Raw genomic sequence first — 139,250 nt, forward strand, 5'->3', positions numbered from 1 at the left:
ACTAAAGTTAATTTGGGCTATCGCCCGTTCTCACCTCCCTGAGAACACAAACGGCACTGCAAGACATGTTCAGATTTAATTCATATGAAAGCTCTGTGTACATAAATATGAAGTTATGTGGCCGTGGGTCCGGGCCGTGGGTAGCCACTGAGATTACATGAGGTTGTGTGTGGAAACTCGCCAGTGTCGGACTCTCAATAACCAGCGATGGGTGTAGACTTGTAGTAGCTCATTTTTAACCTTTTTCAACTTTCATCATTTATTTTATGATATTCTTCAGAAAAGTCCTTTAACTCTGAAGTTCATCAAACTTTTAGTGAACTGTCCATTTTTCTTCCAACTTCATTGCCATGCAATACCAGCACACCTGTTTTCTGTCATCTTATTACTGAGGAATGAAAGGTTGATTGTTTGGGAGCAATTAAGCACCAAACAGTGTTTACGCTATCTTTCAGCTCCTTCCACAAACTGTAAACAAGTTCATGATACATTAGCCATTAACCTTGTTGTGTTTCTGACCACCAGTCTTTCTGGCACCATCACCCACCTCTTGGGAGATGGGGCCTGGATGCTGAAATACACCCTAATCGTCATGGAAACATTGACTGACAGTTATTTTTAGCCAATTATAATCCACTTTGGTCACCAGCTAGGAGGCAGATTTTGCCATCTTCATTTTGCCCCCTAGCAGAAAACGCCACTCTTTGAGAAACTTTCAACGTGGAAACTTCACTCTTGTGTTTTCATATGCACATTCTCATTTAGTCATTTGGAGCACTAATTTTGCTTCGTTTTACTTTCATGATTGGATCGTCTTGTGTGTCCAGCATTGGATTAATTTTCGCCTCAGTGTTACTTTTTGCAAACATTGTAAATAACATTTTGTATGGGATGTGCAATAATTGAACTTATGACACTTAATGATTTAATCTGTGGAGATCGACCTGCGCCGAGCGTTCAAACAAAGACAAGCTGTCCGCACGGTAAGTGGAATCACTAACTAATATTCCTAAAGACTCTTCACTAGTCGCTTTTTAGCTATATTTGCGGAAAATGCCTTCGCCAGGGTGTAAAACGGAAACGCGCTGCCTGTCCTGCAGCAAGGAGCTTCTAACACAGCAAATATTCACTGCTACGCGCTGTACTATAAGTAGGCCTATACTATAATTTATAAGCTAAAACAGCATCAACTTCGACCCCGGTTATCTTGCCGTCCAATACTGCAGCAAAATTTGTTCATTAACATTTTGATACGGGCGTGTGCTGCAGCGTTGCCAGACTTTGAATTTATCACGTAAGGACTCCATCTTCCATCAGTTTTTAGTCTCCAAACCCGGGCTCCAAACATGGTGGATTCTAATCTCATAGTAGGCGTGGACGTAGGAGGAACCTACACAGACGCCGTGTGCCTTCGCGAGGGCCGTGTTATGGGCGTGGTGAAGGAACCAACCACCCAAGATGTGACTGGGGGAGTCAAACACTCCATACAGAGTCTGATCAGAGTACTCCAGGAACAAGGTGAATCTCAACACATCATCAGTGCTTAACCTCCTTGACTTTGCTGATACCTGTAACCATCCCTTGTATTACTATTAAACAGTGTCAATAGCAAGGTCTATATTATAAATATTAATAGATTCCAGTTTTATAAAAGTGTAATGCCATATATATATGCCATAAGTTAAACCAGGAGGAGCTCATGTATTTACCCATACTGACGGGACAAGGGTAGATTATGGTCAAAATATCTAGCAAGATAAATTATGAAAACAGAAATTATGCACTTACCACGACTATATGGATGAAGGTCTAACGAGTGGCAGTTTTCCTGACATCTGGGCACAGACTGGAACCTCAAAAAACGAAAAGTTCTCTCCTACCCCCGTTTCGATCGGCAATTTTGTTACAATTCATAACAAAAATGGCCGATCGAGACGGGGGTAGAAGGAGAAAACTTCGTTTTTGAGGTTCCAGTCTGTGGCCAGATGTCAGAAAAACTGCCACTCGTTAGACCATCATCCATATAATCGTGGTAAGTGCATAATTTCTGTTTTCATAGTTTATCTTGCTAGATATTTTGACCATAATCTACCCTTGTCCCGTGAGTATGGTCAATTACACGGTAAGCTCCTGGGCTCCCGCCCGCATAGTGGACGGGAGTTCCCTGAGTTAGCCATAAGTGAATTTTTTTCAGAATTAGACTTAGATGTTGATTTAGAGTAAAATCTTCAGTCACTGTATTTGGTTGTTTCGCTGAACCACGTTGGCATCTCTCACATAGTAAAATGTCAGAAATTGTTAAATAAATCCCCAGGAATGACGTTTTTTCCTGTCTAATGTTGATTCTGCATGAAAATTAAAATTTTGAATTGTATCTAGTATTTTTATCCCATTAGTCTGATGGACCCCCATGATGGAAACATTAAAATATGCTTGAAGTAAATAAGCCTTTTGCAAATTCCTTAAACCCTGTTGTTAAGTCTCCTTGAAAATGCATGCCACTATTTCATTTCGTCACTAAATTATTTTAATGCGTGTGCCCCGAAACGGTTGAGGTGTGAACGGTATAAACTTAAAATGTGTTTTATTGGACAAATTTCCTGATTTTACGGGATTGATCGCATGCCTGAACAAAATGAAATATCTTCATATTTTTTTCTTGTTTATATTAAACACCTTCTCAAGCATTGAATGGACAAAAAGTTTGAGGATATAATCTTTGTCAGTGGCCCTCTAATATCCAATTACTAAAATATATAAAGCAAATACTCAAGCTTCTATTTTAAAGTGACAAATTACCAGAAGTGGGCGTTAGAATTCATTTTAAATCTTAACTGCTGGAAAAATGCAATATTTCAATTATAACTGGGTAAAAATGCATTCAGTGACTACCGGGTACTACACTTTTGTAATTATAATTATCCCAAGTAGGACTGAAAAAATGCATAACTGTGGTCTGTGTTAACACGTCCACAATGCTTTTTTCTGACAATTTGGAACAGGTAATCCAACAAACTTCCGCCAGGTGAATATTGGAACCACTCACTTTGTGAATGCAGTATTGCAACGACGTCACCTGACTCGTGTTGCCATTTTAAGACTGTGTGGGACAGCCTCACATGCTCTTGAACCATGTGTCGAGTTCCCAGATGACCTCAAGCAGGTAATGACTTAAATGTTGTTTTTTAAGCAGGATTATTAGCATGCAGATATAGAGCTGTTGTGTGAACAGGCTTTCAAGTTCGAATAGTTATGTTACTTTAATAGATGTGTTCTTCATTATGCTTGAGCATCCTCTCTCCTCTGTTAGTCATCAAAATTCCATCTTTTCTTCCATCACCTTCTTTACATTCCTTTCAACATAATTAGATTCACTCTTCCATCCTTCTCTTTTCTTCATGCTCATGTTCACCCATACTTCACTCTTGCTAAGTTCTTATTCTCTGATTGGTGCTCTCCCTCTGACTTAAGTTCATTAATATTCAATAGCAGCTATTCATTTTCCATGTATTTCTTTTATTAACTGTCTTTGGTATTTGAATACCGGTATTCATTATTTATCTTTGTTTTATATAAATCAAACATGTAAATATCTATGCTATTAAAATAAACCCCTGAGGTTCAAAGTTGTTTAGTCCAGGGCAGTTCATCACAGGCAATCATCAAGTGAGGTTGTTCAATGTCCACTTCATGTCTCTGTAAGTTAGAACCGTGCCCTTTGCCGTTGCTCTGGCCACTCTACATTTGCAAGTGGATGACAGAGGAGACATTCTTTTTTTTGCATGAGGCACTCTTAGAGACATATGGGCCCTGTACACAAAGGTTAGCGATTAATTGCTCATTTGAAAGAACTGTTCTGATTGGTTCTTAGTCTACTGAGCAAAATGTGCATGCAACAATGATCTTGATAGGCAGTTTCATTTAGCAATTAAACATTAACCTTTGCATTATTTGGCCCTGGTCATGGAAGATTGATTTTATCCCAAATAGAAGATTGTAGTTTTTAGTTGTGCTACCATAGGTATTGAAGAGGTTTCATAGTAGCCTTGCTTCTTGCAATTCTTCAAAATTGGGTTGGCTTTATTGTTGACCCATTTGATAAAACGATAAAACAAATCATGCATAGGTGAGTTAAAATGGCGATGTATGCATCTGGATAATTACCGGTGTTGTGCTACTTGCGCCATTACTTTATCAGTGTCTGTAAAGCTGTTTTCTCATTCTCCAAGACTTCATACAGAGGAAATTAAGTTCTGAGAGGCAATGGCTTAATCACTTTGGTATCATTTCTCTTGCATCTCAGGCAGTGTATGATTCTCATTACTTCTTGAATGGTGGCTTTAACTATGATGGCCAGACCATTACCTGTCTTGACTTTGACGAGGTACTGTCATGCTTGAATGAACTAAGAGAAAGGGGTATCACCAACATCGTAGTCAGCTGTGTCTTTGCTCCTGTCAATGGCGACCAAGAATTCCAGGTATGTAGGCATTTTAATGATTTTTTTAATATTCTCTAACTTAAAGAAAACCTACTTTCCAAAGATCTTCATCGGTCATGGAACAGGTAGCTTGGGGCTTTTGCCCAACCCTTTTTCATATTTTTCAATAACCATTTGCAAAAATGTGCTATAGACCATCAAATTGTTATTTTATGCATATTAACCCCCCCCCCCCCTAATGCACTCTCAAATTCATTTCGTAATTTGTTTGTGAAAATCAGTGAAAATTAAAATTACATGACTGGAAAGTAAACTCATTAGCAGTAAAATGGTACTTTGAGTTTCTACCACAATGGGTGATATCAAGTACGGTGTTTGGTGTTGATGTTGGTGTTGAGAGCGTGAAAAGGCTGCTGAACCGAGCCCCAACACCGAGCTGAGTTCAGAGGAGCAATACCGATCGCGTTAATCGATATCCTATGACGTCACACCTCTGGGCTGCGCTGCTGATCATCTCAAACTTTACGCGAGAAATTCTCAACGATGAAAGTGAAATCAGGAAGAAATTGCAGTAAAATCTTATTGTACAGAATGCACAGGTTAAAATCACTGCAATAATCAGAAAGCATAAATATTATTTTTCATTAAAATGTGTAAAACTCTAATGATTTGCGCTCATCTTAACTGTAATAGATAATTTTACGGGGGTTTTCATCGTGTTTGCCTCCTGTTTGTGAACTACAGTCCATCAACACCAACACCCGAACTTGAAATCACGATTTTCCCAATCCCTGGGGGTTGGTGTTGGTGAATAGGGAAATTGCACGTAGATCGTCAACACCAGCTGTAATGCTCGATTCAGCAGACGACATTCAACACCAGAGCTCAACACAAACTGCCGGAAATACATCATATTTTCCGAGGTCAATCCCAACACCAGCGTGATTTCAAGTACGGTGTTGTAGCTGATGTTGGTGTTGTCCCAACACCAGATTTCAACACCATACTTGAAATCACCCATTGATCCACTAAATATCACTGTTTTGAAAAAAAAGTAAAACGCAAAGTAGCAGGTGGTTCACTTCCACTGCATAATAGTGGAAGCAGACAAAATGTAAGTATAATGTAATCAATCTTGATTGAAGAAAGTAGTGTGTATCAGGGTTCCCAGCCATTTTTCCAGTCAGGGATAATGATCCGTGAAATTTAATAAAAAATACCTCAAATCAGGGAAAAATGCCTCAAGTGAGGGAAAAATCAGGGAATTTTGATCAGCCCAAAAGTCGAAAGCACGGTAGTCAGTCAGACTCGGTTATATTTTGTTGCATATCAAAACAACATCTATTGAATGACTAGTTATGGTGGTACTAATTAGTTTTACATTATTCTTTTTACACTAAAAATACATGTCATTCTCTGCAACAACTTGAAAAACATGTGAGACTGGGAATGGGTTTAAATAATTCAGGGAATCTATAAACTTCATCAGGAAATTTTGTTTTCTTGAAAAGCTGGGAACCCTGGGGCCGATTGCTAGAAAGGGTCTTTGCAATATAAATTCTACAAAATCTTATTTATTCTGTACTGCATCATATCCTGCAGTGAGTAAGCCTGTAGACTGAGTAGTACTTTATTTTGTAAAGTCTCATCTTTTCCAGGTAGTTTCTTTTTAATCAGACAGTCTAACGGACCATTTCCTACATCCATTGATGCATTCAACTCATATCAGCTGATAAAAATCGGCATAAATAAAAACCCATTACATTATTAGTTGATATTTTACGGTTAAGGAAACTTGGTTCCAGCCTATATTACTCTTCTAAAGGCGTTAATTAATTTGACAAACCAAATCCATCAAATTTCAACAACAAATGAGCTTGTGTGTCATAATGAAAATGGACCAGGTCCAGGTGGGTGTTTCATAATCATAAAAGCTGTTAACAATGTTACAAGCAAATTTAAGAATGACTGGTGATCCTTTCTTGTGGTAAATTATAAATAAACTGACTTTTCACTAATATTGATGTAGCACCTATGAAAGGATCACCAGGGGAACGTTTCATCAATATTTTCATCCCGACAAGTTGTGAGGTCTGACAACTTTCCTTGATTATTATTGGCTGAGAGGCACTGTTACCATAGTAACTGTCAGATAAAACAGTACTTGTCGGACAAAACGTCTGACAAGTCCTTTCATGAAACGCTCCCCAGTTGTTGGTACAGTCATTTGTAGAGTCGCTCGTAACTTGCGAACAGCTTTATGAAACACCTACCAGGGTTCTGTAACACAAAGCCTTGTAATTGATCATATGAAAAAATTTTGTGATTGATTGTACATTGTGGTCAATACAATCAATCTAAAAGTTTATTGTATGATCAATTACTCTAAGCTTTGTGTCACAGAGCATTGGTGATACAGTGATTGTACCCTTTTAGTTCTACTACTAAATCAACCCCTCATCTGATGTTCAGATTGTTCCATCCTATGAATCGTTAAAAAGCTTTCTTTTATTAGTCACATTTCAAATAGACAGTAGTATATTACTGTATGATTTACTTGTACTATTATAGTTTTCCATTAAATCTATATCATAATAATGGGTACATGTATGTCAATCACGGGGAATGACTGTAGGCTGTACTGAGCACTGTCAGAGTGGCAAAAAAAAAACTTTTGTCATTTTCTGTCAAAACAAGGTTAGGTTTCGTTAGATTTTTTTGTTAGGTACTCTTATTCTCTTCAACACTCAGCATGAAAGAGTGGATTTGTGGAGGGGTTCACTATCTTTTGAGCATAATTTATGTTTTTTCATAATCTGGTCTAAACAATTGGTTTGACTCGGGCAAATATTCAGCTTATGGAAGGTTTGTTTGTATATGCAAGTTTACCTTTATCTATCAAGAATAATAGTGTTCTATGATCCATTGTTATTGTCTAGGTAATGTCTCATGCCAATATTATCAATTTTGAAACATACTGTATGCATTTGATTATGAAGTGTATTTTTAGACATGACAAAAAGTTATTTGTGCAACATTTTCAAAAACTCTTTGAATTTTCAGGTTAGGGATTTTATAAGAGAACATTACAAAGAGGCAAGCGTGACTCTCTCTCATGAGATTGGGCAAATGGGATTGCTCGAAAGGGAGAATGCCGCCATCTTGAATGAGTCACTGAAGCCGCTGTGCAGGCAAACAGTCCGTGCATTCAGTCAGGCTCTGCAGGAATTGAACATTAAATGTCCATTCTTCATGACGCAAAATGATGGCACCATCATCAGGTAGGTTTAGTTTAAAGATGACATATTCTAATTTACAAAATCACTGGGTTTTTGTTAATTTTTTTCAGAGCCAGGATCTTTAGGAGGTATGGTGTGCATGATGGCGAGTGATGTGGGGAATGGTGAGGATGATGGTGGTAGTGGTAGTGGATATGATGATGGTGATGAAGATGGCAATGATGCTGGTTTTGATAATAATGATGATGACGACGATGATAATGATGGTGGTGTTGATGATGAGATGATGCTGATGATGGTGATGGTGATGATGATGATGACAATAAGAGTGTTGATGGTGATGATGATGATTATTATGATGGTGGTGGTAATGATGATGGTGGTGGTGGTGATGATGAAGATGGTGATGATGATGATAATGATAGTGGTGTTGGTGATGATGATGGTGATGGTGAAGATGATGATGATGATGATGTTGATGATGATGATCATGAAGATGATGATGATGATGTTGATGATGATGGTGATGTTGATGAGGGTGATGTTGAAGATGATGATGATGATTATGATGATTGATGGTGGAGAGAATGCTGATACTGATGGTAATGGCCAGTTGATGAAGGTGATGTCAAGGATGATCACTATGATGATGAGGAGGAGGATCTTATATAATGATGATAATGATGTTATATTCAATGATAATGTGATCGTGATATTAATGAATACAAGTAGCTCTCGCACTCCATTCCTAAATTATCCTATTTTATTTTTGTTTAGTTCTGAATTGGCACTTGATCTACCAGTGCGTACATTCTCATCTGGTCCAACAAATAGTATGAGAGGAGCAGCACATTTGTCAGGTATGCACAGAAAAAGCTTTGAAAGTTTCCTGAATAAAGTGTGATGTCAGTTGACATGGTGTCATGGCGGGCTGGTTTTAAACAGAGTCGCAGCTGACGATCGTCTGTACACTTTGGCTCTTTTGAAAAATAGGTTGCAAGCAATCAAATTTCAATAGCAGCCATTTTCTCATATGAGAAACACAGGCTTTCATTCGGCGGGTTCATTTGTTTAAAACCAGGCCGACAGGACATCATGGCAACCGACGTCATTGCTTTGGCACTCTTTAGAAAGAAACTTTCTCTTCTAGTCTTCTCTCTCTTCCTCTCCTGAACATTTATTTCTGCGTGACATCATCAATGTTTTGTTGGTGAGAATCATATCATTTCTCAGAACAAGAAAAACAAGGCATTCTTTTAGATAATGTGCCACAAAATATACACTTATGTTTTACTGTTCTGAGCATCAATGGAGAGGTATATTTGTGAAAAATGAACATACCTTTGTGATGTAACTTGCTGCCAAATAAATGTGAGGAAAAGGTAAAAGTTTTACAGAAGATTAATCTGTGTTTGAGGCTGGTATTGTTCACACTTTAACATAGAGCTATTACAGAAGGAGAACCATCTTCCAATTCCTCTGATAATCCTTTGTTATCGCTTCGCTCGAGCAAATGAACATTAAATAACATCAACCGGCGAGCCGCCAGGCGCAAGTTAGAGCCCGCTTACATTACGCCATAAGCCCGCTCGTAAAATCTGAGGTCACCGTCGTAAACGACGTTCTCCCACATAACTTCTCTATGAGCTCTGTTTTTTTTTTTCAAAATCGAAACACGACTTGCTGTTCTTCCAACATCCATATCTCTTCATACTGATTCCTGATGTACATCTTTTATGTATGGTTGAACTTCTGAGATGATCCCCTTGGCATTAATACCAAATACGTTAAGTCTGATTTAACCCAGCCACAGTACGTACAGAGAAAGTTGGATATTAGTCATTTATGTATGTCTGTTTTTCTTACTTTATTTAAACCTTCTCCTGTGCGCTCCTTTCGTAAAAAATTACAATGAGGGGGAAAAGCATACTTCAAAGTTGATTCAAATGGTAAGATTATTTGTTGGTCGTGTATGCCTTGAAAATATAACGACAAATCTACGGGGCATTTCTACATCGCTTGATGCATCGTCGAGTATCTTCTGGTGCCCCATGTACTCCTATTTGTGTAAGTTCAAGGTGAGCGTGATGCTTGAGCTCCGAGCTTGCGCGCTCAGCTCATTTACACAATACAGGCCTCAGCTCCGGACTGTTTCGGAAAAACACTAGAATTGACGCACTTGAAGAGATAGATCTAGACCTAACTTTTATGATATTTCGTTGATGATGATCTGTAAATTTTATTTGTATTAATATTACCCATTGGGTCCGAATGTCAGTGTTTTAAATTGGATTCGATCAACTTTCCCTATCTGATTTAGGGCTGATTTACGGGCGACATGCGCCTGTAAGTGTGAAAGTGCCGTGATGGACCAACCTGCTGTGAGGGAATTAGCGGTGCCGCACATGGGGCAGAGCATTCAAGAGAGTCAGTCCTTCTGTAATAGCTCTATGCTTTAAATTAGTTCAACAGAGTCAGACTCAGACTGTGAATAAAATAGTACTTTTGGAAAGGGTAATCTCTCTGAGTTTTGGCAATTTTTTTGTCATACTTAGGATGAATCTATTACAGCTAGCTAAATACTCGTATTCCAGTTTGGACGGGTAAGAGGTTTTGAGATATAAGGGGATGGGGCTTCACACTTCCCCCCAAATTAACTTGATCTCTTGATTTTATATCTGACGATTAAGTTAAAATTAATGTATGTACTATGATTTCACAGGGGTGACAGACAATGCCATAGTCATCGATATCGGTGGAACCTCGACCGATGTCGGCTACCTGATGAAGGGTTTTCCTCGGGAGTCTTCGAGCAGGAGCCATATTGCCGGGGTCTCAACAAACTTCAGGATGCCAGATGTGCAGAGCATCGGACTCGGTGGTGGCTCATTGGTGCAAGGAGATCATTTGGTGAGTATAGTCAGAGGATATATATATATATGACAAAGCTTGGCCTGGGGAGGGGGCTACTTGAAGAACTGCCAAGGTTTCATGATTGTTAGGATGAATCCTGTAGAATTAATTATTTTACTATTAAATACTTATTTTCATCATCTCTTTGATCTGATCCATGTATGTCAAGGCTGCAGCGCATTTGGTCTAGTCGCGAGAGCATTAGACTAATAATTGCAAGGTTGTGGCTTGGAATCTCCACTCTGCCGTTGTCTCCATTTTGATAAAAAGACCAGAAATTAATATCTGTCGTCTAGAAGGTCAGCAACTATGCCTGATTAACTTCAACGTAAAAGGTTTCCTACATAAATGGTTATATACCAGCTTTGCGTTTACCAGAAGAAAGTTGTGCTGCTACTGGAGATAAGAAACAACTAGTCCCATATAGGTCTATTCAACAGCTATTTGTGTAATACTTCCACACTTCCATGTACACATTGAGAGAAACAATGTGTTCTGACCACTGTTCTTCACAGGAAAACATTGCTGTTGGTCCAAGAAGTGTTGGTTATCGTCTTCTTAGTGAGGGTCTTACTTTTGGTGGGAACACACTCACTGCCACAGATATCGCCGTAGCAGCTGGACTTGCTGAAGTAGGAGATACTGCCAAGGTTGCTCACATTCCCAAGAACACTGTAGACAGTGCTGTTGACAAAATGCACAAAATGGTTGAAGAGGTCATTGATCAAATCAAGGTATGTAATTAGTATTTATGATTCTTTCAGAGATATCAATACTGGGAAGTTTGATATTGTAGATGGAAAAGTGTGATTCTTAATTGGTGCATGGTAATTTTTTGATGATGCATCACTGAGTATTAAATGAGGGATTTCTTCACTATATAGACTGTAACCAAATGTAATTGAGAGCAATGAATGTTTTGTCATAAATTAATCACAATTATAGTTAAGAACTACCACATATCGGAAAGCCTCTGCCTCCTTCATTTGATGAAACCTATGATATGATAATTTTATCCATTAGTGGATAACAACTGTTTGAAGAGGGGGTCACAAAAAAAATTGGTAGGCAGTATCAAAAGAAAATTTTTATTCTAGAAAAATCATTATGTACCCACTAACTTCATAATTATGTCATTTAATGAAGTGAGCAAGAAAGTGTTCTATTTGTTCAAAAGTGTGACATTTATATTACTTTTATTTCCATATTTTCATGAAAACAAATTCATTTTCACCGGCTGCCTGATGTATTGTCAAACACAAGTTTTATTTTGCGTAGATTATAGTTACCCAAATGGAATGGAGAGTGAATATCAAAATCACAAACTATCCTTTCTATGCCTGATATTGTTTTTCTATCACTTTAGATCAGCAGTGACGATGTACCAGTCATTGTGGTTGGAGGAGGGAGTATACTTATTGATGAGAATCGTGGTCTTCAAGGAGCTTCTCGTCTCATTAAACCACCCCATTATCAGGTTTGTATTTTTTTTTATTTCAAGAAAAATTATTTGAAATTTAGAAAATATTGATTTATCCAATATTTATTTCTATAACTTAGTCTCAAGTTGAAATGTATCATGAAAGTTATTACTTCTACTTTTTGTGAGAATCATATTTGTAGCCATGTTTATCCACTTCGTCAGGAAAAAAAATGTACTCTTCATTTGTCTTTTTTTCAGAAAATTTTAATATCACATCGACTATTTATACTTAAGGTATTCTTAAGTGGCATTATATGTAACCCTTATTAAAGTGGGAAGGGAGGTCAATTTGATTCTCCTTCGACAAATTTTGTCAATACATCATTGCACAAAACGTTTTGACCATGTCGCTTGCTGACTATTTACTTTCAAGTCTTGCGCATTTTTTAAGACCAAATTTGTAACACCCGGGTACGCAGTTCCGTAATTGCGCAACATTTTGTAAGTGCATGTCAGACCCAGAATTGCTCATAAAACTGATTCTGTGTACAAACTCAATACAAATTGTGTTTTCCAACCAAAATTCATAAATGTATGATTATTTTTAAGTTTAAATGGATTTATTTTATGCTATTTATGATCACTGACAAAGTTTATTGGAAAAAAAATTACGAAAAAAACTAAGAAATACATAAGAATTAAAAAAAAACAATTAAATACATAAGAAGTTAATTATATTTTTGCAATTCTTTTGTAGATATGTAAAAATTGATACTCTCAACAATTAGCATTTTACTAGATATATAAATTGAGTTAAAGCAAAAACACAAAAAAGCAAATGAAAGGCAAATTTTACATGCTTATTTGCATAATTAATTAATACTATACAGTCATGTAGTTTACATTATCGCGCAATCAGTGGCTGAGATCTGAGTAGGGGGTCAAATTGACCCCCCTCCCCTGTACATCCTGGTCTAACATAGCCCAGATAAAATAGGGTTAAGAGCTTCATGAAATACCCCCTTATTGACTGTGGAATTATGTTAACACACGCATTTATATATATCATTTGGATTCTTGTATCGACCCCGTAATATCACTATTTCTCTATAGGCAACAAATAGATGAAGCACTCCATTCTTTGTGTCAAGATTATGATTGATAAAGAAATCATTGAGATCTTTTTTCTTCTTATAGTCACAGAAACTGTTGTTCACATCGTTAATTCAGAATACTTCATCATTTTTATCATGACTTGAATGTAGTGAGTCAGGTGTTGAGGATGCAAGAATCAAGAATTGTTATGTCCGCATCTATTTTAATTTACAGTCTGCAAATGCTGTTGGAGCATCTCTAAGTCAAGTCAGTGGGACGGTAGACTACCTGGTAAACGTTGCAGAGGTCTCTCGTGAAGATGCTATTAAGACAGCAGAAGTAAGGGCAAGACATGCTGCAGTGGCAAATGGTGCTGACGAGACCACTTTAGAAGTAAGCATTAATTGACAAAGTGTTGCTTTGATAATGGTTATGAATGTGTCTTGCAATTTTATTGACCGATACCCTGGGAGGGGTGGGGTCGGTAATGGTTGGATTAACTTATAGATAAGCATCCTTTTCAAACTTGTTTCCTTATCCCCTTTAGGGTTTCAAAATTGACAAAGGATGTTAATTTCAGTGATGATAACTAGCAAATGTATATGGGGAAAGGGTAAGAATTGAGACTAAAGGAACTAGATAGTACTGTTGAATAGGATGAAAAATAATTTCAATTTGTTCAGGGTGTAATGAAAATATGTTTAAAAGTTCATTATATCAACTATGTATATCAATTTCCAGAATGTACATACTTTGTATGGTACCAACTTTTTACACATCAGCAAATGGGAATCACAGCAAAATTTTATGATGCTAATTAGAGGTGTTTATGGAAAAATCTCTTGTTAATTAAACCCATGGTGAAAGTGCATTTCATGTTTTTTGAAGGCATAAGTAAAATCATGACTCCATTTTCAACTAATGAGATGACTGGAACAATCAGCATAATTAATTTTTTTCATGCTCGGATCCTTAAAATGAGTTACTGGTAATATAAAAATAACAAAAATTTGAACTGAATTCAACATACTCTGACATTACTATGAGTCTTTTTCTTCCATTTGATATACAATGCTCAACGCAATCACCCTTCTCTGGTTTCTTATTTATGATGATGACAATCTTCAGCATTTATATTTTGCCATATTTCTGTTAAAAACATTCATAGGCGCAGGCTCATCCAATGAGTTAATTACTACACATCTGTTGAAATAAGTGAGTTTTGAGAGACGATTTGAAGAGTTCAATGCTGTCAATTTCACGAAGCTAAGAAGGGAGGGAGTTCCAAAGGCATGTTTGTTTTATATATAATTCAGGATCTTATTTTAATCTCACACTTTCTTGCACAGATCACAGAAAGGCAGTCCGTAGGGCTAGCCTATCTCCCAGGCCATGTTATAAGAATTAAAGTCAAAGCTGTGGGAAGGTTGGCAATTTCCAGTCTGGAGTCCATCAACAGCTCGTACCAAACAGAGGAAGTACCAGTCAAGGCAGAAGCACCTCCCTCAAAACAGTCATGTGACATAGGAAGTGACCAATCAGAAATGGCAAGGCAAGATGCAGAGCAGACAACTGTGAAAAGCACTGATGAAATTGGTAAGTGCTCTAATATTCTATCTTATCATATGTCTATGTTTGTGTAGTAACAGGCCTACTCTGCTATATTAAGAATCAAAATCTACTGCTTCTTTATTTAATTCTACTACATGTATATCTACTTCTTTAAAATCTACTACTCCTATTTGTACTAGTTCTATATCTACTCTTCTACTGCTACATCTTCTTCTACATCTACTTCTACATCTACTTTTTTAACAATGATCTACTACTTCTACATCTACTTCTACATTTACTTTTTTAACATCTACTACTTCTACATGTACTCCTTCTACATCTACTCCTTGTATATCTACTTTATCTACACCTGCCATTTGTAAATCTATTTTTTCAACATCTATTACATCTACTTCTACATCTCACTTTCACTCTCACCTCATCCTCATTCTCACCCTCAGTCAAACCCTCACTCTTAATTGACATCTTTCCTTCACCTTCAATCTAAATCTAACTCTTACTCTCACCTTCTCTTGCCCTCACCCTTAGTTGCAATCTCCCCCTCACCTTCAATCTCATTCTCACCCTTGCCCTCAATCTCTCGAACTCTCACAACACTAATTTTCTTTCTTATTCCCACTCTTGCCCTTGCCCTCAGTCTCACTATTGTCCTCACCCTCCTTCTCATTCTCTCTCTCCCTCTCACCCTCATTCTCGCTATCTCTTTCACTTTCACCACAACATTCCCTCACTTTCGTTCTCATTCTCCACTAGATTATCAACCCCACATTGATCCATCGACGGGTGAATGGATCGTCAGCGAACGAGATATTGAGTACATCACTATTGGAGCTGGGTTACTGGGATCTGGAGGGGGTGGTAGCCCCTACATGGGCAAGCTGAGGGCTCTTAAACAACTGAGGAGTGGCAAGAGAATCAGAATCATTGCTCCGGAGAGGTAAGAACAAGCTCACTCAATTTACTCCCAATTTGTCAAGAGGTTATTTCCTTCAAAAATCAAATACATGTAAGATTATGATCATTTTGATCATTACGATGAAACGTGTTTCCAAGCCTTGAAATAAGCGGGCGCTGAGCGCAAATTCGTGCTCATAAAGCCATCAATTGCGCCCATAAAGCCCCAAAATCATCAAAATTTTGACGACCGGGCGCAAATATTTTCCAGGTAATTGCGCCCGCCGTGAGTGAGCAGTGAAGCCATATCATACATGTAATTTAAATATCTGAAAAGCCAAAATCAAGTAACTTTCAATTTACGATAAACACAGTTTAAAATTGCCAAGTGCGTGTTTTTTTCTGTACCATAAAAAGTGAGCTACGTCCGTCTTTTTTTCCTGTAATACATGTGCGCGCGTGCTTCTGGTAGCGGTTTTTCCATACTTCACCATGTGCAATTTCTAATGCACACATTTCCAATTAGGATATCACAATTCTGCGATAAAGTAATTCGAATTGCACAGGAGATAAATCCCTGTTCACAGCATTAGATGTGCGAGTCTTTTATCCTCACAGTCGCCGACTTTGCTTGTTAAAACGGAGCCTAAAAAATCACTTAGCTTATAGTTATGAATTGTAGCTTTTTAATTTCTTTCTTGGAGAGGGGTAAATATCAGACAATAAATCATCAAACAAGGCTCAATCTAAAAAAAAAATAGGACGCCGCCGTGCACTAGAGTGTGATGTTAGCTAGCCTGTTTGAGCTCATAATCTCTGCCAGAGCTCTGGGTGAGAATTCTATCAGTAATGGCCTAAGTGATGGTGATTTTCTGTTTCAGATAGAGTTTAGATTTCATGTTAATTTTTGAAAGCTGTCAAAAAACTTTATGATTTCTTCATTGTGATGAATATTTAAGTTATTAATGAATACATTTTCACCGAATTTAGACTCTCCAAGAGTGAAAGGCATTTTCTGTGGAGATCTGCGTTTTCAAATAACTTGTGAAAAACTTAAGGTACACTTGTACATGAACCTACAATACTCAAGATACATGTAGGCCTACATAGCCTGTTGCTACATTTATATGTGCTGGAATTTGAATAGACTGAGTTAGATATTGATTTCATTTCTTCATTTCTTTAGCATAATTTATATGCAATCCAAGTGCACCTCACAATCACACACAAACACTCACCCACACCCGTGATTCTAACCATGAAAAAACCTTAAAATTATTTATTTTTTTCTAAATTTATTATTTGATCTGAATTCTCTCTTTCTCCATCTCTCTCTCTCTTTCTATATTTTCATTTTATTCATTTATTTAGATTTTTTTTTTTTTGGGGGGGGGGGTTCGTTGATCGTGGTTCATTAAAGATGAAAATAAATTAGCCCATGTGTGTGTGGTTGTAAAGGGGATGTGGAGTGAGAGTGTCAAAACACACTTAAACATTTAAATCTGATTTCTTAAATGTTTGAATAAGCCTAATACTTAGCATATGCTATTCATGTACGAATTAAAAAATTACAGGAGCTGTGCTTACTATAAACAAATTTGCGGTGTGGTTCACCGTTATATATATATATATTTTTTAATTGCCCCCGGTTCCTGTAAAAAACCCGTGAGCCGGGGGCAATTTAAAAAAAAAATTGCCCCCGGCTCACAGGTGCTTATTTCAAGGCTTGCGTGTTTCTACACTAACTTTTTTCCTGTAAAAATGATATTGCTTGGTCAAGTCATGAATGAGTGGGATAAACACATATCAAATGCAAGATTTTGAATGTTACAAGAGTCATTTTCAAAATTAATCAAGTCATATATCTGGTGCTTTATGTGGCTGCTTATTATTCATCATTATATTTATCACCTGGATGCAAGTAAACTTGTTGGCATCCAGCTTGTCATAAAACTTACTTGAATTTTCAGCAGAGGTCTGCTGATTTATAAGTGTTAATGATAATGATAAGAAGAGGAATATATGTCATATTATGCAAATCCCCAACCAATAGCAAACATTCATTATATTATGTGTATTATTAAAATTTGTCAAGTAATCTGATGAGGAAGATAGGAAAAAATTGTTTGGCAACATTATTTCCTCTAAAACCAAATACCGTACACAGAGTTTTATTGGAAGCCACCTTATCTGTGATTTATCAAAATGAAACTTTGCTTTAAATCTGGACCCATTGAACATGATTAAATATATATGAGCCCATTAATCCAATTATGAAAAAGTTCCCATGATATACATGAGATATAAAAGGAAATTTAATTTGTTTTGGGCCTCCAAATAAATAATATTGTGAAGTTACTCTATAAAAATGTAACTAAGCCCCCCCCCCCTGATCAGTTTATGTTAATCTTGACAGGATATTTTGTGTTCTTTCAGATTCGGTACAACTCCAGCTCTGCAAGGAAAGGTTCCTTCTGTAGCTTTCATGGGTGCTCCAGCTGTACTGATTGAGAAGTTAGTCTCTGGCACCGAGATACCTAGGGGTCTCACCTGCCTACAGGATATACTGTCAGCAAACCCAGACGATGTCCGCCATCAAGCAGCACCTCTAGGTATTTACATATACTCTCCTTGAATGTGCACCTCGATGCATTAGTGAAATCAGATAGTGTTGGATGTCTTCAGTACTTTTTTTTTATTCCCAAGGCTAGACAGTGATTCATATCAAGTCCTTTTATGCCTTTTGGACCCCTTGCGCGAGCTAATGCTCAGCGGCGCACGCACAGTCGCACAAGCGCTGCCCGGTTAGCGCTAGGGCACGGCGGCCGTGGCCCCTGCCTGCTGCACTGCATATTAGGTACAGTACGCGCCCGGCCCGAATATGACAACTTTTGCCATTGGCTTGTGGTCTGACACATGTTTATTTAAAGCTAAAACGCGAACGCAAAGTTTGACCAATGAACATCATTCTTACATCATCGTAAAGCTTATAAAAAACTGCACAATGACTCATGGGAACTAAGCTGTACGATACCATCAAGCGAAATTGGAACGAGTGGGAAATCGTTTGTGGTGACATAAAGTAGGATTTTACGTTGAGTTTCATCCTATTTTTGATATGAAAGGGATGTTTTTGACCCCAAAACGCGAATGTAATTAACATCTTTGCAAAAATTTCAATTATCTTATGGAAATAATATGATATCATCAGCATTATATCATTGGAACTAAGGATAAAAGTGGGAACTTTTTTCAGGAATGACAAAATTGTTAACAAAACATGAAATTTCCAATGGTATGTCCATAGAGTGGTAGACACGCGCGGAAAGCATGCTCAGTTAATGTCCCATAGGATTCGATGTGGTGTGTCTTGCATCTTATCGTGGATGGTAATGTTTTGGTCTCATTCTCTGTCCCTTGAAAAATGTGTCATGTCTTGGAGGTGTAGAAACTGCCAAGGCACTAAAAAGGGGCTTAATGTTGATGAGGTGATTTCAATGTAAATTAATGACTTTGATGAAAATTCATAATTCATAATTTTTTTTTTACAGATTTTTATCACACCCTCATTAACTTGTTCTACGCATTTTATTTTTTTAATTTGAAAATTAATTTGAATCCAAGGAGGAATTCCATCTTCTGGGAATGATGTACAGATTATAGCTTTCATAACATTGAAAGGTGATATTCCATAATTCTAATGAAATGTCACTATTGATTTTTTATTGGGGGATTAAGGAGCTATGATGATAATCAGAAAGGGAATAATAAAATTTTGAAAGTTCTCCATAGCAAGTGAATGCAGTTGAGTAATCAGTACCTAATGAAGTTTCATTAAACATGCATCTTTATTTGCCCATCATAGACGGGGCATATTATGGTATCACGCTTGATGTCTGTCCCATCCGTTAACTTTTCCTTGTAAACATGATAACTTCAGTTTAACTTAACATTTGCTCATATAATTTGGTGTATATGATACTAGCATGGATCCTAGGAAGCGTATTGATTTTGAGGTCAAAACGTCAATGTCACAGTGACATGTTTTCATCTTACCTTTCTGCAGTCCTTGTAAACGCAATAACTTTAGTTTAACTTAACGTAGGCTCATATAATTTGGTGTGTATGATACTAGCATGAATCCCAGGAAGCCTGTTGATTTTGAGTTCAAATTTGAAGTCGCCACCTTCCACTTTTCTTGCTTGACCAATGACACCATTTTCCGTGTTACAAGCGGTCGTATTATGTGCTCACCATGCAGGGGTATATCAACCTAAAAAATAGACTGAGTCTCATTCAAGCTATAATTACTGTTCATAGCAGTTATTGTACCTCATATAGAAACAAGGTACCTATTTATCAGTTAATACAACTATTCATGTAGATCAGCTTAATCTACAATTAATCACATATTTCTTCATTTTCAATCTACAAATATTGTTATGACAGAAAATGCTGAAAGCAGTTTAAACGATGGGCTTGTCTTTGTGAAGGACTACACTATGTGTTCCTCAAACTCTACATCTGACAAGATATGTGCAATCTTATCTGCGGAGATCGGTGGCTTGAACTCCATTGAACCTCTCATTACTGGTGCCGACCTAGATGTACCTATCTTAGACTGTGATGGCATGGGGAGAGCTTTCCCAGAATTGCAGGTATGATGAGGCATTTCAAGTATGGTGCTGGTGTCAGTATTGGTGTTGGCTCTGGGTGTTAGGTTAGTGTTTTTATTGGTGTCAATATGGTGGTGGGTGCTGGTGTGCATGTATGTATCGATGTTGGTGTTAAATGTGTTTGTGAGTGTGGTGATGTGGCGTTGGTTTGGATGATGGCATTGGGAGAGCTTTCCCAGAATTACAAGTATGACAAGCAAGGGCGCCGGAAGCGGGGGGGGGGGAGATTTTGCCCCCCCCCCATGTGCCCCCCTGAAAGTAGAAAAATGATAAATTATTTAAGGACAAAAGTAAACGATGAAGGCACTTTTCTGCTTGAAAATTGTCATTTCCATTGTCAAAAATGAAGAAAATTTGCCCCTGACGGGGCAATTACATTATCATAGTAAGCCTTGCGTCTTTTGACGAACAGTTCCTCTGTGAAACATACCTTTGATAAGCCTCTTTTCCATCTTATTACAGTGTGATAACGTTTAACCTTTTAATGAATACATTTCAGACTAAAACCGAATGGCAAATTTAGTGGTCCACCAATGATTAGGTTTATAACTCTATGATGCTGGCTGTGTCGGCTAACAAACGCGCAGTCGCCCAGAAACGCTCAGACCGGACTTGATATCACTAACGCGCGTGAACACTAGTTACTCGAGCAACGTATGGAATCTATGTCATAGCCGTCAAGCCCAGAAACCATAACATCTCGAGAAACTTGTTTCAATTATTTCATTTTCAAATAAATATAAATTGAGTTAATACAATGATAACCAGTCAGTGCCCTAAAGAAAATACCAAGGTCATTTCAACTCAATATAGACATGTTATCAGAAAATTACACACAGAATAATCATGTGTAGAAGATTATAATTTATAATTTGTGAAAATGGTGAATCCCACTCGAAAGCAACTTAGAGATAATGTTTAGACATGAAAAAAATAAAATCATCTGTGAAAGTGTCTTCTTGACCCGACTCATATTATCCGAGATATGAATAAAAATGTAAATAAAGAATATAAAAGAAAAAATAAGCATTACAGTACTGCTCTACAAAAAAAATCTTAAGATATTTTCACAGCCCCGTATTTTCCTCTATTCCTTTTCATTGGCATGATTGGAAGGCGTTTTGTCTGATACTATTTCAGCTCATATGGTAGCACTTGTGTATTTTAGATTCCAAAACTTCTTCCCATTACCTGTTACTAATCAGATCGAGATGGCATGCAGCTATGTTCTGTGGTTCATCCCAGCTTTTGTTATTCATGGATGTTTGCAAAAATCTGGGAGTGGGTGTGGCTGCAAGACCTAAATTTTCGAAGAAACTTAAGAGCGAGGGGGTTTGTGATGGGGAAGCTTTTGCATTTTCTAGAATAAAATTGAAGGATTTCGTGCACACTTTGGTGAATTTTGCCCTCTCGATCGGCAGCCCCTGGCTGCGTACGGTCATGTTTGTCATCTTAAAGTCTTTAAAAGGCCTATATTACATTGGTTTGAAAAAAATTTCATTTGCAATAAGGCTCGTAATTTGCTGGAACTGCGACCCTGATCATGAAGAAACACCAGTCTGGGTCAGAAGGGAGGAAACAGGAGCAAAAAGAACTCCAATACTCTTTAATTCTCTAGAAATTTATTTCTGAATGCTCTTAGAAACGCAACTTTTATACTCCATTTTTACACAAAGTCCTTACCGTTGGGGTCCCACACCCTCTCCCGCTCGATCGCTTCGGTATCTCACGCTGTCAAAAATATTGTGCCCCCTTCGGGATTTTGCCCCCCAAAAAACTAAGTGTTCCGGCGTGCCTGATGACAAGTATTTTGGTGCTAGTGTTAGTATTGGTGTGAATGTGGTTTTGGTTGTTGATATAGGTGTTATACGTGAGGATGTTAGTATTAATGTACGTGTGCGTGGTGATGTGGTGTCGGTGTGGCTAGAGGTGTAGGCGCTGGTAAGGGTGTTGGTGTAGAGAATCAAAATCAAGCTGTTGATTCAAGCTTCAACTCCAAATGTGACTTTGTTACAACTAGCAGTTCCTGATTAAAATCCATGCAGCATCTTTTGTCATGTAATAGTGTTATTTCTTGTTTGATGTTTTGTTTTGTTAGATGTTCCTTCCCACGATTCACAAGAAGCCCTTGTATCCTGCTGTCTTGGTTAGTGACGGTAGTCAACAGTCAGTGATAGCAGAGGCAGCAAACTCAGTTCAGGTTGAAAACTGCTTTCGGACTGTTGTCGGCACGCAGATGGGGTAAGACCATGGTGAAATTCAATTAGCTGTATTCATTCAAAGAATTTATATTCACTAGACACAGAAAGGCATCCACTGACTGAATTTCAAGGTTTCTCATTGCAAAAGAAAGCATAATTAGTCAGTCAAACCAAAATTACCACATTACAATTCTGTATAGGTCAGGCTGACCATGTACAAAAAGCTATTACAAACAAAATTAAGACTCTGATATGTTTCTAACTTGGGTATTGAAATAAACACTGTCCCTAGTCCTTTGAAAGGGAGAAGGTTCTTTTGCAGATCTTTTGCAGGCCTAGTTTATTCAACGGTCTGCTAGGTTTCTTCTTCTCAAATAGTTGTACCGTAATTAGTGTAGCTCATTTTCAAATCACACCCAAATTTATAGACTTGGTGGTAAGAAGCCTCTGAAATACGAGATTATTTCAAGAAAATATGTAGTTTTTACTCTTGATGTTCATTAATTGATTTTTCAGCTTCCGGACATTTTTGGTATTAAACAAATATTAATATGCTACTACTATCCTCTTCTTCATTGTTTCATATAGATGTTCTGGAGGGGTAGTCCTAGCACCATTGAGTGCGGAGGATATATCAGCCACAACTATACCATATTCTTACAGTCGTGCTTGGAATCTTGGTCGTGTTGTGATGACATCCCAAATCTCTAGTTCAGATCCTATCCAGGCCATCGTGCAGGCAGGCAATGGAGTGCTTCTCGTCTCTGGCAAGGTATGAAATGGTTTCTCTGTAACTTCATTAAGGATTCAAATGAGACCGTACCCTTCCCCAACAAACAAACTTCAAAGGAACCAACAAAATAATTATGTTCAGTTTAAGTATGACTTAGGGTTGCACTTAAATGCCGACACGTACATGATGTGCAATTTGAAGTGTGCACCCTCTTGGAATGATCTGATCATTGCAACGATGTCTTTTATGGTGCATGCAACTAGGCATTTAAGAGCTACAGTAAGTCATACTTATATCTTTGTGAAACACCTCCCCCCTTTCCCTGGTGGTATTGATTTTACAGTGTTCATTAATTAAGTGTTTTACTGAGCATTTTACTTTGCTAAGCAAAATGCTTAAAATTGTACCATATTCAGATCACATATGAGTATTTTACTTTATCAAGACAAATTTAATCAAAATACTAATAAGAACTACTGTGATGTCATAAAGTTGAAGCCACATATTTTGCAATGCATGTATCCATCTGTGCGTAGTATGTATGATTGTGCATATGCTTATTTGTAAACTGCATGTGAGCCAGACAAAAGTATGAAAAAAAGGCAAATATGATTGTCCATTGCAAGCTTTGTCATCTATTGCAATCGTGGTAGGAACTTACCGACAGACTATCACCTCTTTGTTGTTATGCCTAGCATAAGCGATGTGTCTGATGCAGTGAAACTACAGCTTGCCCCATGACCTCACCACCAGCAATAATTAATTACCTGCCTACCATCTTTTCTCTGTATGCACACAGATAACCAATGTGAATCGTGAGACAACAGGTGGATTTGACAAGGGGGACGTACTCGTTGCCGGTTCGGGAGAATATTCAGGAGTTTCCTTTCTCATCTCTTTCCAGAATGAAAATCTGGTTGCCAAGGAACGGAAAATGGTTGATAATGTGCGCCAAGAAAAGGTGTGTGTTACTTTCTTAGAAGGAAATTTTGGAATTTGGCGTTTCAGATCTCAGCATTTGTTCTAAATATCTATGTATCATTTTGTTTTAAGAAAAAATAGGTTGTTTTCAAAAAGAGGGCAATCTTCCATACGACATAGAATTGACAAACAAAATCGGAGTGATAAGTGAAATAGTTGAGACAAGTTTTAATAATGCACTGCATATGTTGTATATTAAAAGCATGCACATACAAATCTCATCCGTTAATGCTTCAACAATGGGTAATGATACATACATACTACCATGTGTAAATAATTCACCATTTCATTAGCTAATCCAAGGTTTAGTATTGTAATATACATTTTGCAAAACAATTTTTATGCACTGTAAAGTTTTAAAGAATAATTTAACTATCACCCTCTACATTCATTAATCAACCAATTGGTATTCTTTAAAATATGGTCCACAGTCGATATGTTAACTGACACAGTTTTGCATGATATTTAAGAAGTGATTTTATAAAGCTTTCCTGAGGCTTTTCAGACATAGCAGCTGCTAATTTATTCACTAAACTGGATTATAATTAATGTAGTGTTTTAATGACGAACGGGTTAAAGGAATGCCTTTGAATTAGGTTGTCAGATAAAAGACATCTAGAAACATAAATCACTTGAATGGACTTACTGAAATCCAATTCAATTCATGTTATTTGTACAGATTGTTGCCATGACACCAGACATCATCGTCATCACTGATGCTGACAAAGGTCATCCAATCACAACAGAGGAGGTCCAGTATGGTCTCCGTGTAGCCGTCATCGCACTCCCCAGCCCCCCTGCTCTACGATCACCACAGGTTCTTGGCGTTGTTGGGCCCAGAGCATTCAATTACGATGTTGATTTTGTTCCCATAGCCGATTACATGCCACCTACCCCCATTCCTCCCATACCATAAATTTCTATTAATAAGAAACTTGTAAAATACTTATGAATAACATCATATATCTTTTTAGTAAAGTTGTATATACATGTACTGAAATATATATATTAAAGATTTGATTTGTTTTACTCAACAAATTTGATAATTTTTTCAACATCATGAAATGTTTTATATAAGGCTGAAAAGCAATATACCTCTTATTGAAATTTTAAGGCAAATTTTTTTGTCTTCTTTCAATGTTCGTAATGCGCCTTAACGCCCTCTACCTTCGTCTTTACGTCTATATGTGTATTATGACGGAATAAACCCATTCAGACTTCGCCCTTAGGATGTATGCATATATACATAGTATCCTTTTAGTGAAATATACATTTCAGATTTGATTTGTATTACTGAAAAAATTTCACAATTTTTAAGTATCATGAAATATTTTATATGAGGATGAAAAGTAATATGATCAATCATATTTTTCTACTTTCTGTACTTAATTATATAGATAGTCGGTATCCTTATAGTTCATTGGATTTAACCCTAACAAGACTGGGGGGGCTGATTCAGCCCCCCCTCGACATTTTTCGCAATAAATCCGCTGCGCGAAATTTTTTGACCGCATCGCTCACTGACTTTTTACTTTCAAGTCTCGCGCAACTTTTAAGACCAAAATTGTGACCCCCGGGTACGCGGTTCCAAAATTACGCAACATTTCGTAAGTGCATGCAGACCCAAAATTACTCAAAAACGTGAATTTGTGTACAAATCCAATGCAAATAGTGTTCTAAGCCAAAATTCATAAATGTTTCATTATTTTTCCTTTTACTGCTTAAAATCAATTAATTTTATCTTGTTTATGGTCAAAATAAAGTCCCCGACAATTTCCATTGAAAAAACAATAAAAAACAAAACGTCGAAAAACAAAGAAATACATAAGAAATTTAGAAAACAATAGAATAAATAAGAAAATAAATTTGATTTTGAATTTTTTTTTAAAAATCAATTTGATCAGATGCCTATCTAGAGTATGTGAAACAAAAATTAGCATTTCAGGTGCATTATTTTATTAATTAGAGCAAACTGATGATTTTACGCATAAATTAGCATAATTAATGAGACATGAGATTTTTTGCCGAATTTGATGTTATAGTTTTGTAGATAATGCCATGGGTAACGCGTGTGCCAATTTTCGTTGCGATTGCGCGATCAACGGCCGAGATCATAAGGGGGGGCTGAATCAGCCCCCCCCCAGTCTTTTTAGGCGTCGAAATAGCCCAGTCTATTTAGGTTTAAAGATGGCAGTAAATTTCCTTTTTTGTTGTTGTTGCCTGCCTTTAGTTGCCATGTGAGTGCCTCTTCTATTTCCCTTGAAGTCATCATTTTAAAGTACAATGTTTCTGATATACCTCATAATCTAATGAAGTCAGGATTTTTAGAGCAAAAATAGAGCAAAATAATAATATTTTAATTCTGTAGCAATTTCAATTTCATTAATAAACACATGTTGATGTCAATTTTGTTGTTTGTATTCGTTGTGTAACCTAATGCGTATGTTAAAACCATAAGAAACAAAGATATGTACATATTGGAAGTTAAAATACTCTCATTTTCACTATACTCTCATTTAAATTCATTCAAATTATTTTCAAGAGAAAACAGATTAAAACACAAAAAGAAACCGTATACAGATATAGCTACATGTACCATTAGTTCATAAAAAAGTGCCACTACAATTCATATATCATATTTGTATTCATATTGTAACCTACTTATATATATGTTAGAACCATGTACATGGCATTTTGTGTGTAATTACAAGAAAAAATTGTATGTATCGGGAGAAAAATACACTATATTTTTAAAAATAAATTGAACATATTCCTTTTTCCATCTTATTCATTGTCGACTAGTCTTCCTGTCATTATCTTTTCAAATTCAAGATTTTCTTGACACTGCACATATTTTGAAACGGTATGGACTGTGTGTTATCCCAGGGCGGCCGTCAAGACTTGGTTGGCGTTCGTTCGGAGCAAGTCTGACATCAAACATGATGAGAATATGTGTGAAGGCAAGGTAAAGCTCCATGCGAGCCAACTGTTCCCCAAGGCACATGCGATGACCTGAGAATGATGAAAAAAGGCGTGTAAAGCTGAACCAAAATATTGAATGTGCACTGAGTTTTATAGAAACATTATACAACAAAAGTTAGTGAGCTCCTCATAAAAACATGAACTACTTAGCACTGCTTTTCACCCGAAACCCTAAGATTCACAGGCGCAAACAAAACCTTATACTTCCAACTTAAAAAAAAAATTCCTGTTTACATCTGTTTGTGTGTGGGTATTTACAGACCCGTGCTCATATGTAGGCCTACTAATTAAATCTGAGACCAATCTTTAACATCACCATTCATAAGATGTGAATGATCAATGTAGATGAAATGCATTGCTCACCAGCCATTTGCTGAATTCCAGGATTCTTGTGCATAGGTTCTTAAGGCCACTTGGCCATGACACATCTATTTAAATGAAAGTGTGTGTTTTTTAATTAACAAATATTGATAAAATTGGTCTTCATTTTCAGTATGTGGTCAAATACTGAAGCTCTTTTAACCCTTGTCTATTACTTTTTTGCTCAAAATGGACCAGTGGCTGATTTGCCCTGTGCTAAATATATCTACTCCTACTATTTCTCCGACTACAACGTTACCTAATGAAAATGGCATGAAGTGGTCAAATCGCTTCAGTTTTCCCTCAGAGTCAAGGAACCTCTCTGGTTGAAATTCTTCTGGGTTTTTCCATGCTGTAGGATCCATGTGACATGCGTATAGGTTGGACAAGACAGTTGTTCCTCTAGGAAGATGACATCCGTTAGATAATGTGACATCACTGGTGGTCACATGAGGGATTGCGATGGGGATGACATTGCCAAGGCGTAGGATCTCCTGCAGACAGGCCTTTAAAGGAAGGAAAGACTGATGTTATTACCAATTGTTTTTTGTGTGAATATGATGGAATATATTTCCTTATTAACTTTACAAGGTTAATGAATATTGACCACATACTTCTGATGTCAGATTTATTTTTGTTTATTTTCTAGTTGAAGATAGATTAGTCATGCAGTGATCTTTCAGCTATGCCTCTCCCTTGTCTCATGATGATCTTTCAGTTATTTTTTTGGTGATATCCGCCAAAAAATGAGAGATTATGAAAATACGAGAAAGTTCATTGAGATACTACTAAAAGACTTCTGAAAGACCACTAAAAGACTGTTCTAAAACATTTCAAAAGAATTGGAGACCATGAAGACTGTAAGAGATTAGTCAGCAATTGTGAAAATCCTCAGAAATCATTGAAAGCCCAGTTAAAGATCAAGTCATTCGTATCTTACAAACAGCTTTATGAAACACCCACCTGGCCTCCCAAACAGTCATCCTCTGTAGAATGGGGGTTTAACTAGACTGTTTTTTTTCTCCAAAAGATGGTTTCATTAACTGAAATAAATTTTGAAATCGGATTCAAGATTGTTGGAACACCTTCAGGAGCAACAAGGTTTTCAAGTGCTTAAGAGAAAAAAAAAAAACAGATGTAGAGAATTAACAATGATTATGATCAGTTTCACATTATCTGGGTTTTTTTTAAACTGAAACTTATGTTGAGTTTGATTTATCCTGTAATCCCAATAGCATTTGTACCAGAACCACCCAAGTCCATTAGGCAACAGCTTAAAATTTTTGCAGTAGATAATTCACCTGTGTGTATGGTAAATGATGTCTATCACTCCAGACTGGCAGACTGTCCCCCGCCCCATCATCAAGTTCTTTCTGGACCTTAGCCTGAATGTCTGGGTAGAGAACCATGAAGACAAGGCCCCACATCACACCAGCATGCGTTGTTTCTGCCCCTCCTATGAACATATCCGTTGCTACATATGTTACGTCTTCACAGATGGCTCGTTGATTATAACCATCAGGTGTTTCAAGGACATCTTTCTCTTTCTTGTCTGTTTCTTCATGGTCCATGTTGTCACGTACTTTGAAATCTTTGTTAGATATGAAATCACATTCTTCATTTACTGCATTTCTTTTGAGTCCTCTTCGATCAAAATGTTTGTCCTGTACTTCTGCGGACATTTTGTTTGATTTCTTTGACTTTGCTTCCTCCAAGCACACATCGATAAACCCATTGGCTCCACTGTTCCAGTGTCCATCCTGTTTTTCCTCCACGAGTTTCTTCACAAAGGCAAAGATCCCTTCATAACCCTCGGTCACAGCCCTGTTGGCTTTCAGTGGGAAGTACCAGAGAATTGGGAAGAAATTAACTGCACTGGCACTAGAAAGATAACGGAAGAACTGGTCTGCCATCTTGAGTAGATTCTGGAAGTCAGGATCCTCATAGGAGAAGCTCTTCCCAAAGCACAGGGAGCAGATGATGTTACAAAGAGCCATGTGAACCACCTTGGAGACATCTATTGGCCGTCCTTGACTCGACATTAAAGTAGCTGTGATGGAGCTGATGTCACGAGATATCTTTGCCTCCATGTTGAGGTCATGCGAGGTCAAACCTCGGGTGACCTTTGACCATGCCTTGCGATAGGCTTGCCATTTCTTTGAAGGTTGCTCATTGGCTATACCTGCATAATGGAATAGAAATTAAAATCACTGCCTTGTTCTACATTTCATTCAATTCATATGTAACCAATACCATGATACAAAAGGTAACTTGTATAATTGAAATACATGCTAATCACATTAGCCTTGTTAAGAATACAGATATACATGTAGTTATTTAATATAATGAACTAAATAGGGAATTGCAACCCAAATGTAAATATAATTTCTAAAGAAAAAACAGAGAAGAAAATATCGAATTTGATGGTGTAAAAGGTAAAAGCATCATCCCTACAAGGGTTCAAATGGATGGCAATGATGGATTTCATTGTGTTGTCGGATATAGAATGTTCATCCATTTGTTACAATACACAAAATTACTGAAATTTCGTCTTTTGTCTTTTTCTTCCTTCATAATTTTAATGTATAGTAAGTATTTTCGAGAATTATTTCTTTGACACAAATTGTTTTATAACCAAGTTTGGAGCCCCTTAAAAAACGTAGAATTGTGAAATATTTGAGAAAGTGGGAATGTGATCACTTATGAAATGTAGGCCTTTTTACTTTGTACAAATTTTGTAAAAAAAAAAACGAATATGAAACAAATCACGCACGACGAGAGAGGTAGAAACGAAAGTTAATGTTAATTGAAAAGGGAACGATGAAATTACGTACCCATTCACTTTTATGACAGCCAAGAACAGTATTTCTATCTGAAACTACAACACTGATGATCCATTAATTTGTAAATTGGTTGGAAAGAAGAGACACTCAATTTTGAAGACATAATGGAGGACAAAGGACATCGTTTCATAATTTTTTTAAGTGCGGAAAAAAATATTATTTGACATTTACTTTAGTAACAGTCAGAAACCGTGGTGCCGTTCAATAAGACTTGTTATAACAAAAACACATTACTTATACCAAAATTGCTTTCAGCCAATTCAAATTGAAGTAGCTTAGTAGCTTTACAATGTATAAGCAAGTTTGCTAATTCAACCAGTTTCATGAATCTAACTGCAATACTTTTCAGCCAATCAAAACCAAGAATTCTCTTAACTTTTCATAGTTGACAAATTGACCACAAGCTAGTTCTGACAACTTCAATGAAACATTACACTGGCTCTGCTCTTAATTTGGATAGATAATTATAAAGAAACGAATGAATTGGCCTGATGATGTTGATGATAAGGAATGATGACAATCCCTCACCTCGTCCTTTATTAACCTTGTTCAACATCCACACCGGTCGTCCATCAAAACTTGCCGCTTTCCCAACGAAGCACTCCCTGATGACGTCGGCGCCATTCAGAACCACGACCGTCTGCGCGCCAATCTTCATCGAGAAAACGTTGCCATGGCGACGGCCAAGGACCGACAGGCTCCGATGGAGTCGACGGCAGTCCAAGAATGGGAGGTATCCTAAGATCGGCACGCCGCGAGGTCCCGCGGGGAAACGCCTGGACCCTCTGGAATTAGAACCAATATAAATGTTTCAGTTGGTGGAGGGTAGAGGTTGAAATTGAGTTTTTCACACTGCAGTTATCATACTAATTGTAATGAATGTTCGAAAGTATATCTTAAAATGTGCAAACATCTTTACGCGGAAACTTCTGTATGCATTTCTACTTTGAACAAGGAAACGTATGTTATGCAAGTCTGAGTTTTTTTAACAAGTGCACACCAAGTTTCCAATAATGCACATAGCATTTCCATTTATTTGAAGGCAGGATAAGAGAGCATTGTCCACTAAATGCTTTGCTCACGGGCATAGTTGCCGCGGCCGGGGATCGAACCCCGGACTCTCTATGTTTAGCCAGGCGCCTTAGACCACTCGGCCACGGCACCTCCTGAGTTGCCTCGCCCTTTCCGATATATTCATGAAACATTGTATTGTAGGGTTGAGAAATTATCAGTTCGGGGGTAGAAAATGATATAAGTTCTAAATCAGCAAACTCAGTCATCAAACCAAAGGGGAAATGAAGTGAAACTAAGAGACACAAAGAAATTAAACTGAAGTCGAAGAAATCTGGTGTCGTGTCGTGTCTCTGTCTGTGTGTGAGTGTTTATTAAAAATCACTTCTGTTCTACCATAGGCCTTTCTGGCCCACATCAAATTTGTAGCTTTAGAAACATAACACTATTCAAATCTACTGAAATCTAACCAATCAAATTTTTAAAAAAATAGGAGAGCCCAACTAAAATGTAGTAATCCAATTCATAATATATTAAGATGAAGGCGATAAAAGATGTCTGGGTGATTATGTAATAATTGCATTAGAAACTAAGGAGTCAGGTGAGGGATGGAATGAGTGGAACATCTGAATAGAGAAGGAATGAAGATGACAAAAGAGAATGTGGGGGAAAGAATCCAATGTGGAGAAGGATGAATGAAAACTAAATAAATCAAACTCAAATAACCTTAGTTCAGACTGCAAGGGCATGCAGTGCTGAAAGAAATGCAAATGAACTCAAGTCTAGACGGAACAGAAATGCACAACAGCTGAATAAAACACAAGTTAAAGAAAATAAACAAAATAGGAAAATGACAAAATTAGCATCCTACACCCGGATCCTACAGTATTATTCAAAATACTAATATCGATTAAAAATGAAATTGATGACTTCAAAGATGATTACAACAGCCGCCCTACCCAAACCACATAAGCCCTCTTTTAATAGGGGTAAGTTTATTAGCTTTAATCAGTTTCGGGAAAGAGTTGTATCAAAATCAGTATTTATTGTTACTTTATGACACCATGAATCTGTCTAAATAACAAAACGTGATAAAAAAACGAAATTATATTAATGTTGAAAGACTTTCTTTGATTGGTATACACAAAACTTGGGATGAAACCACTTAAGCGTTTGTTTCGGTTTTTTAATTTCAATTTAAACATAGAATGGATTATAATGTTGTACAATGTAAATCACATTAAAGAAATATATAAATGGGTTATAGTTTTCAAGCATTTACATAGCGTATTGAACAAGATAAGTAGATAAAAAAATATTTCATTATTACGTTTGAATATATTTTCAAAAGTGTGTCATATTCAAAAACTCCGTTAACAGTACATATAATTACCTTTTCTTGACAAAACTTCCAAAGACCAAAAGACTGATTACGGCCATCAAAAGAAAAATGGAGGATAGTAGATTGACGATTTCAACACATACTGAATATAGAAACGCCATGATTATTGCCTCATGAGAACTACTAATAAACAAAATTTCCAAAGTGTTGAGAGTGTTTCGACAAAACACGAAAAGGCAGTCAACTGATTTAAATGCAGAATCGCCGCGAAGCCTTTGCTGAGAAAGTGAAAATGGGCATTCTCTGGTAAATTATTGTTGCACACTTTCTGATTAAAATGGGTCTGCTTAAAGTTGATAAATTCCGATGACGGCTGTTTTGGCCTGAATGTGCTTTGGGTAAAAAATGATGCCGACGAGAACTTCCAGACATAGTCAAGATAAACGATAGCATCCCCCATGAAAATGAAATATACATGCGCTGGAGATTTCATTGATACAGCCTTCCAGACATTGTTCATGGTCATTGACTACGAATTGTTTTTCGAATGCCCCGTCCCGAGAGGGTCGTAATTCAGTATTGCATTTGAACAGCGGTATTATTAATCAGTGATGATAAACAGAGGTCTCTCAAGACTTAATTTTTGGGGTGAAGGGAACTTTCAAGCCTGAGATGGCGTAATTGGAGGGCTAAGTTTTTTCCCGATTTGTTATATATATATTTATATTTATTTATTTAGATGCAATTTTTTTTCAGTGGCGTAACAAGCTGGGTAGGGGGGACAAGCTGCCCCCTGGCGGATTTCACCGGAAAAATAAAAAAACGGGGAAAAGAGAAAAGGGGGAAAGTGAGAAAGGGAAAGGAAAGGAAAGAAAGAAAAAGAGGAAAGGAGAAAGAAAGAACATAAATAGGGGAAATTGAAGGAAAGCGGGAAAAGGAAAGAAGAACACGTGAGAAAGTACAAATATCCTGAAATACTAATACATTAGCATGATTAGCAAGAGAGGGATATGAAATCAAAAGATATGACTCAATGGTATGGGCAAGAATAGCGGGAAAATGGGAGAAAGAGGAAGAAAAATCCTTAGTCAAAGCAGGGTAAGCCAAGGCCTAGTCATATCCCCCGATATTATGTCCTAAACCTAAGCTTTGCGCTGGCTAGATTTAATGTAAAAAACCTGTTTACTTTGGCTAAATTTCCAAAGCTACTATTAAATGAGTAGAACTTAATCATTTTAAAGGCCATTTTTTTTTATCTGGCTCGCTTCGCTCGCTGGAGACTTTTACAAATTTATCCGCATTGTGCTACGTTTTGCTGCCTCAAAATATTTAGTTTATTATCGGCAACTGCGTTGAAGTTAATATGTGTTGTGTATGTACCCGCGATTTGATAAAACAGTGGCCATCTGCAATGTTTAAAAATATAACGGGGTTCAAGGGGCTCCACCCCAGACCAGTGGCGACATCAAGGGGGAGGCACGGAAGGCATTTGCACCCAGTGAGTTGGCCCTACCCCCGAAATTTTGAAAAATAAAAAAAATGTATAGTAAATGTCATAAGAATCTTACTAAAGCTGCAACGTGCTCCAAAACAGCTTTTTCGTTCCTTAAATTTTGAAAATTTTCTCATCCATTCACTGTTAGCTCCCAATAATGTCACTAAATCTTTCAGGTCATTATGTAAAATTCAAAATGTCGCCCGCGCTATATACGCTCGCAGTAGCTTTTGACTGAGATAAGTAAATCATCTGTTCAAATGGGGCTTAAAATCCAATTTTCAAGTCAATATGCTACTCGCGATTAGAGTTTTCATCATTCGTTTTAGCGAGATAAGCTTCCTGCCTACTCATAATTTTCATAAATAAAAAAATTTCAGCTCGCGCTACGCGCTCGCATTAAAAGTTTGATTAGTGAGCCAAACAGTTCATGATTACAAAAAGTGCTTATAGAACGTCCAGTTATCATCTCAGGATGCCAAAAGCCATCAACTGTGTGTGGTCCCCAAAGTTTATCCATTAAACAAAAAAGGTTCCTGAAACACCCCAATCATCGAAATCTATTTCTCTGCTCAAGGCATATGCCTCTTGATTTTGATTTCTCGGTATCCACTGTACCTCCATTACTATGAGTAATCTGCTAAAAGCTGATGGAGATCATTTTTCATACTGCCCTTCTTTATGATCTTCTCTACTCCAGTATTATCGGTGAATATATTTACTGTTTGGTTTCTTATACTCTTTCCAAATGCATGTACTGCCAGTGCAACACCTTTAAGTTCTCTCCAAGTCGAACTTTTACCTTGTTCTTCTTCTAACCAGATGTGTTAGAATTAGAATCCTTCACACTCTGCTGACCAAGCTTCACACCCAAAATGTGGCTGGCGTCTGAAAAGACAAGTATCTGTGGTATAGAATGATGCAAGATATTTCGTACATTTAATGACTTCACATTATCTCTCCAGAAGAACAGTTCTTTTATGATATCATTACGTGAGGATAGAGTAATTTCTTTGTCCCAGTGTTTGCATGAGGCAACAGCAATTGATGAAAATCTAGTTCTCAACTGTAAAATCTGCCCAGTTTCAGGTAGCAAGGAAATAATTTTACCTATAAAAGCCGCTAATTTCCTAGCGGTAGTGTGTGGTTATTCTGTGATCATAATGTATGAAATCCAAAATATTAACAATTATACGATCTGATGCATGTAAAGTGCCACTTTTGGAATCCCACGTTAAACCAAGCCAATCAATTTTCTGAGTAGGTATCCATACTGACGTCTCTACTCAGGGGCGTCGATCCATTTTCAGATGGGGGGGGGGGCAAAATCATTAACATTCCAAATGCACTCGACCGTACAAAATACCAACCCACACACACATATAATATATATATTAATGCGAGCGCGAAGCGCGAGCTGATTTTTTTTAGGATACTGACAGGAAAAGCGTACATGATTAGGACTGTTTGTACTAACTCATGAGGGGGATACATATTTCGAGTAAGAGTGCCGAGAGTGAGCTGAAATTTCTTTATATTCTGGCCTGAAAGCTTGATATTCTATGCATTTTTGGTACCAATGATTAAGATTGGTGTCTAAAAGAAGATATAGATGCGAGCGCGAAGCGTGAGCTGAAAATTTTGATATTTCGATCTGAAAAAATGACAGTTTAATGGACTTTTTGATAAAGAACAAGATATATAACCAAGAAAAGATAATTGCAAATCGAAGTAGGAGTTCTATTGAGGCTTAGAACTGAAACTGGACATTTACATTCACCTATTTAATCATGAAAAGTATGGGTTTTTGCTACAGAAATGATGCGAGCGCGAAGCGCGAGTTGAATATTTTAATATTCCAATCTGAAAAGCGGACATTTTGAGCACGCTTTTAAATAAAGAACGAGTTGTGTATCTCAATCTCGCTTGCTGAACCTTACAATCTTGTTTTGGGGGGAATATCCGGAATTATTGGGGGGAGGCATAATGATGTTCGCCCCCCAATATTTTCATTTTCATTCAAAGGTTACAATAAAACATAGGTCCAACGAGGAAGATTTAGAAGCGTGACTTGTCCACTGCGTGCTGAAAACGGTAAATGATTCAAACGACTCTTTCATTACATAACTGCAAACTGCACACAGTTAAACTTTCCCGCCTCTCCAACTGATTTGCATACTTGGAATGCAAAGCACGTAACCAGCATTAGGAAACACCATCATACCATGATATGACCGGGAAATGTTTGGCTCTTGCCCTGAAATCTTTAAAATTACCCTGTCAAGATTTATGTTTTATACACTTTTATATACTTATGTTTAAGGGTAAAGATTCGTTGTTTAATTTTTTGCCAGTCTTGTATATTTCTACGGTAGTAGAATCAAGTAAAATGATTTATGAACTGATTATACGTGGATATTATGTTATTTGAATTGATTTATTTCTATACTGTATGAGAAGGTTATAGTTGTTTTTTTTTTCAAAAAGGAAAAGAAAGAAAGCAAGATTTGATTTATAGGGGAGAGGTTGGGTTCGTGGGGATGGTGGACTCACTCTACCCGTTTTATTTTTTTATCTTCATTTTCTCTCATCATTTCAGATTCGTTTAAATTGTAATCTGTATAAGAGACAAGTTACATATTCTTCATTATCATTTATACTTTTCTTTTTTATGTTCGTCTGTACAAAATAATGTATAATTCTGTGATAATACTTGTTTCAGTTATTGTATAATTTGCTTATGAGACTTATATTGTTATCGTATATTGGGTTTGAGAGAAGACAATAAAAACGTGTTATAAAACAATAATATTCATATAAGCATTACGAGCATTAATAGTTAATCCACAGTTTTTATTACGTATGGGGAACTTACTATTAAAAATTATTTCTTTTCTGGTACGTATTTGTTACTGAAAAGTATGTTAAAGGTCAAGTCCACCCAAACAAAAAGTTGATTTGAATAGAAATAGAAAATTAAACAAGTATACCGCTGAAAATTTCATTAAAATTGGATGTAAAATAAGAATGCTATGACATTTTGGTTATTTTTCACCAGTTGTGTACAACTCAGTGACATACAAATTAGAGAGTCAATAATGTCCCCCATTCACTATTTCTTGTTTTTTATTGTGAGAATGATACAATATTTAAATTTGATAGATTTCACAATAACAACTTGACTGAACCATCAAAATAAATGTTAAAACATTTGTAAAACAATTGTACTTCCACATCATTCAAGGAGGAATAAAAGTTTGTTTCACAAGACAATGAGGATAAACTTATACTATTTCATACTTCATATAATAAGAAAGTGAGCGGGTGACGTCATCAGTCCCCTCATTGGCATACTGAGCGGGATGTACAAACGAACGTTTTGTGAAATTTAGCGAAACTTCAAAATTTCATAACTCTCTTATTTTACATCAGATTTCGATGAAATTTTGAGCGTTTTTCTTGTTGGACTTTTTCTCTTTATTCAATCAACTTTTTTGTTGGGGTGGATTTGCTCTTAACAGTTTGTTTATATTTTTTCTTCACCCTATTTATGTTCCAATTCGTTTGAATTATCAAGGGAATACGAATATATTTTTGCATAAATTAAAATAAAGGGGCCTGTATTAAATGAATAATGCAAATGCGAGCTGTAGTTTTTACTATATCGTACGACATGAAAAGGGAACATTTAAATGACGCTTTCTATGAATTCATGAAAAGATACTTCTGTCCAAATGATGCACGCGCGAGCTAAAAGTCTTTGTAATCTGACGTGAAAACATTAAGCACCTTCCGGAATAAAAAAAAGAGGAATCTTATCTCACACTGAGACATTTCTATTCTGCCTTCATTATTCATATCCCTATCTCTGTGAAAATAAAGCTTTATAGGCACTTGTGAAAGAAAGTATGCAATGCATTCTAGTTCCTACATATTCACACTCTCTCATCCACCGTCCCCCTCCCCAGCGTAATTATTTAAAATATCCTTCTCCTCTCTCATATCCCTCGGTGACATTCTCCCGTCCCTCAAACTCTCCACCCACACTCCCTCTTTCTACACCCTTCTCATTCTTACCTTCCATGTTTCAAATTCTCTGTCACCACTCTCGCATCCTTAAAAATGTAGAATTTTATCTGCCATTATCATCTCGACCCCCCCCCCTGAAAAAGGGGTGCGTTTACACTAAACATAACATGATGGTGACTTACAAATTTACCATTCTAAAGACCACCCCCGTAAAAATAATAAATAAAACAAGCCTCGGGCAGTCTCGTCTGCATTAGGCGATTCAACATAGCAGCAAACTTAAAAGAAAAGTAAGATGAAGAATTAATCACAAAAACACCATTCATTTGATAATAAAATATGAGGTTCATTGACCCTCAATGACTTGAACTTGATCATTTGATCAATGATTCATGGAAGACAATCAGTGATACTGAATTACCCTTATGTCTAGGTTTCATGAACTGGATCCATATAATGTCAAAGTTATGAGGACATTTGAAAAACCAAACCTTGGTTGATATTTCAGTGTTGATTCCCCAAACATGGTCCAAGTTCATTGACCCTAACTGACCTTTGTCATATGACCTGAAACTCAGGCAGGATATTCAGTGATAGTTGATTACTCTCGTGTCTGGGTTTCATAAAATATGGCCATATGTTTTTTTAAATTATGATGACATTTCAAAACTTAACAATGGTTAAGATTTAAATGTTGACAATGCCACCGCTGTCGGAAAAGAGGCGCCTCTAGTCTAAGTCTGTTATGATGGGGAGACAAAAAATAAGATAAAATAAAACAAGATAAATTCGAAGTAAATCAAATAAATGAAAAACAAATTAAATATATACGAATTATGAATGTGCAGCAAATATAAGAAAAAACAACTTTCCCCCAAAAAGAAAAAAACACCATAAACTGTGATGAATTTAGAATTTCAATTTATTATTCTGCTACCCTTACACCAAGCACTGCCCAAGATAAGCAATTTAACAACTCTATAGGTCTGTATAAGTCATAACCATATTACCATTTTTTTCATATATATCTTTTTACTTCTCTGAACTTCCAACTACACTAAATAATCTATTGATTAAAAAAAAACACTTTAGTCCAATGAAATACAATTATTCATTTGTCTCAAAACGTTTTCCAAACATAGTTTCACCTATCATCTGAAAAAGAGCACTTAATGTGCCAGTAGAAAACATGTTGCCCCCAGAGGTAAAATTATTGCAAAGTGCATTAGTCAGAATAACAATATTAGTGCATTTCATACCCCCAAGATACAATGAATACAATTTTTTTATACAAAAAACATTTAAATCATTATTACAAGAAACAAATAAACAGAACATGAAACATGTAAAACTTGTGTAATTCAATATGTGAGGAAGATAGTTGCATATATATTTTTGTTTTTCATCTGAAGGCATGATTACTATGACAAAAACCTTGGCACCTGGGCAACCTACTATATATTTCTATCCTTATGTTTGAAAAAAATAGAAGTATTGTCATGTGAAAGTTTTCAGTGTATATGTTTTACATACAATGTGATACAGATATATCAGATTAATTTGTTTCAACATGATTCTTGACCACATCTTAAATAATTTCTATTCAGCTTCCAAATATAAACTGTGACTACAGTAACAATTACACATTTGTTTCCCCAAGTCAACACTTCATTATATACAAATTAAAATGAGCATTTTTCTACTTGTTAAAAGTAGCATTTGAGCAATTATTGTTGGAATATTATTGAGTATATTTGAGTATTATTGATAACTAAGTTTTGTCAATCTAAACATATGATTTCCAAGTACAATTCCTTCTTTGCTAATAACTTACAATGATTTCCAACCATGATAAGAATAACTTTATATGAAGGCAAGTGGCAGTAGTGCACCCGAAACAAAGTACTGTTTTTCTTTTATGATTTGCAATATGACAGGACCCTTAAATCCATAACAACGTTCATAGTTGTTGCACCCTGAAATTCTTAAACATGGAAGATACAGTGAAAAGAAATATTTTGATGTAATTCTGAAAACATCATTGGCATTTTTGTTCTCTCAATACCTTTTGGAATTCATAGTACAGTGAGAAAATGCTTTTAACACATGTAAGGATATGATAAATTCACAATTTTCACTCGGTGAAAATAAATGGAACTGTAATGTCGGCATAAAGACACCTTGATGATATGGGTGTCTTAAAAATTAATTGAAAATATACAAGCACATACTATTAAATTCTATCACAAAATGCACTTTAAGTACACACTCTAATGATACTGAATACATATATACTATACTATCATGCTCTGTACATGGTTTTATCTTCCCATTCTTATGTTCATCTATGAGCTTCCATTATCAGTTATGGCTGGCTATAATAGTGCAGTAAAGATAATGTGATATTCACAATTCTACCTAAGCAAAATTAATCCACATTAACTTGATAATTCTTTCAAACATGATTTCAAAGCAACAAAACATACATATTTATCACACAAACTCAGGATAGAAAAATGTCTTTGATTTCTATTTCAAACTATATCATAGAGTAGAAAAAAACCACAACTAAAACTGCAAGTATTACATACACAAAATTTTATCAGTCACTTGGACAAAAATTATTGAGATTGGATTGGCCATGGTAATTATCTGGCCCCTAAAAAGTACAATATTAATTCACTGAAATTCAATGGTATTACACCAGATAAATCACCTACACATGTGGGTAATAAGACACATAAATACATTTTTAGAAATTTTTGTGATAGCTAGACAAATTCTATGTCTATTCATATTCTATTAGATAAGCTACACTCCTTTCTGTGACCTAATAATTAATTGCATTATAATCAATATAATCATATTACATATGAAAAACATTGGCTTTGCTATCGATATAAAGAGTTTCCTTTTGACTTTTATAAAACATGATGTATTATCCCCAATGTGTGAGAGACATGACTCGGTCTGTAATGACCATGATGACCTTTGACCCTGATAATAATTTGTCTCCATCCAAGCTCACTCCTCCTAATCCTCATCTGGTCTAAGAGTAGAGACTCAACATCAGGAACTGAAATGAAATTATTTAAAGAATCTTAATTAGATAATATGACAATGCATGTATAATGTTATTGTGTATTATAGCACGAAGAGAAGCGTTTATTTTGTAATGTATTTTACAACAAAATGACTCATTATTTTCATTATTCATTTTTACAGTCAACCCTGCATAATTCAAAGTCGCCTTCCTTCCTTATGCAAAACGATGAAAACTACAAACAGACAGAACTTGGGTTGACACTTTTATCTTATACAGATGTTTTATAAAGATGTTTGTAAACCACGTATAATTAGTGACCCGGGTAAAATTTATTAAATCGCATCTTCATAAAGTCAACGATGCAACCATGCTGTGAACACAGGGCCCGTTGCAGAAAAGTTACTCTTTTAGTAACTTTGCCATCCAATGGTAACTTACATGGTAGCAATGCTAATCAGCCAATCAGAATCAAGAATTGTAGGGAAGTTACCATTGGATGGTAAAGTTACCATAATGGTAACTTTTATGAAACAGGGTCCAGGAGGGTGTTTCATAAAGCTGTATGTAAAGTTATGCACAACTTTATGCATGACTGGTATATGATCTTAAAGGTGCAAAGTCAGTTACATAGGGATATACCACATAACACATCACAAGAAAGGGTCACCAGTCACAAAGTCATTCCACCTTCCAAACAGCTATATGTAACACCCACCAGGATAGCATTTTAAAGATAAAGATTATGCCTTTTCAACACAGCTGAAATAATAAAGAATAATTAAATTGCTGATTAATTCCTCATTTAAGGTGTGAGTACCACAATTTTACTTGAATACTTACCTCATCTAATCCAAAATTGCCACGAGAGCTTGAATAGGATGCTAATATGAAGAAGAATGAAGGAGATAAAATATCGAAAAAATGATTAAACAATGCTGAAACTACTTTCCTTATGTAGCAGGAAATCATCTTCCTCAAATTAAAAAAAAATTCTCTCGACAACCTTTCTTTCTCCTGTTTTAACTGCAGTTGATCCTATGCCATTATTCTGGCTTACCTTTGTTGGACAATATCAGCATAACGCAATTTAGGTAGATGTGCCTACTTTTTGTACAGTCTGGCATGAGCATTGATTACGTGTATGAGCAAAACTAGGCAATCACATTAATGTCATATTTACCTTGCGCTTTGATGATACTCAAATTGATATTGATTCCCCAAAATGCATTTATTTTAATTGAAAGATAAATATCATACTTTCAATGTTATATATCCTGTTTTTTATTCTTTTTTGCTCAATCTCAATCTACATTTTTCAAGCCTGGATACCCCTTAATAATCAGTACAAGATCATTGTATGATACCACTTTAGTGCAGTATAGGCCAAGAAAAGCATATTCAGAATAATGGATTAAATGGAACCTCTTAGATCAGCTTTCATTCTCATCTGCCAAAATTTATATCATCTTTACTTGCGAGATTTTAACATCATTCTAAAGCTATTCATTATTTGTATTTGCACATCCAACTTAAAAAGACTCTGACAAACCTATGTCATTACAACCCTCCTGACAAAGTACGATGTCACATATATTCAGGCCGATATGAAGCACAATTAAGCTTATTTTCGAAACCCGCGAATTTGGGTTTTTATATTGGGTAGAATATACACACATGTACACACACACACACATGTGAGGTTGTGTGTGGTTGTGCATGCATGTGACTTTCACCAAAACAGAACAAATTTCCAATTATTTTATATTATTTCTTGCGTTTAAACTTATGAGGGGGAAAGAGCCGTTTTTACTCACTGAACATATACTTGAGCTTGATGGCAGCACCGATGAAGGAGTCAAATGTAATCATACCCCTCTTATCAGCATAACGCAAAATCAGAGCACTGAAAGTTTCGTTGCTCAGTTTGAATCCTGCAAGAAAAAAGTGTAATTAGTAAAGACATAACAAGACATTCTCAGTATCTTCACCTTTATCTCTAACATGTTACATTGCCATTACATCATAAAAGTCATCATTTTTTATGATAAAAACTCATATAAACTTTGACCTGGACCTGAAAACACATTCATTCCATATCATCCAATAATTTTATCAAACAAACAAGTGGAATGCCTCTGGCCGTCTCACCTGCATCACGCGGTTCAATATAGCAGCAGTGCTGACTATGAATACTACTCTAACTCGCACAAGATGTTCAGTGATACATGGTTACTCTTATGTCCAAGTTTAATGAACTAGACCACTTTTTATGAACTAGACCAATAAACTTACAGAGATATGATGGTTATTCAACAAAAAACCCCAACATGGCCAAAGTTCATTGACCTTACATGACCTTTGACCTTGATCATGTGACCTGAAACTCGCACAGGATGTTCAGTGATACTTGATTACTCTTATGTACAAGTTTCATGAATCAGATCCATAAACATTCAAAGTTATGATGGTAATTCAACAGATACACCCAATTCGGCCAAAGTTCATTGACCTTTGACCTTGGTCATGTGACCTGAAATGAGCACAGGATGTTCAGTGATACTTGATTACTCTAATGTCCAAGTTCAGTGAACTAGACCAATAAACTTTCAAAGTTATGATGGTAATTCAACAGATACCCCGATTCGGCCAAAGTTCATTGACCCTAAATGACCTTTGACCTTAATCATGAGACCTGAAACTTGCACAAAATGTTCAGTGATGCTTGATTACTATTATGTCCAAGTTTCATTAATCAGATCCATAAACTTTCAAAGTTATGATGGGAATTCAACAGATATCCCCAACTCGGCCAAAGTTCATTGACCCTAAATGACCTTTGACCTTGGTCATGTGACGTGAAACTCATGCAGGATGTTCACTGATACTTGATTAACCTTATGTCCAAGTTTCATGAACTAGGTCCATATATTTTGTAAGTTATGATGACATTTCAAAAACTTAACCTCAGGTTAAGATTTCGATGTTGATTCCTCCAACATGGTCTAAGTTCATTGACCCTAAATGACCTTTGACCTTGGTCATGTGACATGAAACTCTAAAAGGATGTTCAGTAATACTTGATTAACCTTATGGCCAAGTTTTATGAACTAGGTCCATATACTTTCTAAGTTATGACATCATTTCAAAAACTTAACCTCAGGTTAAGATTTGATGTTGACGCCGCCGCCGCCGCCGTCGGAAAAGCGGCGCCTATAGTCTCACTTTGCTTCGCAGGTGAGACAAAAATTGAATACATTTTTATCAAAATTAATTGATCTGAATGACATTTGAACTTGTCTTAGAGAACTAACATGAATCCCATGTACTTGCCGATGCCCCAATTGGCCTTATTACATCTAGAATAAACTTGTTAAAAACATAACATAGTAAAGCAATACTTAAACTGAAACATAAAAAACTAAAGATCTAAACCCTAAAAGGACTGGGGTCATTATCACCCTTCCTGATCCAGAAAAAAGATTGAGCAGCAAAATTTTACGACTGTTTCAATTAAAGTCTTGCAGAACTTTTGAGACCAAATTCGCAACATGAGATAGCAACACAGAACCACATAACTGTTATAACATTTTACGAGACAATGCCATACTGAAAAAAACTCTGTCAATGAAAGATAAATTCAGGAAATGGTATTTTTTTTATTCTATTGGTCTGCTTAATTTAGGGTTAAATTTAGTTGTAAAATGGTCTGTAATAATTTCTACTGAAAAAAAAGAAATATATTTTTCTTTGTGAAAACATTTAAATAAGATTACAAAGGTGATACCTGGTAAAAATAAAATCTTAAATGTAATTGGGTGTTAAATATGCAAATGGTGTTTTCTTGAATAAATTTGCATATTTTATTCATTATATATAGAAAATAATTATTTTAGGTTTATTTTACTATTAGCTTGTAGCTTATGTTGCAAAGAATGTGTACCAAATTTCCGCATGATAGCACAAACAGCATCCAAAGATATGAAAGGGGGGGCATCATGCCCCTCAACCCCATCATTGATACATCTGAATAACCCACTCCTTTTAGGGTTAGAAATAAAGATCTTTGAAATAAAAATTAATTTTGGATGTTTGTATATTTTTTAATAACATAACAAGGTTATAGACCTGAATTGAGCTTTGACCTTAATTATGTGCCCTCACATATGATGATCAGTGATATTTGAATACCAATATGTCTAGGTTTCATGAAATAGATCAACATAGTAATTATGACATTTCGAAACTTAACTTTGGTTATCAAATTTCAATGTTGATGATGCCAGACACTGTTGATTGTTTGATTTTCCCTCCTGCATGGTGTTTTATTTTCATTATTTTGTCCCCTATTTTCTTTCACTCAAATCCAAGGCTTTCATAAAAGTTTTTTTTTATATTTTGGGCACTGACTAGTATCTACCTAGCCCTACTGGTAATGTATATTTTTCTATTAAAATAGCCTTTTTGAGCATTTATCTTCTGATTATTTTCTGATTGGATATCAGAAAGCTATGTATTTTCAGCCTGTTTTATGTTGGGAAAGTGGTTTCAGAATGAATATAATACCAAGATATTTTATTTTGTTTTGGCGCCTGATTAAAATTCATTTTCATGTAAAACTGAATTGAATTTTATTTATTGACCACAATCTAATTATAAACATGTAAATATACAAAGCATAACAAACTACACAATCAAGAAAATGCAAAAAAAATTACAGTGGAAATGTGGTGGGATCATAACAATTTTTGAAAAAAACTTGTACACACATCCAGCAAATTTATTTAATAAAATGTACTTGTTATCACATTTATCATCACAATTATCTTACCAAGCGATGTGAGTGCACTCCTCAATTCATATCCATTGAATGTTCCAGAGTTGTCAGTATCATACTTCTTAAAAACAGCCTGAATATATAGAAAATAGCACAAACATTTGATTAAAATGTAGAAAGAATATATTACTACAATACAGAGAAAGAGTGAATCCAAGATGACTGTCTTTTAGTGTATAATACAAAGTATAGCACAAAAAATTTTGTTTAAATGTCTCGAGACATTGATTGTGTGCCTTGTGCAATTCCTCTCAGATGCTAATATCAGTAATGGTATTTGTCTTGAACTTTAATAAAGGAAATGTATGTCTCTCGGGACCGAGACATTGAAGGGACACTGAAAAGATCACAATTTTGACAAGCAAAACTGGAGTGGTAGTGGTGGTGGTTTATAAGTGTGGAGGTGGTGGTACAACTGTGGAATGATTTGTCTGTTGATTAATAACGTGTATACACGTGCATCGGCTTTTGGTTCAGAAACAAAAGCCGATGCAGAATCCTCTTTTGGTTTATCTTGCACTGCATTTACACGCTGTCACAGCTCGCAGTGCAGAATCGGCTCGCGTTGCAAAATCCTGAAATGATCCACGTACCAACAAAATACGTCATAGTAAAGATAACACTGGCTCTGTGCGCTTTCAAGTATGCCATAATGGTAAAATGACATACGCGTCAATTGCCGATGCAGAATCCGCTTTCTGTTTACACATAGAAAAAAGCCAATTCTGCATCGGCTCGCGGTTTTGAACCTACTTCTTTGGTGATGCTAAATTGCCAATTCTGCACTGAGAGCCAAAAGCCGATTCCGCATAGGCTCGCAGTTCTGAACCGCAAGCCGATGCAGCGTGTAAACACAGTAATAATGAATGTATAATTAAAACTATTTTTAACTTTTTGATAAAATGATACTAAATTGATTTTTTTTTTTACTTCACAATAAATGGGAAAGTGGCTCACATATGTCACAAATGCAAAAAATTACCATTCTAATAACTTTTTAAATCTTTGAAAGATTTTCCTCAACCCTTCACCAATACTTTCATTTATTTTATCAGGGTGATCTTCCCCTTTAAATTGGTATACATACCTTCCAAACACTGATGTTCTGCCAAAGTTCCCTGAACTCTTCAAATCCAAGTTTGCCAGATCGATCATCCTGTGAAAGAATCGCTAAGGAAAATATTTCTCAAAAAAAAAAGATCATCATACGGGACTGTAGTGTGTAATATGCAGAGAATATAATGGAATGGATTTCTACATAATGCTCTATGGAAAAATATTGCCATAATCTATTTTATTCTTTTTCTAGAAAATGAAGCATCTATGTAAAAATATTGAGGAAGTTCCCTCATACTTTTAATGGTGTACATGTAGAATCACAGTATTCAAACTATTTTCATACAACCCTTTTTCTTTTTTTTTACATTACACTAATGGAATGTTAAGCAATAAATATAGATTAAATTGCTAAATGGGAGAATTTTTCCTTCAATAAAAACCGTCCAAAAAGGATACATCGGTAAGAGCAACCATACTCTTGCAAGATTCCAGGCTGAATCCACCGCCCTGAAGCTCTAGAAATAGATACAGGAATGAAATAAATAAAACAATCAAGCTGCCTGGACAATAAATTGATACACATAATTATAACAAGTACCTAAATCATTTTCAGAGGTTTCTAATAAACTTGCACTACTAAAGGGATAAAGATATTACAATAAAAATTACATAATTAATAAAGCATGCTTATCTATCATGCAACATTGAGTCAGTATTATTGCATCCTGTTTAAGAAAGGGAAATAATGATATCTTGAAACATTTACTCATCGGAGTATAATTGAAATAATCAATTCCTCATGAAAAAAAGATTGCCAAAATGTTGACAATTTTTTTAAGTTGCATGGTCATGGACGACTCCACCCCAACAACAAAAAGTTGATTTGAATAAAAAATAACCCCCCCCCCCCCGATAACAAATCATACAACTAATTTTTCATCAAAATCATACGTAAAATAAGAAAGTTAGACATATTTAAGCTTTGCTTATTTTCACAAAACAATTAAATGCACATCCTGGTCAGTATGCAAATGTGGGAACTGATGATATCATCCAATCACTATTTCTTTGATATTTTATTATATGAAATATTCTAATTTTTACCGCATTAATTTGAATTTTTGTTATTCCACCCTGAATATGTGGAAATACCATTGCTTTTAACCTTTTATGGTTCAGTCAAGTTGGTCCTTATTATCAAATCTGTACTCATTGAAATTTGGTTTAACTCTTTGCATGCTGAATTTAATTGTACGAATGTGCAAAATTGCAACATCAGCGCGCAAATGGTTAATACAAACTATCAATAAACAAAAGAAATATTGCATGAAGGACATCATCGGCTCTCATTTGTATATCACTGCATTGTGCATGCATGTATAACTGCTTTTATTTGTGAAATAGTCAAAACTATCTTTATTTTAGATCCGATTTTGAAGAAATTTTCAGGGTTATGCTCATTTGATTTTTTTTTCTATTGATTAAAAGCTACATTTATCTGGGTGGAGTTGACCTATAAAGATGATAAATCAGTATAAAGCATGCACAAAATGACAGAGAATTAGTCTTTTTACATTCAGCATCCTACTTATACTTTCACTTTGAAAAATATTCTATGGAAACAAGGACACACAGGTACTGCCTATCTAGAGTTTGAATATAGCATTTCATTTCCCCAACAGAATTTTCCAAGGGATTACATAGCTGAAATGTTGAAATGTTATTTGTTAAAAAAAGTTAGACTGGGCAATATCTCTTATATTATATAGTCTATGTAGATTCGCCATCAGAGTTTGTATTTATAATAAATACTTGCTGCAGCTCTGTCCTCATAATAGAAGCAATTAGGAAAAATACAACAAGGGTGTGCTTAATGCAATTGATGCATACATTAAGTAAATTACCTGATTACTCAACTTAGTAAGCAGCAAGTGATGTCACCTTAGTGATTATAATGCCCCAGTTTACAATACAATTCAGTTATATTAACTGGGGTGACATCAAAATAACAAATGCGATCTTTGCATCTATGATCATGTGATGGCGTATTAACCTATCACTGATTCGAATCTACATAACCTAAATAATATAACAAGATATTCAAGGAAAACAATTTGATTTCATTTCATCCATTGCTTCTATCTCATAATTGTAGTATTTTTTTTCAGGAATTACCGTCATCTTCCCCTCGGAGATCTGCTTGTCACAAGGTTGTGAGCATTTCATGAGAGAAGTAAATTAATCATGTTATCACCATTACACATTTTGCTTACCATACACTGATCCATGCAGACATCAATAACAGACGTTGAAAGCACATTAAACACATCACATGTTACAGCAAACAGTGTAGGCAGGGAATGAGAGAAAAGCGTGGAAGATACAAGCAAGCGAAGATCATGCATAACAGGGTGAGACATTGGAACAAAATGCATGTAGATCTAATTATGAGGAAATGCAAATAGCTCATGCGAAAACACATTAGCTGATTAAATGTGTACAGTGAAAATGTGCGTATGGTGAGTGAAGGTTAGAAAATGAACGAAAAAGCATTATGAAGAGTTTGTCATCAATTATTGAATAAAAGGTAAGCATTGCATCAATTTCATAATTTTCATTTCCCATACCTGAATACTTAAAGATAAATTGAAAAAATCAGCAAACAGTATTAATATGAAGGCGTTACTTAACACTACTGGGGTAAAATAAAGACTGAAGTATGGCCAAATTAAAATTGGGCAATCGTCTTCTTAATCTCCTAAAGGCTTTGGTATTTTCTATTGTTACAGCACAAAATAATATGCATTTCAATATGAACATAATAGCCACTTTTCCCTATTGCTGAGAAATGTGAAAATGAAATGAGCTCTCATTAAGAAAGAATCACTTTTTGAACAACATGAAATGTTGAAATTCCAGGTCAGCACAAAAATGCAATTGGCATAGTGATGCAATACTTGCTCAATGAAAACAAAATTGAACAGAAGTAACTACATAAAAACAGACATAAAATTAACAAGATCACTATTAAAAGAAAATGCCAAAGTGACAGCAACACTGTATTGGGATTGAGTGGAATATGAATGTGAATGCCTAAAATATATATACTACCGTCAATCTTTTCCTTTTATCTATTTCATTTTGTTATGCTTCTTTAATGTGTCTTCTTTAAGAAGCATTAAAAAAATCAGAATGTATCTGCATAGGTTTTAGCTTTATATTAAACCATTTCAATGTAATTATTTAGTAAATCAACATAAAATACTACCAAGAATTTTCAAATATAAATATATGAAAAACAACTTCAACTGATTGGTTTAATAATGCCATTAAGGAAAACAATGAAAGGTATTAAACTGAAGAAAAAAAAAGCAAAGAGAAAGTGATATTAAAAATAAAATCATCTCATATTAAATTAAGAGTTTTCATCATGTTTCCAAAATATACGTCAAATACAAGCATGGTCACTATCAAGATGGACAAGTTGCAATATTCATCCGATCAATCCAATGAAATTATTACTTTATTTCAAATTTATTTTCAATAAAAATGTCATCACAGACAAACTTACAAATAATCAATAGAATTTAATATGCAAAAGAATTATATGACATTTAAGTACAGGTAAACAATCTCAAATGTGATGCCTAGAATTTGTTGTATCTATTCTAAAGTGTATATTATGCAAGTAACTATGTTTCATAATTTTTTTTCTTTTGAAATAATTTCAAACACAAGGAAACCACAAAGACTAAATAAACACGGCTAAATCAATAGTCCTGGGGTTTTTTTTCGAGCTGAGAGGAGCAACATCAGACAATTCTATGCATGAGGGAATCATATTCAAACAATTTTTTCTGCTTTGACATCAAGATACATGACATGTATTTGTGGCACAAAACAAACTTTCTTTTGGACTCTAAATTAGAGACAAATAGCTTTTTATTTTATTAGCAGGATGATGAAATTTGGTTTGAAAGTTGATTAAAAATAAAAGTTGAAAGGTATAGAAACTGCAGCCTATTGATCAGGTATTAGACAGAAGCCTTTGTTTCAGAATCGCTAATTAGTTGACTCACTAACCTTCTGTCAATTTACATAGCAATATTATTCATGCAATTGGTAAAAAAAAGAGAAATTGAAGAATAGATATGTTGGTTAATAGTTCTCAAAATGCATGAGTATTATGTCTTGCATATTAATTCATTAATATATAATCATCAAAGTCAGGTACTGAATGCATGATTATCAATAGGGCAAGCACACTGAATAGAAGATAATTTCAAATGGTTAGGAAATAATTTTTTCCATAATATGTTTCTTTCCGTCATTTTAATCAGAAATAAATAGGTAATATATAGAACTATATAAATTGTGTTTCTTTAATCACAGATTAGTAGCCCATTTGTCAATAATCATACTAATCTTTTCCTTGTTAAGTTTGTTCGAAATTCCCATATATATATACCGGTAGATTAACATACAATGGATGTAAACAAAAAATATATATCGAAGGAATACAAAACAAAAGCAACATATGTATGTTCCATTCTTGATTGAAATGTATGAATTGATGTATGAATGATTTTTAAGCTGATATTGAAGGCCTATTAAAAAAGCTGAATTTTAATGGCATGCCTGCCTTCAACCAATAAGATGACATAATTTCTGTAACTAAAGGCAGAAACTTCTCAGTTGCCATAACTACAATGACACAGTGTGCATGGACGTGTCAGAACAGTTGCAATCAAAAGGAAGTACAAAATCAAATACAACCGATCTTTAACAATCAGAAGTGTGGATTTAGAATTTAAATTTCCTTTTTCAATCTTCTTAAGGAGACAAGTGTGAACTTCGACATTAGCTAAGTTTTTAACATACCTATGACACCCATAGACCCAAGCATGTCAATCAGTCACCCAGGTATCTCTGTACACTGATGTGTGGGTATTATGTGTGTGAGTATAATGTAATTGCAATGATTTAATCATATTGAATTTTTGCATCCTTATGAATATTAGCATGTCCTGCCACCTCAAATATTATTTCAAAACAATATCAAATAAGATATAAATAATCTTATGTAAACTACTCTGTTCCTTTTGAAGGTTCCCATGGCGAAGAAGACAAGTGCAGTGGTCTCACGGTACACCATGTACTCTTTCAGGGCATGTGCTGGTCCTGAAGAGGACCATCCAAACTTAAAGTTTTCGACAAGTGTGTTCCTGTCGTCTTCTCTTGTACCATGAAACCACTACACTCTTCTTACTCCTGTTCCAACAAGTATACCACATTCACTATTCTACCAACTTATTCCTACAACTGAACAGAAAGAGGTATTTGATGGTTAGTCCACTCCAATCAACCATACACAGCAAATGCTCCCCCTTGCATTGGTTTATGATACCCACAAAATGGCACCCATTACAAAAGTAGAAGTTAATATGCATATTATGCTGCAGTCTCACCCACGGAACAGACACCAAAGTGAGTAATGGTATGCCAAAAGGAATAATGTAATAGTTTTGGTCGGTCTTGTGTGGGTATCGTTGGTGTGACTGTGGTGAAGGATATCCCTCCTAGGCCAAACCGGAGAGGCAAGGGGTCTTCTATGTGGAAATGCATGATGTGAATCAAGGGCCAGTATCACAAAGCCTAGCAATCATCGTAGAAAAATATCTTTACAATTGATTGCATTGACCACAATGTACAATCAATCATGAAAATCAAGCATATGATTAATCGCAATCATGAAAATCGAGCATGTGATTAATCGCAATCATGAAAATCAAGCATATGTTTTAATTGCTAGAACCTTTGTGTTATGGAAGCCTGATCCAGATTGACATCGAGGGCGCTACACTGGATTTAGTATATGTTCCAGGGAACATTAACTGATTAAATGCACGGTCTGGTAAGTGTTTAGGGACGTTTGATTCATCAAATTTTGCACTGTTTTCATTTTGATAATGTGACCAGTGTCAAATTGAATATTCACTTTCTCATGATTTGAATGGATTAATGGGTACAATGGCATCATGATGAAAAGAGTTAATGTGAGATTACAAGGCTGGTGTGTGACTGTCTTTATGGTTGAATGCTTTTAATATGAGAGTGTGTATTCAGGTGTCCCACAGATCATTGCAAAAGCTAAATCATTACACAGAAAAAAGTTTCTCACATTATTTCTTCAAAATAATACAACTATAACTGTCATTTGAAACAGTGAATTTTATAGGTGCTAGTTTTGAAAAAAAAATTCAATCAAATTCCAGCAACCTTTAGTGTCAAATGTCTAAACCAAAAGGGGGATGGGAGATCCATGTGAAATCTTCAACTTGGAGCAATGATCTTTGGGTTGGTGGTAGTCTGTGCTTTAAATGTAATGTGATGATGGCATTGTGTTTGAACCCTTAATCTTTTAGAGGTGTAATATAGTATGGTCACTGACCTCGTTTGAGGGCTGCGTTTAAGATCTCCTGCAGTTCCCAGGCGTCCACTTCCATATCCTGTAAAAAAGCAGAATATATGTCATCAAACCATATTCCATCTGGACACATGAAGAGCTTCCATTCTAAAGATAATACACCTACTGAAAATTGAAGAGCGTATTTTATCTCAGGATATGACTCGGGGGGGGGGGGGGGAGGGACTGTCTATAAACAAAAGTTATAACCTTCCCTTTTGCCTGTGGAATGTCATATACACTCAATCTTTCCTCAGCTTTGCTTCCAAAAGATAGCTACATCCAGCTGAGCTCGAAAGTAATTGTTTATCTTTCACCTTTACAAATAGTGATTATTTGCTTTATATATTTATAAGAGAAAACTGTACAAGAACTTACATCCCCTGTGAGCTTCTTGAAGAACTCTCGGAATTTGGCAGTCTGCGCCTCATCCTGAGCTGGAAGTGGCTAAAAGGATAAAATTATGAAATAAAATAATGATTAATAGAGTGTAAAATATTACCAATGACATGAGATATATAACATAAGAACAAGTAGATCTCAGTATTTATTGTAATTGTTAAACCTTAGACTACTTAAGCTTGGAAGTAAAAAGACATAGTACAGAGACCGACTTTGTCTGTAGTGGTAAGCAAAGGTCAACTTTTGAATTGAATATGTTTATGTAGAGGCGATGACTGTCAACCATAGTGAGAATGTTACAAAACTTGAATGTGAAAGAAAAATACAGATTAAACTCACACAAATGAATTCCAAAAACCTTTTTTCTAATATTGATAACACTACATTCTGGTCATTTACCATATATATGAGAATGTTCCATGGGTCTTGTGTAAAAGCATAATTACAAACATTGCAGATTTGAATAACTTTTAGCTTCCCTACACTATAGGCAATATATTCTGCATCCTCCATAAGATGTGCATGATGGGAGGATGTAGTTTCACCAGGTTTCACCACAGAGAGAAAAAAGACTTTTGCTTCTCTAATATTATACATATATGTTTCATGAATACTTGATCCATGGAGCTGTTTCACAAAGGGTAAAGTGTGACTTAAATAAAATCCCAGTTGTCTGAAGCGCACAACTCATCATAACATTGGTCAGATCCTGTTTAGAGGGCATACGTCAAACTTTACTGTCTGTGAAATAGTCCCCATATATCATAAAGTCTATGTTAAACAACCTAATTTGATGCAGACAGGCTCTATAATCATCCTCATTATTGAACTTGCAAGGAATCAGCTTAATGATTTCAATACGCTCAACTAAAGGACTTTCCAAAGTACTTGAGTGATAAATAACACTTTACAGAACTTCACATATGAATTGCACTTTAATCTGTAGAAAAAAAACATGAATAACTGATTCTTTTTTTATATATATAATTTTTCCACAGTAAACACATCAGTATGCAAAAATGTTTAGGAATTAAATGACATGCTAAAATCAATCACAGCAAAACATTCACCTCAAAATCACATCTTTTACTAATACATGTTAATTTAAAGGTTCAATCCTACAACAAAACTTTTTCCAGTTTATCACAATAACATGAACTCCAAATGAGTATAGGGGACTTGAACAGTCACTTTACTCATATAAATATCACAATCGAATTCAAGAAAATTCTCTTTTCAGTTTATAGAACAATCTGGACAAAGGTATCTCCATTTTGAATGGCATGAATATCAATACAATGCATGACAAAGTCATCAAACTAATAACACTTCAGGAAATGAGAGAACATGTCTTACTGAGTCCACAAATAAACAGTATTTCTCAAAAAATATTTCAGTAAGAGTTATGAGGTGATGAACAAAATAATTGACTTGTTAAGCTACTTTTATCAAAACCACTCTCAACAGGCCAGGTATCAACACTACCATACACAATTCCTCTCATCAAATGTGATTGTATTCATCAGGGAAGTCCAAGGTATTTATCCACATGAAACCAGGGGAGCATTTCATCAACATTTTTGTCCGACAAGTTGTCAGATCTGACAACTTTCCTTGATTTTGATTTGCTGGGAGGCACTGTTCCCATTGTAAATGTCGGATAAAACAGGACTTGTCGGATAACATGTCTGACAAGCCCTTTCATGAAATGCTCCCCCGGGCAAATAAACGTCAGGAAGGTTAAATGATAACGATGTTCTGCTTTTTCGTGGCTGCTTCACGTCATATGCTTTTACATAAACCGACCTTCTTAAAGGGAATGATTGCTATACCAAACCATTGTCCCAAACCAGGCTGAGGGTGATTATCTTCACAATCCAAGCACTTCTATCCAAATGTTCATAAGATAATAGAAAAGAACTCCCCAGAAAAAATATTACCTTCCTCAGTAAACCAAGATGTCACTATAAACACAAGTTCATTCTTTCCAACATATTCCAAATGTTTTAAAGTATACATTTATAAAAGATTAATTTTTTAACCGAATGAGACCTTTTTAAACATTTCAGTTGGATACAAGCTCCCAATATTTGACTTCATTTACTGCTAATAGTATACCTTACCACTTAGTCACCAGGCAAGTAACACTCTCAAATACACTGATTGCATTCTGCATAATTTTCCAAAACCTTATATATCAGAGAACAACTTTTGAATATAAATGACTTACATGATCCGGTTTACGCATCTCGCTCCGATTCTGCATATTTAGTTGATTTTCCTCAATTAAATTGAGAATTGAAAACTGAGAAAATTTGAGAATGCATGTCTCATGTAGAGTGACTTCACGTTCCCAATGAAAAGAACTTTGACCCTATGATATTTGCTCCTGGATATGCTTACCTCAAGACATTAAATACTTTATCTCCATGCTATGTAGCGCAAAATAGAAGTTACATCACTTCGTTTGTATCTCAAACAATAATTACAAGACCTGAACTTGGTGATATAAGTAATGAATATGTGAACCAAGGGGCACTGCAATATTCTGAATAGACAATCATTGTTAAAACACAATAGATCATCCCTCAAAACATTTGTCTGAACAGAACGTTCCGCACCTACATGTATATCCGATGTATTAATCCCTAACTATAATATATCTTTGTCTCTTTCTTAAAATTTTGTATCTGATATATTTCTCAATATATACTACTAATAATATTTATAAGGGTGTTTCAAAGCACATATATTCCTATGATGAAACACTGATCAGAGAAATCTGTATTACTTTTAATGAGTTTAGTTTTGGCCATCAACCCCCCCCCCCCATAAAATAATAATAAATAACATAAATAAATGTACACTACATATATCCCAAAGTTAAAAACTTCTGCCAAAAAATACTGAGGTGTTGAGATGTGAACAGGACAGATAACACCAAGTAACCATGGTTCCAACATTTGGTTTGGTGAAGCAAATATAGCAGCAATTATGTGGACAAAATACCTTGGACCTTCTTGTGTGTTAACTTTGTATGCACAAGTGTTACTTATCAAAACAGAATTTATGGCATGCAATTTCTAAATTACTGATTAAGACATAAAAAATGAATAGTTTATCTGAAGTAATGAATTAACAATTGTATCATTAGTTTCATTCAGTATACATTGAAAAAATCCATTTACCATCTTCAAACTCACATTTTATGAAAGATAGCCTTAATATTTGAAAATTGCTTTACCAGACTAAATGTAATCATATGTCTTTTCCTCCACAAATGAAAAAACCTCAACTACAAAGTCCTTAATCTAATGTTAAATATTTGTTTTAAAAGTATGTAAATCATTAACCCAAAAGTGATGCATGTGCATATTTGATTACTCTCAATTTAAGATGAAACCATATACTTTTAGTAATATAACAAAAAATAAATTAGAGACTACCAATTCTCAATTTTCATATATCTAGAAGTGTATACAGTCTTGTGATTCAGTACTATATAAACTCCACATACTGAACAATTGGAAGAAAAACAAAACATCGGGCAGTATGCAAAATTAAATCACAACAAGAACCAATTTCATGAAGCTGTTTCACAACTTCAAAAACTGGAGCAATTCTCGAATTCTTGGATGCTAAATCAGATTCTCGATCAAGACCTTAGTAGATTAAATTGTCACTTGTCAAAATGGATGAGGGAAAAACTTCATTCCCACTTTCTTAAAATACCAGGGGGTGTTTCACAAAGATTAAAGTGTGACTCAAATCACACCTTAATGCCGACGCGTATCTGAAATAAACGCGCAATGTAATTGATCAATTGATCAATACGCAGCAGTGCTTGCCCTCTTTGTATGATCTGACCAATGCTGTTATGCCTTTTATAATGCACGCAACTAGGCATTTAAGCGCAACACTAAGTCATACTTAAATCTTTGTGAAATGCACCCAGGAATGATTTGAGTTCACTAAGTATGAAAACATATCCCAGTGTGTTTCTAATACCATGCAGACCTACAAAACTAGCTTTTTCTTCTGCACACATAATAAACAACAACCTGGGTAAGTTTCCTAATCAGTTTGAATCATATTAGTTCAATCATTGTTTGAAGGTTTGCATAGTGGTGTGCATATGGACAATTGTAGAGTGGTTTATAGTGCAGCACTAACAAAGGCATGGTCACCTAGTGTAATCTTTGTTTAAAATGTGGGAAATTGAGGAGCATGGTGTCCTGGGAACTACAGGGCCTGTAGGACTATTAACAGTATGATATAAATATTTCATTGAATTCACAGAATTGTCCATGGAGGAAAACAATTTCACACTTTCTATTGGAGATATCCGAACGCTCTTCTTTCTATCGGCTTCTACAAACAGATTTTTTTTTTATATGATTTGATACAATCTGAATGAATAATTCAAATAGGTTATACATTGACAATATGAAGCCGCAATGGCCGCAATACAAAGAAAGAATACTGAGGTCATGCTCACATTGCTGTCCCCTACAATGTTACAATCTTACGAGCTTACTGTAATCTGCTTACAATTTATTCCAGCATCATCTTACATATATCCTACATTGCTAAGTTTTGAAATAATGAGTATATAACTTGTTTTGTTTCAAATTATCAGATGACTGCTCTTTTATTGTTGTTCACTTTCATGTCTTTTTCCACACCATCAGGTTTTTTTTCTGTTGTTGGTTATAACCACCTTTAAAAATTTAAGTTATTTGGATGGCATCATCTCCCTTGGCAATACTTTCTAAAAAAATGTTTCTGGTGATCTTTTGATTTCAACATGAAAATCATACAATATGACAATTATTCTAGATACAAAGATAAACACTGGTTTTCTTCCTTCAAATATTTTACAGTATATTCAATAAGGTTCTTCGTCACATGTCTATAGAAGTACTACAATGTACTTAAAATATGGAGTACCTCAAGGTTTGGTTGGTGGACCACTATTATTTTCTTCTTACATCTAACAGAATGATTTTTAAACAATCTTGCATGTAATTACATGGTATTAAACTTGTGCAACTTGCACCCTTATATTGTGACTGTGATGTCACACATATAAATTAATCCTATTAAAGAGGTTGGTTGAACATTCTGTCTTCAAAATCATGGATACATGACAGTGTGTCTCTTTCCAATTAATTACAACCTTCATTGAAAAAATACAATTACCTGGGTTCTCAATGCTAGTTCTATCTGATTAATGCTCATTTCTTCCCTGCAGTTCTTGTCATTCATTGTTCAGCCGCATTTTTCTCTAATATATCGATTTTTACCTCATTGCCTTTGCTACATGTATCTTATATGTTTTCAAGGGAAAATGGTGGACTCACAATGAGCCTCTCAGAGTAATCAACATTGGTGGCATATGTAAAATGAAATGCACAAATTACATGACAGCTCAGGGCTCATACTTTTGGAAATCTATTTACAAAAAATAAAGATTTGAAGATATTAGTAAAGTTTCTTTCTCAAAAATTCCCAAAAGTTTTCAAAGTAGAAAAAATGTAAACATCACAGTCTGCTCAAATAGCATCTCGCATAACAAATGAACGTTGCAAATCGAAAGAGAGAGAAAAAAAATCAAAGTATCAAATCCAATTATGAATCAACAACAGCCAAGAAATTGCTTAATTTGGCAAAAGTAAGAGAAATGACCAATGATCGAAGCATGACAAATCAGTATGCACATGAATTCACATCAAAACTCCAGAAGAATACTCTATGAAACTCCTGTCAAAACTCATGTCCACTAAGTGAAAGAAAGGATGATGATGGTGTCACATATCTCTTCAGTGCTCTCAAAAATGTCTTGTTATGAAGAGGAAGGGGGAAACACATTTGTGGGAGTGTTCATGAGGGTCACGTCGATCACTATCAAACCCATGCGATGAGGCCAACTGATTGGTCGAAACCTCTGGGGTATAGCCTACCCTCGTGAAGTCATACGACGTCTGATCCCATGCTGGCGAATGGACGTAACCAGTTGGGGAATGGGAATAACCAGTCGTTGAGTAACTGGTAGAGGAGTAACTTGATGAGTAACCCGACGGCGAGAGACTTGGAGAAAAACATGGCTGTGCATAGGACTGGAAGTATCTTGGCTGAATAAACAAATAAAATTCTTCTCCATACATATTCATAACACCACAAAGGACAAAGAACTGAATGGATGAAAGTTGTAACCTATTTGCCATGAAGAATATGCAGAGGGCCATTACTACCTTTGTCTTCAAACAAAAACTAATGGACTTCTATGATATACTGCATATTCTTGGGTATCAAAATATTATCATCAATATCAATACACTATGCTTTTTCATTCTCTATTCTAGAACGCAATCACTATGACCAATGAGTAAGTACCATGCACAGGCAATAATAGGTGACTTCGCAAGCTGACTGAATATGACGAGGAAATCTTGTTGAAGGCATGCTGGTCATCCGAAAAAACACTGTCATCTCCCGATACCATACAACTCGCTCTCACCTGCTTGACGGAGGTTGGAGCAGCAGCAAAGGTAGCTTGAGATGATTGTGTGGAGATGGGAGGGGCAGCGTAGCTATCATGTACCTTTTTTTATAAGCATTTATGTATAGGAAGGGCAGATGCAAAGGTCATTGGAATAAATACATTGACAGATGGACATTTACACAGAACATACGTGAGATGCTTGACAAAAAAATGACATATTAATAAATTGGAATGAAAAAAGTGAATGGAAAATTTTCAAGTGTTGCGAGTATATTAAAAAAAAAGGCAAAATGTATATTCACAGAACTTAGATATGCATGATATTTTTTCATGGCGAGTGAGCTAATGAGAGTGGAAAAAGTGGATAGAAATATTTTCAAGTGTCGAGAGAACATTCAGGAATCTGTATAAACCAACAGGTATACATATTATTAAAGAACTTTTCTTTTCCTTTTTTTACTTTATAACATTTATAGATTTAAGTTGATATGTAAAACTTAATATGAATGTTTAAGAGATCCAGTAATAAATATGAGTAATCAATTCAAGTACATATGGAAGAAAAATTGAAATATGTCATGCCCTTTTAAATGACAAATATGAAAGTGTGGAAGATACTTTATAATATGCTGTTGAATTGTTCATTTAAAAATATATATAGTATAAAAATAAACCTGACCCAACAGTGGAATTATGATTTGTTTTTTGTTGAACATTACAAAGATAATAATTGAGTTTAAAAGTTGAAGTTCTGTATATTCAAGGAGCATTCACTACATAATTACCATGAATTCTTTGATCAAGTGATCATTTTATCAGTGCACACATATCACATAGAAAACCATGCACAAAGATTAGGTATTTCAACAGCCTGGAAGGAGATAAGAACACGATTTCATTTGATGGGGTTTCAGAATCTCACCTTGACGGGGGCACTGGGAGCAACATATGGATCCGAGGCTGCCTTTACATTCTTACAAAGGAGGTTATCAAAATATCAACTTATATATCAAAGTATCCTTATCTTGAAAGGGAAAGGGAGGGGGGTGGGGTGGTCTATCCATTTTATAATGTAGTAAAATACTTAGGTGGCTTAGACTTTAGACTAACATACATACTGGACTGCCTTGACACTTTTGTTATGAATATATCAATTACAATATGAAGGAAATTAGCTTTCATTGCTGAAAAAAATGTGCTGCGTTCTTTCATTTGGTATAGCCCCTGTCATGACAACACTAATACCTCACTCACATTTGCTCTAGAGCAGCCGTGCGGCGAGTCGAAAACAGCCGTTTAAACATATTTTGTACCAGCTGCATATAGGCAGTTTATAGAATATAAGTGAATAAAACGTCTGTTTTCGACTCGCCGTACGGCCGCCATTGAGCAAATGTGACTGAGGTGTTACATCATAACCTTTCATCCTTCGAGGTCACCATAGATAGACCTCGAAAGTCAACTTTAAGCTCATTCTGCTGAAACCAAACATGACACTGAGCTATATTAATACATATTCCTACAAACGCAAAGAAAATTCCCCAAATCATTATGATGAATATATGGTTCAGTCATTATGGAAATTGCAATTTTATGTTACTTCTGCCCTGAAGGAAAAGTAGCTGACTACATTTATTTCATGACAAACCAAAATATTTGAAGCACATAAGACTGATGATGAATGATAAGCAAACAGCAAGGTTGACAATGTGAAGCAATGATCAATAATTATTGTGCTTTATGGAATTTGTAAGTAAATTTAAAGAAAATGCCTGCAAACATACACATAGAATAACAAACTTTGCAACATTTAAAGCTTTTTTTTGGGGGGGATGAATTTGATGACTATATTTGCTACAAATATGAAGCTGAGGTGGTAAACAATCTTTTATTGTATATTCATCAAAAATACACAGCTACACTAAATAACAACAACTATAAATGCATTTTTGATATATAAACAAAGAAAATAATATTTGCAACATTAAAAAAAAAGTGTAGTCTTGCTTTTCATTTTCATAATTTCATGACACGATCTTATTACTTGCAAAACTATTTTGACATGAAATTGAGCTGATATATAGGCATTTCATGAACATCCACTACCAATATCATCAAATTTCAAAATATATTCGCAAAATAAAAATAATTACAAAGTAATTACCTGCTGAGGTTTGATATCCATGCTAGACTGTTGGTTAACGGTCCTATTAAAACAAAAGAGAAAAACACAAAGACAAAATTTAAAGACAAAGATTGATTCATGGCATGATTAAGAATAGTTGTAGAAAATGTCTTTAAAAAATTTGACTGTTAAAGGCTGTAGACCCAGACAACAATTATTAGCTCTAAGGCAATGGAATCACTAAAGTGATGATAAATTGACAAACTTGAGCCGACAGTCACTGCACCACACACTGAAAATAATATTTCGGAATGTACAAGAATGTTCCGCTCAAGATTTTCAGCTAATTCAATGAAGGAAAACACAGACTATTCAATGAAAAAGGGTGTTTACAGTGAAATTATTTAAGATCACATACTTCCTAAATATCATGAGACAGATTCGATAGGTCACCATCATTAAAAATTAATTTCATATCTTCAATATCAGTGCACTCCGTTCTCTTCTTGGGCACCAGCTCTGCCAGGCATTATGGATGTCATTGAAGCACACTGCCTCATGATTTCATAGTGAAATATTCTTCTTGTGCACACACACAATGCTCACGTACATGTAGTACGGGCATACATAGACTTCTTCACTTTACCTCGATTTTGAGTTCCTATATCATTAACGTTATGAGAGTACTGACAGTTCTTCATAGTACTGATTGTTACATCTGTTCCATAAAGGGCAATGTGTTTGTACACATGCATAGTGATATTGTATTCCCCGTCTGGCTGTGATGTATGTATGAGGAAAAGAGTGCTGGGCATGTGAAAGATGCCTTGTAGGAACCTCTCTCATCAGATGGTCTAATAACAATTGTGTCTAATTCTCATCTATTTTTAATCCAGTTGGTCTAATTCCCAAGTGGTCTAATCACTTTGTCTAATTAGACCAACTGGGTTTAGATAAAATGGCATATATCATACAATGTATGACTTGGATTGCCTGGCAAGTACAAGCGAATGTTCAAAGCTTCAAGAATGGTTTATTTGTCTTTAATTTTGAGAATCTGTGTTTGGTGAAAAAAAAATGTTGAAATGATTCTTCAATGCTCGAAAGATATAATGTATTATCCTTATCAAACATGAAATGAAAAAAAAAATGAAAGAACAAATTAGAGAAGAATGGATTGTTATGCAACTTACACTCCTTTAGCCACCTTCATGGAAAAGATACGCAAGAGGAAGTCGCCTTCTTGGTTGGGTTCAAAGGTCGAAGGAAGGATCACATAGCGTCCTGGTGGGAGTTTGAATCTTCCGCTTACCTCACGAGTGTTGGTGAATGTTGGTGATCGAGCTGTAGATGCATTGTACAGGAAGTGGTCCTTCGGGAGTCCAACTGAGGCATTAAAGGAGCCATCAACCTACAATGAAAAAGGTCATTTGATTTGCCATCAGTCCATTCCAGTGTCGATCTACCCTGAGAATGGTTTGTGACGGTTAAAAAATTACTGACAGGCCTTGATCAAAATAAAATATTGCCCACATTAAATTATGTTTACTACAAACTTGTGTTCAGTTCCAAATCAAGTATAGGTCCAAAAATCAAGATTGAGACCCTTGACTAAAGACAAGTTTGGAGTTGATTTTCATTCAGTTGCAATGCAACTTTCTTTAAATGGCCCATTATGGTCAAGTTTGAAACGTATTACACTCATTTTGCAATTAAACTGAAGGTTTTTGCAATGCCCATTAAAGCAATTAAAGGTAAATTTTACCCCAACAAAAAGTTGATTTGCATAAAAGGGGAAAAATCCAACAAGCGTAACACTGAAAATCTCGTCAAAATCGGATGTAAAATAAAGTTATGACATTTTAAAGTTTTGCTTGATATCACAAAGCAGTTATATGCATATCCTGGTCAGTATGCAAATGAGGAAACTTATGACGTCATCAAGGATGCTATCCACTCACTACATTAATTTCTTTTGTATTTTAATATATGAAATACGAAATTTTCTCCTAGTGAACAAGTGAAAAAAAATGACTGATTCCTCCCTGAGCATGTGGAATTGGCATTGTTTAATACTATTTGGTTCAGTAAAGTTTATCCTTATTGTCAAATCTGTAGAAAACGAAATATTCTATACTTCAAACAATAAAAAATAAAAGAAATAGTGAGTGAGGGACATTATCAACTGTCTCATTTTTATGTCACTGAGTTGTGCATATCACTGTTTTGTGAAAAATAAGCAAAACTTTAAATGTGTTAACTTTCTCATTTTAAACCTGATTTTAATGAAATTTTCAGTGTAATTCTTGTTTGATTTTTCTCTACTTATTCAAATCAACATTTTTCTGGTTTGGACTTGGCATTAATTCCAGACTGAAAATAACATGGTTTGAACAGATGAATCAAACAACACACTGAAGTTTCATAAAATTCAGACAAGGAATAGCAAAGTTATGACATTTTATATTTTATAACAGTTCCATGCATGTCTTCATAAATATGCAATAAGCAAGCTGAAGATGTCATATCCCTACTTATTCTTAGGTTATTTTATGATATAAAATGTTTTTTTTTGCCCAACAAAAATGAGAACAAGTGGTGCACCTCTGGCAGCCTTGTCGGCAATAAGCAATTCAATGTGGCAACAGTGCTAGCTGAAATTCTGTGTTGAAACTGTCCAGTCTTAAATCATTGTACAAATACTGAAATAATCTTTGACCTTGATCATGTGACTGTGACCAGAAACTCATGCAAGATGAGCAGTGATTAGCCTCAAGTCCAAATTTCATCAAGTAGGTCTATAAACATTCCAGGTTAGGATGACATTTCAAAAGTTGACAGTGGCTAAGATTTCAATGTTGGCAACGCTGCCATTAGCTCATCCACAGTATAAAAGACTACATAGTGGCAGGGCCAGTGCATAATCACCTGGTAAATTGCAAAACCACAGGTGAGGTTGTCAACACCCATCTTACGCATCTCTCGTCTGTTCTTCTGCATGAGGGCGACGAGGAAGGTAGAACCTTTCCCCTTTTGTACGGGATCTTCCTCTCCATCTCCAAAATCATCGTCGTCATCTTCCTCCTCCAAAACGAGTTCAATCTGAGGATTGATCCAGAATGTGTCTGACAAATAGAAAAAGCATTTTCAAACTAATATGTATTTTGAATCTGCTTGACATAATTCTGGCCATTCTGAATACTAAAACGTTCCTGCAGACTTGATACAGAACTGGGTGAAGTTTCATGAAGTTGTTCTGAAGTAACTAAGAACTTTACTTAAAACTTTATACATACACTACTCCTAAAAATTAGTTTAAAATACATGTACATGATTAGATGATAAAAGTGGTCAAAAGTAGAAATCATAGCTATTTTAAGGAAATTCATCACTCAAGCTTGTCAAAATAAGGAGCCAACCAAAACTCAATGCATGAAAAATATCTGAATTTACAGCACATTATTACCCCGGCCATTGGATTCATATCAATCCCACACAAAAAGTGCAAAATTGCCACTCCCTGGGGAGCATTCCTTGCATATATCGCAGCTTCATAATAGCACTGGCAAATTCAAACACACAATAACTTTCGCATCCTACCAGGTAACCATTCAGCACCTGGGTCGAGAGTGGCAAAGTGTGGATTAACCCCTTGCCAAAGAACACTAGACAGCAGTGGGTATCATACACACGACCTTGTTTACAAGGCGAGAGTCAGAACCTCTACACCAAGGCTCTTCCTCTAAGTGGGGACTCACCGGGAAAGTTACGGCATCCTCCAGCTGTGCATCCTCTTTGCCATTTGCCGTCATGTGAGGTAACTTGCCACTTCTTCTTTTTCTTGCCAGTCATGGTGTCTGCACCCAGGTGACATATGTCAACCCTATCATAATACCTCATAAAGTCACTGAATTCCATCCTGAACGAAAATAAAGACAAACAAATTATTATTGTAACAAATTATTATCATAATACTGTATTAACCATCTTAATGGGTTTTTTTTAATCATTTCTCAGACCAGAATCAAGGCCATATTTTTTTCCTCTTGAAAAAATATATCCCTAACAAAAAGCAAAGTGCAACTAACAACTTTATAGTACTATGTTGGACTCTCCAGTCTGGCTGTAGCGAAGATAGCTGGCTTTTGAATTTCATGACGAATGTTGAAGACACTGATAAATTGGGACAAGAAAATGAACAATACAACATGGCATTCCCACTTCAATATTTCAATCTCATTAATACAAGTTTTGAATTTGAATGTCGAAATTGTGAGAAAACCAAATAGAAATACCTTATGTTACAGAATTAAAAATCTCTCTGTTACACTTTGCTTTCAGGTATTCAGTATTATTATTTGCAACCAGGACTCCAAGCTTTTTGGAAGGACACAGGCCTCCTGGGCTCCTCGATAGCACATGCCTGAACATCTTCCAACCCAGGCCCAATTAATTTTCTAAAACAAAAGTAGATTTGCAGTACATGCTCTTTAATTAACCAGGTTATTAAGCGGCCTGATTATTTCACAATAGCAAAAATGTGAGCCCATGGATCAAGATACCTGTCCAAAAAGATACATTTTTTTAAGTGCTGTTCAATGTAATATCATTATTATTAGTTGTTCATTGTAAATTGCTTTGATCATACATTTGGTAAAGCACTATATAAGTACCTGTTATGTATGTATGTATGTATGATAACATTTCGCAGTAGTAACACATGCATGCTATAAGTAGTTAGAACAGAATTCAATGAAATAATTTACATGCCCAAATGTTTGTAGGCAGAAACTTTTTTTTTGTAAAAAAGCAAATTTGCTGAAAAAAAGAGCAAGAACAAGCTTGGCATTATGTCAGGTTGTCAGGTCTTTTCCCAGGCCATAATTATACACATGTATATACCATGCATGTCTTTTTTTTTGTATTTGCAATTTCTAGTTTAATTTGGTTTCATCCGGTCTACTTCATATCTCTATACAGCATTCTGTTTACATAAACTTGGTCAAACTTAACACATATTTGTTGATGCATTTCAAGATTCTAACCATGATTTAAAAAGCCTTTTGCTCAAAATTGTTTCCTGTTATTTACTCAAGTCATGGTTAGAAATTGATGGTTGAAATTGTACTCACCAGAATTCCCCATCATCATTGGAGACCAGTCCAAGCCTAGTACGTTCCTGTTGAGATACATTTCTCCACTCATTGGATCTAGATATTGTGTTGAAATAAAGAACAATTTGCATTTTAATTGTATTTTTCATATATATTATAGAGATTATGAATCATTTTCAATGTCATTCTTACATGCTCACTTACACACTCTCACTCTCTGATATCTTGCTCTTGCATTACACACACTACTTTAACTTCTCCTTCCAATTTAATACAAGCTCAAAACCACTCTCTCAGTTTTCAGGATTTTGGAAACCATCATGAAACTCCAAAAATAGAGATATTGAGCAAGAGAACGATAGACTGTTGAAAAATCATTGTGCCAACTAAAGAGTAAAAAAATGTTTATATTTGTTGGTATTTAATAGTAGCCCGAAAAAAAAGCCAACAAGTCAAAACAGGACAATTTCTGTTAATCTTCAAAAGACATTAATGCAACGGACAGGTTCTGCAGGAGACAATATCCTATCACTTGAAATATTTTATTTGACAGTTCTATGGTCTGACATATATTTCCAGATTTTGAATTAATAGGAATTTTATCAAAAATAAAGAGACAATTAAACTTGTGGAAGGATAGAAATGTGTCACTGCAAGGTAAAATCCAAATTGTAAAAAAAAGAGTCTGATTCCAAAGAAAGAAAAATTTGTGGGAAATCAAGAGGTATAAACACTCCCACAGAGAGTGGGAAGACAATTTCAGAACATCCCTGACTACTTCGGCAGAGGAGAAGTGGCCAAATGGGCAGTGCTCAGTCATCAGTGGATGCGACAGTTGGGGTTTGGTTGCAACTAGATTGGAGTGTGCCTGACAGGTGCTGTGATCTGTGGCAGGAGTAGTGAATTGAAGAGAGGGTATTATCAGCCCGGCCTGACCAATAACACTGAACTATCGCCTCGGAAGTTTCATGGCACTCTGCCAATGAAGACTCTCATGATCTTGCCTGTGGGAAACTCAGGCAGTGTTCTGGGTATAAAGCTGGTGGGGAATAGCCAACATTGCCCAAGAGGGAATCCAATTAAGGGGAAGGGACAGTTTTCTCCCACTTTGATACACACTAGTAAGGGTGGCAAAGTGAAAGAGGTATAAAGATTCTAGCCAACTAGGTGTTGAAAGGGAATCTGAATCTGAGAGGGCTACTGGATTGTGGGAGTGTCTTTTCCTGGCTACAGACGGCACCACCAAGAAGGGGGATAATGGCCTGCTCACAAATTGGGGTATATGCCCCGGCGGGCAGCTGGCAGCAGAGGCAAAATAATAATTTTCTTATAGCTGCATTGGGTGCTGACAGTTCGCTGTGTATCAACCCAGGCCTGTGAGGATGAAATAGACGTGGAGCTGGTGGGGAGCATCCCACAGGGCTCAATAGCGTGTATCAAATTAAACAAAAGTTGTGACCCAGCCACTTGGCATAGGAATAGGAGGCCGCCAGTGTTTGCTGGGCTTATGTCCTTTCAACTTTTCTTCCTCTTCTCCCTCGAGCAGTTACTACCCAGTTCGGGGTTGAGGAAACCAGGAGAAAGACTTTGTGATTCATATGCTTTAAATTTCTCCTTCGGCTGTCCGTCCAAAAGTGACTTCTAAAAATGAGAAATAAAGCAACAAACAACTGTTTTTCCTGTCATGCTCACAGGATTGAAAAACCTGAAACTAGCTTACCAAGGGTAAAAATAATGAAAATGGCGGTAAACCATTTGTAGGCCTTACATCCCTAGCAGCAATTAACTGACATTAACTAGCATAAATCAAGTAGATGCATCTAATCATTGAAGTAAATTATAGGCTTATAATGTCATAAACAGCATGAACATTCATATCTTAAACTTTGAATATGTGTTTTGATATAAGTTGAAACCAGTTCATTGACCCCCAAATGACTTTTGACCTTGGCCTATAGTGACCTGAAATTACATATATAATTACTATTTGAAGAAATAGCAATGGTAACCGGTGCATCGGCCGGTCGGCCACCGGTTTTACTCAGCACTATTCATTACCCATAACTTACCCATCACTCCAAGCTCCTTCCCATTCGCCCTGACCCCATGGGTTGCGAATCCTGATCAACTTCACCTCCCTACCTGAAGAAAATTTTGCCTTGAAAGAAACAAATGAAATGGATAACAGCAAATCACTTAAATACAAAATTAAACATTTTTCTTTTGAATGAAAAACAAGTGGAATGCCTCTGGCCGTCTCACCTGCATCACACGATTCAACATAGCAGCAGTGCTGACTTTAAAAACTACTATAACTTGCACAAGATGTTCAGTGATACTTGGTTACTCTTATTTCCACGTTTTATGAACTAGACCAATACACTTACAGAAATAGGATGGTAATTCAACAAATACCCCCAATGTGGCCAAAGTTCATTAACCTCACATAGCCTTTGACCTTGATCATGTGACCTGAAACTGGCACAGGATATTCGGTGATACTTGATTACTCTTATGTCCAAGTTTCAAAAGTCAGATCAATAAACTTGCAAAGTTATGATGGTAATTCAACAGATACCCCAAATCGGCCAAAGTTCATTGACCCTAAATGACGTTTCACCTTGCTTATAGTGTCCAATTTTAGGTCTGAATGTCAAAAATTTTCAAAATTTTCAGCTCGTGCTTCGCGCTCGCATTATTTTCTCAGTGAGATACACATCCGTTTAATGACATTGCATGTCCTTAAATGTCCATATTAGGTCAGTATACCTGGCTACTGAGCGCGCTTTGCGTGCTCCTTAAGTGACTCTAAATTTTTGCTGGTCCCCCCCAAACTCCGTGATGCACAGTACGCCACTGATCAGTACCATTATACCCGTCATTCAATGGATGTTGCTTTGATATGCAACAAAACATAACAGAGTCTGACTGACTACCATGCTTTTGACTTTTGGGGTGATCAAATTTCCCCTATTTTTCCCTCATTTGAGACATTTTCCCCTGATTTGAGGTATTTTTAATCAAATTCCCTAATTTCTCTCTGACTGGAAAATAGAAAAATAATTTTCCCTGATTTCCCTGATGGGCTGGGAACCCTGTTACAGACATGCATTATGACAATGATCATGAAAATTCGTTTCAAGAAACGGGACCCTAAAAATTTACCTTTTGAACGTCTGTGATGGTGTAGGCATGTCCAGCAATCAGTCCAAGCCCTACCTTGGCCTCTGTTTCTCCTGGTTTAGCATTGATGGAGCAGCCCAACTGCGAATCTCTGTCATACGCTATTTTCAGAACACGGAAGAGATTCTTGGGTGGGTTCTGTTTCAGCTCAATGGATTCAGAGACTCCACCTGTGAAGTCTTCCATGGCCTCGATAACGTTGCCACCCTTCAAGCATTCGTAGGAGCCATGGAGCCTGCGGTAGAGTGAAAACACAATGACCCATATTCTCAGTGGTCTCAAACAATGGTTCAGTGCTGTATGAAATTAATGTCTGATGTAGGAATCAAATCCACCTCCCTCTGATTACAGGGCACGGGTCAGAGCCCCTAAATCATAATGCTCCCAAGATTTTCAGTTACATCACAGCCAGTGAGACCTTTGATCTCATGGCCCCTAAACCTAATCAGCTCATTGTCCCTCCAATATGCATACCTGATCACAGATTACCAGATTAAAGAAGATTTCTTTCCCTGTCAAGAGAACCAAGTATTTTCATGTACATAATGATGTTTATTACCTTTGAATTTTGACCTTATGACCCCAAAATATTATCAAATCATTGTCACTCCCATATACATACATGAGGCTAAAGAAAAACTGATCCCTAGAATGTTTCATTAACTATCTAAGAAAAAAATACTTTCTGCTATATAAACACCTCTGTGACCTTTGAACTTTGACCTGAAGGTCCCAAAATCTATTGTGATAATTGTCAATTTTATATGTGTATAAGATTGAGTTAACAATCAAGTCTTTTTTTTATAGTTATTATGAGAACATAGTATTTTGAGGCATTTCATGACTTCCATGACCTTTGACCTTGATATTAAAAAAATCTATTCAGATCACCATTCATATATCCATGCTTGGACCAAGTTTGAAATCAGTCTGTCAAACAGTTATGTAGTTATCATAATAATGAAAACAGGAAAGATGGACAGACAACTGGGACCCCATTGCATAAAACATCATTATGGTAATTTTGAAAAGCACCCTAAACAAGCATTTTCAATATTCTGAAAATGCATCACTTAACAAGTATTGACACGTGAACCCCTAACCTTAACAAGTATTGGAAACAAAGCGATACCCTGAATTGAACCCCTAAACAAGTACAGCAATATTCTAATCATGTCACGGACATCGGTGTTACCTTTACCTACATCATATTGGGTTTAGTACGGCCCCACCTCCCACATCTCGCGCAAATTGGACTCTTAACACTTAGTATTGACTGTTGGGGCAAAAAGTACATCCTTTTTCATAAAATATTTTATAGTCTTTTTTATACCCTCGCAAATTTGACACAAAACACATAGTTTTTCTAGTGAAATAGACACCTTTTTTTCATTATTTTAGGGTTTTTGACACCCTCATTACATACATGACATGCCCATCTTGAAAAATACCTCCTTTTTACATGTTTTTTGGTCGCGCATGGTATCCACTTGTCAATGTAAGTGGCCCCCCGGGGCAGTCACCCAAGTTGGGCAAAGGCAGAAAAATACATATACTTTTGGCACTACAGATACTTGTGAAAGATATTATTTTGAAAAATAATTCTACTAATTAACAGGAAAGAGGGATTAAATTTAATCAATTCATGATTGCTTTAGAATACTTATCTGAAAATATCAGGCATTCTCCTAATAAAATGTAAAATACAGTATCATAAGTTTTCCATATTTTGGAGGAGTAAATGCATCTTGAGAATTTGCATGTCCATTCATCGCAACACCCTAGGACAAGCCCATACAGCACAAACTCACTTGGCATAAGCCTTCTCCAGGAGGGCACTCCAGAACTCATTTTGATCCTTGGAGTGCACAAAGACGAGTTTGTCATTGTATGTGGGTAGCCTGTCATCAACGACAATGGTAATCCATTTGCCATAGTACCAGAAGTTGAACTTGACGATTCCCAGATTGAAGTTCTGGTCAGGGGGAATCACCTTCTGGAGGAGATAATCATCCAGAGACAGACCAGCTGTAGCAGCCAGAAACCAACAGTCACCTGTTAAAAATCAAATCAAGCAAAATTGGAACTTTAAAAATGACAATTTAAATCAGATCAATAAAAACTTGTCCCTTGTTGGAGCTCCTAGTCATTAGATACTGGTCATTCTCCGATCAGGGTATATTGAAGACACTTTTTATACAGTATCTTGTAATCCTGTATAAACAAAAAAATAATAAAGGGGAAGTTCACCCTGACAAAAAGTTCATTGCTAAAATAGCTGAAAAATAATAAAAAAAAACATTGGTGAAGGTTTGAGGCAAATCTATGAAAGAAAAAAGGTATCAGAATTTCAATTATTTGATCTGTGATGTCATATGCGAGCAGCTTTCCTACACATTGTATGGTAAGAAATCAATGAAATGCCTTTTTCTCAGAAAGCTGAAAATGGTTTTTATTGTACCTTCAGCATATTAATACACAAATCATTTCACACTCACTCCTAAAAAGAAAATGAAAAATAAGTCATCATGAACCATTAAACAAGTGGAGCGCCTCTGGCAGTCTCACCTGCATTACGCGATTCAATATAACAGCAGTGCTGACTTTGAGAACTACTATAAAATAATTATTCACAAGAAACACCATTCATATAATGATACAATACTATGTTCATTGACCCTAAATGATATTAGACCTTGATCGTGTGCCCTAAGACTTGTCAGTGATACTTGATTACCCCTATGTCCACAATTCAAACACTATATATCCATAAACTTTGAAAGTTATGACAGCAATTCAATAATTACCTCCAACATGGCCAAAGTTCATTGACATTAATGACCTTTGACCTTGGTCATGTGACCTGAAACTCGCACAGGAAGTTCAAATATTATGATCAGATCCATAAACTTTCAAAGTTATTATGGTAATTCAACCAATACCCCCAACTTGGCCAAAGTTCATTGACCTTAAATGACCTTTGACCTTGGTCATGGGACTTGAAACTCAGTAATATTGATTACCCTTATGGGCAAGTTTCATGAACTAGGTCCATATACTTTCTAAGTTATGCTGTCATTTCAAAAACTTAACCTTCAGTTAAGATTTGATGTTGACGCTGCCGCCACCATCGGAAAAGCGATGCCAATAGTATCATGGGGCAGCTGCTCATTTATGACGTCACAAATCAAAAATTTAGAATACTAGTAACTTTCTTAATCTTTAATAGATATTCCTTAAACCTTCACCAATATGTCTAATAATTTTTTCTGCTATTTTTGCATAAAAGGTTTTGTCAGGGTGAATTTCCCCTTTAAATAGGATACATGACTTTAAGGCTGGCCTCAAGGGCCCATGTTGCTAGCGTTTGCCTGGCCGAGTCAAAAGTGCAAGAGTATGGGCAAACTCAGGTATTTAGAGGGTAAAAAGGTAAAAGCAATTGTTGCCAATTTAAGACAGGAAACCCATTTCTCACCTAGCTGTCCCTGTTCAACGTCAAATCGACTGGTGCCACCTACGAAAAGCTGAGGATTCGCACAAATGTCCTGAAAGACAAACAAAGTAGATAACAAAATGAATGCATGGGTTTAGCCAATATATACGGAATGGGTCCACAAGTCATATTTTAGTGCTTTATTTCTTCGCACCTCCACCAGCCATAATTGATTTGATGTGTAGTGCCCACTATGCATTCTGATGAAAATAAAGCTAGTGGGTAAAAATAGCAATATGGACATTTGGTGCATTCATTGAGACATATCTTATGATTTATGGTGGTGTGACCATAATTTGCATGTTACCATATTTTGCACAGTCGCATATGTCAAAAACAAAAAAAAAGCAACCTAAAATTACCTGAATGAGTAATTTTCTTGAAAATAGGGTCTTTATTTATGAAAATATTGGCAAAGCATCTGCAAAAGTTTGTTACTTTTTGCATCCATTCCGAGAAAATCCGAACTTCTCAACAAGCATTAAGAAATCAGTGCAGAGGTCGTCAAACAAGAAAGTAAAATAAGTTGCCAACCAATTTTATGGCATTTTAATCTCCATCTGATACAATTATCATACTTATGTCTGCTTGAATACTTTTCTAAAGCTATGTAAAACTATTATGCACAAATGAAGATCACACTTTTTATGACACTTTTTCTGCCGGGCGCGCGCTAGTCAATCACCATAGAATTTTGAGATTGCAAGTGGAGAATTCAGAACCAAGTGGTTAGTAGACAAACTGGTAAATAGAGGAAATATGAAAACTAGATTAGACCAAGTGGGATGATGAGACCAGATGAAAAGTAGATAAAGCAGATGAAGACCAATTTCATAACTACTCATATGTTTTATAACAGAAACAAAAACACTACTGACCCTTTTGTTAAATAAACTAGAAAGATCTCTGAAGGTGATTATCACCCTCCCCCATGATGCAAGCCTTATTTTCTACTTAATGGGGCCTTTCTTTGATTTTCTTGAGGCAAAAAATAGCATTAATACACATCTAATTAGCTTGATGTAAAACCTTGTACTTCTAATTCAATCCTAGTTTATTAGGTGGCAGTCATAGGCCACTTTCCATCATTTTATGACGGAAACAACAGGCCCAAAGGACAATCTTTTAAAAAAAGAGCCCTCAGACAATTTTTTTTTGCTTGTTCCTTTCTTTTCGCTTTGTAGCATATTAACACAACCAGGCAGATTAAACACATAAGAAGGTAAATGCATTATGGAAACATTGTGTTGTAGCAGTTCTGACTCTTTGTAATCAGAGGGTTGTGTGTTGGAATTTAACCGCGGCATATTGTCCTTTGGCAAGGCATCAATCCAAACTTTGCCACTCTTCATCCAGGTATGCGAAAGTCTACATAGTATACCTGGCAATTAAGTTTTATAACTCTCATTGGATTGTTCCCCAGAAAGTGGAGAAAGTTCATAGGCTGCCTATCCTGTATACGGGCATACCAGGGTCCGATGACTACAGTAATAATATATATCTGTAAAGAGCTTGAAGAAGTCTTTTCAATGTCATTATATGCAACACTAGGATGAAGATGTTTAAACAGTATTTCTGCACTCTAAAAAAAATCCCTTTACCTGAATCCCATTTTTTGAAATTCATTGACGTGTTCTTTGAAACTTGCTTAATATTTGTTTTTTAAACAAACTTCGGACAATGACAGAGCAAACCTCTGTGCATGCTATGGATACGAAAGGGAATTCCGCATAGCTTTTCACTGCATTACATGGATATCTTATTGATAGCTTTGAAGTCTGGATCAGTGTGTACAGTCAAGCGCATGGGACTGACGAGTGACAGACAGTCATTTTTAAGGGGATAGGAATGCCAGGGTAGATGACCTTTCAACTCTAGCTCACATCCTTTAAATGCCATGTTTGGAAAGGTGGAATGTTGAGAATGGAATAAGGGGGCGGGGCCGGAGCTTCGGTCTAAAGGGGAGAACCTCACTGTGTGGAGGCTGGTTGTAGAATGGACAGTCAGGGCCCCAGAATCATTAAGCATGCTGATAGACAGTGGTGCTGATTTCCACGATTGATAGCATTTACTATTAATCGTCAAAATCAGCCCTACGAGTGATCAGTACGTTACATGTAACAGGGCCCTAGCCATGATACAGGACATTGAATGACTCATGTATTACATGACCGTTCAAGTTAAATGGCTCAAGGTTTTAGCATTTTGTGTTATTTTCATATACACACAGTATTGAACATTTAAAAATTTACTTTAGATAATGATTGTTATTTGATGATCAGTGTTAGAAATTCATATTCTACATCATTTCAGACTTTTTTTTTCAAAATCTTCATTGATTTTCTTTGCTATCTGCTTTTATAATAATAAAACTTATACAGTGCTTTTCCCCATAGAGCCCAAAATGCTCCAGATGAATGAATTAATCAATGACTGAAAAAGTAAATAATTAAAAAAACCAAGACACAATGATCTGCTCACATCAACAAAACGAATCAGTGAATTGATTAATTAATGATCTATTAATAATAAAGACATCCATGTGACTTTGGAATGTGGCAGTGCCTCTGTCTGATGACTTTATCCTTAACATAACTCCATCAATAACATCCAACTGCGGTTGAAAGCTGATCAAACTCGCAACACTCGTACTGATTAACTAATGATGACAGTGCGCTAATAAGCCATCTTTACATATACACATCCCCAGCAACCTTGTGAGAAGCATCAACATTGTGAGCTCTTTTTTTTTATCTTCACTGAAATTCTTTGTTTTCCCAACTTTTTTATTCCAAATAACTTTTTTGTTGTTGCATTTCCTACTTCTTTACTGTTGTTTTCCTTCCTTCATTGTCAGGAGTACATCCAGGCTACAGAGATGCAACATTATCTACAAGTTATATATTTCTCGCACTTTCTGTCTGTTTCTCCATCACTCGCTTCTCACCCATCTACACCCCCCCCACAACCTTGACATCTTCTCACTCTACCTTTCTTTTTTTCTTTCCTTCTCTCTTCATCTCAACATTTTTTCTTTGCATTCATTCTTTCTCCCTTCTCCCCCCCCCCCCCTCTCTCTCTCTCTCATCCTTTTCCCATCATACCTGATCAGCTCAGGTATTATCCTCCTTGATCTACGGAAGCAGATGTCAGCCTACAGGAAGATATTTAGCCAGCCTGATTGGTTGTGACAAGAACATTCTAGACATTGAAGTATACAGGGCAATTTGCCTGGTCCTCCGATTGGAGGAATGCAAGATTGTATCGATCTTGCTTGTATGTTACTTTCAGACTTATTCACGGGCTTCCTTTTCTCAATAGAAATATGGTTATTGCAAAGTATTTCATATTTAACAATACCTCTCTCTACCTTTTAATGTTCTGTTTCCTTACATTTTCCCTTTTCATATCCCATGCACAGTCCATATTTCAATCCAAGTGTCTTCAAGAACTTTCTTTCCTATCACTCTGATGCCTAAATTATATGCATGCCACTACATCTCCCCCCCCCCCCTTATCGCAGAAACATATTCTATTCAGCTAGGACTACATAATGCATGTCCCGCTTAGATTTTAGGGGGCTCTTTGCAACTTTCTGATGTTTTTTTTTTCTTTTTTAAACATTTTGTGGCAGAGTGCACTCCACTAATTACATGCTCTTCTCCTGTACTCCTTTCCTAAATTCACAGATAGCTTAAATTAAATAATGTATCCATAGAACAGTGATTTGATATTAAATCACAGAAAGTATGAAAACAAGTGACATTTGGCCTATATTAAAACACATAACAGTAGTCAGTAGGCTGCTATGGAATTTTTCTGACCCTGAGAGTCATTGTTATATTTCAAAGTTCATATGACAAAAAAGTATCAACAACCTTGGAAGGTAAGGTTAAGGTGTCTGCACTGACACCAGAGGACTGTTTTATAAAACTTGTTCTAATAACAAATTTACAATATCAGATAAAAGCTACTGAAATCCTTCAGCCCGATTGGCTGATGGTAATTTTGTTCAAGCTGTTATAGTGCATTTGTAATAAGTTTCATGAAACCAGACCCTGGCCTATACTGAACTGAACCAGAGATGACAGAAACAAAAAATCGATGTGTTACTTTGATATGTCACTCTTGTCATACCAAGGGCAATCGAAATATTCTCTTATTAACAGTTTGTTGTCTAAAAACATCTTCTCAAAGAATAACTGGGAACTACTCCATGTAGAATGCATGTGGAGTCAATTTGAAAAGGCCCTTTTCATTGCATATACGGTATCATGAGGCTGTAAAAAGAACATCAAGGATTTCATTTTTTGATAGGTATATTGACCTGATATTGGTGAAGGGTCATTATGGAGGTACATGTAAATACAAAGAGGGATTGGAGGGAAAATAGAAAGGACAGATACATGCAGAGAAGAACAAAAAAAAAGTTTTAACTGTCACCGAAGGTGATGAATATCCATGCCCTGTTCGTTCCCATGTTAATGCAGTTTCCAACACATGAAAATCTTATGTCTTGCCCATCTTCACCCGCAAAACTTATAAAATAGTTCAAACCACAAGATTTTTTTCACCCAATTTTGCCATATACATTGTTACCATGGCAACATGATTTCTGACACACAAGAAAAAGAAGAAATAAAAGAAAGATGAGAAGTGAAGAAGGAAAAGAGAGGAAATGGGAGGAGGATGATGGAAAAAAGACGGTAAGAAGAAAAGGAAGACAAGGAGGAGGAGGAGAAGAAGATAATAACAAAGAGGGAATGGAAGAAGAGAACATAATGATGGTAACAAAGAAGAGGAGATGGTAAAAGGAGAAGAGCGTGGAGGAGCACCCCTGATGATGAGTCTACATCTACTCATGATGAGTGATAGTTGAGAAGGTGAAGAAGGACAGGAAGAAAAAAATGATGAGATGCCAGAGTAGCACCTCTTACAATGAGACTTCATCTACCAACAACGACATGAGTGTGAGTTGAGTTAAAGTTCAGAACATAGGATGACAGCCAAAACATGTCACTTCAAAGGTCAGCTTGGTAATCATCCGTAACTAATGTTTCATAACTTCATTTTACTTGACATGGGGCAAGGTGCAGCTGCCTCGGCACTGCTCCAGAATTTCATCAAGTTCACAAGACGGTTTGAAATAATGCCCAGTCACATCCATTTAGGATTGAAAACAAATGGTTGTATCTGCTATGATCAAATTCAATACATATCTCTAAAGCAAAACTGGCATACTGATAACATGAAGTTTACCAAAAAGCTTGCTGTTATAGCAACATGAAATGCCTGCAAAATCGGATTTAATGGGTTTTTTTACTAGTTTTACTGCATGTTGAAACACCCTTCTACATGTATATATTGTATTCCGTATCAAACGGGTGGGGCAAACAATTCCTGGACTCTGACACTTCAAACTCATTGAGAAGCTTTTCTAGGTAAAAGAGATAAAGTAAATGGAATTCAATCATCAATAACTTTCATACGCTGAAGCTATTGAGCCATAAGAAGAAAAAAAATTCCCCTCAAAGGAGGTATATGTAATATATCGCTCACAAGGAAACTTCAGCCCTTCCATTTCATCAAGAGATCACAGGTTAATCCTTCAATTTCGATGGAGATAATCTCTATCAAAGAAAATCCATTTAAAAGGGGATTAACTTTCAGGTCAATAATTTTCTGAGAAGACCAAATATTCCATTATATGTTGATGTCATAGCTATTATTAACACAGATGTTATGAAACTCTAGACACTCTGAGTAGATGTCTACATATTTTTCTTACAGCCTGTTCATTGAGACTATTGATTAAAGATTTCTGCGCCCACATACTGTTGCTAATTGTCAGGCAATTTAGTATGGGCAGCTCTTTCTCTCGTGTATGAACAGGCTTTTTAATAATAGATTCAACTACTAGTACGGGCTAAATTTCCTCTAGTCCCTCTAATTACAGTACATAACGCATGTGGTGAACCTTCCTGATATTCATCTACCAAGGTTCCAGGTAGGTGTTCATAAAGCTGTTCATAAGTTAAGAGTGACTTTAAGAATGGCTGGTGAATCCGTCTTATGTGCTTAATTGTTGATTTGCACAAATGGAAACAGAAATGTATACCAGTAGATACAAAATTGCAAATAAATAAAAATATCATCAAGCTCATTTCATTCTATTTTCAAAGATATGATAAAAAGCTCCCCAAATATATAACAATAATTACAACTGATCAAGTTAAAAATGTTGAAGCAAGTTTTATCATCATTGAATCAATTCCTTTTCTTTTTTTAATCAACGGCTCCCTCATTTGCATCCAGCCTTTGTTGGTGATGTTGAGTTGATGATGTCCTTCACTCATCATTTGTTTTGTTTTTTGTTTGAATTGTAAAATATTTCAATTTTTACAGATTTGACAATAAGGACCTTCTTGTTTAAACCCAAAAATGTTAAAACAATGATAGTTACACACGTTCATGGGAGGAATAAAACTTTGATTCACATGACAATGAGATATTTGACATTTTTCATATTTTTTAATGTACAAAAGAAATAGTGAGTGAATGATGTCATTAGTCTCCTTCTTTGCATAATGACCAGGATGTGGGTATAATTATTTTGTGAAATTTAGCACAAATTTTAAAATGTCTCAACTTTCTCATTACAATTAAATCTGATCTTAATGAAATTTTCAGAGTTATGATTGCTTGATTTTTCTCTTTGTATTTGAACCAACTTTTTGTTGAGGTTCACTTGCCCTTTAATGCATTAGTTTATGTAAATGTCTTTAATTACATGCAATGAGTTATAAACCTATAAAGCAGAATCAAAGTTCATACAGTCTATATTTAGCAAAAGAATATTTTGGGGAGGGGTTGTAAAGACACAAGCCTTCATCTTTAAAACAACATGTTCACATCTACTGGAGATCTTTAATGGATGCTTGTAAAATACGACCAAAGGACTGATAACTTTTAATCCTCTCTGAGGAACCTCCTAATGACAGTAGGGCACTAGCCTACTGACCTTGGCCCATAATATAAAGAATCAGGGATTGATTGTTGGGCTGATTTCTACGATTGATTGCATTGATTGTTGCCTATGATCAATCATTAAAAAAAATTGCCTCTTGATTAATCACTACACTTTATGATACAGGCCTAATGATACTCCTCACATTGAGCTACTAACCAACTTCTTAACTACATTCTTAATTCATTTGACAGTATTTGAGAAGCAATTCAATGGGCCTTTCAAACAGAGGGTTCGTGGGTTCGAATCCTAGCCATGACATGTTTTCCTTCAGCAAGAAATTTATCCACACTGCACTCGACCCAGGTGAGGTGAATGCAAAAGCGCTCAAAGGCGGCTCGAGCTAAAGCCGGGATAATAATAGTGATCGATGCACAATAGATTGTTTCTAGAAATAGCACTATACAAACGCCTATTATTATCCTTTGCAGTTGACATTTTACTACTTTATTGATACTAACAGACATGACAAGGATTTGAAAGCTGTTCAGATGGTATACATGAAATGTTTTACCCTTTTTAGTAAGGGTACATTGCCATCAATCTGTGTAGTAATGATGATGACTGTATAGCTTCGTGTATTCCATAAAATGCATCACTGCTGGTAGCTAACAACAAATTGATGGTCGGTACTTTAATGACATACCTCGCAGTAGTCATCAAAGCTGGCAATTACAAAAACAGACATTTTGACATTACATTTGAGGCCGCAGCACTTAAAGTACAATCAAAGAGCCATATGTATTGATTGCCAAGACTAATTCATCAAACTGAAAATGTTTATAAGACTTATGTATGTTTGAGAAAATTTCTTTAATTTCAACTTCCTCTTTTCAATCTTTTTCCGGAAAGTTTTTTTTTAGTTCTTGTAATACACAACAGTTCTTTTTACTTTCTCTTTGTATAATCTTTCATCAGACGCTTCTAGAGAGGGTATGCAAATGCACATATATTCCCTAAATATTCTGTTTTAAGCTATTGAATTAATCAGTCCCAAAAGCCTAAGGGGAACCCGAAACATTAATGGCTCAAACTGCACTAGACAGTCACGTAACATATGCTTGTGCTATCTTGCATGGCTGATTGTCAACCCTGGCTACATGCTGTGGGGAGATAATAAGCTCATATTGCTTTCAAGGTTGTGTCTTTCATGCCTGATCACAGCTTGTGAATTTGTATGCTGACTGCCGAGGTTACATTCAAATGTGATGTCTATCGCATAGGCCTATGTTTTATACAGCAATGTTGCGGGCCTGTGTCATCACACTCGGTTGTCGCGTTGGGCAATCGCATAAACCCGACCATTAGAGATAAAGGCACCCTGAATTCCTGTAGAGGTAGGGTCTACTTTACCCGATGTTTTGTGAAAATTATAGCAACATTCTCAAATGAGAAGGTAAACTGGCCCGACGCGACAACCTGATGTTATTAACAAGCCATATTGAGAACACAGAAGTTGTTTCTAAATATGATGACACAATGACAGGGCTTTTACAATATAGGCCTTCCCAGTACCATAGAACAATTAAATCCTCTTTCATGTTGTTTCAAAGTACATAAACCTTTTAATAGATTTACAATATTATTATTCACACAGACATGTCCCAGGGACAGCAAAACAACTTGGAAAGGAAGGGGGCATAGCGTTAACTTCATAAAATCTCAATTTGATGGTTATTTCCACATTTTTGTACATGGCTACCGAAAAAAGTGTGGGCTGAAGCCCCAACATGTACATATTAATACTAATAGTACCTGGGTATATTATCTTTCAGCTTGTCCATAGGCTAAGCAATATTTGCACACTCTTGGCTTTTTCTCCTGGAATGTACATGTAGACCTACACACAATGCTGAATGAATTGCTTTTATTGATTTCTGAAAGGCTATCTGGCTGCTCTCCAAGCATGAATTATTGTAAGTCAGAATAGGAGAGTGCAACAATGCAATGGTATAAAAGGACCTACATGAAATCAGTGTCAAGATGGCAATAAACTCTGAGACCTTTGATTTACAGTCAAGATTACCTACTAAACCTAATTAATATTTCCAAACATCCAGTTGCTTTCATTCTCCTATTTCAGTCTTCACAATATACAATAATTTTACAATATATGCCCAAAAGAATGATGCAAAGATGTCCCTTTAATGGAATAAAGAAGTATAGAATCATTTTGATAATTTAATTATGACTATTTTCAAAGTACATATTGACACCTCTAAATACAGAAATGCAATCACCATTGATAATGGATGACACCATAATAAATGACTGAGCCAATGCATTATCTGCTGGTAGTGTTGTATCAAAATCTCAATACATATATCCATCCCCAGCTTTTAGGCTGTGCATATTCCAGTGACTGTCTGTATTTCTTTTATCCATTAAATCTATTTGCCTTTGTCATTGCTCATGGTCACACACAGAATCACAGAAATAAAAGACCCTCCCAGACAATGTATCTTTACTGCTTATCAGACAGCATAAATTGACAATACATTTGAAGGATACAAGTCAGCCAAACATGTACATCATCACATCATGCTATATTTTTTCTTAGGGTGTGTTTATGCTTCCATTGCGTGGACAGAATCAGCGTTTTCAAACGTCGATTCAAAATGCCGAATGTAAACGTGGTTCTGGGAGTGCTGTTTATGCTTAACTTTTCAGAGACGAAATCAGGATCTCCTGCTGGCTTCGCATCTTAATTTTCGTTGAGCAGGAAAGCGAGGTCAAATTTGGCGCGCCTTTTTTCGAAAGTTTTTTTTCTGAGTGTTTTTATGGGGAAGGCGACTGTATTTGCCCACGGATTTTCATCTCACCAGAAGCATGTACCAAATGACGTCATTTAAACACGTTTACGATTGTGGTTCTGTTTATATTTCCCAAGAAACCCTGATTCTGGTCAAACGACGTTTACAAACGCACCTTTTTGTGAGTTTACGATCAGCATTTTGAAACAGCGTTTAAATGAAAGTAAGCATGGACGCAACCGTGTTTTGGACTAATCATGTTTGGAAACCCTGATTCTGGCCTGAAAAGTGGAAGCATAAACACGGTCTAAGTATAATATCAGGGAGTGGGGGGAAAGGGGGACAGCAGCCATATACGAGACCAGATAGCGATAAGCAGGGCTCGACATTAGCAGTGGCCCGGGGCAACCAAAAATGAGAGTCGGGCCACCAAAATTCTGTAAAAGCCAACACTTGGTGGCCCGGTTGGGCTACCAAAGTTTTGATAAATTGTTATGTTTTCTATTGTTTTAGGGCCACCAAAAATATGAAATTGATGATTTTGGTAGATTGTTTGGGCCACCAAGAAAAAAAGTTAGTGTGGAGCCTTGCGATAAGTATCATATAGATATAGGCCTACGGTACATGTAGGTCTTCACAATCACATCATATATATCAATAGTGTCTGGTCCGGTGATGAGTTCTTTAAGAATTCCACTCTGTGCAATCAATCAGACAAAAGTCTCAACTGCAAACCCATGTTCCCACTGGGAACAATTGAGCACTTACACTGGACTATTCATGAGTGGTAACAATGGTAGGACGAGCAGTGGTGGTACTATTAGAAGAAAAGCATAAGTAGTAGAAGCAGTAGGAGAAGTAGTACAAGCAAACATATAATACTACACATTAGAAGTATAACACTCTGCATTTTATATTTGTGTAAAACGGATTATACTTTTAAACACGCTTGGATGTTTGTGTAAACTCACAAACTCCAGATAGTAAATTGGTTGAAAGAAAGTTCAATGCTCCTTTCTCCATTGACACAGCTCCTTTTGTTTAAAGCAAAGATTGATGTGGTATCCTTGTCACTGTATACTTTATCCTCCATCGAAACTCCTTCCCAGATAATTGCTCCCTGAAGTCAGTTGCAAATAAACTTTCATTTTTGGTTATGCTCCACCCTTCTTTCCTGATTAATTGATACATTGTTTAACTCCTCCCCCCTAATAGGCAAAACTAAGAGTTGTACCCCCAAAATAATAAAAGAGGGACTTCTCTTCTCCGTCTCTTGACGAGAGGACATCGTGTGCTTGGTCTCCCTCGCCATCCCTTTTTAGGGGCTACCATATGGCCTTTGTTGGGGAGTACCTATTATAACAGCTATAATTTATAACCAGCTATATTTCCTACTGTGTATATATCGTCATCCTTGATTAGTATTTATCATCATTAGAATAAATGCTAATGAACTATAATCACTGTGTGACAGACTATTGATTTGTCTTGGACCTTATCTTGTAATAATAAAAATCACCACGCTACACCACTATAATCACCTTTTTAAGTGTTACAGAAGTATAAATAGCATCAAGTAAACGATTACACTATAGTAGCAGTCCATACTTAGAATTTAATTGATTTGAAATTAATCTTAAAGACTTGAATATAAATAGGCCCCAAAAGATTTACAGATTATCTTTCGTTTTTAAATCTAACATTTCACAGTTTGACAAGTCACTACCCAAATCATATACAGGGTATCTGGATTTATTTTGTACGCATATATGAGTTAGAGCAGTAGGAGTTGTGCACCATACATAAACTACAATGCTGTCAATGGGAACAGTCTTTCCTTTTGAAGCAGTAGGTAATTATGAAGAACATTCTGATGAAGGATATACTAGTACCTACCTTTCGGATATATTAAACTACATGCAGAAGCAACTGCATGTAATAAAATCAATTTTGATCACAAAAAATTACAATCAGTATTCTAAAAATACCTTTGTAAATAAATACACCTCCACAGGCCTACATTGTATATAATTTTCAATGGGAAATGATGTGGGATTTTAGATGATAAAATAAGGAGTAATCTGGGGGACAATTGTACTCGTAAAACATACCCAGCAGTTGTTTCTAAAAAGTGATTTAAATCAATCTTTATGATTTGTCAAATACAATGATACTAGAATGCTCAAAGCAGTTGAACAAGCCGATGTATAGGCCTTATTCTATATTCAAAAATAATTCAAGAAATGAATCAAATAAATCCATCTTTCCTGCTGATATCATATATTCATATTATTTATTTACAAAATATATCCCAGATTCAGGGATAATAAAGAAAATATATAGGATAATCTCCAAGACTTCTAAGTCCATGTACAAGTCTTCAGCTCCAAGTATAGAAACTTCTCCAATACTTGTTCGAGAATAAACAAGGGGGTGTTGCTCGACCATGCGATGTAGTATTTTGTGCATGAATTGAACCATATGTATATTTGCTTTACAGAAATTCATACTTTAGCAAGGGTAAACACTTGATATTTTCCAACTGGATGAATGAATAGTCTAAGATATGAATGAACATTGACCTGAACACACTTAATGAAGCTATAGGTAGGTTCACATGAAAATGGTCAAATAAAATCAACTTTCCTCTTTATACATATAAAATTCATTTGACACTTAAAAGTAATTATATGAATTACTGTGGGTGGGATCTTGTACATGTATTTGACACTGAAAGCTCCCAGAATCTCATGTGAAACTGCATGACTGTTCAAAAAAGTGCATCATAATTCGGGGACTGTCTAAATTTAAAACTTAAGACCTAATATTACCATGTGAACATGGCTCACTGTACTTTTAAAAAAACTTCATATCTATCATTATGATTTATCGACATGGATTCTCCAAGTGACACAACTCAAAGTTTGAGAAAAAAACAATTTCTCAGGAGCAAGTGACAAAAATTGTTGGTTGGACGATAGGGGAGAGGGGCAAAGGGGTGTCAGAACCAACTCTACACTAATGATGGTGTTGGACGTAGACCGGTGTATTAAAAGAGATACACAGTTGATCTTTCAGCAGCAACTTGGGTTTGCAGAGCTTATTACATATTTCTATATGTCCTCGCTCTCATCTTCTTTCTTTTAATTTTTGTCCCTTAAACCAGTCTTTAGGACACCAGTTTAAAACATCGCTTCACTAGGATTTTCATCATCATCCCGAGATGGTTGTACTTAAGGTCTATTTAATGCAATGGGAATGTTCCCCCTCCCCCATCTCATCAAGCACATAGGGCATTCTCAAAGTTCAAGGTAATGTAAGTTTCCCTTTGGTTTAAAAAAAACCCTGCTTGACAGATATGAGGGGGTGGGCTAAGGAATGTGAATTAGGTAGCAAAATGAAACTCAGCAAACCATGTCAGAATGAAAAATTGAAATATCAAATCTGTTCGTATGAACTTCAACAATCTTGAGCAACATGCGTGGGTGATAATGGAGCTCTTTTAAAGTAAATATGAAAACCACATAACTTTACCTCACTGGGAAATTGCTTCTGAAAAACAAACAAATGGCATTCACACTGTGCCTGTCATATTTTCTTTTTGTAACTATGTTGGATTATCAGAACTATACAAGTACCTTTTTAAATTTTCATTAGTTTTCTAAACCGAAATTGATGCTCTTTCCATAAAAAAACTATCTAGACAAAGAAACAAGATTGCTTTTCATCCAAATGAAACCAACTGACTTCACAGAATTTAATTACGTCTACCTCAAAAAGTAATTTGTCCCATATAGGTGTAGTAGAAGTAGAATACATCACATTAGGACCCTACAGTTTCTACACTTATCTTCAGTGAAAGTATAGGCCCTATGCCCAATGACAAATGTTTCATTTCACTTTTCATTAGCATTCATTATTTAGTCATTTGCAGCAAGAAAGTAACGTATGAACTTACAGTAAATCACTACTGAAATGAAAGTCGCAATGTTGAATTTGAACCATTGCAAATCAAATCAAAACCGTTTTTCACCTGTCTGTCTCCAATATCAATACATTTCATAAATCAAACTCGAAAGTCCACCTCCCATCTGATCTACATCCTCCCCCACAATTCTAATCATATTTGTGGGGCCACTCGATGCAATACGTGTCTCGCCCTGGGGAACTACAATAACGAAACGTGCATAGAGAACTCCAATATTTACTACTATGGCTTCATTTACACGTAACACACCCCATTAAAACACTGTACAAACTGAGCACATAAATAAAGTTTAATATTGAAATACTTTCTGATATCACTTCCTGATACATTCATGATCCATTATAGAGGCATATAGCAATGCCAATATATTATTACAGTCATTTTAATTTTGTTAAAAATCTGGCTAATTCTGACACATACACCTGTACATGTACAGCTGCTATGGGATGGTTAATTTCAGAATGTTCCCTCCTAAAATTAAAAGAATTAGAGTTAGAGTTAGAATTAGGGATATGATTAATTACTGTAACAAATTTTGAAAAAAAAGGCTTTATGATATCTAATGGCAATGGATTTGCTATGTGTTCTTTATTCAAGAAAAATAATAAAAGTAGGTCTACATGATATAATAATAATAATATAATAGCCAATTTTTATAAAGCGCTTTTCCCAGAATGGCCCAAAGCGCGTTACAGCATATTATTACCCCAGTCATTGGATTCATTTCAATCAAGCACGAAAAGGGCACAATTTCCACTCCCTGGGGAGCATTCCTTGCATTCATCGCAGCCACATTATGGCGCTGGCGAAATCAGACATACAATATCTTTCGCATCCTACTGGGTACCCATTTAGCACCTGGGTCGAGAGTGGCAAAGTGTGGATTAATGCCTTGCCAAAGGACGCTAGATTGTGGTGGGACTTGAACACACCACCCTCTGTTTACAAGGCGAGAGTCTGAACCACTACACCACGGCTCTTCCACATATCACAAACCATCAATTACCAACAGTTTCAAGCATAATTCGTTTACACTAACATGTTGTTTTTTTCTATTTGTCACTTGGGTGCTTATCATTTGTGGAGAAACTCATAAATATTCATACTTTATAAAAACATAAGACAGAAGCTTCACTGGGCCATTACAATCCTAATCTCTTTTTAGAATATTCCATTCTCTCACTTACTGTTCATTATGACAACTCGAACCTTTGCCGGAAAATCAATAAATGGTTCCAATTTGATTTTCTGCTCCAGGAATCACGCCTGACCTGACATGAATTCAAAGCATTGTCAAAATACAAGCCCTGGGATTTAATCCATTTTATTCAAACTTCATTTAGATCCAAGGTAAAGGGGGGGGGGTATCTTGCATGGCTCAAAGATTTATCCTGACTGAATCTAGTTTTATAAGCCTTCATGAATGAGTCACTTCATTATCACTGCACCACTGTTTGCTTTTGTATTTTCTTTCCTGGTTTATATTCTGACAACTCAAACAAAACCGTTATTTGTGGTTTTTTAGCATTTGTGAGGAATTATGGTTGACATTGGTATGTGAATTGAAAAGATCTAGATGCAATAGTAATATTGGTTATCCAAGTATTTTCCTATATTATAAATGATGTAAGAGGTCAGTCAATCAAAGTGACCATTGGTATATGGACAGAAGGACAGACGGCCTGTCTCTAGACACTGTCTTCCAAGTATATAAGGCCAATATACCGATTTTCTAAGTATTTTACTTAGCATTTTACAGGCAAAGCAAAATGCTTAAAACTCGTATTCAAATTACATCTAAATGTTTTATATTATCAAGCAAAATTTAAACAAAAATACTAACTAAAACCATTGTGACATTATAAAGTTTGAGCTAAATAATGTGCAATGTATGTATCCATCTGTGCACAGAATGCATGACTACAGATATATGATATAGCCTGGTAGGCGGCGGATTTTAAGGATAAGGTCACATCTCCAAAATTTAGCCTGCTCAGCGACCAGGCGGCGAATTTTTAGCCAATGTTGCCTAGGCACCACTGGTTTTGGGGGCATCGCTCGGTCGCCGCTCAAGATTTAGCGCAGAGTTTAAATTCTGGCTGCTCCTGCTCACTTTTCACTCGCCGCCCTAAATGCGTTCTGCGCCCAGTTGGTCGCCGTCAAACGATTTAGGTAAAAATTGAACTCGTTGGATCAACTGCTGTTGACGGTCATCGGCCGGTCGCTGGCCGGTCAGAGATTGGTTTGATCACAGCAAATTCAAAATCTGATAGGCGATTACCTAAAAATAGGCCGGTTGCCGCTGGGGGACCGCCCGGGAATCAGTGGGTCGTCAGCTGATCACAGCTCGGACACCAAAAAGGTAAGTTCCCCGATTTGGCCTTGAGTAATGGGTAATCGTATGGGTAAAGTATTTTTACAGCCTGCTCCACTTCTACAAAAATCGTTCGGTAACGCCTAAATTCCAGTGGCGCCCAAGCAGGCTACTAAATGGTCGGTAGCCGCTCTGAGTTGTGACTGAGGCCCAAGCCAAATACTTAGCCAAAAACTGCAATTGAATACCAAAGATGTTTAAGTATTAAAAGCAAAATTCTTAAAATTTTTGCTTAAGTATCGCATTGAATACCGGCCCTGGTATTCAAAGACGTATCTTACCAAGAAATGAATCTTTCATCCATGACTGACCAAAACCCCTCTTCATTTCAGACCCAACGTTTAAAGTTTCCTTTTACCATAGGAAATTCTTGTTTTAACTTCAGTCTCTATCATGAGATAAATAATGATGTTCTTAATTTTTCTTTGATACTGCACACACAAAAATTAGTAAAAATTAAAACGGTAAGGATAGCTGTTAAGGGTGAAGAGCGATTATTCTCTCAGGAGTATACTCACAAATGATTATTTTAATGATCGGTGTCGTGTTCAAAATCTATTGTGATGAGGTGGGAGTCTATTCCCTTTATCTCACTGATTCAATGCACATGGACAATACATCCTCCAGACAAACCCTATTACATACATGTATAACATGCTCCACTTCAGACAAAGTACACACAACATAAACAACTCTCTTGACATTTTATCCTTTTCTGAGCTATCAATACACTGTACTTGTTTTCCATGGATCTTGATCAAATTTTCTGTTGATTTCATTTTGTCTCACATCGAGGCCCCCATGATTTCACCTACACATCTATTCTATTTCCACAACTTCCACACGTTATAAACACAAACCTCAGACACTTCACTTGTGGTAACCACCACATCTGAATTTGAGCAGAATCCAATGAAACGACCATCTACTCTGTTTGTATGTAACATGGAGATTATGTGCCAAACAAATCTTAAAGAAAATGAGTGGAGGTGTTGTGGTGTAGTGGTTCAGTCACCTGACTCTTAAACCGATGGTCGAGGGTTCGAATCCCACCCAGCGCTGATGTCCTTTGGCAAGGCCCTTATCCATGTTTGCCACTCTCCACCCAGGTGCTAAATGGCAACCAGGTAGGATGTGAACATCAATGTGATTAGATTGGCACGTGTGCACCGATAAACAGTTGTCTGGCCAGGATAGTAGGATACTCCCCAGGGAGTGGAGATAGTGCACTTTACGTGCCGAACAGTGATTGATCCTATGACCGGGGTAATTATCATTACGATGTAAAGCACTTAATAGAAACCAATGTATGAAGCGCTATATATAAATGTAACTATTATCATTATTACTAATTGCACAGTAAATTATCAACACAATGAGCATGCTATTCTATTGCATAATGGTATTTTTCAAGCACAGATACCCGTATATGCTGAACTATTTTGGCAAGTAAGCTTTCATCATTTCACAACAAGTTAGGTTTTAGTGTGTCAAAACTTATAACATGTAGATATATGCAAAAAAACAGTCACTGTGACTACTACTTCAAATCAATAAACTCTCCATGTACTGTATCTAGTATTCTTATATCCTGAAGATGAGACATATGAATGGTATGTATTACACATCATATCACTATATCAAATTGACAGGTCATAACCTCTATGGGCCTATAATGAATCTTCCATATAACCTCTCTGGAGGCCTCAACTGTAATATGCTAATGGATCGAGATGACGGTCCATGATAACAAGCAAATTTGATGTCAGAACTGTGGCTGCTCGTAGATTAACATTGAGCCTTGCTAGATTGACCAAGCATAAACTTATCTAGTCGAATATATCATTTGAGGAATGATCGTAAAATTATTCAATCTAAAGTGATTTAAGAGGTTGACGCATCATTATAAAACCTCTGCATAATATGTGTAAAATGTTGCCAGGTATTGCAAATGATCATTAAATGGTATTGTGCATATATGGTTACAACTGGGTATCACCACAATGTTTGATTTAATGGTATGGATGGAATTAGAACTACCCATTACAGTACTTATAACATGCGGTTCTAGAGGCCTATACTATTCAATGTAGTATGTATGAACTTGATTACAGTATTTACTATATTTTACTCAAATCATTTTAAGTATATTTAAAGTACATAGTACTCTTGCATGAAAGTGGTGTAACTTTTATTTCCAATTATCATAAATCATAACAGATTAAGTGTTCAAAATTGTCATTTTTGTACAAGTCTATGCTTACTTTTCTATTTGGTTGGAATCATGTAAAGGCATACAAAATATGCCTCTATATATATACACTGTATATTCAAGCATGGAACTAGATATAGAGAAAGAACCATGTTTCAAGTAAGTTCATAGACAGTAGCATTTCTAAGCTTGACCTTTCTGTATCTGGGTCATAGATTGAATGGACATTCACAGCATGTACAAGAATATCCCAGGCACCAAAGATCAAGGTTACAAAGGCCATGCACCAACAAATAAACCTATTGTCCGCTTTCCATTGCTACAATGGGGTTCAATTCCAAACAGAGAAATTTACCAAGATGTCAATTGAAGAGTTATGAAAATACCCAAGGGCACGATCTGCACAAACTACAAACCCACGCACTAGACATGGGCAAAGACATGAGATAGTGCAGGGCTGCTGCCAGCGAGCAGTAGAGTGCCACGCCCCATTCAACGCTTACCACAGAGCACTGCTGTTTACTTACATGCTGAAAAACAGCACTGCACTTGATACAGTGGAGCTGCTTGCAAATAAATAAAGCTCATTCCTGATATCTGTACAGTTGATGACAAGCAGAATGCCTGGATGATGAGAAAGAGCAGTGTTACTGGTAGCTGCATTGACTGACCAAAAATCAATTACTTTGTGACCATTTTCTATTTTTGTAATAAATCAACCATTGCGGTGGTTCATTTTCCATTATATTGCGAATATAAGTGGGTATTTTTATGGTGACAAAGGATTTGGGGCTTTAAATAGGATTCCTAAACAATGGTATATTTATTCAATATTTAGTGGGAGGTCATGATAGCAGAATTAAATTTTATTTAGAAATTACAAAGCTATTTTATCAAGCATTCTCAATTATTTTAATTACTCTCAGCTAAAGTTAAAATCTGATATTTGTAAATTATAAAACTCTTGTAATTAACAAGCATCAGAATGCAAGGGCTTAAAATTTGTTTTCAAAAACTGATAAGGGTAATTTTTACTCTCAATAACAGGAAAATCATTTGCACATGAACATCATCATAAAATATGAATAGCCCTATATTATATTAGCATTGAAGCTCTGCCGGCAATGCATGGAGGAATTTAGCTTTGATGCCTGAATGATATTAAAGGGGAAGTTCACCCTGAAGAAAACTTTCTTGTAAAAATAGCAGAAAAAATAGTAAAAAATATTGGTGAAGGTTTGAGGAAAATCCGTTAAAGAGTAAGAAAGTTATTAGAGTTCAAAGTTTTGGATTTGTGACGTCATAAACGAGCAGCTGTCCCATGTGTTATGCAATATAAAATGCATAAATTTCAAATTTTGTATGGTTTCTGATGACTTAATTTTGTTTTCTTTTCATGATCAGGTGTGAAACGATTTGTCTATTGATATACAAAAGTTACAGTGAAAAACATTTTCAATTTTCTGAGAAAATGACATTTCATTGATTTTTTACCATTCGCTATGTAGGAATGCTGCTCGCATATGACGTCACAAATCAAATAATTGAAATTCTAATAACTTTTTAATTATTTGATGAATTTTTCTCAAACCTTCGGCAATATTTTTCATTAATTTTTCTGCTATTTTCACAATAAACTTTTTGTCAGGGTGAACTTCCCCTTTAAGCAAGGAGGAAAAGCTAATTATAAATATGCGTCCAACGATGTAATGATGCTCCTCTCGGAAGTGCAGAAGTAGAAGTCAGGCCAGCGGGCGATTAATAAGTAATCCTAGTGGTGTGGGGGCTTACTAGTACTAGTACCCTTGAATCAAAACAGCGCATGACATTCACCTGCTAATTGAAATGTCTCCTCTGGGTGTTACAGCATCCTTGAGGGAGGAAAATCATTTTTTTATCCCTTTGAGATGGAGGGGGATGAAATAATATTTAGGAAAAATAAATGCATTTGACATGCTGCTTTCAAAGACCCACAACGTCCCAACTGATTCGGCCCGGAATTAAAACCGTTTCGCCAAGGTATTCATCTAGTTCATAACCGACTCTTGCGTGGTGCTTTTACAAGCAATGCTAAAATAGCATCGACTATTCCAAATTCAATTCTTAATTTTAGAGTGTAGTGCAGACTGAAAGGGTTAGGAAATGAATATCTCATTTTAGGTCATTGCCAGTGGCTATCATAATGCAATTACAGGGTGCAGAAGCTCCAGTCTGGTGTGTACTTGAAAATGGAAAGGCTTCCTGTCCATTAGTGGATGTAAAAAGACTTCCCTGCATCCAGACAAACATAAAATTATCGTTGTATGATGAAACAAGAGTAGGTGTAAGAATTATGTATGCGCAAAAAAAATCAACAAGCAGGATGAGTTTGAAGCTAACATGATATTTTATAACTGGATGAATACTGGGGAAATGGGAAATGCAAATTGAATTGTATGGTTGTGCAAATGATCAAGTTAGAAAGAGTTTCACATCCAGATGAATGAATGAAGAGTAAAGGCAGAATGGAGGAGGAACAGAGAACATGAGGACAGAGATGGATAGGGAGACAGACAAACAGAAAGAGAGAGGGGGAGGGAGAGCCTCAGAGGGGGTAGGGGTAGAAAATGAGTGAAGATTGGGAAAAGCAAGAAATTGCACTCGGGATCTGTAGCTAAAAGCAATAAAACTCCACAAATGTGATAGTTTTCCATCAATGCATGCCCAAACCTCGTTTCATCAGTGCATTATGGACTTTGTTTTGATGAATATTTCATTGACCGTGACTTTCATTACAGAGTGTGATGGGCCTGATGGCACTGCGGCACACACCGCTAAAATGTAATTTAATCAGTTGGGAATATTATGTACTGTCTCTCACCAGCTGGAAATATGTAGTATTACTTCAATGATTGATGATGATAGGGAACTGTGTATTAGTTTACATTGTAATACTAGTTTACTTTGGACTGTAAATTTATAGATCATATATTTATGCAACAAAAAGGTAAATTGGAATGTAAAATGTGCTGGCATTTATCATGGGTAGATACACAATTACAACCAAATTGAAATAGTGAGCTACTGTACACAGCACAACAAAATAGGAAAACGACAAGTTAAAAAAAATGTCTTTAAGATAGCAAATTCACAAGTTGCGACTATTTGGATTACTATGCTTTCATATATTAAATATGTATCATCTCATACAGAAAATTTTGAAGAAAAAAACCCTGAAACTACATACACATAGGTATGTAGGCCTGGGCCTATGTAGTAATAATATATTGTCAATATTGTCAAAATACAAAGCTTGGAATACCAAGTTCTTAACCTGACTCATTGGAATATTTTCATCTGACCTCATGACCTCCCAGGGTATCAAACTCCCTACTAACCTCCAGCCAGCGGAAAGAATTCAAATTCAATTTTCTAGCTCACCTGGAGTGGCTTGTATTCACAGTCTGTATGGACAGTGGACCTACATGTAGTAGTAGGTCCATGTACAGACAGATGACTGGCAGAATTTGAATGCAATACTCATAGTAGTCATATCAGACTACAGACATGTAATGATGATTATCAATGATGATGACAGATGTCAGCAAAGGAAGATCATGATCATGAACATAATGATGATGATGATAATAATAACACTAATAATAATGAAATAATAATAACAATAATAATACTAATATGCATTTATACAGCACCATCTATCTAGAAATATTATATTATTATTACCCTGGCTTTAGCTTGAGCTGACTTTCAATGCTATAGCACATGATGGTGATGACATTAGTAAACATTTTACTCTCAAGTGTGAATACAATTCCATATTAAGCTCAGTGGAAAACTTAAAGTGACTCTCTGTGACCATTCATCACTAAATCACTGTTAGTTTAGGGCTACCACTACCAGTACACTTGCAAATATTGCTTCTCAATTTGTATGGTATAAAACATACCCGAAGCATGACTGCATGTTTTCTGACAATCATGCTTTGAGAACAAGATGCTGATTGACAAGTCATCCCTTCTCAAGACTCCTGGATCATGAACTTCAAACATCAAATGTTGACTCCATTGAAATCGAGAGCCTTTTCAACAGAAACCCTACACATGTATCATGTGTCAAGAGTCACATATAGATTTGACTACTAAGGTTTCTTGTTCCTTTGTTTCTGGGTCCAGAATTTTTCAAATTAGAAGTGGGATCCATTTCCACTGTAATGTATTTGACATTTGAAATTCTTACTATTTTATCAATTTCTACGCATTTTTTTTTCTGATTTGAATACACTTCAAACTCTTCTTTTTTTTAATAGTTTATGCAACAACAAAAAGCATACTAATCAAATAATACAGTACTCCTATTTAGGTATGAAATTACACACTAGTATTCACAATGACTATATGAAAATGGTTTGAAAAAACTGGGACAAAGAGCACCTCTTTGTCTGTCTGAGTCTAAAATTATTGTAATATTTGCTCTAGATTGCACAAAATTCTGTAACATCTTTCAAAACAAATATCAATCAACCCACCCTGGTTCCAAGGAAAATCAATGAAATAAGAAACATGCTATGTGTACGTGTTCATGTTACTGCAGGTAACTTCAATGTGGGATCAGTTTTTAACATCAAAACAATGATTCAAGCAGCAAAATGTTTTGAAAAGAACTTTTAAGTATATGAAAGATCAATATTGACCCTACAGTGTAAGTGACAGATGGTAATGCAAAGTGATGAGCATCAGTCTGTGACTTGAACTTTTATAGTGTGGTTTATCTGTTGGCATGATCACTCAAGTTTCAAAGAGCATTTTCTACTTAGGCCTCTTACATTAAGTCTTTCAATAGATCTAAAAAGGGAGTTCTGCCAGAATGATTAAGAACTTTGGGCAATATTTAAAGTATTCAGTATGCTTGCTGGCCAGCAAAATCTGGCCTCCACATGTACCTCCCTGTCAAATAATCTTGATACATAAAACTTTCTGATAACACTATTAAAACTACAAATTACTGTGAAGTTTGGTACAAATTACATTGGCCATTTATTGGGATTTTTTTCTCGCAATCAGATGTATGTTACTCAATAAGCAACACATATGTTATCTTACTATTGGGCAGGCATCATAAGATAAGATCAACATATTGCATTCTGGGTAAGAAACTGGGGGAAGGGGGGACTCAGTATATAATGTGTTGTGGTATGTGCAGCAGAGAGGACCCACATTTTTACACTTACATTCCGAAGCATAGCATTTTTATCCTATTGAGGAAAAGAATAAAGAAAGCTGTTTCAAAGCAGAGCATTTTCTTCTTCTTATCAAGAAAAAAATAAAAGAAATCCGTTCCAGAGCTTCGCATATTTTTTGTTATGCCGTTCCGGCCGCATTGATCCCCTACAATGAGATGCATTTTTGGTGAAAAGTGGCCCGCAGAGCACTGTCCGACCATTGCCTCTGCGCGAGCGCACTCGGCGCCCATGCCGCCGGGCTAGGTGCATGCACGTATGCCCATTCCATAGAGATGCATGTACGCACTCACATGCAGGCGAACCGTTCAAAGGACCCCCATTTTCACAAACATTTGTAGTCCCAAAGCCGGCTCCGAAGAACCTCCTTTTTACATTAAGCCTATTCCAAAGCCCCCATTTTTTGTCTCGCACGCAGCACATACCTACCTACCACTTTTATGGTAGAGTGCCCCCCCCCCTCCCCTGAGGTAAGAAACAAGGAACTCTTTGAGCAGTTCAGTTAATGCAACCCAACGCAGTTGTGGCATATTGCCTTTAAAGCTACGAAACTGTAAAGCAATGCTGAAAAGGTACGTACTTCATGAGGAAAAAAATCTGTTTAGATAGGGGTGCCAGGATATTCACCTCCACTCCACCAATAAACCATTTTAAAGTGTCTAGGAGTGGATTCATTATGAGTAATTTTAAACCTGGAAGTGTGTATACGGCCTTTAGGTATAGGAAAAAAAATACAGACTTGTTCATGTATGCAACATGATCATCAGCTTGAACTTTTCGACTATCTGACTCATACCATGCCTGTTAAAATGTGGTATGACAATACAATTTGCATACAGCTACCTGTAATATTTGTCATTTTGTTTTCCGTCTGGCAGAGTACAACGCCCCTGATAGACAAATCTCAACTGATGAACTTGGAATGACACTATGACTGCAATATCAAGAAAACATGCCATCTATGAGACCACAGAATTTATTTTCAATATCAAATACAGGTACCTGAGTGAATGTCATACGAAATAGACTGCCTATACATGTATATGATGCAGGCAATGTCTGTACTCCTACTTTGTTTGAAACTGTAATATCAGTTCCAAGGTTCATCTACATTCCATTTTCTATTCCCATAGATTGTGATCAGGGATGAAACTAATTTGGTTTTTTTAATCAAATCTGTTGACTTTAACCTGATAGATCAAACTTTAAATTTCTTTGTTTTGGCTTTTTTTCTTTGTGAAATAATCATATTTGTTAATTTGTATACTGGTATACATGTACCTATTTTTCCTTCACCCAAACTACATGTACTTATTTTTCTACCCTACAAAGCAACCTGGGGGTGCCAGTCAAATATATTGCTGTACATATGCGTGACCCCAAAAACGCATTTAAAGGGGTAATTTTCAGTTTTGGACATGTTCTGCGCATGGACTCATTAAGGGTATCAAAGGGTATTGAAAGACAGGTCAACTGTTCATCATGGGGTCAAATGTATTGAGGGTATGTTTTTTTTTCCCCAAAGCTTTTTATAAAGAATAGCCAAACATGTTTAGGGTATTTTTATCCCCCAAGCTTTTTCCCCCACTTGAGGTCATATTTTGGCAACAACTTGGTTAGGGGCCAAAATGTGTAAATAAAGCCAGCGAAAAACTTATTTAGGGGTGTTTGATATTTCCTTGGCCACGCGTGTGTACAGCAATATATTTGACTGGCCCCACCCCTCCCCCGGCAAAAATTACTTGTTTTTTATCTTTGCCTTAATTTTAAAGACAAAGTCCGTTATCCCCTGATGTTTTGTTATTGTTGTTGCTGATTTATACACACCCATTTTGCAACAAAGTAATGAATGTATTGTAGACTACAAAATTATCTCTTTGCCCTGTTATGTTTTGGGTGGTTGCTGACTTTCACTCCCTTTTCGCAACACAATAACGATTCTTCAAATAAATTATCTCCGATCTAAAGTGCACCAACATCTCTCTTCCTTGACAGACATACAGTAGCGATGGATATGTCGCACCCTGAATTACACCGGAACTGGTAAAGTCATAATATAAACTCTCCAAGGGGAAGCACGTACCTCATTCACCTCATATCTTCCTGTTAGATGACAATCATGACATGTTATATTCATTGAAATCCTATATAATCACATCCTGTTGAGGGATAAAATGACAGTTCTTTTGTAAAGAGAGATAAGGGATAGTTATGATATTATGTCAAAGTCAGGATGTTTCAAAAGAGTGATGTCATTTAATATTTCATCATCCTACATGTACGACTAACCTGTGGCCTAGTAAATGCACCCATTGCTGTATATTAAAGGCAATTACAGGATTCAGTAGTTCATGGATTAACAGGTTGATAAGCAAAGTGATATTTCTAATCACGTAGGGCCCAGAATTGAAAATATGTTGGATTTTTGGTTCAATCTACCCAAATTGCAAACCTTGCAAACCTACACTCACATTCTTACAAAATGACAGGTGTCCAAACTCATTAACTTTCAGGTAAAATAATGATACTCTCTTTTTTAAGCAAAGCTGAACAAAATGGATGAAATTCACTATTTTAATTGTAGCTGTTTCATATACTAACGCCCATGAAGAAAACTAAATAGAACAAAATTGCAGTTTTCTTCACAGCCATTTTTAGATTGGTCTACAAAATATTGTAAACACTAAACAGCTTTAAAAAGGGATGGAAAAGGGGTAAAGAATTGCCACAAAACACTGAGTTGCTCATGCACTTTGTATTTAAGTTCATCTACGCATGGACCCTATATATACCAACCTGTCCTTTTCTCATTGTCTAAAATGACTGCCCTACCCTCAAGTGAAAACAGCCTGTGCAAATATTCTTTGGTGTTTCTATTCAGAGAGGAAAAGATCACTGAATAAGAATCCAAAAGACCAAAGGAAATGGTGGACTAAAATGTCAGCCCAAGAACCATACCAAACAAACACAATGTCAGTCACATTATTAAAGGTCCTTTAAAGTTAGCCCAACCTACTATTTCCTGAATTTAAGAAAAAAAAATGTCTGAAAAGCAAATAAATAATAAACAGCTTATTGCCATTAGCACATGGAAAAAATTCCATTTGTAAATCAATCCACCATTTACAGCTAGGAAAATGGCTTTTAAAAATCCCATTAAATACGAAATTGGAAAATCTAACTGCCCATATAAAATAGATCAACAGCATCACATACGGGGAAAAGCCACAAAAAAACATTTGAAGGTGTAAAGGAAAAGGGCTGATGTCTATAGTCGGCTTGATGGCAATTGAATTGTTCATGCCTGAGTGCCTTATGTCATCGGAATATAAATGGGCTGCATTCTAACATGGCTCACACCGCAATCTGTGTGTGTGTGTATGAGAAAACCAAATGAAAGAAATCTCACGTTTGCTGCTATGTATAAAGATTCATGCAGATCAAATGTATTCTCCATCGCCAATCATTCAGATTTGTGTGCTGTCGAAGAACTTTACAATAATGAATTTTTTTAGCTTAATTGTATTCATTCTTCAAACTCATTTTTGTTCCATTTCTCTCTTGACAAAAATCAATGTCCTGCCTGGTTGATTCCGTTATTCAACCAGTATTTATTCAAGAATTCAGCAGACTGTAATTCAATGGATGACAAAATCAAAAGCCCAAGGGTAGGGCAGATAACTTCCTGTATGAAAGACAAAGCTAACTATGCATACACTCAGAGTTCATACTTCACACTGTTCTTCTAGATAATTTGATCAATGATCAATATATAAAAAAAATCTTGACGAGTGAATAATTGCACTAGCCTACAAAAATATGAGGCACTTCTCAAAATGGCACCAGACCAGGGTCCCTATTAAAACCTACTTTGCGGACACAACTCAGCAGTCAATCAAAATCAAGAACACCATGGACGGTAGTTCCAATTCTATTTCTAACTTGTTGGTAATGTTAGTATTTTTATAGTTGTTGTGCAACAGGGTCCCAGATGTATTCTGAGACATTATCACATAAGGTCCCTACCACAGGGCTTTTAGAGATGGAGTAACAGAGCAATGTTTGCCAAATGCACATAGTTTAAAAATGGTCAGAGAATATGCCTAGATGTAGTACGTGGCAGCCTCGTGAATAAAAATCATAATTCATTAATACCGTAGTTTATACTTCATCATTTGGTTTCCTAGCTATTACATCCCTTCAACATAGCCTACACTAAAACTTTTTTTAAACAAATAGTAAGGCAACTGCATGTACATGTATGAGTGTAAACCGGGCTATACAGACATATTCCTGGTTTTGCAGGAGAGCTGTGGATCATGCAGCCTTGGTATAAATTGGTTCAGGTAATTCTTTAGCCCACTAATCATCCAGTATCCTGCTCAATTACTCATGCAAAATTGGAGAAGAAAAAAAAAAGAGGTGAACTGAACTGAGTGCGATTGTACATTGGGAAAATCTAACTAGCTGGTGTGTATTATTTTACAATGAAGTATATACATGTATCACAGATTTTTAAGGCGGAATGGTGTACACCTTTGTTCTAATTCTAATTTGTACAATTTTATTCCATCACCAATAGCAGCTGGAGATAATTTTCACTTGTTGGTGTTATAGCTTTGTTCAAAATAGTTTGAATTCATGAATAGTATTTTAAATGATGAGAACTACAAATATCTGCATACACATTTTAGGCACAACCTAATCTGAAAAATGGTTAAGAAACACCAGTTGCCCCTTCTTGTTCTTACTCTAATTCAATGCATTTTTATCAACATCTCACATTCTACTTTCGAGAACCTTGCAATTTCAAGTAGTTCTTTGAAGTACAAACATTCTACCAGCTCAGACCATCAAACAACTTCCAAACAAAAAAAATAACCCAAATAAAATTTCCGCTAGGAAATCGCAAGAATTAGCATTCGGTTATCTGATGTTTTCATGCTGATAACTGTTAATGGGTTATCTTAATTACATGTAGGAATAGCTCTAAGTTACTCATTAACTTTATATGGTCACAGTGTAGTACAAGACCAATACAAGGCCTATGCAAATATCAGACTGGGTACTTAATATGTAGATATGACTTCAGCACTTCTTAAAAATGTCATCTCCATCAACTTTTCAAGAGTATTTCGTTGTGTTTCACAGAAACACAGTTGTAAAAGATTTTTTTATCCTAGAATCATAAACATTTATTACATTTTTAACTTGGGTTTGTACACAATGATGATGGTGATGATGATGATGATAATAATAATAATAATAAACTGGTGCTTATAATATATACCCGGTAGCACACAGTTAATTAAAACTGCTCTATGCACTTTACATACAGCTCTCCAAAATAACACTACAAAAAAAAATAGTGTTCTGAAAATATGAAACATGACTCTCCCATGTGTACATGTACCACTTCCCCCCCCCCCCCTCACCATTTTTCATTCTACAAATCACGGTGTTGCGAATTAATGTGCAATTGTACTCATTTTTTTCAGAAATGATAGAGTAAATATTTAGATTAAAAATTATACCAATTTCATAACACCGTCTCTCTGTTCCACTGAGATAAGGTGTTCTGAAATCAAGGGATAATTTTAATACTTGTTTAGAGTTAATTTTTAAATTCCAAATCAGCATGTTTCAAATTACATTTCTATCAATTCAAATATAACCTTATAATGACCAAGCCTCACCCCCCCCCTGACATTTTTTCACAATATTCTCAATACAATGTTCACCTTAAATGTTAACAGTACCCACCCTATCCCCCAACCCTCCCCTCCCCAGATAAAAAAATGGAAAGAAAATGAGTTTTAAGAAAGGGCAAGACCTACCCTAGGTCGCTTCCATACAAATGGCCTTGGCGGTTTCTGAGTGTAGAAAATACTTTCATCAACTGCAGGAAAGTAGGGGTCCTCAAACAGAGTGCCGCTGCTCCTGCATTGTCTCAGGAGCTGGTCATATTGCGACCCCTGTTGTATCATCTTCTTCGTGGAACTCATGATGGAATTCTAGCTCCTTTGTATTTCCCAGAAAAAAAAATCCAAAACCTGCTCCTCAGCTGTACAGAAGAAAATGGGTGATAAAAAAAAATCAGTTTTAAGATGTCTTTTATTCCACAGTCAATTAAATTTTGTTTCACATCAAAACACAATTTATCTATTTATAGTCAATATAATAGGGGGTGCTGCAGGAAACCAAATTGATCAGTTACAAATCTGCAATTAATATTATTTTTACTAGTCTAAATTATATAAATCTGCCACTTTACTTTTTGTTCAAATACTTGAAATTTACTGCAAGACTTGAGATGATTTTGATATCTAAGTTACAATTACAACTACAAGTTTATTTGGTTACCATTGTTTATCTCTCATGAACATAATTTGGAGCAAATAAGGACTACCATGTCGCAAAATAAAACAATTCAACATTATCGTGATATAGGTAACCACCGTTCACTTCATACAGCAGCGCTTTATTCATTCGCACGCACGGTTCCCTATTTCCACCTCCATTCACTTTGTACACAAATGCGCGTACACAAATCTATGAGTGGTTTCCTAAACCACGATTTGGCCAACAATTCAACATGTTTATTATTTTTTTATTTATTCTTATCTCAGTCTCTGGGAGACAAAGTTTTGGCCAGAGAAAAATTGTATACCAGTTGTTGTGTATCCGGACGGGTTGTGTGTCCGGACGATCAATTTTAGAATGTCATTTGGAAAAATTTACCAGCGAAGTTTCATCAGTTTTTAGTACAAAATGTTAGGAAATATTATAAAGAACAAAATAGAAAATGATTACAAGTAATGGATTAATATTTTTAGTGTAATCCACACACAAAAAAAGAAGGCTTCAAAAAGATAAAGTGTCCGGACACCCGACCCCCCATCCTATTTGTTGATATCAGTTATTACAGTAATTCAGGTTTCATTCCTCTAGATCTAGTCTATTCCTGTAGCACTTGAAACATCAAATTGGTTGGGGGTTGCCTTAAGCCTTTCGAATATAATTGTGCAAATTCCATGTTCCATAATATGCACAAAAGGTTTCTTGGTCAACTTTGCTTCAGTTCAGACGGTACTGTCTCAACAACAATCTTGGCTTGCTACCGCCTACCGGTAGGAAATTGTTTGCAATGACCATTTGCGTCGCAACGCGTGTCTTCTCTAAAGCCGTCAGTCACTTTGATTCTCTTTTAACATTAATGATATTAAGATTTAAGAATAAACTAATAATATTCAGGTGAATCAATGCCGTCATCAAACTTTCGCTTCAATAAAAAATACTTTAAATATCAAAAGATAAGTATTTACAGTCAAGAACCAACCTTAAATCTTCAGCTCGGTCCACTTCACTTCGGGCACCCTTGTCAGCGAACAGGCAAGGAATCATAGCCAAGCAAGTACGGTTCGGCTAGCTCGCTCAGCATGGAAACGATACCCCTCGGATCCAGGGCCATTTAATGACCACGCCCAAGGTGGAGCTGTTTAAAAACAGGTGCATTAGGTCCATGATTATATTGAAGCGATGCAGTAATGCTGTGCCGTATTTTTTAACTTAGTAGAGATTTCACTTTGTCCAAAATTTAGTTTTCCTTCACAAAAACGATCAACCCCTATTCCCCCCTAGTACGGTTAAAACTTTCCTCCCAGTTAGAAGAAAAAGAGAAATTATGATCATGAACTTACTGTCAACATTTTCTGAGGCAACGGCAATAGAACTCTGATGGATTGCAGCAGGATATATGGAGATTAGTGTGTTGCATTATTGCTATTATTGTCATCTTGAGGTTTATTTTTTATACGGTTACAATGTATTTCATCGTTGCCTTTTTACTGAAATTTCAAAGTTCAAGCTCATCCCCTTTCCCCCGCCCCCGTCTCCCTCTTCTTCGACCTTTTCTTCTTTCTTTTACTGAATTTGAGTTGGTATCACATGAATTTCGGAACCAAATTTAAATGACCTAAACCAAGAAAATATTACCTCTAAATACCTTTAAATATAAAAGCGCCATGATTTCTAATTCCGTCCTCCTCAGTCATTATCATCCCTATAGCTCCCTCCGGGCCCCCATCCCTGTTAGGTTACACCCTTTACTTATTTATTTTTTTATTTTATTTTTTATATATTTTTTACTCTCTTTGTTGTGTTTATTCATTATGCCTGTAGAGTAGACCTTCACTTACAATTTGATAAATTATTCATTTTTATTCTTAATGAGTACACGTTGTACAATAATTTTTTTGTCGTCTACCTATGTTCTGCGTTGATTATTTTCAATTATAATTTTATGTTCCTAATGGTTTCGAACGATCATCTTCTGTATGTTTGTTTAGTATGTTTAAAACTTCAATTAACGGAATTTGAAATTAGAAAATGTATCATACTATAGTGAAAAATTTATTTAAAAATCGGATCGTGAAATAAGAAACAGTTATATGCACATTCTGGTAGCTATACAAAAAATGACATTATGCACTCACCATTTGTTTTATTTTTTATTTTATGAAATATTGAATAACGCCATTTTACTCATTTTATATTATGAAGGACTTATGAATCTTCAATAGTTATTAACCCCCATAATAACCAAATGCGAAATATAACTCAGAATTTTAAAAACAAATTTGTAAGGTAAACTAAAATACATTTATTAAAAGTGTTAACATTTCTACTAATTTGTTATTAAAGGGATATACCGGGCTGACAATTTTTATATCTTAATAAATATTCACAAAGCAAAATGCTGAAAAATTAATCAACATTGGATAACAACAGATAAATAATTTATTGAATTTTAAAGATTTGCATTAGTGTGAAACAGTTCTAGGCATGTCTTAAATATTCATTATGTTTCATTTTTCCTTAAATGTGTGAATGATGTGTCACCATTATGATGAAATAAGTTGCAGCAAGAAATAATCAATGCACTTAATTACTTGTCAATTCAATTTCTTTAATTCTCGATTATTTTTTGCATAAACCCAGTTTCATATAATAAACTATATACAAAAGAACTAGTGGGGATATGACATCATCAGTCCACCTAATTGATATCCATAAAGACATGCCTAGAACTGTTTCACCGGAATAATGAAAATCTTTGAAATTCAATAACTTAGTTATTTGTTATCTACTTTTGATCAAATTTAAATCATTTTTCTATGTGAATTTTACTCTATTCATTGAGATATAAATATCTTCAGCCAGGAGCATCCCTTTAAACCACAAGGAACTCCATTTTTATGAATGACTGTCATAACATTTTTTTTCCAAAGAAGGCGATAAAATTTGAAATTTTTGAGAATATAAAAGCTTCAAAGCCTGTCACTCTAACGACTATTTGTCAGTGGCGTAACTACGGGGAGGCATGCATGGGGGCACATGCCTTTCACCCAATCGGCTGGCAAAAAAAAAAACCGAGGAGAAAGAGGGAGAAAGAGGGAGAAAGGAAGAGAAACGTAGTGCAAGAAGAAATTATTGTTCATTATATAGTTATATTATATTGTAATTATGTTATGTTATATTACATAAGAAATATTTTTCATAACTTTATGAACCATAATTTGTTCAGGGCCTATATGTCTTCATTGTTCCTGGTGCTCGCATTGTCTGTTTAACGAGATAAATAATCTTTTTGTACTAAAACCTCTCGTTTTCAAGTCAATATACACTAAACATATTTCCTCGCACTTCGAGTTATTATTGTTTTATGTAGTGACATATGCTTCTTTTTCATGACTTCTTAAAGTGATTGGCTAATTTTAAAGTCTTGATATAAAACATTTCCTGTCCGTGCTTACGTTCGCATTAGTAGATTAGTGACAATCTGCTCTTCATGAATTCCTAAAATCGGTCCTTAAAATGTCACTTTTTCTGACCTGAATATAAAAAATTTTCAGCTCGCGCTTCGCGCTCGCATCATTTGGTTAGTGAAATACGTATGGTCTTAGAGCATTCCTAAAAACAAGCCTTAGAATGCCCTCTTCACGACTGAATTTCCTAAATTTTCAGCTCGTGCTTCGCGCTCGCGATATTTGATTAGTGAGATGCGTATGATAATCACGATTAATGACTACAAAAAGTGCTTCATGTGTTCAAGATGTAGTTCTAACAAAATCAGCAAGCGCTTGGCACTCGCATTATATGAGTATGGTGAGATATGTATACTCTTAAAGGAGAATGAAACCATTGGAACAAGATAGCCTGTGTGAACAGAAAAATCAAAGAAACAGATAAACGAAAGTTTGAAAAAATCAGACAAAGAATTAGAAAGTTATGAGCATTTGAATATTGCGATCACTAATGCTATGGAGATAGCAAATTGGCAATGCGACAAAGATGTGTGATGTCACTTGTGAACAACTCTCCCCATTACTTTAGTATATATTTCACTTGAATTGCCTCTTTTATCACATCTATCCATAGATCATGTGTTCTTTCTACATGAGGGCATGTAATACATATTTTTTAAGAATACATCATGGATAAAAAAATTGTATCATCATAAGAAAAAGCAAAAAGAGACATTTTGAGGGTATTTTATAGTCCACCAAAGGGAAAGTTGTTCATCAGTGACATCACACATCCTTGTCGCATTGCCAATGGGAGGATCTCCATAGCATTAGTGATTGCAATATTTAAATGCTCATAACTTTCTCATTAGTTGTCCGATTTTTCTCAAACTTTCTTTATTCTTATTCTTTGATTTTTCTGTTTCTACACAAGCCTATTTGTTCCAAAGGTTTCATTCCCCTTTAATGGATTTCTTTAAAAAATAGTCTTTAAGATATCCCTGTTTGGGGTCAATTTATACAAAAATTTCAGCTTGCGCTTCGCGTCGTGACGGATGGGCCCTTGACTAATAAAGTCAAACTATATTACAAAATAAGATTTTATGTAAGAATGGTCATTTTTTGCTTGCTAGCGGCTTTTTTTATTATTTTATTTTGCCGCATTAGAATGGTTTTTCAAAATTTTTAGTACTTTATGCTACAACTTCGTACTGTTATTGTTTCTGTTTGTATCCCTACTATTATCAACTGCAGAGACAATGATTCAAATGTACGTATATAGTGCTCTCATTTTCTTTTAAATTTCGTTCGCCATGCAGTAGGGGCGAAAGCAGTTGGGAGACAGAGGGTGCCCCTTAAATTTCAGGTGTGGGAATACTGGCCCCACCCCCTAACATCCTAAAGAAGTAAAAGAAAATGGGGATCAAAAGTTGGAGAAAGGAGGGAATAAATGAATTAGAAATTAAAAAAAAAACGAATTGACGTAGTGCGTATATATTTTAGTCACATCCTACCCTAAAGCGGGCCCTAAAGACCCACATTTTTTATCAATAATAATGCTATTATTATCATTATTAATTATAATAATAGCAATAATAATAATAATGATGATGACAACAATAGTAATACAACTATTGATAAAAAATAAACAGACCTATTGATTATTTCTGACCCCAATACATTGGGTGAAAAATTCCACCTTTCTTTTGTTTAAATTTTTAACTGTCAAAACTATTTATTTGAATATATATATTTCGCCTCTATTCTTTCGTGAAAAAAAAAAAATATTCGTTTACTGCGCCCCTCCCCTTCAGTCTAAAATAATTAGATAATTTATACAGCACCATTATTCACAAGTATATTTCCAAATACTAATTATCCTAGGTTCATTCTGTTTCATAAGTCGCCCCTCTCGTTGTGTTCTCCCTCACTTCTCTCCCTATTTTACTCACTATTTATCAATCTTTCTCTGTTTATCCTAATCTTTCTTTCCTTCTTTTCCAATCCCCTACTTTCTCTTTGTCTCCTCTCTCTCTCTCATCTTCCTTTTGCCCTCTCCTTCTCTCACTCACACTCTCCCTCCTTCGTATCTTTCTCTTCCTCCTATATCCCTCTTCTTCTTTTCTCTCTCTTTTTTCCTTCCACCTCCCTATCCATTTCTCTCAATCTTTATCTTCCCCCACCCTTTATTTGTTTTCTCTATTTCTCTTGCAGGATATATCATTAATTGCAACATTCAGAAAGTTCATTTAAGTAAGTTAAAATGAGGCTGGCACTAGAATAATAGAACCGTATACCAAACATATACACATGAAGGCATGCAAGTAGATTAATTTAATAAAATGATTTCGATAAGTACTGATGCTAAAACATCCTAAAAGGAAATTTATAGTTTGGGTCATCCTTCATATCAAGCTAAAGATTTAATGCATGAAATATCAACGGTCAAGACCTAGGAAACTTTGACCTAGAGATAGAATAAATTAATAGCATTTGAACTATAAAATACACACACATACACGTCAAGGCATCAACTGATGTAATGATGTGATTCCATACAGTAAACTGATTCTGAAAATCAATTCATTTTGCCTTTGAATTATACTTTCATATCAATGGAAATCAGGGGAAAAGTACGATGAAGAACTAAAGAATTCAACCCAGGATTCATTTTCTTTTGTTTTGGCTTGCACATTTGAAATATAAGAACGTGCAGACTTTAAAGACAAATTATTTTCTATATTCAGCTGTGATAGCAAAATGCTATAATGGGCAAACATGGCACTATTTTCAGAACACTATACATTGTTGTGAGCCTGCACTTAAATATCCCAAATTGACAGGTAATTATATCAGCCTCTAAAATTAAAATAATATTCTTGAAGGGTACAACATAAAAGGCTACAAAACTTTAATAATAGGGTATCCACAACTTAATGATGCATGTAGGCTTAAAACATTGTCTTCTAAAATGTTATATTTTAAATATCCAGATATCAATTAATATTAAGATATAATAAAATGATTAAAGTAGTAAGACATTGCACAATGCATTAAGTATTATCCCTACATGTATATTCTCTGACAGTACTTACCACAAATACTATATAAAGGACGGACAAACTAAGTACACAATATCCTTTAAATAAATGAAATGTAAAAGTAAACAAAATAATTTTAAATCATCATCATGAGACATAAATGACAGTCAGCAAACTCTATTAAAAAGTTGGACTATAGTTTAAAAACCACTTTGCATTTTCCAAACAGTTTTCCTATAGCTATTATGTACATAAAAAAAATAAAGAAATGCAGGCCCAGTAGCAATACTGTATAAAACAAGAGGCTACAAGTTTAGTTCTAGGCCAATTAAGAACAACAAAATTCAACTCAAACTCAACAAAGTCAATTATATGCAAGGCAACAACAATGTTGCACAGACATGAAACCTTTTGATTGTTGCCTGGCTACAAAAAATGGATTAACATAACAACAATTCTTGCCAGATTGTTTAAACAATCAAATGACATCATAAAATAGGATTCATCTAAACTTTCACCTTTATTTAGACAGGGAGCAAATAAGGCATTAATAAGTGTTTTGACATGATGTGTTTGAAAATTGATGTATTTTATTAAACTGGATTTGAAAATTTGAACCATCGATTCCAAATTCTCTTGGAAATACTTAAAAAGCCATAGGTCTACCAGTTGCTTTCAGATGAATGAATATTCTTTCTTTACATACACATAAAATATAAACATACATATATATATATATATGTGCAAATATCTTTAAAACCTAAAACAGTACTAATGTGAAAGACATGCATAAAGTTGCATACAATATATATATTTGACAAGGTAAAATTCATATAAATTTAGTAATAAATGGTAAATATTTAGATTTAGTGAAGGAAGATCAGCCTTGACAAAAGTAGACAAAAGTATTTCACGATACACACAAATGTTGAGCATGAAATAGAATTGTTGTATACATTTCTGAGTGATTGGGAAATGCTGATTATAATGTACATCAGAATGTATGTCAACTAAAATATTTTTGAAATTCCAAAATGATCAACAGTCAACTCTGCATAAGTCGACCTTCTTCAAGTGAAATAATTGAAGAAGTTGAGCATATGCAAGTCAATGTGTCATGTACATTCTGTGAGTCAATTTTCTCCCAAGACATCCAATTTCTGTGTTCTCAAGATTAACAGATTAGGCAGAGTTAGCTGTAACTCTATTTTGCAGAGTCATATGAATATTGCATATAGAAAGGCATGTATGGGACTACACACAAATGATTATCCCAAATATTTAAGTGGATTTTGGTCATATTTTGAATGCAAGGGCATCTGAAAAGCAACCCTTTCAGCGGATTTATTCACTACAATATTGTTTCTAAACAACATAAAAAGAATATGACAAGAATTTGAAAACTGCTTATAATTGTTTAAAACAACAATATTGGGTGACAGATTGGTTAATGAAGTTACACATATCTTTAATGTAATTACAATAGTGAACATTTCCCAAATAAAATAATGTTTGAAATTAATATCAATGTCAAGTTTAAATTTTATTTTATTTGATCATCCCCAACTGATGAAGAATCGTTTCCCATTTGTTAAATTAGAAATATTGATAATAAGACAATTTCTCTTCATTTGTCCCAAAACATCTAACTACATGAGATAATTATCAGACATGTGTGACTTAATTATTTTTCCTTATGAACGTTTGTTGACCGTTTTGCCTGAATAAAGTCATTGTTTATAACATGCTTAAATATCACAGCAATACAAGGTTTAGCACAAAATGTTTATATCTTCAACTCAACATTTTCAGCCTTCGTGATATTTTTTTTACCATTCAATCTTCATATAAAAATAAATTTTTTGTGTTTAGGTACTTTACAATTGAGAACATTATTGTTTGAAAGCAACCAAAATGAAAAGTTCACTTTTTGCTATTTATAAAAAAAATACAGCTATAATTTCTATCATAATTCACATGTTGACATAATCTGCATTCCTACAAATGTTAAAGGCACAGAAAAAAAAATACAGCTTTGTGTGGTCATTTTACAGAAGAATATTTAAGGCTATTTAAAAAGAAAACCCCCAAACCTGTTCAATTTATGAGAAAATCATAAAACACTTGCATAAAGACCTGATGTATTGTTTAGTGAAAGTAGCATGAGGACAAATCAGTAAAGTGATGTTTTACATAGAAAGCAAGTTCAGGGGTCTGTTTCATAATACCTGTTATAATAACAAATTAAAAATAACAGTTAAAAGCTACTGAAATCCTTCTATCTGATTGGCAGGTAGTAAATTTGTTATAGAAATTGCTCATTTGTTACTATAACAAGTCTTAATGAAACAGAACCCTGAAGTTGATTATGCTATAACATATACACCCATACTTCAAGGATTTCACAGGTGCATTATAGGTCAATGGCTGCAGGCAGAGGAGAAACATAATTACATACATACAGTATATAAAGCGCGTCCCCAAAAAAAATGTCCCTCTGATATGCGGCTTAATTATTTCCAAAAATAAATATTATTCTCAATGAAATGTATGGATATAGGAAGCCCATCTCATGTTCTAACTTCTATAAAATTTCATTGGTCTCGCTTCAGTGGTTTTGAATACACAGCCTATTATGTAATAGTGGTGCTTTTCAACCCATTCCAAGTTTGTATGCATGCAACACTGCTTTGTGTTCTGCACTTTCTTGCATATCAACCTCTTTGACCATTCTGACCAAGGAGATATCACCTCTATCTCCTCGTTCTGACCAGGGAAATCTCCATGATCTAACCAGGCTCATCAAATCACAACCTTGATCATGTTCAGAAGGGCAAAAACAATATTTGACAGTTCATTTCATGTTTGATGAACGGGAGATGCACAATGATTGAGACAACGGGTCATGTCTGTTTCATGCATAATTCCAACAATACTGCATTTTTGTTTTCATTACTTTTTTTAGTTAATTAGCTACTGAGGCCAAGTTCAATAATTCAGTGTAACTTTTTAAAAGAAAAAAGTCAATTTTCTTTGGTATAGTTTCTTTTCACAAAGGGTGATTAACTTGTGGATTCCCCCTTTTTCAGCTTATTTTACTCATCCATCATTCACATTTTCTTTCAAGTTGGTGCACTGATTCCCCTTATCAATCATCAAACAAACTTAATTTTTTATGTTTCTTGTACTTCTGAACATGCTCAGGTTTATGATTTGATGAGCCTAGATATGATTAGGGAATCATCCCTGCTCAGATCCTAGATGTAAGAATTGGGGTTAACATGCCATAGACAATGAAGAAATGCATCAATGCTGCAAACTTGGAATGAGCTAAAATGCACCACTGTTACATAACAGAGTGTGTATTCAAAACCGCTGAAGCGTGACCGATGAAATTTTCATAGAAGTTAGAACAAGAAATGAGCTTTCTACTCATGAACATTTATTTGAGAACCCTACCACATTTTAGAATTAATTCAGTCCTATGTCAGAGGGACATTTTTTTGGGGACGCGCTGTATATATATATATATTTCTCATGTTTGGCTGCATAGGTGCGGCATCAATGCACACTGATACACATACTCTTTGCATACATTGACCAGTTGGGACTTTGTAGATATCATGTTTATGAAAGGCCTTGTTTCAAAAGTATGATGAATATATAATATAAATATAATTATAGAGGATTCAAAAATATTTTTCCCATTTTAGTATTGCACAAAACACATTCAAACCCAATTTTCCATATGGCTAAAATTTGTGGTTCAACTGAGGTAAATTTCCTGTTATTTTCCTGCGTGATATCTGCAACTATGATCCATTATGTCCAATTAAATGCAAACTCCTTCAAATTAACATACAATACAATGATATGACAAGAAATTTCATATCATAAATAGGAATACAAGTAAAAGTACATCTATGTAAGCTAGAGTACTGACTTCCTACATGTAGTACTTTCCTGCCTAGTATTATTTGATATGTTTTAAACAAGCAATAGTCTTTGGTACTAAGAGCTAAAAATTATATAGGTCCACAGGACAAATCACAATACCCTTATCGAGTTTCATAGATTTGTCAAGTGGAATAATTTAATTTGTTCATACAATGAAAACTGATTCAGCAGCCACCCATATTGAAGGACCACAGGTCTGTCTACATAGAGCCCACAAGTATGGCTTCTCACACTCCAGTTAAAACACACATCAATTTAATAAGTTACCTTGACAATTCGAATTTCAATGGAAAATAATCAAATGGACAATAGTTTTTAAATAAAACTCAAAATTATGGTTTGGTCTTTGTGGCAGGTACACAAAATAGCATAAGAATGTTGACATTTGTGCATAAAGGTTTAGATTCCCAATTATATTTACTTCTCATTCTCCGCCAAAATCTCCCCCACCAAAATCCCCTCCGCCAAAGTCCCCTCCACCAAAGTCCCCTCCGCCAAAATCTCCTCCGCCAAAATCTCCCCCTCCTCCAAAATCATCATGACCTCCGTAGCTGTCATGACCTCCAATATCATGGTGGTGATCGTGGTCATGGAAGTGATCGTGATCATGGAAATGATCATGGTGATGATGGTGGTGATGACCACCGAAATGAAGGCCACCACCCCATCCATGACCATAGTAACCTCCTCCATAGCCCCATCCCCATCCGTGGTACCCTCCTAGAAGGGAACCGGCAAGGAGCCCGGTGGCGAATCCGTCCCCACCCCTGGAGTACTGTCGGGAGTCGTCCCTGATGACCACGGTCTGTTGCACAGGCCGCGTTGCCACTGGTCCACCTGGTTGTGTAGGGTATGCGGGTCTCTGTTGCTGGACTGGATACGGTTGTTGGGCGGGGTATCCACCTGCCTGAGGATAGGGTGATGCAGCAACAGGTGGCGGCGGTTGACCTAGCAAGAAAAAAATCCTTTCATTACTTTTCACAACTTTTAGAGGTATCCTAGAGATAATCGTAGTATTACAATTGATAAATCACAACAGTTAAAATTCCCTCTTGTGTGGTCACTGCTATCTGGAGTATAGATACCATGCTTGTACATGGACATTCAAATTGAACCCTAAACCAGTAATATGCCAAGAAAGATTTACATTACATGAGCGCATATGGCAAGTTGGTTGATGTAACCAATTGATTTTATATTTAATTTCAAACTTTATCACATGAAATAAATTTTCATTTCGTATCTCCCACATCAATCTTGTTTTAGGGCAAACACATCACACAATCTAGTCATAAATTGGAATAATGATAGAGACTTTAGCAGGATTTACTAAACCTTAGAATAGACTTTCAGGCCAATATGTCTGAACTCTGGTTAATCTTAACCTATGGTTTAAATATGTGGTTTATCTACTGGTAGCCGAACGAATCTCTTCTTAGAGCAGATGTTCGGTTTTTCAGCATTATTGGCACTTAAAATCTTTGAAAAGCTGTCTGAAAATGATAACTTCAATTGATTACTTCACCATTAAGGATGAGATAGAGCACAATAAACATAATAAAGAGAGAGTGTAATTCTAAGCTTTCAACAATTTTAGAGAAGACTAAAACCATGGCTTAAGTTGAATCTAATTCAGGTTTTAGAATATAGGCCTACAACAGTCGCGATAAACTTTTTCTTAAGAAACATTTAAAATGTTTGTTCAAGAAAACAAACTTTATGAGTACATAAGCAACTTGAACCAGTGATTTCCAGCATCAAGACAAATCGACCCCTGTTGCAAAACGAAAGAGTTTCATTTGAACACAGCTATTAAACAAATCAAAAGTAAATCCCAAATAAGCTGCTTCTGACTGGTTGAAGTTCAAGTAATGTTTTTTTTAGTTGCATTTTTTTTAAAGCAATGGACTACTGATCACACAAGATAACTTACCAGTCACATTAGGATTGAAGCCATACGCAGGGGGTTGGTTTGGAGGGGCTTGTGAGGGGTACGGGAGTTGTCCCTGAGGTTGCGGCATCCCCCCTCCTCCCACTGGTACTCCTGGTTGCTGCTGCTGCTGCTGTTGTTGACTAGGATGAGGGATTCCTTTAGCATGGTAAAGTACCTCTAACCATTGACTACATGTACAATATGACAAAGGAAATGCAGTTTGAGTTAAATTTCAAATCTAATCATGTGACTTGGATTATTCATATAAATAACATATTTGTTGATAAACTGTTAAAGAAAAGTAATATGGTAATAAAATTAGGGTTTAAAGTATTGAAATGTGACTGGCCAACTGAGTTTTGATTTTTATTCATTTGAATTGAAAGAAAAAATAAATTTTTTTAGCTGAAAAGAGATACATGAAAAATCTTATGCTGTAAACACATATATGACGTGTCCAACTGATGAACTTAAAATGGCAAAGTACATCTACTTGATTCAACAATTTTCTGGGAGAGATTCAAAGAACAAAAGAAAAAAAAATATTTCAGTTGAGTTTCTCACAAGAATGAGAAGTGTATTGTGCAAGGCCTGTTCAAACTCTAGGCAGTAAAAAAACAATGTCTGACTGAAATTCTTGAATTATAACTGCTTTTGACAAGGATTTTGAGTAGGAAGATCGAGGGAGACCTCGCCTTTCAGTTGAGTCACTTATGTAGATTTTGATTTTTGAAGCCCGAACGACTGTTCAAGCCAATTACAGAAAACAATGCCTTTGACTTAATTATATGTATTGGAGATTTTTAGAAGGGTGATCAACAATGCAGGGAATAATTTTGCTTTACATTTTTGGTCATAAGAGAAAAGCTCTCACCTAAGTATTGTACAGTCCTATGTAAAAATATGCTATACAAAAGACTTTATGCATAGCAGTCATTAAAAAATGTGGAGCAAATTGCGATGCGATACCAGGAAAATTATTCCCTGCAATGTAAACTTGAACTTACACCAAGTCTTGCTCTGTCTCTGCCAGAATGTAATAATTCTTTCCTCTTGCAGTCATGGAAAACATAAAGTCTTTCCTCGATCCTGAGGGTACCGATGGTGCATCCGACCCAACCTGTGCTCCTACCCTTAGCATGGAGCATTCTGTACGGATATTGATGACCTTGTCGGGAGTATGACCGCTCCCATCTGACCAGGCCAGTTGACCATCTTGGTAGATAGTGAAGTGTTTTCGCCTCCATCGTGTCACAAGGTTACCTTTGAAATGTTCAAATAGGGATTATTTATTAAATCAGAGTTTTCTTGTCACCATTTATACATAAAAGCCATTTTAAACTGTTCTTCTCCAATATATAACTAAATATTTTAGAAATTGTTAAATTTCAAGCATTTAATTTTACTATTGATAAAACATAAAGTCATAAACTAATACAAAATTGTTTCTCCAAACATCAACATATCACTGATACAAAATTACACTAGGTAAAATTTATCACAAAAGAGAAAGACTACTCTGAAATGAATATGACCAAAATTCTCTAACTACTGACCAAAGTCATTATATCTCACAAAAATTTTCAGTTTGATAAAGTTTGGTAACACAAACAAGTTGTAAGTTTTAAAACACTTGACTCTCGGCTTCCCCACAGCAAGAAATCTGCTCCTAAAAGGTAAGCATGACAATTTTGATAAGGTTCAAGATATATGTGAGGATGCTGGCAATGACAAAAGTTGGTGCTACTTTAATAGGGCTTGATGTTTGCTGTGATAGTACCAATACTACTAGTAACAAATCAGGGTTAACAAACCTACTAAAGAGCAATTGTCATTAATCCCCCTCAAAATCAATAAAGTCAGAAATGTCTGTATGCAGTTGATTTATGTTTTCTTGGGCAGGAGTTGCAATTTAACAAAACTCTAAAATATCATACCAAAGACAAACATGCATGTATTTAGTTACAGGTGACTTCACGTATTTGGTACTATTTATGGGCAATACAGAGAGCCTCTGGTTGTGTACTCACCATATTTCTTGAGGTAGCCTTCTTTCAGTCTCCCTGTACCAGCTGTATACATATACAGAAAAACAATATAGAACTGTTAGGTTGGTATTAAACACATCTTCAAAAAATAGTAATGTGATTTGGGTCTCACTAATACATTTATAAATTTTGAGGTTGCACATGAGTCCCATTAGGCAATCTCACTCATTTCAGAAGTAGGATAATTTAAAACAATTTACATGTTATGTGCAAAGTAGGACACAAGAGCAAAAAAAACTTAAAATTGGGATGGTGGATCAAACAGACAAAAAAAAAACCCCACTCAATCTTTATGAATAAGCCATGCATTAATTACAACTTTAACACACGAGGGGGTGTTTCACAAAGACCAAGTATGACTTAAGAGTCACACTTACATGCCGACACGTACATAGTTTGCAACATGTAATCTTATTGATCAATAAGCAGTAGTGCGCGTCTTCTTGGCATGATCTTACCAATGCGGTCATGCCTTTTATACCGTACACAACCAGGCATTTAAGTGTGGCTTTAAGTCATACTTAATTCTTTATGAAACATCCCCAGTGCTACTTATTTTTAGTTCATATGCCAAAATTTGCTACATATGTTTAAATTGGATCACAAGTGAATTTCAGTTGCCCTTTTTTATTTCTAAAGCTTTGAGGTGAATTCAGATCATGCCGTTGTGTAATGTTCTCTTTGCATTCACATCAGATAGAAATGGTCATATGATTGCTCAACTGCCTTCTAGTCAGATAGCTCAATGGAAGCTCAGAAAGGTAACACAATCCTTACGGGGGGGGGGGGGGGATACCCCTTACAAATTGATCATACCTTTCTTGGCACCTTGCAAATACCATCCATATCAAATTCTTTCTAAACTGCAAACAGATTTTTCTTTCAATGAGAGTTTGCTTTACATATGAAGCCACACTGACCACTAAATTTCATTAACTACCATAAAAAAATTTACACCTCAAAAAATTAATGATGAAAAGATACTAACACAGAACTTTAACCGAATCTGCAGTGCTGCACATCATGCATATCACCCAATCTCCAAGACTGGCGGCCCAAGCACATGTAGATTATTTCACAAGTGATTGCAACCTAAAGCTTTTGTGCCAGTAGTTTTTGATGATTCCAGCCTTTGGTGTCCGTTTTACCACAGTAGTTATTAGTATTACAAATGTTAGTATTGCACTGTGTTCCCCACTTTCAGCCTGTGAATATTATGAAGCAAAAGCAATGAAGTTTTGTCAAATTAAAATCTTAAATGTAGATGCATGTAATGTTTATAAATACAGGAAAAAAACTGAAATATTTGTTAATGTAAGTGTAGTGCAAAGAAATAAGATAAGTCCCAGTCCAACAAACATAACCAAAACTACAAACATGCATGAATATGTAACAAAATTTTTGGGCTAAATGAAATGAAAACTAGAATTTAATTCGTCATGCGGACGAATTAGGTGGTCTGTCATGATTTGTCATTCCGTGTCGGCTGATGTATGAAATAAATCATATAGATATCATTGATAATCTTGATCGTAGACATCCTAAGAATAAGTTTTGACCATTGCTAAATGTGATTATTGATGTGATGATGACAATCGTCAAACATACAGCTTCAATCAGATACATACAAGATAGATGATTATATATATAGATGGATGGAGTGGTGGATGGAGCGATGGATGGATCAAGTGATCGATTGAGAGATAAATGATAGGTGGTTATATTAATAAAACATAGATAGACAGACAGACATATAGATAGATAAATAGATAGATAGATAGAGACAAATAGATTGATATAGATAGATAGCCAGACAGACATACATATGGAAAGATAGATAGAGACAGGCAGATAGATTGATGGATATATAGAACGATAGATAGATATACATATCTAAACAGATAAATATGTTATATTAGACAGAGAGATAGACAGATACATATACAGAGTAGGTAGATAGACAGACATATATTCATGCAGATCAATATGATCTTCATGATGACGACGGAATATTCATTATGGATGGAATACTTGTGAAAGACGGGAGATGATAAAGCACTGTTAAAAGGGTCTCTTTCATGTATGACAATACATGTGATATGAAACAAAGTAATTATAATCTGTTTTATCTTGCGAAATTTTAAATTTTATACCATTAAATTATCACGAAGGATCATGGACGAGGTGGTAAAAAGAAAAAAAATGAAAAAAAAATCTTGTTTACCACAGGACTCGAACCTGCGCCCCTGTGAAAGCGATTCAAATGCGTTATCCATTGAGCCACGATATTCCCCATAGAGAATACACGTAAGCAATTTTGAGAATTCCAATTTTGCAAGCGAAATACGAGCATGATCCTGGCATCTGATCAAAAATGAAGAGCACATTTTCGAAAGCTTAGAATCTCGGCTACAACATACTAAAAGCTCAGGGAAAACTGACAAGAAACAATGGAGATATGGCTCACGAAATAGAGGAATGTCGAATCTAGTTTTGAGAAAAAGTCATGTCCCATACAGATTACACGCAAAACACATGTGATATGAAAAAAATCAATTATAATCTGTTTTATCTTGCTAAATTTAAACATTTATACCTTTTAAATATCATAAAGGATCATGTAAGAAGTGGCAAAAAGAAAAAAAAAACTGAAAAAAAAAATCATCTTGTTCACCCCAGGACTCGAACCCGCGCCCTTTAGAAAGCAGTCAAAGCCACGATATTCCCCATAGAGAATACACGTAAGCAATTTTGAGAATTACAAGTCCAATTTTGCAAGTGAAATACGGGCATGATCCCGGCATCTGATCAAAAAATGAAGGGCACACCTGCGAAAGCTTAGAATCTCAGCTACAACATACTAAAAGCCTAAAGAAAACTGACAAGAAAAAATGGAGATATGGCTCACGAAATAGAGGAATGTCGAATCTAGTTTTGAGAAAAAGTCATGTCCCATAGAGATTACACGCAAAACACATGTGATATGAAAAAAGCAATTATAATCTGTTTTATCTTGCTAAATTTAAACATTTATACCTTTTAAATATCATAAAGGATCATGTAAGAAGTGGCAAAAAGAAAAAAAAAACTGAAAAAAAAAATCATCTTGTTCACCCCAGGACTCGAACCCGCGCCCTTTAGAAAGCAGTCAAAGCCACGATATTCCCCATAGAGAATACACGTAAGCAATTTTGAGAATTACAAGTCCAATTTTGCAAGTGAAATACGGGCATGATCCCGGCATCTGATCAAAAAATGAAGGGCACACCAGCGAAAGCTTAGAATCTCAGCTACAACATACTAAAAGCCTAAAGAAAACTGACAAGAAAAAATGGAGATATGGCTCACGAAATAGAGGAATGTCGAATCTAGTTTTGAGAAAAAGTCAGGTCCCATAGAGATTACACGCAAAATGAGGAAAAATGACATGCCTCTTTTCATCGCTGTTTTACGAAATGATGCGTTTCTCAAAATGAAAATTTATGACAACTAATGAGAAAGAGTACATTCTAAACTACAACATATCGAAATCTGGGCGAAAAATGATCTATATTTGAGAAGTTACAACCAAATTTGCATAAATTTGATGACGTCATTTTTGAAAAAATGAAATTTTTAGTTTAGGCGCCATTTTGATGACGTCACGATATAATTTAGGGACAATGGTGACATGAAATCAAATCTACAACTCATACTCTATCGATATATGAAAAAAAAATTGGGGGTCAACGGACTATTTAAAGAGCTACAGTGAATTTTCAATAGGCATGTTTTTGCCCATATATGGCCTATAGTGAGAGCTCGCGCGCACACGTGCTGCAGACTTTAACGGGTGTTAATTTCGTCATTAATGGTCGTAGAAGGTTGATCAAGGTATCGAATTGTTCAGAATTTTATTATCAATGCAATGATGTAAAAAAAACGGTGTTTCTGCGTTGCGTTAAGGTGTTACGCGCGGAAACGCGCACGCATGCGTGCGCGCGCGCAAATTCTTGAAATGCTTAGAATGACCTAAAACGTACTCTCGTTTGGTCAAAAAGTGATTTTGAGCATTTTTAAATTTTGACGCGCGCGTCGTGACCTCCAGGTGACCTTTGATGACATGACCTGATGACCCTTGACCTGAAGTTGATGTGATGTAAATTTGATTGATTTTTGATAATTGATAATGGAGATGTGATTGATGTGATTTTACAAAATGGCGCCTAGATGACGTCATCATGACCTGATGACCTTGAAAAGCTTCACTGCACGTGTCCATGACAGATCCTATAGATGACATGAAATTCAATGAAATTGAGCAAGTCCATTTTGAGATAACTTGGCGACAAGAAAAATCCGTAAAAATAAATAAATAAATAAAGAAAATTCTGACGAAATTAAGAGGTGATCTGTCATAGACAGACCACCTAATAATAATCCAATTATAATTTTACAAAATAGATAAAATTATAATCAGAGAGTCAAAAGGGGCCTAAGCTTTTGATCCTAGCAGAATCTTCTTCAGAGGCAAAATGACAAACATATAAGGTGGAACAACCATAATATAGACCAAAGACATTCAACAGCAACACTGGAACAAGGAGACAAAAGGGGCATTAGTGAGAAGAGATGACCAATCAGGTTAATGAAGGGGATGAAAGAAAAGGAGTAGGCAGACACAAAGGGAAGTTGGTGTAAGGCCAAAGAAAGACCTCAAGCCGAGAGGGATTAAGATAATGAGGCAGGCAACATCAAAAAGGATCTGGAACAAAACAATGATAGAGGGTATATGAGGAAGATATAAATAAAAATTATAATCAATAAAAATTATAATCAATAACAATTACAGAAAGTGAAAAAAGTGAATCCCCGGCCCTGACAATCTTGCACACAGTATATTACAAAATATAAAGAGCAACACGTGGAGTGCCTCTGGCAGTCTAGCTTGCATTACACAATTCAATATAGCAGCAGTGCTGACTGATAAATTAATTATTCACAGAAAACACAATTCATATATTATAATATACTACCATGTTCATTGGCCCTTAATGACATTTGACTTTGATCAAGTGACCTTAGACTTGTGAAGATGAGCAATGATACTTGATGACCCATGTCCACATTTCATTAACTATATCTATAAACTTTCAAATTATGACGGCAATTCAACAATACCCCTAACAGGGTCAAAGTTTATTTACCCTCAATGACCTTTGACCTTGATCATGTGACCTGAAACTACGGCAAGATTTTCACTAATACTTCATTACCCTTATTTATAAGTTTCATGAACTAGGTCCATATACTTCCAAAGTTATGACATTTCAAAAACTTAACCTTAGGTTGAGATTTTGATGTTGATTCCCCCAACATGGTCTAAGTTCATTGACCCTCAATGACCTTTGACCTTAGTCATGTGACTTGAAACTCAGGCAGGCTGCTCAGTAATACTTGATTACCCTTATGTCCAAGTTTCATGAACTAGGTCAATATACTTTTTAAGTTATGGTGCCATTTCAAAATCTTAACCTTAGGTTAAGGTTTCATTGTTGACGCTGCCACCCCTGCTGTCGGAAAAGCGGCACCTATAGTCTCGCTCTGCTATGCAAGCGAGACAAAAATGGAGAGGGACTGACATCGGTGGACACCATGCTTGCACTGTCATACACAAAATTATGCAAAAAGGTTGCTTTTAGTGACTGGGTCATGCACATACAGTGAAAAGGAAAATTACAGAAAATAGGGGGAAAGGGTAGACTTTTCAACCTAGCAATCATTAAAGGGGAATGAAACCTTTGGAACAAATAGGCTTGTGTAGAAACAGAAAAATCAAAGAATAAGAATAAAGAAAGTTTAAGAAAATCGGACAAATAGTGAGAAAGTTATGAGCATTTGAATATTGCAATCACTAATGCTATGGAGATCCTGACATTGGCAATGCGACAAGGATGTGTGATGTCACTGATGAACAACTTTCCCTTTGGACTATAAAATACCCTCAAAATGTCTCTTTTTGCTTTTTCTTATGATGATACAAACACGGCGGTTCCGGCACCGACGGCCCGTAGCCTACGGTATAAAAGGCGCGCGCAGCGAGTGTCCACTTCATTGCCTGACAAAGACTAGCAGGTGCAGTCGAAACGTCGCAATTTCAGTTTACCGCATCGTGAGACAACAGATTAGTTCTTTACTCAGATACAAACTCTTTATCCATGATGTATTCTTAAAAAATATGTATTACATGCCCTCATGTGAAAGAATTTATGGATAGATGTGATAAAAGAGGCAATTCAAGTGAAAGATATACTAAAGTAATGGGGAGAGTTGTTCATAAGTGACATCACACATCTTTGTCGCATTGCCAATTTGCTATCTCCATAGCATTAGTGATCGCAATATTCAAATGCTCATAACTTTCTCATTATTTGTCCGATTTTTCTCAAACTTTCGTTGATCTGTTTCTTTGATTTTTCTGTTTTCACACAAGCTATCTTGTTCCAATGGTTTCATTCTCCTTTAAAATGATAGTTTGAGGCATAATTTTCATGGTAGGGCCAACATGACAGTCTACTCCTTTAAGGTACATGTACTCTAAAATCAAATACTAATTGATAATTACTGGTCCACTCTAAAGGTAGGTCTATGTATGGTGACTGGTATCCACCTCTTCATGACAGTCTTTGCAATATTTTCTAAATCAAATAATTGGTCAACTTGGTGCTCAAATATCATAGGCTACAATAATTTTTCAAGTGGTATATTCCAGGGCACAACTGTTTTTTATGCAGAATGAAAATTGAGTATGCGCCTGGGAATAGGCTCTGTTTAAGAAAAGTAAAAACTGAAAAAAGCTCTCCTTGATTTTCAGGCACACCAAAAAGACTATAGATCGATATACCGCCTGGGAAATTCCCGGGGGGGGGGGGGGGGGGGGCACTCGACCAAAAAAGTGGTAGGGGTGTGCCGCGGGGAAACAAAAAACGGGGGCCTTGGAGCGGGCTTATTGTAAAAAGGACGGTCCTCGGAACTACAAATGTTTGTGAAAACGGGGGTCCTTGGAACGGAATGCCAGCGTGTACGTTGGTATGCATCCCTATGGAACGGGCATGCGTGCATGATGCAGCTAGCGCTGCCTCCGCCGGGTGCGCTCGCGCAGAGGCGATGGTCGGACAGTGCTCTGCGGCCGCTCATTGTAGCACATCAATGCGACCGAACGGTGTAACAAAAAATATGCGAAGCTTTGGAGCGGATTTCTTTATTTTTCTCAAAAAGAAGAAAATGCTATGCCTTGGAGCGGCTTTCTTTGTTCTTTTTCTCAATAAGACAAAAATGCTATGCCTTGGAACGGAAATTTGAGTGTAAAAATGAGGGTCCCCTCCACGGCACATACCCACTATGCATTATATACCAGGGTTGGCGGATTTAAATCACGTTGATTTAAATCGTGATTTAAATCGCGATTAAAATCACGATGATTTTTTAAAAAAAATCATTGATTAAAATCACTTCCATTGAAACAAGTACAAATCATGGACAAAGTATTTGTTCAAAGCAGTTTTAATTCTTCAAGTCAACTGAAAAACTTTGAATTAACTTTATATCAACAAAAGATCAACAAAGTCTTCATATCTACTTAAAACAAATTAATATCAAAAATAAAATCAGGTAATTCCTTAAAAACTATAGATGTATGTTGTCAATAGGTACTCATTTTTTGTAAATTATGTCGAGTTTTTCTTCTGAAATTTTACATTCTTTGTCAGTTATTATTAGTCAATTTCTTTCTTAACATAAAGTTTTCACATAATCCAAAGACTTTTCAGAGAGCAGTTTGTAAAAAAAATATATATACATGTAATATATAAAAGTCAATGAGAAAAGGTTTGTTGGCAGTTTTCCAATTTTGATCCTTCGCCTACACATAACTACTTCTGTCATGTAAAATAAAAAATGATACCTGCATGTAATCAACATATTTAACATGCCTCTTATTTCGTATTGTTACATTTATCATACATTTGATGTTTTAAATAACATAATTATAAAAATCACATTAACATAATGTAGTACAGTCATAATTTGACTGTTGAGAAAAGCTTTCTCTTATAAACCTTTTAAGTCACTGCAGCCCATTTTATGTTCAGTGCCTCAAATAATGGAAGTTTTGTATCTGCATGTAATAATGGAAAGAGCTCTATAACAACGATTTGCAAAACTCAGAATAAACATTTAACACTGCATTTAAATGTTAAGATGCAGGTACTTCAGTTACAATCATTGGCAGTTGTAAGCTGTGTCTCATTTAAAATAAAATACTTCTTTTTGTAATACATATGTTGTAATTTAAGCAGTTTTGCAGTTTTTATCCTTTAAGTTAAAAGTAAGTAGATTTTTTTCATACTTCATGGATCAAACAGATTTTTTTGTAGAGAATATGGGAATAAAAATTGTAGATTAATGTAAAAAATCACAGTAACATAATGTAGTATAGTCACCCTTTGACTAAGCTATCTCTTATATTGTTCTCCAAAACTGAGAGTTTTGCATCTATATCTGTAGCAAGAGAAGAGCTTTTTACAAACTAAAAAGATCCTAAACATATACAGTTGTAGTCTCTCTTTAGCTATTGTAAAGCTGTGACTAATTGAAAAAAAATCATTGATTTGAATTATTTCTCTTACAATATCCATGAATACTAGTAATTGGCAAAGGGTTTGTTGGCAGTTTTGATAAGGGATTTTTTCTCTTGGATTTTTTTAATATTTGAATGAAAAATCCCAGAGGGGAATTTTCTCTACTCACTGGGAATTCCCTATGGAATATTCCTTCATAGGCCTATGTAAGTTCAGATACATGATTCCTCAAATTTATTTTTAATTGTCCATTTTTACTGGATTTTAATTACAAAATATGTGGTTAAGAACAATATTAGGGGTGAAATGTATAACATCAATATTGATGTCATTGTAAGAGTAAGGGGGGATAATTACCTTTTTTTCTAAGAAACTTTTAAAAAATAAAAAAAATCTGATTTATATTAAAAAAATCGCCAACCCTGTTATGTACTGAGTGCCCCCCCCCCCCCCCGGGGGGAAATTCTTCAGATGTAGGGGCACAGCACTGATCAAATTCCACTGAGCCTGGATGCTGAACCAAATTGGTCCTGAATAGCAGTGTGGGCCAACTGAAGATTTCTGATAATTATCAATTAAAACATTAAAAAGAAGGGCTATAAACCAAGACATTAGAAGGCATTTTTAGTGTGAATTATTTATGCTTGGTTGGACTGGTAAAATATTACTGTAGATCTATCCTCGGGGTGAAAATATTAGAATGATTTTAGCCAATCCAACCTTGTCCTTGTGTGAATAATTGGCAAGAGTTCCATGTATGTAACCCCCAGTAGAAAATTTGAAGAAAAACAATGGATACCAGTAATGTTAGCCTAGAGGACTCCGATATTTTATATAAAATACCATACCGTACTAGTACTAGTACACTCACACAACATGCGAGGTTAGTAATACTAACCTCGCACAACGCATGTGATTTCATAGTGGACTTTGACGTTTTCATTCATCACACGAATGTGAGGGAATTAAACACGCCACACCAGTTTCAATATTTCTCCACTATGACTCTTGCAATTGAACATTCGTATTTTAACTTCATTTTAAAAAGGAATTATTTATAAAACTGTTTTTATCGCTTACCTCCAAATATCAACCATTCAATCCGTCCTTAGTTATCCTTGATACTGCGGTGGAAAGTACGCAAACAACAATCGAAAAGCAATTTTTCCTATCGAACATTCTCGATTCGAGTCGTCAGCGCATAATAGGAAATTGTACCAAAAATCAACAGGTTGCATCTCATGTATATACTTATTGGTAAAGTACGCCATCTTTTGACAAGATGATGATGAAAGTGGATTGAACGAGCAAGAAAATAATGCTGATCGCCTAGAATGCAGCTAGCTTGCAAAACCGTAATCGTAAACAAAGGTATACCATAAACAAACGGTAGGCACTTAAGAACCAAGTTTGAAAGGACAATCGTAAAATTAAGTCACTCTTGCCGATGAATATTCATTAGATCGTGGTCGTGCGTGTTCAATACAAACTCTCTGCATGCATGCACTCAGTGTGTTGAACACGCACGACCACGATCTAATGAATATTCATCGGCGAGAGTGACGTAATTTTACGAGTATCCTTTCAAACTTGGTTCTTAAGTGCCTACCGGCTTGGTGAATAATATCGCACACCCTCTTTAGGAAAAAATTGATATCCACGCTGAGCAGAAGGTATCTGCGTGCAGATCACGAAAAATGCTCTTATTTTATTAAAAAAAAACAGCAAAGAGAATTTAACAAACGATCCATATGGTTCGGTAAGTGTCATAGCACAATTAGAATTCTTAGCTAGGATGTAAAGTCATAGTTATTTTAGTAAAAAGGGTGTGAAAGATTCGCGTGCACCAGGTGCATATGAATCCTTCGCATGCGAGATGATTTGAAACCATGGGTGGTACTAGTAGTAGTAATACTAATAGTATGGTCAGTTCCCCCATGTCTGCGCGGTCTCCCAACTGCGCACCCGCGTATCTGCGCGATTCTAGTAACAGAAGATACGCAACGGGCACGAACTTTACACATGCAATACATAGGCAGGTATTCATTAAAAAATCCGACTCAAAATGGTGGAAAAATAATGAATTCAGGGCATTTCATGTGACGGCCTCAAAATGCAGCCTTTGTCATCAAAATCCCCGAATCGTGTGCAAAGTGAATGAGTGCGCAGACATGGGGTACCATTTTTTTTTCAATCTGAAAATGACAGCCCGAGGTTTTTTCAAGAAAATCTTATATTTTCTTTCATTTTTTAATGAGAAATTTGGTACACTTACTCTTAATAATGTAAGGAACACTATTAACCAAAATATTTTGTGAAATAAGAAGAAATTCATGTTAAATCTTAACTCAAATTGTTAGGTGCGCAGACTTGGGGCCCACCATCATACCGGTACAGTCCCACACACTCTTATCATTATTACAAATTACAATAATTATTATAAATGTTAATTATTATCTGGCCGATGTCTCATTCTCACACACAGTTGACAATCAAGCTGTGTTGCATTCTAAAATACTTCTTTGTTTTATTTCAAATTAATGAGTTAAAAATTAGAAATGGCATAGTCATCGCGAGTCTTCACCATGCACCACCACGATCTTGAATTGAGCTCCGCCGCCGCAGCGGGGGAGTTTCCCCACCAGAAACCCTGCGAGGTGGCCTGGTCTGAGCCTGGGAGAAAAGCCAAATTATAGCAAGCATACTAATAAAAAGAATTCATTTTCGTATCATGTTTAGTCTTGAAATCTTCAACTTAATGCCTATGCATGCTATGACTCTCTTTAGGATATTTACCCATTTATTTGCAGTCTTTGAATCACTCGGCTTCTCCACTTTGCTGCTGGCAGCTGGTACCGTATCATAACAACGCAACGTAGGCATGACACCAATGACAGTGCAGGGCGTTTGTGTTGTTTATTTGCTACCACTCCCAAGGCCAAGGCGCGGTTTTTTTTTTTTTTTGGGGGGGGGGCGGGGGTGGGGGGCTTTTGGGACTGAAGCCCCCCAAAAAAAAATCGACCACAAAGAAAAAATAGATATATATGTAGGTCCTATTTTCGTATATATACGTACTGATCATATTCCATTCATGTTGTCAATAAGTGCTCTGAAATTAAAGTTTTTACCACTCAAATTTGAAAAAAAAACTTTTATCATCATCATTAGGCCTATTATTATTATTATCATAATCACTATCATTATTATTATTCTTTACTTCAAAACCTCCGTATAATAGGCCCTATCCATGTTCACTGAGGTTTATTTTTGAAAAAAAGAGGAAAGAAAAGTGATATGTGATGCTACTTTCCATATACGCATTATTAGGTCTACCTTAAAATCCATCAACAAATTAAAATTTTCATTTTATAAAAGGTCAAATTTATGTTCAATCGCTTTATAGTTGCACGATTTTGCATGATTTTGGTAAAACAGTAGGGCCTAATTCACTGAATGATAATATTCTCCCTTTTTCGGAGCTAGAAGGGAATTCTAGTCTGCAGGGGTCTGCAGTCACAGATCTTGGTTTTCGCGCGGTGCATATATGCACCTGAAGTAGTGAGACTAGATTCACTCATATGAGTCTCAGATTGCAGATTAGGGAAATGGCCTGTAGGCCTACAATCATCCATCCCCACACACTTTTCGACACAGAAATTCAATATATACATTTTTTCAATTAGGCCTATATAGTGATATAGGCTACTGTTAAAGGTCAATGTTCAGGAGAGAACTTTGTTACACGTTACAACAATGGGGAGAAAAATAAAATATTTCATGTATCGACCATCATAGGAATGTGCATATTGCTTTAAAACGAACTGTCTTATTTTACATTCAAATGAAATTTTCAGTGTTGTGCTTGTTGGATTTTTTCTCTTTTTATTCAAATCAACTGTCTGCTGGCGTGGAATTGTCCTTTAATACTTGGATTCGTCTTTAGAGTTAAAGTGCAGGGGCAGATCAAGCTTTCGCCAATAGGGGTGGGAATATTTTCATACATTTTTTTATCCCGATCAGCCGTTAAAAGCTTATTTATTTAATGTATTTTTTTTGTTGAGGGTATAGTATACGGTTATTATACTAAAGATTTTTACCAACATCTTATTTCTTTCTTACAAACAAGCTAATGAAGATCTATTTTATAAGACCTACTAATAATGAGAATGCGAAGCGTGAGCTAAAATTTTGTGGTTTAATGCATTTAATCCTAAAAATTGAACCGGAAAATTTAGCTTTTGCAGTCCTAAGCATCATGAGCAGGATGAGTATCTACTCAAATTACCCACTCCATGCAGGCTAAAACTGATATGATTTGAACAAACTCACACACACACTATATATATATATATATATATATATATATATATATATATATATATATATATATATATATATATATATATATATATATATATATATATATATATATATATATATATATATATATATCGGTGCCAGGTAAAAATGGCAGAGGTAAAAATGGCAGAGGTAATAATGGCAGAGGTAAAAATGGCAGAGGTAATAATGGCAGAGGTAAAAATGGCAGAGGTAATAATGGCAGAGGTAATAATGGCAGAGGTAAAAATGGCAGAGGTAATAATGGCAGAGGTAATAATGGCAGCAAGAGATTAAAACTGGCAGATCGAGGTAAAGGTGGCAGAGGTAAAGATCATGACATGCTAAAAAAATCTTTCAGGAGCGGATATGAAATGATTTGTATGTTGACATACTTAAAGTACAATAAAAGACATTTTCATTTTTCTTTATGAAACCATATATGAAAAAAAACTGCTCGCAAATGACATCACCATTAAGATACAAAAATTTAGTAGCTTTTGAAATCTTTGATGGATTCCCTAAAACTCTCATCAATATCATGTTAATAATTTTCTGCTATTTTTACAATAAACTTTATTATGTCAGAGTGAATTTCCCCTTTAATGAATTAATTACAATACTTGGGATTCAAAGTGAGCTTCAAATTTGAGTATTAGAAGAGCGATTTATGTAAGTCCAGGAAAAAATAAGAAATACCAACTCAAGTGTTATCAATTCGGTGTGATTTAGATATGTAATCCTTTCCATTAGTCCAACATTATAATTCTTATTTTCTTCTCAGAACCTGTCTTATTTAATATACTGTACATGGAGGGGCTTTGGGAATTTTTGGCATGGGAGTTTAAGACTCGGCATTTATACCTCTGTCATTTTTACCTCAGCCATTTTTACTTCTGCCATTCTTACCTCTGCCATTTTTACCTTTGCCATTTTTACCTCTGCCATTTTTACCTTTGCCATTTTTACCTCTGCCATTTTTACCTCTGCCATTTTTACCTTTGCCATTTTTACCTCTGCCATTTTTACCTCTGCCATTTTTACCTTTGCCATTTTTACCTTTGCCATTTTTACCTCTGCCATTTTTACACCGAGCCTATATATATGTGTGTGTGTGTGTGTGAGGGTGTGTGTGTGTGTGACTCATAAGGAAAGGGACACATATCTCACCAACAAATTAATGTCAGCGCGAAGCGCGAGCTGAAATGTTTTAGCATACTGAACAGAAATAAGGAAAAAGGTATACCCGACTGTTTGTAGTAACTCGGGAGGACACAGATAATGCGCCGATAATGTGAGTGCCGAGAGTGAGCTAAAATTTCTTTATATTCTGACCTGAAAGCTTGATATAATAAGCATTTTTGGAACCAATGATTAAGATGTGTGTCTAAAATTAATGGGTGCGAGCGCGAAGCGCGAGCTGAAAATTTTGATATTTTGATCTGAAATAAATTGACAATTTTATGGATTTTTTAAATAATGAACAAGATATATATCCAACAAGATATTATTGCAAATCGAAGTGGGAGTTCTTTTGAGGTTTAGAACTGAAAACAGGACATTCTATTTACCTATTTAGTAATGAAAAGTATGGGTTTTTGCTTCAGAAATCATGCCAGCGCGAAGAGCGAGCTGAATTTTTTTATATTCCATTCTGAAAAGCGGACATTTTGAGCACGATTTTAAATAAAGAACGAGTTGTGTACATCAATCTTGCTTGCTGATTTCTGTGTAACATTACAATCTTATTTTATTTTGGCACACATTTGGAATTATTTGGGGGGGGGGGCAAAACGATATGTTTGCCTCCCCCAATATTTTCATTGGTGGGGTGATCGCCCCCCCATGATTGATGCCTCTGTAACAAAGTTATGGCATTTTAAAATTTGCGTTATTCCATTTCTCGACATGTCTTTATGAATATTCAATGAGCAAACTGATGATGTCAGATCCCCACTTGTTCTTTGGATTTTATTATAGGCCTATATGAAATTAAGTATATCTATTTTTTTTCTTCAAGAACCAAAAATATATTCTTGGAATAAAATGTGATTAAGTGCATATAAGGTATTCATTATTATAAAGGGAGACATAATCATTCACACATTGTGAAAAATGAAACAATTATGATTTCATTCATGACTGTAAACACATGGACCTAGGCCCATGGTAAACGTAAGAAAAAAAATGATAGTGGGGATGTGACATCATCAGCCCATCTAATGAATATTCATGACGACGTGCATATACTGTTATACTGCTAAAATCTAAAATTAAATAACTTCGCTATTTTGTTATCAGATATTGATGAAATTTTCAGCATTTTGCTCTGCGAATTTTTTTATTTTCAGACCGGAGCATCCCATTAAACAATTGACAATATTAGATATCAAACCACCATGTAAAGGCGGAGAGCTCTCCCCAATGAAGGAAAGGGGGACCAGGGGCTGGGAAATTTGACAAGCAAAGAAAAAAAAGTAAGGTCAACTCGTTTAAAATACCCATTATAAGACCACAAATAGTAGGGGGTAAATCATTTTGATAATGTGGCCCCTACTATTTTGGGTATAGGGAGACACGTTTCCCCTGTCCCCCTGGAAGGCCGCCCATGCCACCATCATGCCACCTATAGTCTGAATGACCTTCTTATCATGCGCAGAATGGAACTCCGAACTGACTTACTGTAATTATTTTGAGCAGAAGAATTTGCGTATTGATTTGAAAACGGGATATAATCCCCATATATAGTTTGTTTGCTTGCTTGTTTGCTTGAAATTTATTTCTGCGTTCAACATGTTCAACATAATACAACATAATCAATTATTACATAGATTTTACATATATATATACATTTTAGACACACGTATCATTTACAATCTCTTTCTGAATATAAAAAAAAGCATATGAAAAATATTATTTAACTCAATTTCAGAACGCAGGAGACCGTCGTCATGAGCGACCTGCTTGAAGTTGACGACGGCCTCAAGGTAAAAAAAGCGACATGTAAAACTTACACATTTTTTAACAAGAGGTCATGAGGGTGTAGTGCAAGTGCATGTGTAGTGCAAGTGCAAGTGTAGTGCAATTACATTAGAAGAGGAGGGGTCAAAATTCATCATTAAAAAAATACAAGTATAGTCAATGTGGCGGATTTGAATACAATGATATTAGGTTGCGCTTCATAGTGGCTTTAAAGGAATAAAGTGAGGAACACATTTTTGTAGTTTCAGGTAAATTATTCCATAAGTCGGGGCCATGGTGTCTAATTGATTTATGAGTTATTAATAACTTTGGGTTTGTTAGGTGAAAATTTCCAGAAATACGGGTAGGGTATGTGTTGTGAATTGTACTGTTTAGATTAAATAAATTTTGAAATGAGGAGGGAAGTTGGTGTTTTTTGTATTTGAACATAAAAATTGCAACTTGCATGACATTCAAATCAGAAACCTTCAATGTTTTGAGCTTACAGAATAGTGGATCAGAATGAGAAAAATAAGACGATCCTGTGCAGATACGAAGAGCTCGCTTTTGTAAGGTGAGAATAGGGTTGAGTTTGGTAGTTCCACAATTGGCCCAAACAATATTACAATATGTTATGTAAGGAAGTACTAGTGTATTGTATAGTAAAAACAGAGTTACTCGTGGTAACATAAACTTTAACTTATTAATAATTCCCACGCCTCGAGAAATACATAGTGTAACATGATTTATGTGATTATTCCAAGTTAAATTCTCGTCAATAATGACACCCAGGAATTTCGAACTCTTCGTTTCTTCGATTGTATTGTTGTCAATGTTAATATTAATTGGATTATTATTCACATGGATATTGTTATGCTTGAAATGTATAAAATGGGTTTTCTGAATATTGAGAGAAAGTTTATTGCATTTGAACCATTTCGAAATTTTTATTAGTTCGGCATTCAAGATATTTTCTAGAGACTTAAGGCTCTTATGAGAATAAAATATGTTAGTGTCATCTGCAAATAGGACAAAAGATAACAGTGATGATGTATTGATTATGTCATTGACGTATAATAAAAACAGAAGTGGACCCAGGATAGATCCCTGGGGGACACCACATTTGATTGGAAGAGACCGTGAGTTAATACCATTAAAAGTCACATACTGTTTTCGATTGCTTAAATAACTTTTAAACCATACGAGCGCCGAGCCCCGAACACCAAAGGAATACAATTTCGAAAACAATATATCATGATTAAGAGTGTCGAACGCTTTACTAAGGTCTAAGAAAATACCAATAATGTGTTCTTTTTTGGCCATGGCTTCTGTAATTTTATCATATATCTGAACCAGAGCTAGATCCGTGGAATGATTTTTTCGAAAACCATACTGGTTTGGATTTAATATTTTATGGAAGTTTAGAAAATTATATAATCTATTATAAACAATTTTTTCTAAAATTTTTGATATACTAGGGAGAATGGAAATAGGACGGTAATTAGTGATTTCATGTTGGTCATCTTTTTTGAAAATTGGGGTTACTTTGGCTATTTTTAACAAGTCTGGGAAAATACCGGATTGTAAAGACTGGTTAAATATGTGTGTTAGTGGATCAGCAATGAAATGGATTATTTCCTTTAAAAGTGAAGTGTTAATGTTATCATGACCTTTGGATTTCGAAGAATTTAATGATTTAGCAATATTAATGATTTCATTCGGGTTTGTCGGTCTTAAAAATAAAGAGTCTTGAATCGGTTCTGAAAAGAATTCAGTAAAATGAGCATTATTCGGAGTAGCAATTTGGCAAGTTGAGGACCAATATTAGTGAAGAAAGAATTAAAGCTATCGGCATAGTTGTTAGAATCTGTGATTTTGTTACCATTGAAAGTAAGGTTATCTTTAGGTATAGTCTCGTTTTTTGTTCCCATAATTTCTTTTATAACTTTCCATGTAGCTCCTGAGTTGGATTTTACCTTTTGTAATTTGTTTGAGAAATGTAACTTGCGAGAAAAACGAATTAACTTTGTTAATTTGTTACGATACGTTTTGTACACAACTAGACTTGTATCCGTAGGGTTTTTCAAATGTTGTTTATAAAGTCGGTTTCTTGTTTTTATAGATTTAAGTATACCTTTCGTTATCCATGGGTTTATGGGTGTATTACGTTTACGTTTATTTCTTACAAGTGGAATGTTTTTATTGTAATAGAATTGTAGCTTTGAATTAAAATTTTCATATGCAGTATTCACATCATTTGTATTTAGGATATCATTCCATTCTTCGAATAATAAATCTTGTTTTAACATTTCAATATTACGAGGGGTTTCTTTCCGATACATCAAATGCTGTGGTGGTTTAAAACGAGTCAATGATTTTCCACACACAGTAAATATAGGCAAGTGATCAGATACTTCGGAATACAGCAATCCTCCAGTTATCTTTTTGTCGTGTATATTAGAAAATATGTTATCAATTAAGGTTGAGGAGTGTATGTTAATTCTAGTTGGTCTGTTAATGAAAGAATAAAATCCAAATGAATTCATCAGTTGCAGAAACCTATTAGAGAGATTGTTCTGATGCAATGGAAGAAAGTTGACATTAAAATCACCGAGAAAATATATCTGCTTATTTTCGTTTGCTAATTTGCTAACGCATTGCTCGAAATTATCATAAAATAGATCAAAGTGAGTATCAGGAGCTCTATATATTACACCTAAAATTAAGTTTTTGCATTGAAGATTGTCAATTTCAATAAAGAGAACTTCTGTTTGATCAAATTTAATATCATTTCGAATTTTGAAATTTAAATGATTAACTGCATAAAATGCGACGCCACCGCCTCTCTTTCCTATACGATCAGCTCTGACTAAATTATAGTTAGGTAAATTAAACAATGGTGGGGAAGATTGGTGTAACCAAGTTTCACTTATTCCAATTGCAGTGAATCTAAAATGTTTCAATGAATCGAGAAGATTTTGAAGATCATCAAAATTCCTGTTTAAGCTTCTGGCATTGATATGCAATAATTTAACATCTTCTATATCATCTTGAAATGTTTCACTGAATTCAGTAGGAGTATAATATTTGCTCTCAAAAGGATATTCATTTGTAGCGTTGTAAAAAATAAAAGGATTGTTATTCATCGCCATGATAAATTATTGAAACCCCAGAAGGGAAATGCAGATAAGAAAACATGTGTAGGTGCTTGTGCAGTTGCGTGCAGGTGCATATGCGAATATGAAAAGCAAGAAAGAGTTATCTGTGAATGGATAACACCTGTCATGACCCACATAGGACGAGCTTGACTGAGCGGAGCCCAACCGTTATCAACATAGAAATAACATAAAATGGGAATGGCTGTACATTCCTATACCAGATTTCAGAAGAAGTAAAAAAAAGGGAAGGGTGAAAAAAAAAAATAAAATAAAGAGTGAATAAACCATCCCCGCTGTGTGTTTAAGAACAAAATAAAAGAAAACTCAGTCAGATTAGGACAAACTGAGCAATCGCGTGTGTTATAACACACACAACATACTACGCATAGCCTATACTGGACAAAACACCGGTTAATAAATAGGTGATCTGTCATAAGGGAAAAACTGCTCTCATCTAGCGGATGGATAGATTGAATGGGTGCAATGTAGGTTATGGTACATGAGTGATTATGTATGAGAGTATTATTCTGCGAGTGTTACATAATAGGTATTTCCACCTGCTTGGATATTGCTAAGTTTTGCTAACAATAACATTCAAGATTGAAAAAGTGAAGTGAATGGTGAACTTGCACGAATACGCAAGGAAGGGTATTTCATGATGTATACAAGATTGAGACAATTAAATTTGTCATGAATGGTTAACGAATACATCACTGAGAAAGCAAACGTTATTTTGAAAAGATTTGAATAACAAAGAGCAGCTACAAGAAAAGAGCATCCCTTGACGTTTGAGTGTACAGTAGCTTGCTTAGCAGTTGATAGCTATAACAAAAACGAGAATTTGAATACATGATCATCATGAAACGTATTTGTTAAGGTAGTCTATAACCCTATGGTTGAAAAAGGAGAAGAGAATACGATTGCAGTTGTACATCTGTACATGATCAGTTGCATGAGGGGAATGTTACCAGCATCAGAATGGGGGGGGGGGGTGAGTGAACATGGCTACATAACTGTAATATTATACATAGTGGAACAAGAGTTGATTTTCGTAAATGCTCTTCTATAAAAATGATACATGTGTGTACATGCTGCTGAGCTCTCGATAGAGGAGATAAACTTTGTATAATCAAAAAAGGAGATTGACCATCTTGCAGTATTCGGATGAGATATGGAATACAAATAGTAAACATTCAATTTCCATATATGTAAATATAAGTATGTCAAAGTATGAAGTAGCATATAAGCAGTCAATATCCCTGTTCAGTAAATGTGTAATATGGGATACAAGCTTCGAATTTTCAGTTTCCATATATGTAAACACATGTTGCGGAATGCAT

At 35.6% G+C, this 139,250-nt stretch overlaps 4 protein-coding genes across 13 annotated transcripts; 1 reads left to right on the forward strand and 3 right to left on the reverse strand.

The window, feature by feature from the left end:
* Positions 1-1,092: 1,092 nt before the first annotated feature.
* On the forward strand, positions 1,093-25,617 carry LOC121418693. Its single transcript, XM_041612695.1, has 17 exons — positions 1,093-1,518; positions 3,003-3,163; positions 4,304-4,480; positions 7,505-7,722; positions 8,458-8,540; positions 10,403-10,590; positions 11,109-11,327; positions 11,960-12,070; positions 13,346-13,504; positions 14,461-14,707; positions 15,440-15,623; positions 18,017-18,192; positions 20,030-20,238; positions 22,355-22,497; positions 23,046-23,229; positions 23,990-24,151; positions 24,851-25,617. Exons 1-17 carry the CDS (start codon positions 1,347-1,349, stop codon positions 25,085-25,087), a joined length of 3,030 nt encoding a protein of 1,009 aa, XP_041468629.1. The 5' UTR covers positions 1,093-1,346; the 3' UTR covers positions 25,088-25,617.
* Positions 25,618-26,335: 718 nt separating this feature from the next.
* Positions 26,336-32,975, reverse strand: LOC121418694 (cytochrome P450 2J1-like). Its single transcript, XM_041612696.1, has 5 exons — positions 32,761-32,975; positions 30,885-31,141; positions 28,815-29,695; positions 27,773-28,019; positions 26,336-27,183 (listed from the first exon to the last, which is right to left on the reverse strand). Exons 1-5 carry the CDS (start codon positions 32,868-32,870, stop codon positions 26,999-27,001), a joined length of 1,680 nt encoding a protein of 559 aa, XP_041468630.1. The 5' UTR covers positions 32,871-32,975; the 3' UTR covers positions 26,336-26,998.
* A 7,936-nt stretch (positions 32,976-40,911) lies between these two features.
* LOC121418695 (calpain-A-like) lies at positions 40,912-105,502 on the reverse strand. Of its 7 annotated transcripts, none has more exons than XM_041612697.1 (21): positions 105,390-105,498; positions 103,888-104,114; positions 74,443-74,512; positions 72,779-73,022; positions 70,950-71,202; positions 69,854-69,942; positions 67,803-67,880; positions 66,429-66,589; positions 65,599-65,795; positions 63,864-64,081; positions 62,710-62,752; positions 61,468-61,518; positions 54,017-54,085; positions 53,624-53,681; positions 49,348-49,368; positions 47,629-47,687; positions 47,201-47,269; positions 46,108-46,186; positions 43,094-43,210; positions 42,120-42,160; positions 40,912-41,309 (listed from the first exon to the last, which is right to left on the reverse strand). In XM_041612697.1, exons 2-21 carry the CDS (start codon positions 104,053-104,055, stop codon positions 41,283-41,285), a joined length of 2,112 nt encoding a protein of 703 aa, XP_041468631.1. In that variant the 5' UTR covers positions 104,056-104,114; positions 105,390-105,498; the 3' UTR covers positions 40,912-41,282. The 7 variants fall into 7 exon arrangements, with proteins under 7 accessions (XP_041468631.1, XP_041468633.1, XP_041468634.1 ...); XM_041612699.1 differs by lacking the exon at positions 49,348-49,368 and adding an exon at positions 49,446-49,451; XM_041612700.1 differs by lacking the exon at positions 49,348-49,368 and adding an exon at positions 51,256-51,258.
* A 9,099-nt stretch (positions 105,503-114,601) lies between these two features.
* Positions 114,602-130,324, reverse strand: LOC121418696 (translation initiation factor IF-2-like). Of its 4 annotated transcripts, XM_041612705.1 has the most exons (7): positions 130,250-130,324; positions 128,534-128,577; positions 119,824-120,040; positions 118,818-118,859; positions 117,795-118,050; positions 116,788-116,975; positions 114,602-115,802 (listed from the first exon to the last, which is right to left on the reverse strand). In XM_041612705.1, the coding sequence occupies exons 3-7, from the start codon at positions 119,858-119,860 to the stop codon at positions 115,279-115,281; spliced, it is 1,047 nt and encodes a 348-aa protein (XP_041468639.1). In that variant the 5' UTR covers positions 119,861-120,040; positions 128,534-128,577; positions 130,250-130,324; the 3' UTR covers positions 114,602-115,278. The 4 variants fall into 4 exon arrangements, with proteins under 4 accessions (XP_041468639.1, XP_041468640.1, XP_041468642.1 ...); XM_041612706.1 differs by lacking the exon at positions 128,534-128,577; XM_041612708.1 differs by lacking the exon at positions 119,824-120,040.
* Between the last annotated feature and the right edge of the window lie 8,926 nt (positions 130,325-139,250).

Source organism: Lytechinus variegatus, chromosome 7 (genome assembly GCF_018143015.1).
Source record: "Lytechinus variegatus isolate NC3 chromosome 7, Lvar_3.0, whole genome shotgun sequence".
NCBI classification, from domain to species: domain Eukaryota; kingdom Metazoa; phylum Echinodermata; class Echinoidea; order Temnopleuroida; family Toxopneustidae; genus Lytechinus; species Lytechinus variegatus.

Bases quoted from the DNA above. Each gene is read 5' to 3' on its own strand.
- LOC121418695 (XM_041612697.1), bottom strand. From the start codon at position 104,055: ATGAGTTCCACGAAGAAGATGATACAACAGGGGTCGCAATATGACCAG. The intron at 54,086-61,467 runs GTGAGATTCTGA...TTATCCTTTTAG, and splicing joins CTCCCAGTGCCCCCGTCAAG to CCACTTCCAGCTCAGGATGA. The intron at 47,270-47,628 runs GTATCCTTTTTG...ATTCTTTCACAG, and splicing joins GTATGGTTGCTCTTACCGAT to GATGATCGATCTGGCAAACT.
- LOC121418694 (XM_041612696.1), bottom strand. From the start codon at position 32,870: ATGGCGTTTCTATATTCAGTATGTGTTGAAATCGTCAATCTACTATCC. The intron at 31,142-32,760 runs GTAATTATATGT...TTCTAATTCCAG, and splicing joins GGAAGTTTTGTCAAGAAAAG to AGGGTCCAGGCGTTTCCCCG. The intron at 27,184-27,772 runs GTAACGTTGTAG...CATCATTCTCAG, and splicing joins CTTCATGCCATTTTCATTAG to GTCATCGCATGTGCCTTGGG.
- LOC121418696 (XM_041612706.1), bottom strand. From the start codon at position 119,860: ATGATGTGCAGCACTGCAGATTCGGTTAAAGTTCTGT. The intron at 116,976-117,794 runs GTAAGTTCAAGT...TTGTACATGTAG, and splicing joins GAGACAGAGCAAGACTTGGT to TCAATGGTTAGAGGTACTTT. The intron at 115,803-116,787 runs GTAAGTTATCTT...TTTTCTTGCTAG, and splicing joins CTTCAATCCTAATGTGACTG to GTCAACCGCCGCCACCTGTT.
- LOC121418693 (XM_041612695.1), top strand. From the start codon at position 1,347: ATGGTGGATTCTAATCTCATAGTAGGCGTGGACGTAGGAGGAACCTAC. The intron at 22,498-23,045 runs GTAAGACCATGG...TGTTTCATATAG, and splicing joins GTTGTCGGCACGCAGATGGG to ATGTTCTGGAGGGGTAGTCC. The intron at 24,152-24,850 runs GTGTGTGTTACT...TTATTTGTACAG, and splicing joins ATAATGTGCGCCAAGAAAAG to ATTGTTGCCATGACACCAGA.